Below are 127,196 nucleotides of genomic sequence, written 5' to 3' on the forward strand. Positions count from 1 at the left end.
CTTCTGCCTCCGCCAATGCCTGCTACTCCTCCTTCTCCCATCCTCTCCATGATGGTTGTAAGGCGACGTTTCTCGGGACATACTCTAATCAAGTGAGGACCATCACAGAAGTAGCACTTCAACTTTTCCTTGCTCGCCTTCTTCTTTTCCCCGGACTTGGCCTTGCCATTCTTACCCGATGGTTTTCCTTGGCCGCGAACAGTCGATGGCTCAACTTGGCCACTTGAAGAGCTTTCTATACCATCTCCCCGCTGCACCATTTCCCGGTCTCCCCCATTGTTGCCACTATTCCTGGGCATGGGCCTGGATGACACATTGCTACTTGGCTTGACATCAGCAAGCTCGGTTAGCGTTCCGGCTACAGCTATGGCTCCCGAAAGTCTCTGGGCATCACCTTGCTCTTCCCCGAGCATCGCCCCTGGTCTAAGTCCTTCCAAGAAGGTCTTGAGCGCACCCCATTCACTCATTGCTCCCTTGCATATGAGTAGCTCCCTCTTGAGCTCATCCACCTCGCTTCTCAAAGCCGCTACCTCGGCTTCTTGGGCATTTCTCCCTCGAACCGTTTCCAACTCGTCAAGAACTCGTTGCGTCTCGACCTTGAATCTGCCCTCCATGGACTCTAATCGATCAAGGCGGGACTCCACAACACCCTGGGTCTGCTTGGCCTCATCCTCGGCTTGTTCAAGTCTACCGACCCTTTGTTCCCACGAAGTTGAGATATGCTCTAGATTAATGAGCTTCTCGGTATGGTCAGCAATAACTTCCATCCAATAAACCCACTTCTCGTCGATCGTCAGTTCTTCTTGTTCCTCGTGAAGACTCTCCTCGTCTTCATGAGAGAACGTGTCTCGCTCGGACATGCCTTCGGCGTCACCCTTGAGCCTCTCTACCTCGAGAACCGGCTCCTCTTGGTGTGCTATCGTTGCCTCGAGCATTCCTTGCGAACTCATCACGGCATCCTCATGCTTGGACACCGACGATGCTCTCGAGCCCAACGGACTCTCTTCCCGTTTCCCACCATGGCACTCATTGCCTTTGCGTGCGGAAACTCCTCTTTTCTTGTGCCCCATTCAATTATAAAAGTAAATTGATTGAAAGTAAGTAAAACAAACTTACCCGACTCGCACCTTCCACCAACACACGGTTGAAACGATCGTTGCTTGCTCGCAACGAAACGCTCTGATACCACTTGTCACGCCCCCAGAACTTCGACGCCTCACACCGTCGGAATATCAGAGTCAAGGTCTGACGGGTCGTGCGGCCTTAGACGCTTTAGACGCTCCTCGGTCTTCTCGGCGACTAAGTAAGCCTTACCCAAGCTAAGTGAGTGTGCAAACTCACAAAGGTTGGAACCAAGCCCTCAAGGCTTCGGATTGCGGAAGCTTTAGAATGCCGACAAGGTCGGACTATCGTGTGGAAGTGCTAACACGAAGGTGGCTACTCCTGGCCACCGAGATAGGCAACAAGAACAAAGAACTAAGAACTCGGAAAGAATAGAGAAAATGCCTCAGAGCTTTATTACTCTCTCACAAAGAGAAGAATGGAATTGGGTGATTACAAATGAGGAGGAGAGCTCTCTATTTATAGGGGAGCTCCCTCTCAATCGATGGCTAAGATCGTTTTACATGAAGGGCTAGGATTGATTCCCACCTAACCCAATCCCTTAAATCAAGGAAATCCCACCTAACATTATCCTTCTAGAATCCTCCAAGGAATGGGCCAGATCTGATGGTTCTGGGCAAGCCCAATAGTCTGTATAATTCTCTTACAGATATCTGCTCACATGTCTCGGTTCGAATCCACGAGCCTCGACAACACTGCCCCCATCGCCCTCGTCGCTCCTCTCGGACGCCTCGGAATAGATCCTTCACGGACTTGTTAAGCATTCTCCAAGAATTGGCTAAGTCTGGTGGTCACGGTAAGCCCGATTCTCAGTATTGAACCTCTTGGTCGGACGCTTACACCGATGTCTCGGACCCAAGTTTCTAGCCCGTGACATTCTCCCCCACCGAACCTAGCGACGCCCTCGTCGCTGCACTCGATGATCCTGGGCAACACCATCTTGGAAACTCTTCAGGGCCTTGGCTTGTCGCGGTTCTCCCATACGAACTGCTTGCCTTGGCTTGTAACTTCCCGATCTTTCGCGCCATACTTCACATCAACTTGGTTGCCTTTCGACGCCTTCGCTTGCTCATGTCCCCCCATAAGGACTTAGCCTCCCATAATGGTTGTGCTCGCATCGGCTCTTGCCGCCAAGTGATGAAACGGGCTAACACGCCCACAAGTGCATCTCTTCCGTAGGAACTCATTCCTACAAGTCTTGATTTGCCTCGACTTGGACCTCCTTGTCCCTTGCGGCAAAGTCTTGGATCCCATCCAAACTTTGTTCCATCCGCGTTAAGAGTTAGGTCTTGCCCGACCTACACTCACTTGAAATTGCAAATCAAGCTCACAAAACAACAAGAATAGTGTTGAGATGTACCTTCCCCTCTGATTTAGTTGGCATTTGCTCAAATTTTTGCGTCAGCCCTTCTTGCTCAATGAAGTCTGACACTCCCCGCATTGAACCCTTGTCATTGGAGTTCTTTGCGCCATCCTGCATCGGAACTTTCTCGCGGCAAAGTCCGATGCCCTTCCTCGCATCCTCCCTTCTAACACGAAGGGTGGAGCTCGCTTCCCACCTTTGAAATGGGTGGTGTCTCCACGGTTGCCTTGTCCCTCAACATCTTGGCCTCCTTCGACTCTTGTCTACGAGTCTTTGAAGGATTGTTCCTCTCCTGAACATCCTCGGTAAGCCCTTGTCTCGACTCCTTGGACATGGTCAACTCAGTCTGCCCTTGGCCTCTACTTGCTTTGGCAGAAATGAACCGTATTGAGCCAAGTCGCAACGCCCCCTCGATCCTTGGTTCGTCCTCTTCTTTGGACAACTCGATCCTGGGCTCATCCATCACCTTGGATGACTCGGCTCCCCTCGGGTAATCTCGCAACATTGTTGGCACCTCAAGTTTGTGCCCCTTCGCTTGCTCGACTCTTACCCTCGGCTTAGCATCTGTGTCACTTGAACTAGTGCACACATCATTACCAGATCCACCGTCTGGTTCATCATTGAGTGGACTTTCCCTACCACTCGAGGAACAACCTTCCTCATCATCCGACTTGCCTTCATTTCGGAATCTCCTGCCGCTACCCTCGGCTTTGGGCTTTGCTTTGGAAGTCTTGTTCTTCTTGACTCCAAACTCTTTGATGGACTCCGCGGTTGTCAAGGCTTCAGATAGCTCATTGACTTCCCTTCGCTCCAACGCCCTCTTTGCCCACGGCTTCAATCCGAACATGAAGGTGAAGAATCCCTCTTCTTCAGTCAAACTTGGGACCTTGAGCACGAGTCTTCTGAATCGGCTCACATACTCCTTCAGTGTCCCCTTATGCCTGAGGCGCCTCAACTTGGACCACGCCTCCATCTTGACATACTGTGAGCGAACCTGCTCACTTTGCACCCTCGGCTTGACGACTTTATCACTTGCTATCGCACCGGGTCCTTTCCTGTGCTCGACTGCTTTGACACCCGCAGTCTCGTCACGTCTCGATCCTGGCTTGACTACTTGAGAACTTGTAGTCGCACCATGCTTTCCCCTTGATTCGGCTACTTTGGAACATGTAGCCTCGTCAAGTCTTGCCCCTGACTTGATTGCTCGATCATTCGCAATCGCATCGGGCTTTCGTCTAGGCTTGGTTGTCTCAACATCAATAGCCTTGCCTTGTCTGTCTGTCTTTTTGCTTGGCCGCGTTGATCCCATCAATTGGACCAAGTCTTTCCCTTGACTTGGCAGCTTGAACTCTTCTGCCTCCGCCAATGCCTGCTACTCCTCCTTCTCCCATCCTCTCCATGATGGTTGTAAGGCGACGTTTCTCGGGACATCCTCTAATCAAGTGAGGACCATCACAGAAGTAGCACTTCAACTTTTCCTTGCTCGCCTTCTTCTTTTCCCCGGACTTGGCCTTGCCATTCTTACCCGATGGCTTTCCTTGGCCGCAAACAGTCGATGGCTCAACTTGGCCACTTGAAGAGCTTTCTATACCATCTCCCCGCTGCACCATTTCCCGGTCTCCCCCATTGTTGCCACTATTCCTGGGCATGGGCCTGGATGACACATTGCTACTTGGCTTGACATCAGCAAGCTCGGTTAGCGTTCCGGCTACAGCTATGGCTCCCGAAAGTCTCTGGGCATCACCTTGCTCTTCCGAGCATCGCCCCTGGTCTAAGTCCTTCCAAGAAGGTCTTGAGCGCACCCCATTCACTCATTGCTCCCTTGCATATGAGTAGCTCCCTCTTGAGCTCATCCACCTCGCTTCTCAAAGCCGCTACCTCGGCTTCTTGGGCATTTCTCCCTCGAACCGTTTCCAACTCGTCAAGAACTCGTTGCGTCTCGACCTTGAATCTGCCCTCCATGGACTAATCGATCAAGGCGGGACTCCACAACACCCGGGTCTGCTTGGCCTCATCCTCGGCTTGTTCAAGTCTACCGACCCTTTGTTCCCACGAAGTTGAGATATGCTCTAGATTAATGAGCTTCTCGGTATGGTCAGCAATAACTTCCATCCAATAAACCCACTTCTCGTCGATCGTCAGTTCTTCTTGTTCCTCGTGAAGACTCTCCTCGTCTTCATGAGAGAACGTGTCTCACTCGGACATGCCTTCGGCGTCACCCTTGAGCCTCTCTACCTCGAGAACCGGCTCCTCTTGGTGTGCTATCGTTGCCTCGAGCATTCCTTGCGAACTCATCACGGCATCCTCATGCTTGGACACCGACGATGCTCTCGAGCCCAACGGACTCTCTTCCCGTTTCCCACCATGGCACTCCTTGCCTTTGCGTGCGGAAACTCCTCTTTTCTTGTGCCCCATTCAATTATAAAAGTAAATTGATTGAAAGTAAGTAAAACAAACTTACCCGACTCGCACCTTCCACCAACACACGGTTGAAACGATCGTTGCTTGCTCGCAACGAAACGCTCTGATACCACTTGTCACGCCCCCAGAACTTCGACGCCTCACACCGTCGGAATATCAGAGTCAAGGTCTGACGGGTCGTGCGGCCTTAGACGCTTTAGACGCTCCTCGGTCTTCTCGGTGACTAAGTAAGCCTTACCCAAGCTAAGTGAGTGTGCAAACTCACAAAGGTTGGAACCAAGCCCTCAAGGCTTCGGATTGCGGAAGCTTTAGAATGCCGACAAGGTCGGACTATCGTGTGGAAGTGCTAACACGAAGGTGGCTACTCCTGGCCACCGAGATAGGCAACAAGAACAAAGAACTAAGAACTCGGAAAGAATAGAGCAAATGCCTCAGAGCTTTATTACTCTCTCACAAATAGAAGAATGGAATTGGGTGATTACAAATGAGGAGGAGAGCTCTCTATTTATAGGGGAGCTCCCTCTCAATCGATGGCTAAGATCGTTTTACATGAAGGGCTAGGATTGATTCCCACCTAACCCAATCCCTTAAATCAAGGAAATCCCACCTAACATTATCCTTCTAGAATCCTCCAAGGAATGGGCCAGATCTGATGGTTCTGGGCAAGCCCAATAGTCTGTATAATTCTCTTACAGATATCTGCTCACATGTCTCGGTTCGAATCCACGAGCCTCGACAACACTGCCCCCATCGCCCTCGTCGCTCCTCTCGGACGCCTCGGAATAGATCCTTCACGGACTTGTTAAGCATTCTCCAAGAATTGGCTAAGTCTGGTGGTCACGGTAAGCCCGATTCTCAGTATTGAACCTCTTGGTCGGACGCTTACACCGATGTCTCGGACCCAAGTTTCTAGCCCGTGACAATATGCGCAAATACTATTGAATAGAAATTCAGGTCAGTCCATTCTGGGATAGCTCCACTGAAATACTCTTTAAAGACCACAATTATTTAGGCAAACAAGAAAGAAAAAGATACCAAATGGCCGGCAAAGGGGTAATACCCTAAAGTGGGTTTTGATGGTGTAATTAGCCAAACTACTCCGGGATGGATAAGGGTTGATGGGTGGCATCTTTGGTTTTTTTTTCATCAATAATGTATCTTTTAAATTTTATAAATTTATTTTTTTAATACAAAATATTGTATTCATCCATAAAAATATGTAACCACTAACCTCTTGCGAAAATAGAGGCGAACTCCATGGTTGGTCTACCTACTTACTACGGCCTATGTGAAATGCTTGTTTACGGTTCCTTTTCATCATGTAATGCATGTCGTTGTCCAAAAAAGTTGGGTTTCCTTTCATGAAAAAATGATTTATCGTAAGGGAAGGTTCATTAGGATTTTTTCTAGATAATTGAGGAAATTTCTGCCACTTTTCTTGTTATTGGACAAGTGTAAAGCTTTAGTGTTATTTTTAAACAATTTAGATGGGTCGTTATCATGAAATTAATCATGGTTCTTAAGATACAATTATGAACTAACCTTTTTCTATCAAGTTATAGAAATAATAATGTTAAATACGCTTAGATTGACGAGATTTTATTTATTAATTGTCTAAAAATCAAGAATAATGGATAGAGATAGATAATAACATAAAAGAGACTATTAGATAAAAAAAACACATATTTTGCATGACCTAGATAGTCCTTTCATATTTTAAGCTATTAGATAACCTTCTGCAATATATTGTTTATCTTTTTAGAATTATCAAACTCTTAAAACATAAAATATTAAGAAAACGCCGTCTTCTTCCTTAAACATTCTTTATTAAACTTAATTTCTTCAAGTTCCTCGAATTTTAAATCATTTTTTCATTCTTAAAATTCCATATCTTATCTCTCATAAACGCCATTTAATATATACTTAATTTTTCTATTAACTTTCGTATCAGAAACGGTTTCAGAGTTTGAACTTCGACACTCCGTGACTCAACCAAATTTTTATTTTAATAAAAAAAACATATCCTTATTTTTTTGGTTAAATACATCGTAGAATTGATTAATGTATTGCTATACATGTGGGCTTTGGAAGTCCACAGCTTTTCAAACCTTGAGTGAAAACCAAGTCCAAGTCCATACTAGCTTTGAATTAGTTTTCGGGTAAACATAACTTTTAGTACCTAAAATTTGTATTTAAGTACAATATGGTATCCAACCTATTTTGTACAATCAGGCATTTAACATTTTTTTAATGGTGTAATTAGGTATTAAAATTTTTCAAATAGTACAGTTAGGTACTTTAATTTTTTTAAAATTACACGTGGTCGTACATAGAATTTTAGAGTCCAACTTTTAAATACGTAACAATATTATCCTTTTAACTAAATGATGTTAAACTATATGAGAAATTGATCATACTCTCTAATATCTCTCCATCTGTCCGTGAACATAACTACGTGGTCTAACAATGGAGGCAAAGCAGCCATCAAAATGTATGGAAGTTGTTGTAATGATCGAATCCAAACATTACCCGTTGCTTGAATAACCGTTGGATTGGCCATGCTCATGGATTTCCAATTTATTTTTGTTTTAATGTATTATAAATATTTGGGTAAAACTAGTTTGGAGATCACTAGACTCGATTATATTTTAATCACTGAACAAAAAGATGTCAAATAAGTCACTCAAATTCCAATTTAATTTCAATAAACCCACTGACCAATATTTGTTAATAAAAATTTGCTCTAAGTGTGTTACTATACAAATTCGCTTAGCTATAACATCAACAATCCTATTAATAATTAATGGTTTGTGACTTGATTAAAACCAAAATAAAAATTTAATAACCTAATTGATAAAAAAATTTGTTCACTGATCAAAATAAATCCATCCCTATAGTTTAGTTATTTATATATTTTATACTAATAATCTAATTTCACATGTGTAGAATTTTATAACCGTACATTTCTTAAATTTTAAATATAATTTCTTAAAAAATTACACTTCTAACATAAAATTTGATGTTTGTCTCTGTCTAGCCTCTCAATGTTCATATCTACCATGAACCTTGAAAGACGTAGTTTTCCAAATGAATATGAATATTCAAATGCTGAGAAAAATTGGCTTGAATCAAACTGTTTCCAGATGGTCAAATTTTGTAGGTATTGACTTGTTTGCGATAAAAAGAAATCTTCAAATGGTTCAACACGTTTGTGGTGTTCATTAGCTTTATGAGTGAATTTCATAGACCATAAAATTTTGGTTAAATTATTTTTTAATCCTCATACTATATCATATTGTCAATTGTCTTTATACTAAATTTTTCTATTTTGTACTTTTGAGATTCTAAAATTTCAAATTTGATCCAAAAAATAGTTATAAAATCTAGTAAGTTTAATTTTGCTATTAGCCTTGTATTAGTTGTATGTAGTTATACATTTATTTTTTATTCTCTAATTTGATGGTTTTAAGTCTTTGTAATTTAATTATATTATGCTTGTATTATGTTTAAGTTGCAGGTTTAATTTTTATTTTTCAATTTGATCATTCTAAGTTCATATAATTTAACTCTAACTTTGTATTATTTGATTTGGGATTAAAATTTCAAAATGCATAAAATATTAGGATTAAAATTGACCAAATAGAGTCTAAGAGCTAAATCCTTATCTTCTAGATAATATCGAAACTAATGATAAAATTTATCCAAAACATTTCATCTTTATCCATTCCACTCTGCATGCATTTTTGGAATCTTAATTAATTACACCTTACTACTTTTATACGCCTTTGTCTTTGACAAGACTTTTTTATTAAATAAAATAAATTTCCAGAACATTTAATTTAACAAATAAATATATAAACAGCCTAGTGATTAATTAATTTTTAATGTTTTCCTGTCTTAAATTTTTATTTTTTGTTTCATAAATAATAATTAAATTTTAAATGTACAATAATCTGAATTTAAAAACAAAATTTAATAAATAAATAAAATCAAATGTTTATACAGTAAAGATAAAATGAAAATGGATAAATGGAACAGTTGGATTCAAAACGTGAAAGAGAGAAAGCTGAAAGTGGGGACCACTCCGTGTTTGAACGGTCAAAAAAGAAGACCCTACATACTGTTGAAAACCGCGAAAGAAAAAAAACGTAGAAAGAAGTATAAATCTTTTTGACTGTCATCAACGCCCGCTCACCACACCACCACCAAAAAAAAAAAAAACCACCGAAGCTCTCAAAGCCACACCTTCTCTCTTTTGATTTTCCCCTCTGGAAAACAAATCTTCGATCCGACAATCATTCGCCGTCAAAGATCCGTTTTAAGATCGGGAACCGTGCCCGTATTTTCCCTCCCATGATTCCGCCTCACGTACCTGTTGTTTCCCCCCCGATTTCTTGACCCGGCCGGTAATTATTTTCATTCACGCTCTCTGTTTCTGTTTCTCTTTGGTTGTGAATCTAATGCTTGCCTTGTTTGGCTGTTAGATCGTTTTCTCCCGTTATTTTTGTTTAATTTTTGCTTTATCTTAGATCCTTGTTTCCTTTTAGGGCTGCATATATTATATCCTTTTTCTTCACGAGGAATTGCGGGAAAGGAAACACCTCTTATTCAGTTCATTTCATGCGTAAAGTAACCTATAATGAGCTTAATACGCTAAAGTTAATGCACTAAGGAAGAACGACGCTCTATGCATTATCTAATTTTATGCAATATTTGCAGTCAAAATATGTACGCGCGTGTAAAATTCATATTAATTTTCTTCTTTTTTTTTTGATAAGAATATTAATTTTCTTCTTCAAAGGATTAGAGATTTAATTTTTAAAATGTTATTTGTATGTTGAATATATTGCCGATTTATGTTAGGATGACCATTGACATTTATTTAACGTGTTTTACAGGTAACTCATTGGGCTTTATTTTGGCTGATTTAAAGAGCGTAATATTCGACAGAGGATCTTGAGATTCTCGTTTTTCTTCTTCTTTTGGTTTAGTCCAATGGCTTCTATAGGTATGATGCCTGCTTCTGGATTAAGAGAATCTAGTGGAAATGCAGTTGGTGTTGATAGATTACCTGATGAAATGAATGATATGAAAATTAGGGATGACAAGGTATGTTGATTTGTTTTCCTTCTTTGCTTCGCTTTGATTTGAAAATTGGTTATTGGTCTTTCAGATCGGTTTTATAAAAGCTTTTACTATGTTGCAGGAAGTGGAGGCAACTATAGTTGATGGTAATGGAACTGAGACAGGGCATATAATCGTCACCACTATCGGGGGTAAAAATGGCCAGCCCAAGCAGGTTAATTTTCTCCTTGGGAACTAGAGTTTATTGGGCTTTTTTTTGGATGTTCGATGATTTTCTAACTTAATCTTTCTTTAATTTTCAGACAATAAGCTATATGGCCGAGCGTGTAGTTGGGCATGGATCGTTTGGGGTAGTGTTTCAGGTACACATTGATTTAATCTTTTTCATACTTTACTTGAAGATATGCTCAAATTTCATATTTTAAGTTGAGTTTTAGGGTTTTTTACTGAATTGTCTGTGTTGTATCTCAGGCTAAATGTTTAGAGACGGGCGAAACTGTTGCTATTAAGAAGGTTCTTCAAGATAAAAGATACAAGAACCGTGAATTGCAAACCATGCGTCTTCTAGACCACCCTAATGTTGTCTCTCTGAAGCATTGTTTCTTTTCAACTACTGAAAAGGATGAGCTCTATCTTAATCTGGTGCTTGAGTATGTTCCGGAGACTGTTCACCGTGTTATCAAACATTATAATAAGATTAGCCAAAGGATGCCACTGATATATGTTAAACTCTATTTTTACCAGGTATCAGCTTGGCTAAGATATTTACTTTTGCTATCTTATTTCTATCTTTTATATCTGTATGGAAACGAGAATCCATGATGCCATAATGTGCAACCCTTAATGAAATTGGTAATATTTTTGTTTTTCTGCAGATTTGCAGAGCACTTGCCTACATTCATAATAGTATTGGTGTGTGCCACAGGGACATAAAGCCTCAAAATTTATTGGTATGTTTTAAGAAACTCGATAGATACTCTCTTTTTGGTGGTTACTAACGTTGTATCAGTTTTAAAATATTTAATGATTATGGACAAACATTGTCTGGAACTGGTTTGGTGCTTCAATAATTTCGAAAGGATAATTGATTTTGCAAGGGAAGATACAATTCAGCATTCTGGCAAATATATGCATGCTAATTTATTGTAACGTGCAATCTCAAATTTTAAACAGAATGGGTTTGTAATAAATTCACTCAAAGATATTGCCACCATGCTTTCCCTTGTTGCAAAGATACAACTTGTCATTTATTTTGGGGAATAACTTAGTTTACGTCTTATTTGTTTATTTACTATAGATGGTTGGATTTAATTATTGTGTACGTTTACACTAAAAAGCATACTCTTATAATACAATGATTCCCCTTTCAGGTCAACCCACACACCCACCAGCTAAAACTCTGTGATTTTGGAAGTGCCAAAGTTTTGGTATGTACAATAGATTTTTTTATTTGCTTCTTCTCTAGCTACCTAATTTTCATGAGCCTAATTTTGATTTAACTTGGCCAGGTAAAAGGGGAACCAAACATATCTTACATTTGTTCTAGGTACTATCGAGCGCCTGAATTAATATTTGGTGCAACTGAGTACACTACAGCCATTGACATCTGGTCTGCTGGCTGTGTTTTGGCTGAGCTATTGCTTGGACAGGTTGATGTTTCCTTGCATATATTTTTACTTAATGTGCATGTGTTTTTCCTTTATATCACTTGACAAGTATTATTTTTGTGACTACAGCCTCTGTTCCTGGTGAGAGTGGAGTAGACCAGCTTGTTGAAATTATTAAGGTATATTTCAGTTCAAAAATCTAATCAATAATAGTTTTATCATGATGGTATTGGAAAAATTGTTCGGTAAACATGAAGGATGGAAGCCATGAATCTTTCTGAGCTTTTAAAATAACCGGTGGCATCATCGGCACTGGATTTCTGATTTATTCTACATCTGTGATTTTTTATGCAGGTTCTAGGTACCCCGACAAGAGAAGAAATAAAGTGCATGAATCCCAACTACACAGAATTCAAATTTCCCCAAATTAAAGCTCACCCATGGCACAAGGTAGTGGAAATCACATGTCATTTCTGTATTTTTTGTGAGAAAATTACATATATGGTATTAATCAATGTATCATTGGTATGCAGATATTTCATAAGCGTATGCCTCCCGAAGCTGTGGATCTTGTTTCACGACTATTGCAGTACTCTCCAAACCTTCGTAGTACAGCTGTAAGAATCGACCTTTACGCCTCTGTTAATTGTTTTTCTGTGCATCCTGGTGACTCTTCCCTGTTCTAATAAAACAAACTTCATTCAATTATGAGCATTTCTATTTGTTAATGTACTGTCTTAAGAGTGTTTTTACTTTCTGCACAGGTCGAGGCTTTGATCCATCCCTTCTTTGATGAGTTACGTGATCCTAACACTCGCCTGCCTAATGGCCGATTTCTTCCTCCATTGTTCAACTTTAAGCCTCATGGTAAAAACCATGATGATCCATCACATGTTTTCTCTACTATTTCTTATTGAACCGCGAAACTGATGATCTTTGCCGTATTTTCAGAAATGAAAGGAGTGCCTGTGGATATGGTAGCGAAACTGATCCCGGAGCATGCAAGAAAGCAATGTGCCTTCCTTGGATTTTGACGGAATTCCTTCCTTCTTAATCTTGATGTCTGCATCTTGCAGAAATCTTGGGCTATTGTAGAGATAAGTAGGCGTGTTAGATCTTAGTCACCCCCTCAATGTTCATTTGTTCACTTTATTATTTTGTTTTCTAATCAATATTTTATGTTATTTTCCATCTCCCCCCTTCCTTTTGTAGAAAGCAAACCTGGGGGTATTTTGCATAAGACCTTAATGACTATGGAGAGTCTCGTATGACATTGTAACAACATATTGTTGGTTTCAATGTAATTTAATTGATTGGTATTCGGTTACTAGTTTGATGGCGGATGGATTTAGTTGTGTTGTTGATCCTTGGAAGCAGGCCTGACGAACAGAAACTGTGTTATGTTGCAAATTACAGAGTACATCTTCCCAAACTAAGTTATTTCACCCATTGACAAGGATGTTATATGTTTAATTTTAATTCATATGTATCTTGGAAGGGGATATTATGGGAGAATTGGGCATATAATCTAAGCTGACCATTTATTTAGCCTAATAAGGCATACTGATTTTTATTTTAGGATCTACGGTAAATATTATAGTGGACATGAAACTTGTTATGTAGGCGTGACGAGTTTCATGAGATATATTTTTTTAATGGGTCGTGGGATTATATTTAATATATGTTAAGAGACTCGTCATGCTTGCGTGACGAGTCTTAATAAAAAATATATTTTTTGAAAATTTAAATTTTTTTAAAATATAATATTTTAATGGATAGAGAATTCGTCACGTCGGTGTGACGAGTTCTAATAGGTATAAATTTGAAATTTTGAACCATTGTTAAACGGATAATTTTTTTTTAAATTCAATGGAACAAGTAAAAAAATCCATCTCTTAAAATAGTGTACAACATCTTCAATCTCTTACATAACACATCCCTTCATCCTAACACAACAAACTCTTTTCATCTTCATTCTCTTACACATCTAAACAAATACATTTCAAATAATGAGCAAAAAATTATTCACAGTTGTTCATTATAATGGCAAAATTCCACAAATTGATATTGGTGTGTATTTAAGTCACACATGCCCATCAATATGATGTTCCCTGTAGATGTATCTCATCGCCAAATGAAGTAAAAAATTGAGAGAAATCTTGGACCTTCTGTTTCATGTTTAAGTTATCAGCACCTGATCTTGTCAAATCCAATCACATACGGAAAAGTCTAGTTTGATGATGATGACGATGTCACTATTATGGTTGGATTTCATCAATCATCAAATAATAATATGGTGGATATTTACGCAAAACTCTATCGGCGGCATGAATCTCAACAATTTGTTGGTAAAATCCAAATTATCGCAAAACTCTATCGGCAGTGTGGATCTCAACAATTACGAAGTGAAGCAATGGTGTTACGGCACACCATGTCTCCGCTCCTTGAAAGAAAAATGGCGATAGACACCGTTGGGACTGTTGGATCTCCGACTTACAGTAAAACATCCAATTAAATTGTCAAAAGTATTATGTTAGTATAATTAAACAATTAATATTACAATTTTCAAAGTTAATGCACAAATTATTAATATTTACCGCGTGTCTACCAGTGATATTAATTCTCAACTGGATATATACTTTGGTTGCACCCGACAACTTTGTATCGTTTATTCGGTGTCGTCGTCTAAAAAATTACATTATTTATTGTTATTTTCAAAATATTTAAATAAATATTATAAAATATCAAAACTTTAAATATAGGAATTTATCTTACGACGAGAGGAAACTCCATAGGAACGGATATAATAGGCGTAAAAAACATGAGACGATACTATGTTCATGATTGGAGCAAAACTAAATAACCCACTACATCCGCTTTTTGTCCTCTAACCACTGTGGTCGCCTTACAAATTTTACGATACAAAAAGCTAAAATTGTATAACCCCAACTATATTGGCGACATACAACGAAATCCTCCAAATACCAGAAGATGTTGGGTGTGCACCAAATTGTCCAATTTATCTAGTAGCAAGATCCCTCCAATCAACGTCATAAGATATGCTCGAGCTGCATATATTGCCTCTTGCTCCGTTGATTACCCATCTATTCTAAATTCTCTTTCCAACCAAGTTATCCGTATTCGCATCCCATCAATGACATCGACTGAAGCCTCGTTTCCCAATAAATCAGAAATAACTGCATCTCGCGCATAATTGTTGCGAAGCACTAATGTCACACCATTAATTGGGACACCAAGTTGATACACGACATCTTCCAATGTTATCATCACTTCACCACAAGGAAAATGAAATGTATGCGTTTCGGGCATCCAACGTTCAATCAATGTCGATATCAGTGCCGACATCACCTTAAAACCACGAAGAAGCATCGCTTCATATAATCTGGATTGTTGAAGATATATCACAATCCGCTGATATGGCTCTTCATTCGTTATTCCTCGATGACGAATGCCTCATTATTCTCACTACAATTTAAAAATAAATTATTTAATACAATTATATAAATTATTATTATTATTAATACTATAATTTTCCCAAAACTAAAATGAAATAAAACAAATTAAATTTATCGTAGTCAACTCTGTTGACGAAATATGAACATCATCAAGATGTAACATTTCTTCTCTTAAGGAAATTTCAACAAAAAATCTTCAACAAACAAATTTTTACTCTCAATAGGATGTTTGGTTTCAAGTGACACGACGAGTCTCTTAATATATATTAAATATATTCGGGCTGTTGGACTCACATCCCATTAAAAATATATATAATATAGAACTCGTCACACCAATATGAAAAATTTCATATCCACTGCAATTTTTATCGTAGATCCCAAAATAAAATTCAATACACCTTATTGTGATAAATAAAGGGCTCGCTTGCATTATTTCCCTAATTCTGCCGATATGATGTCTAAACCTGAAACTGACCCATTATGATTTTTCTTTTACAAAATTCGTCTTGAGACTTGGAACTTTTTTAGAAGTTTAGGCTTATCAAGTCAGATTAGATTGGAATTTATCAGTTCTAATTCTTTTAACCGTCTGCTGTGTATCCTCCCTCCGCAAACAACACTTTCAGATGTAATTTTCTTTATGATACGTTAACATAAATCTAATATCGATCATAACTATTTGTCCCGTTAAGTATATAATAATTTTAAATTTAACACTAACATTCGAAATCTCGATATAAATCTCAGGTAAAATAGAAAGAAGACTGTCTTCTTTCTTATATATGAATTTTGATTATTATTTGTTATTTTTTTTTTAAATTTATCTTCTTTTATATATAGAATCATTGACTACTATTTTTACTCAAATAAAAGGAGATGACCATCAACACCCTCCAAATTTCTGTACCGGTAAATAACTTATTTTTTAAAGTAAACAGTAATACCAGAAATTCCATTCATAATCAATCATGCTATGCTACATCCACATGTAACTGGTTAACTAGCTAATTGAACCGTAATGAAATTTCTGGATAAAGGTGCTTTTGCGGGAGTAAGTGGGTTGTTGCTCTCCTCTCAAACTAGTGGCCCACCGCCCCCGAAACACCGCCTCCACTCCCAACCTCCGTCTTTGCTTAAAACTGTAATATTTTATATAGGATGGGATTTATTAAAATAGTATAATATTTATTAATTTTATCTAAACTTAAATAACTGGTTAGGATCATAATTTTATTCATTATCTTTTTCTATTTAAATGTTAATGCACACAATTTTAATTATTTATTTTGATTCATTAAATAACTATATTTTATGTAAAATTAATTAATTTTATATTATATAAATAGATGCTACTCTATAACATATATTATAAAATAATAATTTGCTTTACTAACCACATCCATGGTCCTTTCAAGCATGCGTAGTGGTCATGCCATACACCGACCATGGTTCTAGCATCACCACTAGTTGCCACCCACAAAAAGTTGGTCTAATTATGGTTTTAGTCCCTATATTATTGAAATTTGAGATTTAATTTACCTGCTTTAATTCGACGTAATTTACATATTTTTTTAATAGATTTAATCACTTTAATAAAAGGAAACTAACAGTGTAATTGGTTTACAACTATTAATAATATTAGAAAAATAAACCAATCAAATTTTAAAATTTTAGCATAGGAAAGGAACTAAAAGCATAATTAAACCTAAAAAAATGTGGGGGACATAGAGGCTCTCTATGGTCTTATGGAGCCTAGTAGAGCAAAAGTGTACCCTCTTATTTGATCTGATTCGAAAAATTTATGATGTAATATGTTTAATGATAAAAATAATTTGAAAAAAATAAGGATAAATGATGAATTATAACACTAAGGTAATTATGTGTATACAACTGTATCTAAATTTTAGATTTTAATATATTAATGTATAATCTTTGTGTTTTAAATTTGTTTGTTGTTGTTTTATGCTCATTTATTCACCGTTACTTGTTTCACATAATTCAGGTTTTTAGTAATAACAATCCGAGTTTATTAGCAGACAATCAATGTGTTTCACATAATTGGTTATAAATCAGTGAAATGAAAGGAAAAAGAAAAGCTGGGAGGTGTGCAAGTGGAAATAGGGTTATCCCATCCCATATATGCTACGTTTAAAAGATTAGATTCCTCTTTAGATGTCTCACAATATGTTGCAATTTTCCATCAGTTTTTCCATCTCTGAACCAACCAGCTTCTCGAAAAGCATGCACACCTCCACTCGCCACTACACCAAGGCTTCATGCTTAGCCCTATTGTTTGCAATTAATCTCTGAGGGTTAAACATTGATTGGGGACCGATAAAAGTGAAAGTTATGGGAAGAACATGGGGGGAGCTTATCGTCGACAATCCACGCATCTCTCATTTTTCTTTGTTTTTCCCTTCACCTTTATCCAGAACGGTCATATGCAGACAGGCTCCACCTTCTGTAAAATTATATGAAAAATTAGAGCCGATGCCTATATGGTATTGGTCGGTTCCTCCTTCAGAAACTGCATTAAAATAATTAATTAAAGTTGCTGATGTTTTTGATACTCTTACCCACTATCTGTTTATGTGTGTGTATATATATATATATTCGTTCAGCCTTTCTGAATTCACCATGCATTCCATACCCAAACTCAGTTAAACTTTTTCTGCAAGTTGCTGTAGTGTTATACAAAGGAAGTCACTTGCTTCCTTCTGTAGTTCTTGACAGTGACTACACACTTGGAGCTGGTTTTTGTTTTTTGGAAAAGAATTTCCTGCAACAAAACCGTAACTGAGAGTTTAGAGTTTGTCTTTGTCTCTGGTTACCTACAGAATTTTCTGATTTGTTCTCATTGGTTGAACTAATTTTAGCTTCGGAAATGGAGCGTTCTCGTTTGTCTTTATTCATATTCTGCATGACTTTCCTTTGTTTTTTCCTTCCAACTCAAGGTAGGTGGCACCATCACCTTAAGCATCATAGTCACCATCATAAAATATCTGAAATTTCGGCACCCCCATTGGCTGCACCCGAGCCTTCAAGTCCACCCGATGATGGAAATGCCGATGATTCGACCGGTGTTTTCGACGTAAGAAAATTCGGAGCAGTTGGCGACAGTGTGACGCATGACACGGAAGCATTCAAGATGGCATGGGACACAGCTTGTCAAGCTAATTCATCAGTCATCCATGTTCCCGGTGGTTTTTCCTTTATGATTCAGTCCACAATTTTTACAGGTCCTTGTCAAGGTGGAATAGTCTTTCAGGTATTGTACTTGTTTTTGTCTGATTTTCAGAGCTTATTCTTTTTAAAGGATAAAAGGAAGGAATTTGATGATGTGTTCGTTTTTGTTAAGGTTGATGGTACACTTATGCCTCCTGATGGACCCGATGTGTGGCCAAAGAACAACAGCAAGCGTCAGTGGCTGGTCTTTTACAGAATCAACGAAATGTCATTTCAAGGAGGTGGTGTCATTGATGGTAGAGGACAAAAATGGTGGGATCTTCCTTGCAAGCCCCACAAGGGAATAAATAGAACAACATTGCATGGACCTTGTGATAGCCCCATTGTAAGTTTCGTCACACTATTTTAATTATTCGACTCGAATTCTTGTGCTTAACGATGGTGTTAATGAGTATTCGATCAACTCGACCAATTCATGGTGCAGGCAATAAGGTTTTTTATGAGCTCCAACTTGACTGTCAAAGGACTTAAAGTTAAAGACAGTCCCCAGTTCCATTTCAGATTCGATGGTTGCCAAAATGTTCATATTGAATCCCTTCACATAACAGCTCCAGTCCTTAGTCCCAATACCGATGGCATCCACATTGAGAACACAAATGGCGTTGAAATATATAATTCAGTCATCTCTAATGGTTAGTTCGATATCCGATATAAATTCGTCCCCTCGTTTCCCTTTCCTTGTACTTAGAAACTCGATCTTTACATTCGCAGGCGACGATTGCATATCCATTGGATCTGGATGTTATGATGTCGATATTCGGAACCTTACTTGCGGACCTGGTAGCCATGGAATCAGTATCGGAAGTCTAGGCAATCATAATTCTCGGGCTTGCGTCCACAACATCACGGTTCGAGACTCGGTGATCAGGGCGGCGGACAATGGTGTTAGGATCAAGACATGGCAAGGCGGATCCGGAGCAGTATCAGGAGTAACATTCAGCAACATTCACATGGAAGGTGTTAGGAATCCGATCATAATTGATCAATTCTATTGCCTGACCAAGAACTGCATGAACCAGACATCCGCAGTTTACGTGTGGGACATATTGTACGAAGGCATCAAAGGAACATACGATATCCGAAGTCCGCCGATGCATTTCGCCTGCAGTGATTCGGTTCCTTGTACCAACATCACACTGTCTGAGATCGAGCTTTTTCCTGCACAAGGAGATATAGTTTCGGACCCTTTTTGTTGGAATGTTTATGGGGAATTAGAAACCCTAACGATTCCTCCCGTGTCTTGCTTACTTGAGGGGTGTTCCTCGAACCATCTCGGATAATAAAGATGTGGACTATTGTTGATATGTGGTCACTCCTTGACCGGTAAGGTACTCTTGTTTCTCTAGGTCGTATTTCTCCGGCAATATCATACTCATAAAATCGGCTTTGATACACGCGTATATATTTTGATGTACAATTGAAATTGTGTTTCTAATTATGATTTTACTATGGACGGTCCAATAATCATCTCATTCTCCACTTATATAGATAAATCATCCCAAAAGTAAACTAACACGGATATCTTAACACTGATAACTAAATGGATTTTTAACACTGATTTTCATGTATGTTATGGAAGTTGTGTCATGCATGTTTGACAAATCATAACTTCAAGTTTGATGGTGGTCGTATCTTTTAAGTAAAAAAAAAAAGCAATATCATGCATGTATTTTTCTTTTTTTAATATAGCCGGTTAGTATTATTAAAAATTAAAAATATTTAAAATTATAATAAAATTTTATAATTATTATCGTAAACTAAACCAAAAGACTCAAACAAAAAATAGTCACTTTAGATCATACAAGGACCATACATGAAAAAGGTTTAAAACTCAACCAAAAGACTCGAACAAAAAAATAGAAATGAAGAAATCAAATTGCATCGGCAAACGAAACATAAAAGAGATTAAACTATTGAAAGACCACTGAGAACCACAATTCAGAGCCGATCTTCGTGATAAACAATTCACGAATGCAAAACCGCATCTTGATCAATCGTAGCATTGTCAAATCCAATCCTGAAAAAATATAAAATAAAAGAACACCAAACGACCGATAAAAAACATCAAGATAGAATTAATTATTGAACTTTAATAATACAAAATTTTATTACATATTTAAATTCAAATTGAAGATAAGATTCAATTTATCTAATATTTAAATTTATAAGAACATACATTATCATTAGAAAAATTTAGGAGACACGAGTCCCTCCCACTCCATTTCTTATTTGTAACAATGAATTTAATATTAAGAAAATATAAAGAAATTATAATAGCAAAAACATGTTAGCTAGATATGACTATCCAGCTCAGTTGGTAGAGCACAAGATTCTTAACCTTGAGGTCGTGGGATCGAGTCTCACGGAGGGCATTTCATAATTCGGAGGTTTTCTACGGAAGCTGCTTTCAACCTGGTGTTGGGGGCAGCCTACTATCTTACCTCTCCCTTACCCCATTAGATATGAGAACAAGGGACAGTCATTTTTTTATGTTAGCTAGATCAAGTAATGAAGTATTTATTTCTCTTACATAAAATTTTTTATTCGTTGTAAATATTTATTTTTCTTTCTGAAATCTAAAACTTATCCTCTAAACAAAATTCGACTTGACTAATTTTAAAGTATTTTAATTACGTTACATTAAAAAACTTAAATAAAAAATATATAATTCTACGAGGATAGTATATTATTCGAATTAGAAATTCAAGATTCCCAAGTTTCCACACATTAATGTGACTTAAAACCACGACAAAAGCACTTGCAAACAAACAAATGAAGTGCAAAAGGTAAGAACAGAGGAGAATCCAAATGGAATATAGAGCACGTAATTAAAGAATAATTAGTGCAAGTGGAGGCTGATTTCATTTCAACAACTTGCCATACATTCAAAGGGATGCTTCATTCTTTTTTTTTTTTTGGGTTAATAATATATATATATATATAGGAAGGTAGCTATGGTGGGCAGTAGAGTGGGAGAGACAAGGCATGGAATGGGTGGCAGCACGCGCAGCAGCTAATATAATGATATACATGACGATCACGACAATAAAGATCCCAATACACTGTTGACTCGCTTAAGTGCTCTGAAAAGTACCCGCTCGGTGCATGGCCTCTAATTCAATCGCCTCACTCACCTTTCTTCCCTCCCATCTTACAATCTACATATTTCAAAGTATAACTTAGTTTTCCTTAAAATAATTTAACGTGATTATAAGATAATATTTGTTTAAAAGTTTTCTAGATTATTAACAACATATATCATACAAACATAACGGTTCGAACCTATAATTTCTAAAAAAAATAATACTTTTTTTTATCATTAAAATTATTCAATGTGTTTGAAGTATAACTTAAATTAAAGGAATCGTCTCTCCACATGTTTCACTTATTTCTTAAATATATGATATGCAGACAAATATCAAGTTATATCAATTTCATCCAGATATCTTCTAATAAAATAATGAATTTTATCAAACAAATCGTATTATAAAATTTCCGAGCCACAAAAATGGAGGACTATGGCATGAGCATGGAAGGAAAGCTGCTTAAAGCACACCCAAGAAAGGATACTCATACAAAGGAATCTGTGGAGTCCACTATGAGGCACTCATCATCTCTCTCTCTCTCGTCTGCTCAGTGCTGACAATGTTCAAGTTGATGATATACCAGCAAGTAGGGATTAAGTTAATTAATCAAATATTATGCGTAAATATAAAATTATTGCGCTGCTTGTAGCTTCTCCGGCGCTCAAACATCGAAAGCAGAGCCTAACCTTGGTGTGTTGATTAATATATATTAGTAAATGGAAAAGACATGAAGCATCAAGGAAACATTGGGTTTATTCTGAATCGATTTTGTTGGGTTGGGTCTGTAATGCATTTTGGGCCATCCAAACGTACTTTACCAACCCAAAGAGCAAAGTTGACCCCATAAATTGTATGTATGTATGTATGTGCATGCGTATGTATTGTCTAGTTTTTTTGGGTACGTATTGTGTATTTTAATACTTCATTCTAAACATTCTTTGGTATTTTTTATTTATTGATATTTTATCTATTAATTAATGAATTTAAATATATATATTATAGAGATTTATTATATAAATAATTTTCTAAGTTATTTTAATCTATTTATAATTAAAATAATTTTAAATTTGGATGTATAATTTTCTTTGAATGGTCTAAGGTGATTACAAGATAATATTTATTCAAAATCTTTCTTAATAATTGCCAAAGCATACACACCCTTCAGAGATAGTCGTTTGAACTTGACAACTATAGGGAGAACCAATGACGGATGCAAATAGGAGTGAACGTGAGCACTAAGGTTTAAGTTCCTTCAGTTATTTTTTATATTATTAATTGTTTTTCACTTTAAAATTTTATTTATATTTATCTTCAGTCAATAAAAAATAAGGATTAATATCCAAATAAGTGCTCAAACTATACTTTTTTCTTGAATAGGTGCCTACAATATTTTTTGGACCATCCAGGTGCCTAATGTTACAAACATGACCACTTTAGGTGTCTGGGACGTAACGGTCGTTAATTTTCTCTGTTAAGTGACATATGTCACAATCTGATAATTTTAAAATTTATTTTTAAAAAATATTATAAATATTATTATATTTATAAAAAGCCTCAAACTTCCTAAAATTAATATGTCGTCGTCACCCTTTCTGGCCACGACCACCGTCGCCGTCGTAGTCCCTGTAATCATCCTAGTTACAAGTCATCGTAGTTGTCGTCAATTGGTCGTTAGAGTCGTGTGGGATCGTGATTTTCATCTAAGGGTTCATGAGGTAAAAAATGTTGATTCGCCGTCGATCGATCATGATTTCATATGGGTTTTGGCTGCCGAGGGGATGTGAGGTCGGGTGGAGATTTGTCGATGGCAAAGGGCGTCGGTCATCATAGGTTTAGGGGTTAAAATGAAGGTTTTCAAAGTATTGGTGTTATTTCGAAATTTATGTGTTTTCTTTTAAAAATATATATACTTTTTTTTAAAATTTTATATACAATTTTTAAAATTATTAGATTGTGACACTTGTCATTTAACAGAGAAAATTAACGTCGTTGATGGTCCGGTACCTAAAGTGGTAACGTTTGTAACGTTAGACACTTGGATGACCCAAAAAATACCATAAGCACCTATTTAGAAAAAATGTATAATTTGAATACTTATTTAAATATTAAGCCTACAAATAATAATATTTTTTTAATAATCGAATTCATTTAATAAATTTTAAATGAATGTATAAATAATTCCTAACTTTTCAACATTGATAAATCACGTGTTGATTTTAGGTAAGAAGTAGATGTAAGTTCATAGCTCTACCTCATCCAGTTTCAAAAAATAAAGAAAAGCCATGTGAAACCGACGACCAAGCATTGCTAAAATCCTATCCAATTTATCGGGGTTTTCAAATCATTCTCAGTAATATAGGCGCCAAGTATACAAACATCCCCGATTATCGAGTATGATTTTATTGAGTTAGTTGATTATTAAAATTTATAAAATAAATTTTTTATTTATATAGTAATTTTTAAAAAAATTTAACTATGAAAAGTTATAAAATGATCATTCGATTATTTATATATTTTAAATTTATCATTTTCTATTAAAACTAACAGTCGTCTAAATTAAATGTTAACATGTTAATTGAGTTATAATAAAAATAATTTTAATAGTATCTACTGGTACCACTGTTGCTTTCAAGTACTAGCTCTGCAACATAATATTTTAAACGCTGACTCGATGACATAATGTAAACATAGAATCGACCCAAAAAATACAATTCAGATGATTATGAGATAATGTTTTATCATATCCCTCCCTATCAACAAATTAATATCTAGCTTAGACGGTTGACCACTTTTAACGAAAAATGATTAGTTTAAAATATATGAATAGTCGAATTATCATTTTATAATTTTTAATAGCTGATGACTCAACAAAATAACACTATATAATCGAAAAACTATTTTTTAACTTTTAATATTCAACATACTTAACAAAACAACACTATATAATTTTAAAAGACCATTTATGTATTATATTCTTAATATAATATATACAACAGATTATTATGTATATATTATAATTTGCACCATAAATATCATATTAAGACATTAAAATTATATTAAATTAAATTCATTAAAGTAAACATTAAAAAATAGAAAAACATTTATACTTTAGAATTAATTAGAAAATTATATATATATATATATATATATATATATATATATATATATATATATATATATATATTACAATAATTGTTAAATTCACCGCAAATTTAGAAATCAGCTGGAAAACGATCCCTTTGGGTTAGCAAGAAAAGCAAGCACACACCAGAAGATTTCGACATTACGTCAACATTATCCCAACCCTTTACGTCGCCATGCTATCAACATCTCACCCCACGTCACGCACCTTCATCAGTCCACGCGTCATGGTTTGCGGCTGAAGCTTTTCTAGAGTCACTCGGTTAAAATAAAAAAATTCTCACGAGTTTGACGGGCGGGCAGGGCAATTGATTTTTTTTGAATCGAATTACCCACGATATGTTGCATAAATAGCCCCCCAAATTTGAGCGAATCTGCAGAAAACACGAACAACCCGTTTTCATTCCCCTGTTTTGTTTGTATCATATGGAGGCGAAAAGTGTAAAGTTTGCTGCGATGGCGAAAACGATTAGGAAGAAGACGACAAGATGGAGCAGTTCTTTGCGCTGATAAGGAATTTCCAGGAGGCGCGTGATAGAAGAAAAGATGAGCTGAGACAGAGGGAGGAGGCGGCGGAGAAGAAGCAGCAAAACAAGGCACAGAGGGTAAATAATAACAATGAGCAATCGAGTTGGGTTCCCTGTTTTGAATGGGCTGATTTTACGGAGGAGATCGAGTTTCGAAGGTCGCCGGTTACCTTACCGTCACCGTACAACAGCAAAGATTATAACAAAAAACAACAGCAACAGCGAGACGACGATGGTTTAGATCTTAAGCTAGCACTTTAGGTTAGCTTTTGGCTTTTTCCTTGTTTAAAACGATGTCGGTGTTACATTAGTAGAAGTACTTTAAAAGGAATTCAAAATTTGCTTTTGGTTTCATCTTCTATACTATTTTCTAGTTGTAAAACAGTGACGCATTAACCGGCAAGCCCAAGTATAGTGTGAAGGAGTCCAACAACATTCTTGTGTTGCTAGAATCATGTTCACCTCCAATGACCTATGGTCGGTTGGCCCATTTTTTCAATTGTCAATACTATTTGAAAATTATAAAAAAAATTGTAAAGTAGACATTTGGTTTCTGTTAAATTATTTTATTATTAAAAGTTATAAAATAATTCTGAAAATAAAGTATTATTTTGTTAAATCTATCAACTTTTAAAAATTACAAAATAATTCATTCACTATTCACTATGTTATAAACTTATTCTTTTCTTTTTAAAAAATTAACGATCACCAGAGTTAGATTTTAATATCCGACTGTCATATTTTAATATCCGACTAAAATATGATAGTCGTTAAAATATAATAATATAATATTTTATTATATTTTAGTAGATAGGTCAATGTCTAATTTATACGATTGTTAAGTTTTCAACGGAAAAAGATGAATTTATAATATAATGAATAATTAATTGATATTTTGTAATTTTTAATAGTAGAAAAACTTAATAATTTAAGATCTTAAAGTTGAAGAATTATTTTATAATTTTTTAAAATAAAATTTAATAAAGTTTAACAAAATAATTCTTTATAGTCGAAGAATTATTTTATATTTTTTAATAATAAAATTTAATAAAGTAATTATCTCATAATTATGGAATCATTTATATATTTTATCCAATAAAAAATATAATATTAAAAATTCCAATAAAAAATATAATAATACAAAATCTGGAAGACAAGAAGAATCTAGCTTACATCATCTCCACGATTTTTTGTATTTTTCCTTTATAGTTTCTATTTAAAATAAAAATTTATACAATTATACTATTTTGACTTAAATAATTGGCATATATCAATCAATTATTAGTATAATATTGACTATTTATTACTATTTCTTATAGCGGTGGTGGCACGATATTTGTTGGCTCTTGGCAGTTGGCACCGCCATTTGATTCTATAGGTTTCAAATAAATTTACCAAATTATTGGCACGCTAAAGGTTGTTGTGGTGGAAGTTACAAGGGCGGGTTGGTCATTTTACAGAATTATTCAATTGGTTGAATTAATGATTCTCCTATTCATTTTAATAGGTTGAATAGGTTTGTATTTAATGAATTAATTGATATATTATAAACTCATCAACTGATTTAGGTGATAAATTTTTTGAATTAAAGTAATTATATTTATAAAAGTATACATTGTTAATAGGTTAAAAAAATTCTAAATATATATTTCATTATAATTATTCAATATTATTTAAATGAAAATAATCAATACGTTGTAAGATAAAAACACTAATTAAATCATTAAATTACAAATTGGAATAATATTTTTTTATTATTATTAAAACAAAAATATTATAACTATTAATTAAGATTTATAAAATTGATTAAATTATTAAAAATATTTTTTAAATTTATTATTATTTTATAATATGCGAGGAATATTTATAGCAATTTAATAAATTTAATAATCATTTTTAAATTTTTAAATTTTAGTTATAATAAATATTATTTTAATATAATTTAATAATTATTTATATATTTCAACCTAAATTGTACTAAAATATATCATCAATATATATATATATTTTAAAAATACCCTAACAAGTGTCGCAATATATCGATATATGCACAATTAAAAATATATCATCAATATATCTTTTTCTAAATTTATTGAATTGTTATAAAATATTTGTTAAATTTAAAATTATTAAGAATTATCTTTAAATTTATTATTATTTTATAATATGCGAGGAATATTCTATAACAATTTAATAATTTTAATAATCATTTTATAATTTTAAATTTTAATAATAAAAATAATATTTTAATATAATTGAATGATTATTTATATATCTTAACCTAAACTGTACTAAAATATATCATCAATATATATATATATATATATATATATATATATATATATATATTAAAAAATACCCTAACAAGTGTCGCAACATATGGATTCATGCACAATTAACACCTCAAGCCTATTATTCAATATTCATTTATTGTAAGTATAAATCCAATGTTTTAAATTAAAAATTTGTAATGTTTTAGTGTTAACAAGAAGAGGGTGAGACTTTGATGAAGAGGAAATACATGGAAGCAAAAACAAAGGAGATTCCACCAGTTGGCAACAACAATGATGATGTCCGTGAAGAAGAAGAAGAGGAGAAGATCAATGCTTTCTTCACTTTGGTTAGAAATATTCGAGATGCTCATTACCAGATGTTGATTGGGTCTCAAGCTACAAAGGATCAGAAACAAAAAGCAGCAGCAGAAGCAAAGGGGAAATCAACTTGGACCCCATCTTTCCAATGGGAAGATTTCGCTGAGGATCATCAATATCTTAGAAATATTACTACCACTAATGCAACAGAAATTCTCCCGGGTTTCTCCAAGAATAATGATGAACAGATGAGCAAGACAAATGAACAAGAAGACTTGGATCTCAACCTTCTCCTTTGATGTCTAGTTTTTTTTTTGTTACCTTTTCTGTCAAGTTGATCACCCAGAAGTTAAAGATATGTCTTGTTTATCTTGTTCTTGCAAATGATCTAAATACTAAATGTTATACATTTTTTTTTTGTAAGAAAAGCAAATGAAATCTGTTGTTACAAATGAGGTAACTGGGGAAATGACCAGACCATTTTAAAAACTCTTTTAAGAAGAGATCTATCAAAATATTCAACAGTATCCCTCTTAACTCGATGCCGGGTTAAGTGGACTCTTCCCCAGATTATAAGGTATCGGTTCCCCGGTCATTGGACTGAGATCCTCTGGTGTCAGTTTATTAGTCCTGAAAGGAAACAGAGTATATATATTACTTCGATTGGCAATTATACTTGGTTAAACATGCCTTGATGACTTTCCAATTTTCGTAAGCACCAGGGGACCAGGGATTCGGGCTGAAGAGACGACGTGGGATTCCTTTCGGGACATCTCCGGCAGGTATATAGGACACTGCTGTCCAAATGAGTGACATGAGTGACACACCATAGTCTGCTATAAAGCTTCTTAGCCCACCTGTACAACAGAAGTGATTTTTTCTAAGTTCTTAAAGCAAATGGTGCCCCAAAACATGAAAAAGGAACATAAACTTACCAGTCCCATAGCGCCATGACCTCGCTTTTCGGCTTCTTAATGCGGTGAGAAGAAGGCCAAATGACAGTACCTGAGCAAACATGCCATTAGCAAACCTCCACGAAGGTAAAGTTTGCATCAATCTCGGGTTTTCGTTACGTGGAATGCAGAACTCTTCCACAAGGCCCTGCACATGAAATTTACCATAAGCAAAATCTCACATTCAAAATGAAAAATAATGTTGTACGACTAAATACCAATAATAGTTCTTACTTTCACAGCGTGCTGCATGAACAACATAGCTGTAAGCAGACCGAACAATTCTCCAGAGACACGGGTAAACGTATTGGCACAAGCTCCCAAGATTGGCAGTAAGAACCACAAGCCTGCAGTCCATACACAAACCCTACAAAATCAAAGAAAAAAACCCAGGCAACTATATCAAGTATAGAAGCCACAACATTTTTTTTAAACGGTAAGATTTCATTCAAATACCCAATGTGTCAAGAATTATATTGTTCATCATAATAAAACCAGATCAATACCCAATGAAAATAAGGAGTGAGCCACAACAAAATACAATATAAAGGAACATATTGGGTTAAGGAAACCCACCATCCAGTTGTCCCGACCGAATTCCGGTGTCTTTAACAAAGTCAAACATGAATAGCAACTCCTAATATCAGCAAAGGTTGACCTCCGATTGTCGAGTGTATGATCGCACAAAACGCCGTGGATGCTAAGGTTTGAACTGCTGTTAGAACTCCATCTGAAGATTATTTACAAGGTGGATGTTCATAAGATACGCTATCTATTACTTATGTATATCAGTGTTTCTCTCAAGTTGTTCACAAATTTTCACTATATGTGAATTTAAATTGTCGAATATACTATTTATGCTTTAGATTTGTATTTATATTAAAGCTGTGTTATTATGATATTATCGGACAAATGTGTTCCTAAAACCAATTAATTTAAAAATCTCCATCCCCGCGATGGAAACAGATCTCCCATTTTCCAAACAGACAGCGATTCTACAACGCGTCCAAATCAAGCGTCGTCATAACGGCGTCACAAAGGAACTAGGTCGAAGCTAACTAACGGCCGGAACTTTTTGAAAATTCAAAATGGGAAGACGGTGTTCCGTCAAACTAAGATCCTTTCTGTTGGATCTATAAATAGTAAAAGTCGATGATTCGGAGAGCAGATATTCGCTCGCACTTCTCTCCTTCGTTCGACTCCGCGTAACAACCGCTGACATTTTCTCTCAGGCAAAGTTTCTATCTCTTTTTTTTCTCAGATTCAACAAATATATTTTCATCCAATCTCACTTTGTTTGTCTCTCCATATCTGCATCTCTCTCTCTTTTAAGATTTGACTTCAATTTTGTTTCGAAATTGTGTCAAATCTTTTGTTTTTTTTAGCGTTGTGTTAATCTGCTTTAATTCTTTGAATCAGTCGTGAGTTCCGTTGGTTTGCTCAGATTTGTATTTCTTGAATTGATTTTTTGTCATTATGTAGTGGATTTAGCTTTTTATGTGTTGATCTGGTGAAATCTGGCTTTATTGGTTTCTGGTCGTTTTGTTCTGAATGTTGGCCGTTGGATCTTGATATAGAATTATACAATTGTTTTGATATTTCAAATTGAATAATGATTTTGCAGACGTGAAGAATGGGGCTGTCTTTCGCAAAGCTATTTAGCCGGCTTTTTGCCAAGAAGGAGATGCGTATATTGATGGTTGGGCTTGATGCTGCCGGTAAAACCACCATTCTTTACAAGCTCAAATTGGGAGAGATTGTCACCACTATTCCCACCATTGGTAAGTCCCTCTTTTATTTTGTCTCGTGAATAACATTATCTATCCAGTTGAATTTTGTTTCAAATTGGTAGTATTATAATCTTGTAGGTTTCAATGTTGAAACCGTGGAATACAAGAACATCAGCTTTACTGTCTGGGATGTCGGTGGCCAGGACAAGGTAACTAGTTTTAGTTTTTTATTCAAATATATACCATGAACTGTAAATATTGCATGATAGGATAAATCGGGATTTCTTTCAAAATGTTTTCTTTTTTACTTTCATACCGTAGCTTGTAAAAAGGGAATGATTATGGATGGGATTTTGCGGTCTCAAATATTCTATGAGCAATTAAGTATCGTATTAGTCCGAGAAAGGAGAAAGCTCATGCTAGATAGATATCTGTCAAGTATATGCACGGCTTGATGGTTAGCTGTTAAAATTGGAGCGTACGTTTCAAGTTCATCTTAGATCTGTCAGATTAATAAACAAAATGTTTATGTTTTTCCGTTTATCTCAATTATACACCTTGCTTTTTTGCTTTGATTTCTTCGAAGATTCGACCACTGTGGAGGCATTATTTCCAAAATACACAAGGGCTTATTTTTGTGGTTGATAGCAATGATCGCGATCGTGTGGTTGAAGCTAGGGATGAGTTGCACAGGATGTTGAACGAGGTAATCAAGCATAAATTTTCATAGTACTGGAATAATCATAGTCCCCGTAAACATGTGGTTGCGAAGATGCATCACTCTGGATGGCGTTTTCAGATTGTGCTAAAACCTAACATATTGTATGCGCATTGACAGGATGAGTTGAGGGATGCTGTGCTGCTAGTATTTGCTAACAAGCAAGACCTTCCAAATGCTATGAATGCTGCCGAGATCACCGACAAGCTTGGGCTTCATTCTCTCCGCCAGCGCCACTGGTAAGACCATCTACCTTGCTGTCTTTATCCGATCCTCTCTGTTTGTTGATTTTTATGTCACCTTCTATATGATGAATATTTTGCAGGTATATACAGAGCACATGCGCCACTTCCGGTGAAGGACTTTACGAGGGACTCGACTGGCTCTCGAACAATATCGCAAGCAAGGTAAGCTTTTGCAAATCATGCCTGATTATAGTTAAACCCAAACTTGCAGATAATACCTTCCGTTTATTTGTGCTGATAAAATGTACATATAATTGCAGGCATAAATGGCACAATTGAAATGACAGTCGCACCAATTCTGGCCTTTTGTTGTGGATATCTACCTCGTTCAAGTGTTGTGGCTTAAGAACAATTCGATTAAATTTCAATTTCCCTGCAAACATTGTCATTTGTCACATGTAGTTTAAGAACGATTTGATTAAATTTCAATTTCCCTTGTCGTATACCTCCATAGCTGCAAAAGTAAAACAATGTTTTCTCCAGGTTTTGGACCGTTATTTCTTTCTGAAATTATGTATTGAAAAATAAATTCGATCATAATTGAATATCTGAGTAATCTGATGAATGGTATCGCAGTCGTTATTGAAGGAGAAAAACAAGAGAGATTTTTGTCATTCCAATAACATTTTTACAAACAAAAAAGCGATATGAATTTGGTTTAATTCATTGGGGAAAAATTAGTCTAATGATTAAATTAAGGCGTTTTTCATTTTTGACATCTTAATTGGATTCACTACGACTCAACCTATATTTTGGTGTTTGCGTATGGTCAGTTTTTTGGATCCTTATTACATTTTTTTATAATTAATGTTCTCATTTTAAAAAAATTAAAGTCTATTTAATATTATCTTTAAAAAATACTTTTGGCTCCAAATATATTTTAAGAGTTTATTTGTTATAATTAATGTTCTTATTTAAGAAACATTTATAATCTGATTTTAGAATTGAAACTATAATTTTTAAACTTTATTTGTTATTCTCTTTAAGTTTAATTTATTTACGAAACATGTATAATCACTATAAAATTATTTTTTAATAAAAATGTTTTTGATATTTTTTATTATATATTGATATGCTTAATATATTATAATATTAAAAATTTAAATATCATTCAAATATATATTTTAACTTATAGTATCATGTTTAAAAAAATTACGCATGAACCACGCGACTTTAGTGATTAAGAGATTATTTTTATTCCTTGAAGTATCGGATTTCAACACCACATATATAGACATAATTTTTCTCTCCTATTTTTCTCTCATTGATAAGCCGTCCATCTCTTTTTCTTTTTGTCTTTGTTGATCGGCAGTGACACCAACTTTAATGTTGGTTGCCAACCGCATGTATTCTTTATTTTCTTTTTATTTTCTCTTGTTTTTTATTTTCAATAAGTCTGTCTGTATGACACGTTTTACTTTGCCTTTATGACACGTTTTCTTCTGCCTTTTGACACGTTTTTTGATTGTTTGATTGTTGTTTTTACTTTATATTTTTTCTAAGAGTTGATTAAACATCGTCACGACTTATCAAGATGACACTTACCTGTTATATTATTGATCTTCCATGCTCTAGACCCTCAGATTGAATTTAGATACCCGTTATGCGTGTGTGGATATCTTTTCATGTTGTTCGAGTCTGATTTGCGGTTTGTTGGTGGTCTTTCAGTAGCTTGATCCCTTTTGTGGTTTATTTACTGATGCGATTAGATTTATTTGTATATATATTTGTTCGAGTTTTCTTGGCTAGGTTTAATTTTTCCTTGTATGATTTTTATGTGATCTTAAGTGGCTAATTTTGTTTCAATGATTATAGGAAATTGTCCTAATTATGTGCTTAATTTACAATTATGATTGTAAATTTTTATTATAATTTAAGATATTTCCTATTTAAATAAAATTAATGATTTCTTTATAAAAAACATACAGGAGTAGTGGGGTAAAGACTAATAAAAAAATCTTTTAAAAAATACATTTTAACAATAATACTAGTAATTTAATATTAAATAAAATTTTCGAAAAATACATTCTCACAAAATTCTTTCATCTCATGACATTTATAGAAACAAGACTAAACTAACCCTAAATTTAATTCTCGATCTGCATATTATCTCGTACACGTTACAACATTTTGGATAACATGATTTTTAACTTGAAACACACACAAAAAACGAAGAAGTATTTCATGAATCTTTCTTATTATGTTGTTTATAGTTTGAGCTAGTAAAATTCATCATTTCACTTTTTTTTCATATCATTAATTTACTTATAATTAACTTTAAGTAATTATTCATTTTTATATTTACGTTAAAAAAATGAAGATTCATAAAATATAAAATAAATAATTAACTGAGAACATATTTACATAAAAAATGAAAAATCGTAAAATGTAAAAGAATAATTACCTAAGAAATTAAAGCTTTGTTCCTAAACAACACTTAATTTTCGAACAAAAGCAACGATCTGAAGAATCACAAACCAAGAATCATTCTTAAATTCAAAAGCACATGTTACACTTGTTTTTTATTTACGCAATTAGACAATATTCATGAAGATGTTTTGAATAAGCACACACTTTGTTCTAGAAACATAAAAAAGGAGGAAAACCCAATTCTATCCTATATACGTACAATGTTCCCTTAATTGTACCAGTGTCTCAGTTAAAATTTAAATTGCAAAAAATATTTTTATTAAATTATATTAATATTTTATTAGAAAAAGTTAGAACAATCTTCATATTTTCCTTAGTTATTATAAACTTTTCTCATGTTTTATTTACTTTTAATTAAAAAATTCACCAAGAAAATGTAAATAGTATATAAATTAATATTTTGAATCAAATGACAGAGATAAATTTTAAAAGCTTATTTAAAATCCTAAATAATATTAAGACAATATAATCATTCTCAATCAATTTATAAATCCTTCAATCAATTTTTTTTAAAAATATTTTATAAATCATTCTCAATCAATCGTCCATATACCCGGAAAAAAATCATACATGACCCTTAGATCAAAATCATTTATTTCATCATTTTTTCTATATCATTTGTACAATAAGATGGTTAATATAAAGAAGATTAATGAGATAAATTTTCAGTTTTTGATAAATGGTATCTATTCTAATGGATATAGAACATGAGATGATGTTTATTTTGATATTCTATTCAGCCCCACTTCAATTTGTGAGTGCATTAGCGAATGATAGATGTCGGCCAAAATAATAATTACGGCGGTTTCCTTAATTATTTTCATAGGAGTCGCAATTGGTATCGCTGCTGTAGTTCAATATAGGGAAAGCAAGGGTGTTGATGAATTGTCGCCGTCGATGAAGGTCGTTTCTAATTTCTGTTCTCATGCTAATTACCAAGATTCTTGCCAAAAGACCCTCGGTCAGCGCCGATCCCAAAGATTTTGTTTGTCAGTCTATCTTAGCCGCCGAGGAAGCGGTCGTGAAGTTCTTCAGTTATTCCGATTCATTGATCGATGCGGTCACGACGATAGCCGGACGAGGATGGCGTTGGACGATTGTAAGGACATGATCCCTTCAGGCATCGTACATCGAGGTCGATGATGCTGAATTGCAGGGCATGGGTGATCGAATATCAGATCTCCGGACCTGGTTGAGCGCTGTCATATCGTACCAACAATCATGCTTGGATGGTTTCGAGGAAGAAGATAACATGAAAGAAGGTATTACCGATGCTAGTGAACTCACACCCAACGCCTTGGCAATCGTAACAAAATTATCCGAAATTTTTTCCAAGTTCGGCATCCAATTGAACCTTCATGCCTTTCAGTCACGTAGGCTTCTTTCGATCGAGAAAGATGTGTATCCCTCATGGTTCTCGGACGTAGACCGGAAGCTATTTGCCAAGATCGATAACAGTAACATCGAACTGAATGCGGTTGTGGCTAAAGATGGCAGTACCGAGTTCAGGACCATCGCCGAAGCGCTCGCAGCTGCTCCAAAACAATCCCAAGTCCGTCATGTGATCTATGTCAAGGCCGGAATCTATGACGAGTACATTACCGTGGACAAAAAAACCACCAAAATCCTTATGTACGGAGATGGCCCAAGACAAACCATAGTCACCGGCGGTAAGAATTTTGTCGATGGCATACAAACCTGGAAAACTGCTACTTTTTGTAAGTTTTTCAAACAACCCGACCAACATTTTCATCATACTTTCCAATGAATTTGTTATAATATATAATAGTTTCATAAATTTTAATGGCGTAGCCGCTATTGGAGACGGATTCGTTGCCAGATCCATGGGGTTCCGGAATAGTGCTGGTCCTGAAAAGCATCAAGCAGTGGCTCTTCACATTCAATCCGATAAACCAGCCTTCTTTAATTGCCTAATCTAGGGATGGACCCGAATCAAGTTCGGGTCGTGTCGGGTTTGAATAATATCGGGTAAAATTCAGAGATTTTTTGGGTTCGGGGCAAGGTTTCCCCGCCCCGATTATATATATAATAATTTTTTATTTTTTATATTAATTTTATATATAATATTTTATATATTTGTTTTATAAAATATTATATATATAATTAATAAAAAAAATAAAAAAATATTATATATATAATCTGGACGAGGCGGGGATACCTTGCCCCGAACCCGAACCTGAAAAAATCTCCGAATTTTACCCTGATACCCGACTCGATATTATTTAAACCCGACCAGATTCGAACTTGATCAGGTTTCGAGTTCAGACACACAATCTTCATACACTTTGTACAATCACACAAATCGTCAGTTCTTTCGCAATTGTATCATCCCCGGGACCATTGACTTCATCTTCGGCGACTCTCCTACCGTTATACAGAACTCGTTGAAAAAATTTATTAGTCTTTTAAAATTAAATTTATTACAACCTTAAATTTAAAACTTGAAGAAATTTGAGGTTGCAACGATTTAATTATACGAAAGTTTGGATATATAAAAATTAAATAAAAAATAACTCAAGATCAAATAAGTCCATATATTAAGTTTAGTTTGTAAAGTGTAGTTACAAACAATTAGAAAAAGATATTTTATTGTCGTACAATATGAGACAATGGTATAATGAGAAAAGAAATGATTAAACCGATGACTAATGAGTTAACTTTTATAGTTTGGACGATGAGTTATATTATATAATTATGGGATGGAATGAGTTCTCTTCTCTTCTTTTCTCTCATTCCCGATAACCTCATGTATACCAAGTACTTAATAATCACCTGATTGCCTTGTAGTTGCATTTGATATAAATTGTAAATATTGTACTTAAATCATTACAATTTTAATATATATATATATATTCTATGATCCAATATGTAAACCTATTAAACTAATGGTTATTAGACTTCACATGTGTCTTTGAGGTAGAATCCCACCATAATAACATAATATAACAAAGGGTATAACATATTTCATGTGTATTGTGAATAATTATATATTTAAATGCTTTAGTTATATGTAATTATGTATTATACGGCAACCGAAAAAATTACTTTTTTCCTTTTTATTTATGAATTTGTTTTTGACTTAAGTTTTATTTTTAGGGTTATAAGGGATTGAAAGAGGCTGCATATTGAGTTGACTATGGAAGAATAGTTGTTGATTCTCGAATGGGGTGACATATTTTTTAGGCTTAAATATACAAAATGTGTTCAATTTATGCTCGTTTTTTCAGTTTATTTCGTTCTAGTTTGATACCTAACGTTTCATTTCGTTACTAAAAATGGATCAAACTATGACGGACCGTTAGTTTTCTCTATTAAGTAAAACGTTTCAAAATCTAGTAATTTTGATTTTTATTAAATATAGAAATATTATCATATTTATAAAAAAAATCCTTATTTCTTTTAAATTACAAAAAGCCTTAAAATCCCTAAAATCCCCAAATCCTAACACTAATCTATCGCCACCACCCTTTTCGACCACGACCACTGCTGCCGGCATAGTCCTTGTCATCATCCTAGTTATAAGTCATCATCCTAGTTATAACTCATCGTAATAGTCGTCAATTGGCCGTTGAAATCGCTTGAGATTGCGATTTTTATCCTATGTTTCGCAGGGTATAAAACGTCAATTCGTCGTTGATCAACTGTTGATCATTCACGAGGTCACCAGGAGGAGGTGAGATTGGTTGGACCTTCGTCGACAGCAAAGGGCGACTATCGTGTGGGTATTGGGGTTGAAATGAAAGTTTTCAATGTTTTTGGGTTATTTCAAAAATTTATGTGTTTTCTTTTTTAAAAAATATATAATTTTTTTTAAAATTTTATATAAAATTTTTAAATTATCAGATTGTGACATGTGTCACTTATCAGAGAAAACTAACGGTCTGTAACGGTTTAACCCATTTTGAGTAACGAAATAAAACGTTAGACACCAAACTAAAACAAAATTAACGTTAAATAGTAAACGTTAAATAGATGTAATTCAATAAACTTATGAGTGAGTTTTGGTGTAGGATTAAATTAAGAAATTAAATCCATGTAATAAATTTAGTTAATAATTAATTTGTGTGTTTAATTAAATAAAAAATGTAAACATCAAGTTAAATTATATTTAAATACTGAATTTTATATATAAATAAACCTAAACCATCAAATGAGAAAACAATGGCCTGTCTCCCACCGAAAGCCAGATCAAAGAACCATGTGATGTGTTTACCGGTATAGACCATTTGTGCCCAACACAATGTCTAAAGTCTAAACTACCGAGTAACGGAGCTCATGAGTCATTCATATTTGGTCAGGAACAGTGGTATGTTGTAGGTGGGAGGGTTGTCACTCCCAATTTTACTACTTTAATTATATTTTAAATTATTGATAATTTTGAAATCATGTGGTTTGTCAGTTTTAAAATTAATAAAACTAAATATTGGGTTTGATTTTTTTATTTAATTTAAAATTCATAAAATTAAATCTCAGCTTTAATTATTTTTTAAGATCTGACTTATTTATATCAATCATGACTTGTGACTGGAAGAGACAAGTGCATGTTGTTCGTCTATGTGACATTTGCCTTACGGTAGCAAAAGCATGGCATCTTCCTGGACACCACTAAACTCCAGTATCTGTACTCTTATTCTTATTTCATAGGTCAGATATTATACTTTAGAGCAGAAGCAGAAATGTATAAATTGGATTACAGCTATGCCCTTCTCTTCCCCACCATTATGGAATAGATAGGATAGGGTTAACCATTTTATACATTCTTTTTAGTGATACAGGAACAGGAGGGTGACTTACCACATGGACATTGCACTTTGCGTATTGTGATATGGCTTTGTCGTCCTACATCAGGCTTCTCCATTTGGTTCTTGTTTTCTGTGCTTATTCTTTAAGAACTGGTACGTCCGGTAATCCAGGCATTGAAACAGAATTCAACAAATGGTTGAGCTGGAATGTCCGAAACCGCAGAAGCCAGCGGCTGCCGGATCAATCCGTTGTCTTGTCGGGTGGCGGTGGAGGGAGGCCGGGTCTTGACGATAAGCTGGTGATTGCGGAGACGAACAAGGTGACGATAAATGTTAGTTCAGATGGAAGTGGCGGTTTCACGACGATTAAAGAAGCACTCAACAGCATCCCTTTACGCAACACCAAGAGAGTCATTCTCGCCATAAAACCAGGCTTTTATAGGTACGCACATACATACATGTATACCATGATATTAGTATTTGTGACGATGTTGAATTTGGCAGGGAAAAGATTTTCATTCCTAGAACATTGCCCTTCATCACATTTCTTGGGGATGCAAATAACCCACCAACTATAACCGGGAACGACACCGCATCAGGTAATGGCACAGATGGGAGGCCTTTGAAGACATTTCAAAGTGCAACAGTGTCTGTGGAAGCAAATTATTTTGTGGCCATCAACATCAAGTTTGAGGTAAACTCATGTTTTCAATTAATCTTATTCATTCGCAGAAGAAAGAAAGAAATAAAAAAAAGGAAAGTTTAGGGCGATTGTGGTTGATGCAGAACACAGTCCCGCATACGATTGGATCGAAAGGGGATCAAGCAGTGGTAGTTCGCATATCAGGGACCAAGGCTGCATTTTACAACTGCAGTTTCTATGGAGATCAAGACACTCTTTACGACCACAAGGGTTTCCACTACTTCAATAATTGCTTTATCCAAGGCTCCGCGGATTTCATTTTTGGTTACGGCATGTCTATTTATGAGGTAAGATAATATTTGTTCATAATTTTCTTAGTCTGTAGCAATATGCACACCTTATATAGATGCAGCGTGTAATAACCCTTTGTTTATGTAAACTTTGGTGTGCAGAACTGCTATTTGAATTCCATAGCGAAGAAAGTGGCTTCTTTCACGGCACAAAAGCGATCCAGTGCGTCATTAGACAGTGGGTTTTCCTTCAAAGATAGTGTGGTAACCGGCAACGCCACTGGCCTGGCTTACCTAGGAAGAGCGTGGGGTGATTATTCAAGGGTCGTCTTCTCCTACACGTACATGGACAAGGTGGTTCGTCCCCAAGGATGGAATGACTGGGGCAAACCAAAACGTGATGGGTGAGTAGAACACTATCAAAACATGCTCAATTAGAACATTCTAAAGTCTGATTTGATTCGAACATATACTACCTTATACTTACTCCGGATTAATTTAATAAATAAAGTCTGGTTTGGTTCGGCTTTTCAAAAAAATGAAGTCTGATTTGGGATCATGTGTTGTGGTGGCAGGAGGGTGTACTATGGAGAAGACAAGTGCAGTGGACCGGGGGCCAACTTCACAGGAAGAGTGCCATGGGCACGACTTCTGACTGATGAAGAAGCCGAACCTTTTATAGGAACATTATACGTTGAAGGAGACGCTTGGCTCATCATTCAAAAAAAAAATGGTTGACCCTTATTCCCATATGTAATGAGATAAGGAGGAGGTAAGATAGTATAGGCTGTTCCCAATATCAGATTGAGAAAAGTTTCTATAGTAAACCTCCGAATTATGAAATGCCTTTTATGGGACTTGATCCCACGATCCTAAGATTAAGAACCTTATGCTATACCAACTGAGCTGAATGATCATTTCACTTGTCTCATCATTCCTTATACCAAATACTGTGTTTTTTTTCCTGCAGGATCGAATGAGGCCCTAAATCACGATGGCCTCTATGTGTTTATACAAAATATTCATTAATATGTGTTGTCTATGCCATTGTTGTAATAATTGTGAATATCATTCAAGTTAAGCTTAATAAAACCAGAAGATTGTACCAATTTTGGCGTATCTCAATATTATGTGTACAAATATGTCTCGACAAACATAATAATCAGACAATTATTTGTTTATACATGGTAAAAGGCAACTACATTAATGTGAGGTTAAAGCCCAATGTCTAATCAAGCCCGATATGGGTTTCAGAATAAGAAGCTTACATTTGATCGTTCAAACAAATAACACGTATCCTAAATTATTTTTTACAAGGTAAATTCGTTAATTTTATTAAAATTGTAATTTAAATATAGAATAAAACATTTTTATGATCGTTTATACAAAAAAACTACCCACCTAAGATCACACTAATTATATAAGAAAAAAGTTAACAAAATCTAATCAAGTAAACACGAATAAAAGGTAGATATAAATAGATTTGACTGTATAAGCAAACAAACCACGAAAAGAGATCAAACTATTGAAAGACTACATATAAACCACATAATAGAATCGAGTAACATGAAAACTATCCACGAACGCAAATCACGTATCCAAATCCAATTTAAGAGTCCAAAGCAGGAAATATTAGCATGATAACAAATAAACACATTCTTGATCAGTTGTGGCGAAATCAAATTCAACCTTGAGAAAAATATAAATAAAAATAACGACAAAATGACTGAAAACATACCAAAAGACAAACATAAGGTAGATTTATTAAAAAAACAATATAATAGAAAAAAATAGAGTACATCAACGATCGGTAATCAACATTAAAATTTAAGTTGTCATCAATTATAAAAATATAAAAATGAAGAGAAAAGATATTAATGACCGTACAAGAAAAAATAGAGTTAAAAACCCTAACTTATAATATTTATCATAATTAAGTAGGCTGTTGAATCGAATAACATAAGTAAAATATTAAATTTAAGTTTTTCTGGATATAATTTTTTGGGTAAACTATCGATCTAATAGTCCACCTATTTTTGTGTTTCTATTTTGCTCATTTAATTATTTTTTTGATAAAATCATATATAATATTACGTTGTTGTTTCTATTTTTATTACGAACATTAAAAATATAACGAACTTCTTGACATAATATTCTTTCATTGTTCACACCATTTTCTCTCTCTGAATCAGAGACAGTGATGAAAGTGAAAGTGAAAGTGAAAGTGAAAGTGAAAGTGAAAGTGAATTATAAGTTTGATGACTAAAATATAAGTACCCAAAAAGTTCAGGGATTATTAATATAGTTTATCCTAAATTTTAAATAAATATCATAACCTTCCTCTCATCTTCGCTAGTATAAGTAGTAGTCAAGCTTATGAGCAATGATTACTCCTCTTCTAAGACTCTCCTACGCTCAAGCCCTTAGACTACTTCATTAAACATTTTAGGTAAAAAGAAAGATAAATGGTTATGCTGTCGTCGGCAGCTTCGATGGGAACCAAAAAAACCAAGGCAGTGGGGGATTCCCGTCGTTGATCTTTCTCTCGATAGGTCGATAGTGTCGGACCTGATGGTCAAAGCCTGTGAAGACTACGGATTCTTTAAGGTCATTAACCATGGCGTCCATAGGGGCACAATAGCCAGACTCGAAGAAGAAGGGATTCATTTTTTCAGAAAACCAGCTGCTGATAAGCAACGTGCGGGGCCTGCGGCACCGTTCGGTTATGGTTTGAAGAACATCGGACTCAATGGCGATAAGGGTGAACTCGAGTATCTTCTTCTCCACACCAACCCTTTATCCATTGCTGAAAGATCCAAAACCATCTCCAATCACCCTCAAATTTTCAGGTACTTGATTCAGAAATCTTCTTGTTTTTCTATATTGTTTACCCTTTTTTGTTCATCCCTTTATATGTCATACATTCGTATAAATGAGATTATTAAATTAAGGATAATTAATTTATTATACGTGATTTTGAATTCATTAAAAGGGGAATTTACTTTGTGCAGGAGATTATTTACAATTAATGCTTTTGTATCCTAGAAAGGGACATCTTCCCTTTTATGATTAAAAAGAGATTATTTTATCAATTCAACATGACATTGCAATGCTTCTTTATAACACCCTTTGGTTCTAACTTTTAAAGGGCCCCTACCCCACCATCCAATCAGTTAGGTTCCCAACATTCTTTTCCACTTTTAATTTTCTTTCGGATTCATGCATGCAAACGAGAATTCGGACTGGTTATCATATGGACTTTTTTTGCATGGAAGGGTTAATGCAGCTTGATTAATTTCTTTCTGTTTTTTTACAGTTGTGCTGCAAATGATTATATAGAATCAGTGAGGGATTTAGCAAGCGGGATTCTGGAGCTGATGGCCGAAGGACTTTGGGTTGAAGACAAGTACGTGTTCAGTAGGCTAATCAGAGACGCCGAGAGCGACTCGGTCTTAAGGTTCAATCATTATCTGTCTTCCGATAAACCATGCCAATACGATCAGATCGGATTCAGAGAGCATTTCGACCCTCAGATCATCACCGTACTACGATCTAACGATGTTGCCGGCCTTGAAATATCTTTGCGTGACGGGTTATGGGTCCCGGTACATTCTTAACCCACGCAATTCTACGTGATAATCGGTGACGCCATGCAGGTTCTAACAAATGGCAGATTTAGAAGCCTGAGACATCGGGCATTGGCGAACTCGTCGTCGAACAATTCAAGAATGTCCATCATGTACTTCGGTGCATCGCCTCTTAATGCAGCGATCGGTCCCCTCCCACAGCTGGTCTCGCTCCAAAACCCTAGCCTCTACAAGCTATTCACTTGGGATGAATACAGAAAAGCTACCTACTCTTTATGCTTGGGGGAATGCCGCCTCGACCTCTTCAAGCTACATCCCGACGATTAAAAATAACGACTTTTAAGAGGTATTATAGTAAAAATAAATGTTATTTAATTATTCTCTTTAGAAAATTTAAATTCAAGTAATTATGTCTATAGAATGTGTTTTATTAATAATTAAGAAAAATTCTGAACATATATTATCATATAATTACTCTAAATTAATTAAAAAAAACAAGAATATATATATGTTTTTATGGTATCTAAAGCCATAATTTATTTCATTAATTAAGTAAACCTAGGAAACTCGCACAATACCAAGATGTTCCATCCATTAATCAATTGATAATCTTACAAATTAAAATTGGTTTTATGTCACGATCATTTGACCAAACTATGTTTTCCTAAAACTTGAGTTGCATTCGGTGCGGTTCGGACATGTGTTGGCATTACCATGTCGTGTAATGTAACACTTATCTTAAAGGCAACCGATGGGGAGGAAAATAGTAATCTTTATTTTCAATCTCACCAACCATGACAAAAACAAACGAGTTTAATTGGTAGTTCCACCGAACAGGGTGTAATACACTTTTTTTTGGTAATTGTGTGTTGGATAACCATTAAATTTAACTGATCCTCGTCATAATTAGGATATGAAGGCGAAGTTTGCCCAACGCTCGTTGACTAAAATTGTACGGCGAGAATTGCATTAACATATTGATACCCAAGTTGCGGTTTGGTTAGGTAGAAAAAGGAATCTATATTTAGCCGTTTTAGATATATATTGTATATGATCAATATGTTGGTTTATTTAAATTTAAATTTATTGTAATAATTGATTTTAATTTTATTTTTTACTATGTTGATTATTTAGGGTAAACTAATTATTTGGTCACCCACCTATTACTTAATTTATAATTTGGTCATTCAACTAGTTTTTTTAATACGTAACCTTACGTTCTGATTATGTTTTGATTACCTACCATTAAAAAATTAACAATGAAGATAACACAATATTTTTTAATTATTTTTCAATCCTGACATGGCTTTATCTTATGATATCACATCAAAATCACCGCTAATTTTTTAAAGACAAGTGATCAAAACAAAACCAAAACGTGACATTAAGTGTAATCTAAAATAAATAATAGTTAGATGACCTAAATAGTAACTAAATAATAAATGGATGACTAAATAAATAGTTTACGCTTTTTGGGTATAAGGTGTGTCACTACGCCCTTGAATGTCATGGTAAAATTATATTTTAATTATCTAAAATAAATATAATTCACCTATGACCCTCTAATAAAAATTTTGGCTTCACCTCATGACGAGTAATATATAATTAATATAATTGTGATTATTTTTGAAAACCCTATACATGCAATTAAATTTATTTATTTTATTTTTAAATATTGGTCGGTTCTTTGCATAAACGGTTGATTATTGGAATAAAATATTTGAAATCTTAATTGAGTCTTGACAAAGATGAAGAATAACCCCCAAAAGAGGGATACACTATCATATGCAGCATGTGCATTAAACTAATTTGTTGTTTAACGTTAATTATTTTGGACTACAATGCAATCAACTTTTGAAATTGATCTAGTATATCAAAATGCAAAATAATAAATATATCGATTTTTTAAATACATACATACATATATATATATTATGAGATTATTGGGTTTTATTCTGGCATAAAAATAATATTTGTCCGTAATGTTTATAAATTTATTTCATTTTATAATCGTTTGTTTTAAAATTGAATTTATTATCTAACTTCAAAAAAATTGAATTAGCTATTTAAATTTAAATATCGATAATTATCAATGTAAACAAAGGAGAAAAAAATATACAAATGTACATTAAATTAAGGATACAAACATTAAGAATGATCTCAATAATAAAAGAGAATGTCGATCTCCCTAGAGGTTTTAAATTTTAATAGCAGCGTATACAAAATATGTGTACATTTTATAGATTAAAAAAATCTGAATAAATATTACTCCTTATAATCACTCCATACTATTCAAATAAGAAAGATATTAAAATATCAAACCATCTAAATCCTTATAATCAAACACAAATACAGAGATTTATAATGTCTCCGACACTTCATTCTTTGTACCCCTGCTGTTGTGTCTTGTTATTGTCTAATGACTCCAGTCAGCAAACAAAGAGTGATTAGTTAAAGGTGCTTTGTAAGGACATTTTCCCTGGCTCTTTCTATAAGAACTGCAAGTCAAAAATCACGTACTGGCTTTTTTTTGTCGTGGGGATGATTACATAGTGGTTGCCAGTTGGACGATTTGTATGAGACTTCATGGCCGGAGCTTAATTTTGCAGCTGAAACTTATATACAATATACTCTAGATTATATATAATTAAAAGTGGAAGCATTTACAGACGACAACAACAACAAAACCCAATTCTCATATGCAATGGGGTAAGGGGTGGTAAGGTAGTAGGCTGCTCCCAACGCCAAGTTGAGAGTAGCTTTCGTGGAAGACCTCCGGCAGTCAGAAAATTAAAAATATAGATAAAATGCAATGCATGTATAAATAAATACATAAATACATAGTTGAACAGTATTCATATGCAGTCATTAATATCATTAATATCATATGCGCGTTTGTAATGGGCAGTAATCCCTACGAAAAAATCTCTGCATATAGACAGAAACGTAAGACCCGACTAAATTTAAAAGTGAAGAGAATGTTACACATTAATCAACGATAGCAAGCCCAGTTCTAAGCCTTCATAAATACCAATAACAGAAACGTATAAAAAGTAGAAGTCATGGAAATTACTACAAATGCATTAAATAAAGACAGAGATGATACACCCTAGAGATGTGACTCACACTACTCGACTACCCTAGTCTTAAGTCTCCATACTTTCCTATCAGAGAAATTGGAAAGTGAGAGAAGAAATGACATTGCAGACATCATGAAGCGATAGGGGATTATCAAATCTTTACTGGGTGTTTGCGTATGGAATAAATCAGATTTTGTTGGCCTGCAGGTGTAGTGGAATGGTGGAAGAAGACGGAAGGCATTTCGGCCACCACCACGGAATACAAGTTTGACGTGGAGCATTATGCTTGTATGATGGTGATCTATGGGAAAGCAGGTCACATGGTTAAAGCCGGGACCTTGATCAAGGGGATGCTTTGTTGTGGTCCTTTGGGGTGCATTTCTTAGAGCCTTTTATTTGTAATTGAAAATTGAAAACGGATTATCCTGCAGCTTATTCGGCGTTTAGAAAGATACTTGGAAAAACAAGGAATGGTGCCAACTTGAGGGAGATGAAAAAGAAGAAGAATAGTGCAAAACAAGATGCTTTTAGTCGAATTGAATCTCGGGTGGGAGTGAAAAAGAACCAAAATACATGTATGCCCTTTGAAATAATAGGGCTTTGCAGCTGCAAATACTTAGCTTCACCCCTTTATCTTTCATTATTCTTGTGATCCTGTCCAATGTACCCAATGAAACAATTATCATGCATTAGCCAAAAGTACATATCTAATAATACAAGAGAGAATTAATTTTTCTGGACCTGATAACGAGACCAACGACTAGTTGAAGGTAATATAAAAGGTCCAAAATCATGCTCGTTTCTTCTTCATTTAGGATCACTTGAATTGTTCGACAAATGATAAACTAGCGAAGCGAAAATAACAAATTTGGACTAGAAAGTACAATACAGAAAGATAGGGAAGAAGTTCCTACTCTTAGGATGTGGTACAAGTAATCTCGGTTTCTTTCCATTTATCAATTCACACATGGAATAACTAGTAAATAGCACCATAGAAAATTGAGCCCAAACAACCTATACGGTTGTAGCTTCATATCCTGTTCCGACTCTCCTCTCGATCCTTCTCCTTTTTTCTGTAAAGCTTTTCAAGGACTCGCTTTGCCTCGCACTGTGGGAAGTTATCAAGATCATAGTAATGTGGTGATACATCAACTAACCTGTATTTGTCAAAAGTGTATATGTAAATTAAAGGGCTATCCGAGAAAAAACTTTGCCACTATCTCAGAGTCTCAATTCCATAAAGAAAGTCCATTCATCATGAAGTATGAAGAAACAATTGCATTACTACAAGTCCCGACTATAAGAAAGGACAGACTAACCATTCACCACGAATATCTGTCACAGTACGAATAAAATTCCGGCTTGTCAGCACGTACTCATTGTAGATGACCCACTCTGGCTTGTGATCCAAGCAATTTGACGGATGCAAGTGCACCACCTGCAAAATAAATTGTACATTACAGATTGCTACTTTCCATCGGCGCACCTAAATAGACAAAACTTCACCAAGAAAGAAAGCACGATGAGGAAACAGATAAGACAATATTTATACTCACTGGTTGTCTTTAACTGTCAAGTAGTGCCCTGTACGCTCCAGATGAGCTACCTGCATGAAATACCCAGCAAGCATGGCCTTTCTGATGTTGGCATAGTAGTCACGGCTGTTGAAATCAGTACTGCACAACTTGAGATTAAACCTGGCCATGATGCGCACCAGCTGTTGTCTAACATTATCAGCAGCCTTCAGCGCTCTATGGTTGACGAAATTCTCATAGCACCAAGATTGATCCTCGTCTGCAGTTTCCACAGTTTGCAAGGCTCTTAAATCAAATGTTATCAGAAAATAAAATTGGCTTGTCATTTGGGAAAAAAAAAATGAAGTACTTACTGTTTTGTTTGTAAGCATGGTACACATTCAAAAGTGTGAGATGATCACCATCAATATGTCCAAACCGAGCTTTTGCTTCATCTGCAGCTTTTTGTGCCTCCCTGGGCCGTACAAAGCAATTGGGTACTAAAGAAAGAATTGAGTTATCACAGAAGAGGCCCATGGTAGGTCAGCAGAGGCATACAGGCAAGGCGACACCATTTGCTTCATGAGAGAATACTGAGAAACTGAAACTATCTGCATCAGCACTTGCTTAGAAATCCTATGGTGCATGCCAGCAGGGGCATGGAACCCAGACAAGACAGTTGCTGATGACAACCTAAGACACATTACAGCTTAACTGTATCGATGCATACAAGGATATGCATGTAAACAGTTAAACATCTAGTGTCGTGCACTAGCCAAAGTGCAAACACTATCCACATAGTGACAACTACTTCCTAAGACCTGACTCAACACAAACATAAAGCATGCTAGGAAACAAAGAAATGTACCTGAAAGCATGGCAGCAATTGAAAGAATCTCATTCGAACAGTTGAACTCCGAACTAACTACAAGCATCTTCGACATTTGAGGATCCAAGGGGAATTCACTCATTATCTCTCCCAACTTTGTTAAGTTCCCCTCATCATCCAAAGCTCCCAAGTAATTCAGCACTTCCAATGCCCGCATCAATGTCTCTGGAGCAGGTGGGTCCATAAAATCAAAATGCACCAGATCATCAATTCCCAGTTTCTTCAAGGTGAGAACTGTATTTGCAAGGTTTGACCGTAATATTTCAGGATAGGTTTGTGGCTGCAGATCATTATTAAAACTCTTCTCAGTGTAGAGCCGGAAACATTTGCCAGGTTGAGTTCTTCCAGCACGTCCAGATCTTTGGTGTGCACTCGCCTTTGATATGGGGGATACCAGTAAGGACTCGACACGCACTCGTGGGTTATAAACTTTTTGTTTAGAAAACCCCGGGTCAATAACATAAACAATGCCATCGATAGTCAATGAAGTTTCAGCAATATTTGTAGACACCACAATCTTCCTTCCAGGAGGGCCATCCTCCTTCACAGGAGGCGGAGCAGGCTCAAAAATCTTCTGCTGCATTGCTGGTGGAAGAGTTGAATAAAGAGGAACTACTTTAACAGGACCTACTTGATCCCCCATGTTTCCGATTTCTTTTGTTATTTTACGACAGGCATCTTCTATCTCCTCCTCTCCGGTAAGGAAAACAAGTATATCACCAGGAGGTTCGCACATGTGTATCTGCACAACAGTCCGTATTCCAGCCTCTAAGTAATCCCTTTCAGGTTCCTGAGTATAAAATATCTCCACAGGGTGAAGTCTACCGGGAACTTTCATAAGTGGTGCACCATAAAAATAACCCTGAAACTTTTCGGCCTCTAGTGTTGCACTCATAACAACAAGCTTAAGGTCAGGTCGATTCTTCAAAACTTCTTTTAAAAGCCCAAATAACACATCCGTCGCCAAAGTTCTTTCATGAGCTTCATCGAGAATAATTACTTTATATCGTTCTAAAAGAGGATCAGTCATAGCTTCCCTTAAAAGCATACCATCCGTCAAATACCTGCCAAACCAAAGCAAAAAGATGAACCTCAAAACTCTCTAATTCATATTCATGTCTATTCCAATAATACCAAATATAACATGAGAAGGATAAACTTACTTCAAAACGGTTCTTGCACTACTGCAATCCTCAAATCGAATACTATAACCCACCTCCTCTCCAATAGTTACATCCATTTCTTCAGCAACACGACGCGAAACAGACATCGCAGCCACTCTTCGCGGCTGGGTACAGGCAACCATCATTTTCCTACGTTTATCCGGAGTTTCTATATCAACGGCATCCAATACAAACTGCGGTATCTGCATAAAAAAAACTTTACTGCCTATTTCTTCCCTCAAACAAACATCCCTCAACAATTGTTCATAGATAGTAAATCAAATTATAATTTCAAAAATTTCAGCTGAAGAAAGTCCTAACCTGAGTGGTTTTACCACTACCGGTTTCACCAACTAAGATAAGGGTTTGATTCGCCTTCAACACTTGCAAAAACTCCTCCTTTTGTTGCCAAACGGGGAGGGTTTTCCTCTTCTCCAAGATATCGTAATACCTTTGAGAATAAGGCCTTCCGTTCCACTTGTTGATCGAGTTGTTGGTGTTCATCGCCGCTAAGCCACTTAAACCATTCGATTTCACTATCTTCGCCGATGTCTCGTCCACCACATCGAACAAGCTCACCTTTCTCTTCCTCTCCGTACCCATCCAAAACCCTAGGAATTTGGATTGAGTCGGTTATTGGAAACTCCTCTTTTAAGGAAGGGGAAACGAAAACCCTAGAAACGGGAAAAACAGGTGGGTAAAAGAGGTAGGCTAGGGTACTTTAATATCTGGGTACTTATATTTAATTGTTTTTGAATTTTACGAATATTACCTGTCTGCTGTAAAGATTGACTGAAAGAAGGGGTTGGGACTTTCTAGATTTACTAATTGGCCCCTATTATTGTATTTATTTACTTACAGACCGACAACAAATTCCGCTTCACGTTTCAGTGGTCCAAATTTAATTATGTTTTATTATTTATTTATTTATTTGTAATTGTAGAACTCCTTTTTGGGCCTTTGAGCCCATGTAATTGGAAATTAAGCCAATTGCCCACACTCTTTGTTAATTTGGGCTTCCTATGATACGAGTTCATTAGAAATAAGAAACGGATAAGACTAGTTGATTTTTTTAATAGTATCGGGTGGTTATAAGATAGTATCTCTTCAGAATGTTTTATAGTTTATGACAAACGTATATATTCATGTAAACGTAGTTGCTCGAACACGAGATCTCTAGAAATAACATATTACAATATAGTATATGTTCATAATGTTTCGTACCCTATGATAATATATCTCCTCTGACACATGCTCGAATTCAGTGCCTCTAAAAAGACCAATATTTTTTACAACTAGGATCACTTAATAGGTTCAAAAATTGATATTTAATGGCAATAAATATCTAGTTTAATTATCGATATTGATATATTTATTGATTAATTCAAATCAAATACGGTAGAAAATTTTTATGGGGTAACTCTCTTAATCTAGTTTATTGTGTTTACAATGATAAATTTAAACCCTTAAACTTACTTAAAAAATATAATGTTTCGTCTTATTGAACTAATAATTATTGATTGATAACATGCTTCGTTAGTTTCCTCGACATCACTTGCCCATAATTTCAAATTGTGGTAATAAAATTAAGGGGTTTTTTTTTATGGAAAGCCATTATATATTTGTATAGCCAATGAGCATTAGCACAAATAATTATGTTTTAAATTTTTATCATTAACTGAGATGTTTAATTATAATTTCTTTTCTTAGAATCTATTATATACACAATAAAATTTGATGTCTATAATGATATAATTTTAAAATCTCAATTTGAATATTCAGTTTAACAATAATCAGATATATTTATATTTGATCTTTATGTTATTTTTATGTTATAAACTGTTTGTTATACGCACAATCATGAAACAACATTTCAACAGCAGACAACCATAGTGAATACCAAGTGTTATTAAATGTTACATGTTAGAGGTACATAGGCTGACAAGGATGATAAGTATTATGAAACATAAGTATAAGCTTTTGCTGGCATTGCTTGCTAAATTCTTGCGTCATGGCAGCCATTTCTGAAGCTTTCATGATTCGAGTAATTTTGGACAAATGAGAAACGGTTGTTGGATTGGATTCCATTCCATTGCTAAAACCCGAAACAGGTGCAATACCACCAAATTGGAGAAGTGCAACTGCAAACATAGATGTCTTATGCAGCGATAAAATTGCAATAAATTTGGACAAGATGAAGAACGATGAAGGAATCAAACATCAAAATATTCACCCATTTTCTTGCATTGCATGAGCAACCGAGATGGTTTTTAATTGACTCAAAAAGAGTCTCTGTCCATGTGTTTGGCTTCAGAGGATGATGCTTCATGCTGTACTCTATTTTTCTATGACATGTCTATATGAAGGTATGAACTGCATAAATTCAAGAAGACACAAGTGCATAAACCAATGCAGGTGACTAACAATCTCGAGTTTATTGTTTTCGTATTATAATTATCAATATTTTATTAATTGATTAATCTCGAATTTATTCGGTAAATTACCTAAGAATATCTGATTTATCCCTTTTTGCAAACAGTATATTCTTAACAATGACAAATTCAAATGGCCAGCAAATATAGAACCACAAAGAAACTGTGGGTGTGGGGTAACGATGTTTGAAATAGAAATCCATAAATCTTCAAGATATCGGTATATAAAGAATCATGCGCCCGTACTGTAATGTTTCTAAAAATGACTTTCATTTCCCTGTTACACAATACACTGAATTCACCCAAGCCATTCAATTCAATGAACCAAATCTATGAGATAAATGCAAGAAAAGTAGTAGAGTAATTCAGGAAAATAGTTATAACTGGGTCCAGTAATAACAAGTTAGATAAGAAATCTATTAATTGATTGAGTGATTAAGAATGTCTACATTGTCTCACCTTTCGTAGATTCAAACTCCGATATTTGCTTTGAGATTGTAATATATTTCCACTCAATAAAAAAATTAATTCGATATTCTTCAAGTAAAAACAAACCCTGATATATTTAAGGCCCTAAGCATGTCACAAACGCATTAATTTTCTTTATCGCTAAATTTTTACATTTGAAGGCTCATCGGTTCCTCATTAATGATTATTCACAGAGGAACCCTACCCCTCAAAATCTCTTTTGCAGTACTATCACAGGGAATCAATGCACATTCTTTCACCAACAAAAACAAAGGTATAGGACAAACAATGGGTCAGCAGAATTAAAGAAGAAAGACCCAAATTTCCTTGGAGTATGATCTCCACATATACAAAATTTTACAAAACGAGAAGGAAAAATCTTGCAGGATCAAAAAGTAAAACCATCAAGTTACACTGTTACAGTAATATTCATCAAGATTTTGTAATAAAGGGCGGCGTGTTCCTTTGTAACAAGTAAAATCACCCCCTGTCAGCAAGAAAAGGTTACACACCAGTGAACTAAATGATTTCATCAACACCTCCTTTCATGTACACGTAACCAGTGCTCTGATCTACTCTTCCTTCTGCATATGGGATGGAATAATGTCTTGAAGAAGGCCATGGTCTAAGCAAAGACTGGCCCTCGTGAAGAAAACCGGCGTTAATGGAGGAACCATTACGGCCGAAGTTCAAAGGAGACAAGGCACTACTAAATGGAAGTTGCTGGTGGTGGTGGTAGAAGTGAGATTGATCCCTTTGCATTGACATGCCAAAAACTGCTCCGGCGGAGATGCCTGAGTTGAGATGAGAAACACCGAGACTGGGACGAGGCATGAGTGGGCTGGGGTGAGTGTGTTGGCCTTCGTAGGTGGTTACCACAATGCTTGGATCAGTGAAAGATCTTTCTACCCTCTTTTTCACGTTACAAGAGGTGCTGGTGCAACGATAGTAACTCCTGGGGAAAATAAACAAAGAAAAAGTTAACCCAAAACCCAAATTGGTGACTGATGAGAACATCAGCACAGTGCACAGAGAATGAGGGGGACAAAAGAATGGATTTAAAGTGTGAACATTGAAGTTAGTACCTAGGAAACGGGCTGTTTTTTACAGCTTTTTGGCCGTACTTTCTCCATCTGTACCCATCTTCTAGATGATCAACCTCGCTCTTTGTCATAAACGCAAATCTCGGTTCCCTCTGTCTCTTCTGGTTTGTCTTCTTGGCTTTCAACCTACATCCCAAAAGAAGAAGAAGAAGAGGAAGAAGAAGCAAATATTTCAGCTTAAAATTCACATTGATGTAATAACAGAAATGGGGTTTCCGTTTAACAGTAAGCCGAAGCACAAACTCAAACAAAACTTAAGAGAAGGGTAAAGTTACTGTTTCTTGGTTTTTTGCTGGTCTTCTTCTTGGTCTTCGACTTTAACAGGTTCGTCGTTAGCGGCCTCATTTGATGCTGATGAAATTGAGGAAGAGTTGGGCGTTGCAGGCAGATTAAAAGCGTCCGGTGATTCGATCTTCATTGGAGGTTCGGTTACGAGAGGCGGCACATGCTGTGCGATATCGAATAAAGGATGACTGGTGAAGTCTTGGGCGCCCAGCAACTCCATGAACCCTAATGGAAACTTGTCTCCTTCCCTACTCGAATCGAATATGCTTTCTAATGGGGAATTATTCGCTAAAAACGATGAGTTACCCAACACATCTTCCATTTTAAACCCTCCTTTCTCTCCAGGAATGTGTGTGTGTATGTTGAATCAGAAACAACAATTTCTTTTCATCAAACAACTACGAGCGGCTTTGTTTAGTGAGAGAGAAAGCAGGGTAGTGTAGATTTGATCTGATTTATAAGGTAGGTGAAAGAGAGGGGGGAGTTTTAGGCTTAGAAGGAAATCAGATATTTGGACGAAGTGTGAAGAAAAATCCAATATGATGAAATATTAAATTATTTAAATAATGTCGAGTGTTTAAATATTAATAATTGTGAATGGAATAATTTAGATGGAAAGAATGTCTCATAGTAAATCTTAATAAAATTTTATATGAATTATTCAATCATAATACAAATAATTAATTGAAAGAGAGAGATGGAAGCGTTGGGAAAATGACATCAATACAAGTCATGGATATTATTATTATTACTGATGTTATTGTCGTTATTATTATTATGTTTTTAGTAATGAAAATTTTGCTATATTTTATTTAATTAAATTTATATATAATTTGGTTTTTATAAACGAAAACAAATAGCATGAGGAGAAAATCTTTTTTAAATTAAATTTGATTTTAAACGATTATAAATTTAGTTAAAATTTTTATAATTCTCGACTATTAATAATTTAGAAAATATTTTACCGACAAATGTGATTCAAAATTTTTATACGGACATTCAACAGCGTCGGTTTTCATTCAATGTCGACACTTCCATTTTCATACGTAGAAGTTTGATGTGAAAGCGGTTCTGTCTCACGCCAAGATTGTCGTGGCGTAAACCACCAAGACCCGTTGGCTTCTGCCTTTTGGTGGCGTTTTTGGGTGCATAAAAAAAATTAAATCCAAATCTTTTAAATATATAATAAAAAGTTCTGAGATCTAATGATGTAAAGGAAAGCATATCAATTTTTTAATATAATTATTAATATTTAATCATTTGATTGATTAATTTAGATTAAATATTATAAAAATTTAACATAAGAAAATTTTTTAATTCAATTTTTTTATTTATAAAATCAAAATTCAAATTTTTAACTAAATAAAAGTTCAATAATTGATTCGTAAAATCAACTAACAGTCTATAAACTAACATTCTTATATACGTGTATGTATACATGTGTGCGTGTAAGAAAATAATTCCAAAGCCATATAAAAACAAAGAAACAAATATTAAAAATGGGCAAGTGGCAACGTGGATAAAAGAAAGTAAAATTCGTTTAAGAAAGGATAAGGTGACGTATATATTAATGAAATTTAATAATGTATTAGGGTAATGATTAATTAATAAAGTGAAAGGGACTTAATTTGTCTTATAATCAAAACGATATATAATGTAGGGACGACGTTGTATTATTGAAGTAAATTACATTATAATAATTAATTCATTTGCATTATTACCTTTAACATCAAAACCCATTCCTTCCCCTTATATATATATATATATAACATTATACGGTCTATGTATACTATACTTTTATATTTTTATTTTTTAATAGTTTACTGACACACTCATACACTATCAAAAGCATGCAAATTTATCGAATATCTTGGTTGATAATATAAGATTCATACAAAAATTAAATACTTATTAAATCCTAAACTTTAAATTGAGAGAAAATAAGAACATGTAGGGGCATCGCTCCCTTGGTTAAATAGGTAAATTTTATTTTCAGTTCATAAATATTAAAAAGTTAATTTAAGTCTTTTAGATTTAAGGAAAATACTGTATTTTTAGATTTTTAATTTAAACACATTTAAATTAAATATTTAACTTTCAACTTTTAGATTTAGTTTTAATTTGTGTTAAAGTTGAGATTGATAAAATTTGTAATCTGAATTTTATATGGTTCGACTAAAAAAAATTTCACGATACATCTCATTGGTGAATAACTAAATTAGGAGGAAAATAGAAATACGTAATTAAAACGTATGATCGTTAGATGGATGACTGGAAATAGATGTATGAGATTAACTCATTGTTTTTTTATAGTGATATATTCTTATTTCCTAATATTAATCTCACACATCTATTTTCACTTATTCAACGATCATAAACCTACTTGTGTAAAACAAAAAAAAGTTTTACCCAATGTAATTAGATCATATTCTATCATCAAATGTACTTTTATGAAATCCTCTTTGTATTTATTGTCAACATAGTGTAAGAATTTTTATTCATATTTTTTTATTTAAAACTTTTTAGATATTTTTTTTAATAATTTACATGTACTTTTATTTTTTAACCATTATTTATTATAACATTATAAAAGTTAACCATAAACATAATTTATTTTAAAAACCTGATCAATTTATCTAATCTTAAACCTTAAACTCACATCGACACGACCTGTAAACATATATTTCCCAGGAACAATTGCAAGGAACCTTAACTTAGATGCATTGAATATTTTTGCATAAATGTTCACAATATTCACTTGTTCAAGTCGGTGATAATGGCTACCTTTAGTTTTGCAACGAAAATCCCAATGAAAAGAGAAAAAGAAACTGCCAATAAAGAGGAAGAAGATGACGGAAATTACCACTTTTTTTCTTCTTCTTTCTTTTCTGGCTTTAGTTTATGGGGATCGGTGTGGGAATATTAACTACAATCTAATGCACGTGTGGTTGTGTAGCATGAATGATCTCCATCCATCCCACCGCACGATGACATATTTAACGTGTAAGCTCGACTTACCTTTGCATGCTTTCGATAATTATGTTTCTATCCTTTTAAGGTAACCCTTATTTTTAGCCTTTTATTTTCACCCCCGCATCTTTAATTTTTAATAATTTATTTATTAATTAGTTAATTTAAATTAAATATTATAAAAAATAATTTATAAGAGTAATTGTTTTAATTAAATTTATTTTATTTGTAATTATATATTTAAATTATATTTGAAAAAATGTAGATAATAATAAAATTATATTTTGACTCCTTAAATGATATACTCGATTAACATACCTCGTAAAATTAATTACTAATAAATATTTACGAATATGTATATCCAGAAATCCAAAACTCAAAATTTTGTCCTTGTCGTAGCTTCACTTGATTCCATGTCAATTATTTTGTGAAAGTTTAGAAGAGGATTAAGCTTAATTATTTAGCTTTGCTCATCGATTATATATGTACAATATATATAGTAAGAGACGGAGGATGATGGGTCCAAGTGGATTGGTTTTCCAAAATTTTTGAAAAGTAGTATTTGATTTTTTATTTTAAAAATTTAATTTTTTTTCTTATGAAATTTTCATAAAATTTAAATTTTTTGAACATTTTAATTTTTATTTCAATAAATTTAAAAGCTTTCATTAAGTATTATTTTTTAAAATTAGTTTAAACTTTTTAATTTTTTTATAAATTACTCAGTTATGATTTTTATTTAAATTTATTTATTAAAAAATAACAAAAAGGAAAAGACAACAAATTAGCAGAAACTAGATTTGTCTTGTGAAATTCAAACCAAAGACAATAAGGCAATAAAATCAACGTTGAGTTGCTCACTTATTAAGTGAAAAAGTAAAGTTTAAACCTAAGAAGGCCCACTTTATTCGGCTCGGCTGTCCCCATTTGAGGCGCACGATCGTTGGGGCCTTTAGCTTCACACGTGTTATTCGGCTACGGGCTTTACCTTTTGTGGTTGATCCAACGGGTGAGATTTTTGTGTAGATGATGACATCAGGAAGCGCACGTGCCATTGATTGTGCCGTGAGTCTGGCGCTTTTTTCTCTCTCCAGCACAATCTTCAATAACGTTAATAAGATTTGGGACAATTTCAATCGGACCGGGTTTTTTTTAATTTTTTTATAAACTCATAAAATATTTATTTCTATTTTTTTCATCGAAATGATTCTTTATAAAAACATATTTTTTTTATATTTTTATTAACTATTAATAAATCAAGTGTATTATAAAAATGGTGATCATTAATTTCACCAATCAAGTTCAGAAATAATGCTTAGCTTGACATCTTTGTGATTAAAAATAAACTGCTTTGGAGAAATAAAAAGTGGAGCAATAATACGCGGCTTTGGAATATATTGGAGTTTGCTTCCGATACACGCTCTATACATCTTTGTTTTTATCATATCCAATGGCTAGTGGGAAGCATTTTTCACTCTGAATTAATTGGATAATAGTTAAAATTGATCTTTTTCACGTAAAGATAGTTTGACTGGTGTTTCCTCCTTCGATACGTTTGGGAGCTCAAGAAAGATACAAAATATTTATACACAAAATATTCCCAAAAGTTTTTAATTAATTAAAGTTGTTTTGTATTGTTGTGCCAAGGCGCCATCTTCCTTCCGTTGCCAGCCTAGTTTCTGGACTGAAAGTTAGGATGACAAACGAGTATAATTTCGTAGATTTCGTACCATATTTGTTCTAATTGAGACAGAGATGAATATAATGTTAGTAGATAACGGGTGTGTGTGGATTTATAAAGCGATACCTGTCGGGTAGTGGGCGGCTGATGGATTAGAGACCTTATCCACCCCGCATCCTCCTGTCCACTAAATACCTATTAAATTTTGGAACATTATAAATTTAGGTATAATCTTAGGGTTTGTCATTTATGTGTGTCAAAGAACAAAAATATTGTGTTTGTCATTTATGTTTCTAGGCTTTAATTATGTCTTTTATTATGGTGTTTTATGTACTTTAAGATCTATGTTAATATTTAACTCAGATAATCATTGGTTTATTTTATTATGTTTCTTAATGAACGTGTTTGTTTTATGTTTGTTGCTTATTTATAACTTAAGATTGATGTCAGGCGGGTCTAGCCGGGTACGTCTCCAGTTGGATAGTAGGTGTAGAGATGGATTTGAGAAAGTACTCGCGTGGACGGGTGTGGATTTGAAAAATTTTACCCGTCATGGATGGTGAACGGGTGGTGGATTTAAAAATATTAGATGTGTATAGGGATGAGAAAGGGGTTATCCGCACCCAACCCGTCCGTTTGCTATCCCTACTGAAAGCCCAATCCACTTCTCTAAACTCTTCCTAATTCTTTCCCTAATTTTATACATTACCAAGGAAAGTGTATACAATTTTTAATGGATAGGGTCAGATTGATTTTATTCAAATCAAAAGCTTAATTGAGTGGCGCACATGGCATGGCCAAATTCAAAGTATGCTAAAAATGTTCATTAGAGGGATGAGACAAATATCCAAAATTTATTGTGTTTTGTTGAATGAAATATTGTAGATGGAATCGGAATATCAATCTTTCTTTCTTCTGCTGTCTCCTCCTTGCCGTCTGTCTGCATGTGTAATGTGTCGGTCCACGCCAGAGATAAGACAAATGGGGTCCAATGATGTATCAAGTTTTCGACTGTCGGCAAATAAAACAACATGGGCAAATTTTCTGATGTTTGCAGCAGTAACACTAATTTCTTGCCTTCAGTTACTCATTCATGCTTGCACAAAATTTGGACACAAATCAGTAATCAGAGAGTCATTGCTGTTGCAAACGACAACTATTTTCATTTTAATTCTTCATATGTAAGCAATTTATAGTGTAAATGTGTATACTTTTGGTCAGGAAGAAATTTTCTGATGATGCTTGCAGCATCACCACTAATTTCTTGCCTTTAGTTACTCACACATTCATAAGAATCTGTAGTTGATGAGTTGTTGAAAGAGATTTCACTAGCTTTGCCCTTATAACCATAGGTGTTGCATCATGTATGATATAAAAAGAAAATCCCCCAAAATAGATGAAACAGAGTTGTTAGTAAATAAATTGGTTCATTCTTATGAGAAAAAAATATAAATACAAAACAATAAATAAAGTATTTTCTTTTGTAATGTATGATTCAAAATAACTACAAACTATAAAACAAAATCAAAGTATGTACCTCTTTAAGAAATTTTCTATCAAAGGAAGCACAATTACTCTTCAAGACAGGAAGAGGACCATTTCAATAGAGTTGTAAGTCCATTACTCTAAATTTCGATCTATATAACAATCAACTCAAAATAAAAACTCAATCAGTGAATGCAGATAACGACTTCTAAGTTATAACGCAGGAGATAGCAAGTTTAAGAGGCTCGAGAATACAAAACAATAAATAAAGTATTTTCTTTTGTAATGTATGATTCAAAATAACTACAAACTATAAAACAAAATCAAAGTATGTACCTCTTTAAGAAATTTTCTATCAAAGGAAGCACAATTACTCTTCAAGACAAGGAAGAGAGGACCAATTTCAATAGAGTTGTAAGTCCATATTACTCTAAATTTCGATCTATATAACAATCAACTCGAAATAAAAACTCAATCAGTGAATGCAGATAAACGACTTCTAAGTTATAACGCAGGAGTTAGCAAGTTTAAGAGGCTCGAGATGGACTTCAAAAACTCAATCCACTAAAGGATCCTGTTTCAACAACATACAAGTCTGCGAATTTCTATTTTTTTGTTAATGTTTTTGAGACAAGAATTGGCCTCATGAAACATTAATTGTGGGTTCTGATGATACCCCTTGTCAATAAGGCATTCTACTGCATCAATGCACACTTTCCCAGCGTTCATCTAGATCTTCCTCCTAGAGTTGTTCAAGGTTTATTACCCTCGAAATAACCGGGAGATAACCCTAACATAACAGAAGCAGAAAGACTTGTGTCATTATCTTAAACACTAGGAAAGGAGAAGCAAAGGTGAGATTGGATCCGTACCGATAAATCGTTCTGCAAGTACTAGTTCTCATTCAAGGTACTAAATCCAATGGATTTTCCATCCTAACAAGGCCAGCAGAAAATCCTGAAGATTTCATGACATTGTCTTTCCCAATGCAGGCCAACAAGATTTTGAGGCATTACATGGCTAGGATGAATGAATGAATGCAATTATAACGAACAACTACTCCTTTTGTCTTATCTCAGCTTTTCAAAGAATGGGGTGTTTCATGATAAGATCTAATTGATGAAGATAAATATCAAAGCTTTTCAACAAGTAAATGTAATTAATCAAGTATGGTGTTCTGTTGTCTATTACTACTACTAATAGAAAAAAAAAGTCTAATCAGTAATTCATTCTCCAATTACCATTTATTTTATACCTTTACCCTTCCATTAATAGTTAGATTAAAGTTCCTTTTCCACACATTAACAAACCAAATCCTGGAATAATTACTCAAAACAAAGTCATGATCTCATCAAATAAAATTACTCAAATTTAATCTACAATTTTGACATCACCATTACCTTCAAATCTAGAGGATTTTTTTCTTCCTTAACTCACCGGGCGTCAAGCAACCTTGATAATAACAGTTTGCATTTTCCCCCTTTTCCCAAAATTATAGATCAAATTTGGCAATTCCTTTGTGACCAAAAAGGAAATACAGCAACTTGAAGAAACGATGTGGAATGAATGAAAATACAGATTACGAGTTTGTGCGTGAATCTAACATGAAACCAAAAACACTTCTCCAGATTTTTCCCCTTTTGTGGCTTACAGTTTTATTAGATTCATGCACAAACCTGAAATATGCCTCTTCTTTTTAATTTACCCGACAGAGAGGGAGGAGGGGAGATAGAGGTTTATGTTTATTTCTACTGGTGGAAACTGAATTGATTTGGGGTGGGATCTTAAAGCTGGGAAAGATGGATTTTGATAAACCCTAATTTTAATGGCTCAGATATGACGGCAACGCGACATGTGATGGATCATCGGATCGTTAAGTTTTGGCTTTACTGAAGACAGCAAAAGGTGCCGTGAGGTTAGAAGAACTAGGGGAAAAGTTAATACTATATATTGATAATTCTATTTTATCAAAGATATATATCTCGAGAGTTAGCGATTAAAAAGTATTTTGAATATATATATATATATAGTATTTTATATTATTAAAAGAAAATATTTATATTTTAATAATTATTTATGAGAACTAAGACATGTTATATGATTGTAATATATTTGTCATCTAAAAGTAATTTTGAAGTAATCCTAAAAACTCTAAATTATTAACTCGTTACACTTCCAAATTTTACACACAACAAGAACCTCCATAAATATCTAAAGTTCTGCTTTAAATTGAATGAGAATTTATATCCTTCGAGAAATTTATTTTTAAATATTTTATATTAAATCTTACCACCGTCACTCTTGGTGGACAATTTATAAATTCCTATATAAATCTCAGTTGAATTTTAAGTATACCATAATCCTGAACTAAGGGAGTCACCCTGACCTCAACTTTTTTATATCAAAAAAATATTTTATATTAAATTTATATTTTTTAAAAAAATCATAAATTTTTAGGGTGTCATATGACAATGGCTCCGCGAGTGATCCTGTAACGTCCTTATCAACACCATCATATGTTGTCATCTCTTTATAAATATCAACATCCTATTCGTATTGATTTCACACTAGACTATCAAAGATAATTGTTATTTTTATAATTATTAATATTTAATTTATTAATCAATAAATTTAATCTAAATTATTTTATTCATAAAGGCTCAACTAAACATTTAAATGATTCTCTCAATTTTCTAAACGTTTCCCTTTTGAATTTATCATATCTTTCGAGCCTGACTCATTTTACTCTTTGTCGGTAACCTTAAACCCAATCAAAGGAGAAAATAAACGGTTCGAGCCCAAGAATCCCCGACGCTTGGGCTGCTTATAGACCATGCATCTTAAAATTTTATATCCTGTTCATAATTTAATTTCCAAAACTATGTATGGTCACGACGAATGCATCCATGCATGCACTTGAGAAGAAGAACATGATGATGGCGTTATAGGATAAGTTTCTGAACAGTCAAAGTGTCGGTAGATTTATTAATTTATTCGAAGCCTTGAATAACGGTTATTTATGGTTGCTAGTTAAATTGCAGTTGGTCATCTAACACGACGTTCCCTTCCATATAGTACACTCTTCTAACATTGGACCGACCAAAAAGAAGTGGAAGGATAAACCATTAAAATCTGCCCAAACGCGTTTTCGTAAGCAATTGACTCGTGATCTTGCTTTTGCACGATCCGTTGGAATCTGCTGTTCCTTCTTCAAAGAAGATTGATGAAGCCGACAGCTTTGGATTTTGTGATCGCTGGCCACATTGAGTTTCTTCCACTGGCGAAGCAGTTGTTTAACAGTTTGTTCCAATGAAAACGACGGCTAAAGGACATCTGTAATTCAATCCAACGGCTCTTTTCTGGCAATTTTGGAAGGTTTCTCCAAGGGATTTTTTTCTTGAACAGCTTTCGGTTTCCTGACTTTATCGGACATGTTAAGAGCTACTTGGCGAATTCTGGATATATCTAACATTATATAAAATCTAATAAACACAATAATAAATATTAAGATTTATCAATATTATGTTAATGAATATATTGTTTATTTTACGGTATCAAAATTTAAAATTTTTATATGTAAATTTTGATGATTAATTTATTAAATTTAAATTAAATTGATTGAATGTGTAAAATTAGAGACTGAATCTATTATCATATAAATTTTAAAATATTACGTCAGCTAGCCATCATTGATTTAACAATAGGTAGCATGATTGAAAAAAAAGTAAAGTTTAGTGATTTAATTTATTAAAAAAAATCCCATAGTTTAATGACCAATAGAATAATTTACCCCTACTTTTAATTTAGGGATTTGGGAGGGGATTATGTATAATTTAGGGATTTGAGATGGGTTAGAAGACTTGAACCAATTGTGATAACTACCTAATAAAATGTTAAACGATAACAACCGTTAATGTCATCTTTAAAAAAAGTTGGCCATACTTCTTTTCATTCAACCAATTATTTATCCGGTTGTCTCGTCCACCAGATTGCTTCAGCTACAAGGCAATGCCATCGATTTGCCCTATGTTACAAGATATGAACAACTACACATTTCTACTATAATGTTAAATTATTAGTAGTGGCTGACACATAAATTTATATTAAGAAAATAAATTTAAAATATTTTATGAACAACTCCTTGTCTGTTTACGACATTAATGTAACTGTAATAGCGGCTTTTATGGTACAATTACAGTTAGAAACATCTTTGTGAAAGATTGTTGCATGTTCCACGTACATAGACTTGGATATTATTATTTTGAATAATAAGAAAGGAATGAACAAATACATCCTTTAGATGAGTTCAAATCTAAACAACAATCCAAAAACGTAATTTAAAAGAAAAAATTCACATAAGAAATTCCATCGGCTTCTTCAATCCAAGGAAGATCGAGCTTCAGCTTGCCGTCGGCTGACCAAACGGGAGCCGCCTCAGCACCGTTCACGAAACAGGTCTTTGGAGCAACATTAGAATAGGCTAGGAAGTTCCCGCCACCTTTGATTTTGATCCTGGCAGCTGGGGCTGCTCCGGCCTCATTGTAGTCCACTTCTTGAATTGTGCCTCCCGAATTAAACATGTTGGTTAGACCAATAGGGGAGAATTTAGCAGTAGGACCGAGGTTTTTCAATGGCACGAAGCTGAAAATCTCAAATGAAGATGGTTGGACGGTGACTTGAATTGGATCAGATTTCGGTGTCACCAAGAGAATAGTTTCAGTTTGGTCTAGGTAGACCACATACTCTTCAGCCTCACCCATAGCAGCAGCTTCTTTGCATTGGTCCCATTCGATATCGGTGACATGCACAGAACCGGAGATGGGCTTGTAGCACTGTGGATAGCCGATGATCCTCCGCAGGTTACCATCCCATCCGGCTCCTTGGCAGTTGAAAGCTGCAACAACACCTCCATACTGCACGGACAGAGGATTTTGAGATCATATACACACACACATATATACAACCAAGTAGCTTGATGTACAAGAAAAAAATTGACAACAGTGGAGGTACCTTATTGAAATTCCATAGCTTGAGGAGGGATTTGTTGTCAAATAAAGGGTTCACAAAAAGACTGTCTCTAGTAGGGAGGGCAAAGCGCTTGCACCTGGGGATGGTGCCATCAGGGTACACAAGCTTCTTAATAAGGTCAAAATCATGGCCGCCAAGGGAGTCGCTAATGTAGACCGGTCCACCACAAATTGCCCTGGATCCAGCATGGTATTTGGCGCAAACATGGTCTGACTGGAACATGTCCCAATCAGGTTGTATGATCTCACCCATCCACAAACTGTTATAAGCACAGTGAACCATATGAACACCTTGCAACCAGAAAACTCCGTTCGGATCGCCGTTCGGATCTTGGAACCAGAAATCATCACCTGTTGTTTAAAACAATTAAAATCAAAACATGTTTTAGTATAGGTTATTGTAATTGGTTGGAATCAAAGATATGTATTGTGTTTCTTACCTACTCTGCCCATGGATATTTGCTTTGTCCCCAAGAAGAAAAAGTCATTGCATTGTTGCATGCTGGAGATGATCCCGGTCCCTTTGAAGTTCTTTGACAACGATTTTGACAACCCGTTGTAGTAAGCCTTGGCTAGGTTAACCCTGCCTCCATATTCTTCGGATACATATTCGAGAGTCTAAATCGAAAAACATGAACATATAGAATAATTACAATGTTCAAGCAAACATATAATTTAGTACTACTTTGAGTTTTTAAGATTACTTACGTGAATGACATCAACTTTGACTCCTGTAATACCCGATTTAGCAAGGTGAGAATGCATGGAGTCATAGAAGTCATCAGCTTGACTTGGATGAACTAGTCCAATACCTCCTTCAACGATTTTATCGACCGCCAAATCTGGCATCGTCCCAGCAAGACCGAGAGAGACATGGCAGGGAACTATTTTGCAATCGAGATGAGTTGCACCAGGTCTTACACCACCCCAAGCACCACAAAGAGCATGCCACACCCAGATGTCGTCTAAACCTTTGAATTGGGTTCGCAAATCCTTTGTAAAAGCTTTCATACCATAGTCATCAGCGTTGCAGCCACTGCTTTCATGGTTTCCATTCAAAAGACTACTTCCTTCTCCTTTGAACATATCATCCAATTCTTGTTTCAGCTTGTTGATCGCGGCTTCGATTTCGGAAACATCAGTGGCGCTGGATTGGAGGGCCTTGTCATGAGCCTTGACAGCATGTTCGACTTCAATGGCCTTTGTGATCAGCATCTTGGACTTGTGTGGGTTGTACGAAAAGGCATTGGGACCCAAGAAGGAGCCTCCCTTATATTTTCTAAACTTCTCACCCTCTTCAAACCTGTAAAGCCTGGCAGTCATCTGTTCCCCTCCAAGAACAAGGTTTTTCGCATCCTGGTTCGGGTCATCGGTATCATTATTGATACTTTGCCAGCCATCATCGATGATGATAAACCTCGGTTGGACACCAGCATCGACGAACTCTTTCACACCCTGCCATACACCAGCGGGTTCTACGGTCAAGTAAAACGCATCCCAAGTGCACCAACCAAATTTGTCAACAATAGAAGGAAGGCTCTTCTCTTCCAAGAGCTTAAAGGTATTAAGATGAACCCTAATAGCGCTAAAAGCTTCCTTCATCAAGTTGAAAGGGTTATCAGACACATGAACATAGGCTATTGAGTTGAAAAAACATAACTTGACTTGACTAGAGCCACTCTCCGCGAAGATCATGACATGACCATCTTTGCCAGGCCTAAGAGCAGACCGGAAACCGCCTTCGATGATCGGTATGATCATGGCATAAGACTTTATTTCAGGGATATCTAAGACTACCCATTGTGTTTCCATCTGCAAATCAGACCCTGAAGTCCCCACCCATTGTGTGGACCACCATGTTTTGAACCTAAACACACTCAGAAAGTCCCTATCAGTGAATTTACCCAGAGAGTTCAACATACTATCAGATGGCTCGTCATTGGTGAACCCTAGGAACCCACCTCTTTGAGCCATAACCTGGACTCGTTGAACCAGAGGAATAGGTGCATCGGACTCCAAGGCGTTACAGACCGAGGAAAATGGTGTGAAAGTGACATTGGTAGGAACATCATGCAGTAAAGGAAAGCCGTTGACACTCAACTTTCCATCACACAAATCAAAGCACTTCTCTAAACTACTAGACCGGGGAAGATTGGTGGTGGAACTAACAGGGTTGTTTGGTGGTGCCATGAAAAAAACAAAGTGCTGGAAACTCTCAAAAGATTGATGAAACTTGAGTTTTGGATGTCAATGTAGGGAACACGAGACCGACTTTAAAAACACGAAGTGACAACTTTTTTTTGGAATCTGAATCCCCAAGAGATTTTAGTTACTTCAAATCAAGGCTAATTACACTGTGAAACGAATAAGGAAGGCGAGAGATTCACGAAGGAAATATGCAAATATAAGGAACAGATTACAAAGAACTGTTTATGGCAGTTGATGAACTGAAATGAAAGATCTTTCTTTAGAAGAGATTTGTGGCGAGATGGTTTAAGCTATGCACGTATATATAGACAATATATCAAGTTATCTAGGTATAAAAAAGAATGTCGGGACATTTGAGGGATGAGAATGATACATAGATGTATGTATGTATGTATGCTAATGTATGACTGGAAACTTCTATAAGCACTAGACTTTCAACTTTGTGAAATATTTATTTATGTAGTTGGAGGCAAGGCTGTCCCTTGCTGATGCAGAAATGAAGAAATAGTAGGTGGGAAACTTCGTGCATTTTTTGGCTGATTCAGCTTCGAATAAGAGTTTTTAATCTGATGGGTTCATAATATTTAATAAATCATTAACATATGTAAAGTAGTTTAATTTTTATATTTTTTTTATAAGAAATGTATTATCATTTGACTTATTTAAGATATAAAAAAATACAAATATATAAAATTTGAAAGCATTTTAATATTATAATATTTTGTGGTTGGGGCTCATTGGCCATACGGCCATTCAACTTATTTTCTTGAAGAAATTGATTTATCTGTTTAGTGTTTTATTATTGGTAGGCAATTTCCAGAGAAGGAGCTTTCTGGACATATTTGTGGGCAACCTTAGTCATGGCTAAAGGCTAAAGCCAATTATGATAGTCGTAATTACTGCTTAACAAAGTAAACAAACAGTAAAAAGTGCACATCATGTGTAAGATATTAAAAGATGTGAATTTAAAAAGATTATATTAAAAATTATAAGAATTTAAAAAATTTATCCTTCAACTTTTTTGACCAAAAAAATTATCCTTCAATTTATTTATCTTTGATTTTGTGAATTATTATGTTACCAAAATTGATACATATAAAATAACGTTTTCGCTTCTATCAATTTTGGTCTAATTAAATAAACAATTAGATACGGTGGCCAAATGATCCCTCCCGAAAATTGTAGATTTTTGGGCAATTAGGTAAATTAGTTTTCTTGCTTCTTTTCTTAAAGTATATAATTAATTATGTTTATTGTTTTTTTTTAAATTAGTATATATCTTTGGCTTGCCCATAAAGCATAGACCATATATAAAAGGTCTTTTCCATTGTGAGCAGTGATGGATGATTATGACCTATAGGGGTATTTTGAAAGAGTGGTTAAACTTAATTTAATGTGTTAAGAAAAAAAATACAATTTTTATATACCCATTATTTTTAAGAAAATAAAATTAAAATTTTAGACCCTCATTCTTAAATTGCTGGATCCGCTACTGATTGTGAGTGAGTCCAACACAAATGTATCGAACATAAAAGTCTCAAATATTTACGAGGTCTTAACAAAAACTTAAAATTTAATTTTATAGAAAAAAATATATTCTAATATTTTAAATCATTAATTTAATATTACGTTAATAAATCATAGAAGGAGATGCTAATGCCACTTCTAGAACAATTTGTACAACCTTCAATGGTACCATTAAATTATACACACTGCTACGAAGGAAGTGCCTGTAAATTTGAGATTTATCCGAACCTAGTTCTTTCAGGATGAGTTCTATCATCATGAAGAACAAGCAACTTTAGGGTGCCAGATTCTCTTAACCACGCTGCAACGACGGGACCAGTTGATATGAATCTACCTAGATTACACTTAGCAAGCTGAAAGGGTGCACCCTTGCCGGCTAGGAGTGCATCAACAGCTCGCTTTAGGGCACCATCACCGACTACTTTACTATGTTTGCCCCAACCTGTCAAAATGCTGGACGAAGCAAGCGGATGTTAATTTTTGGAACGAGATTGTACAAGGAACGTGTTAACCAGCCATTCATGCGTCCGAGTTCCCTCTCTGTCCTGCCCTTGATCCTTGTAGTGATCGCTCATGCACGGTTTTGGAGCTTAGATAGGCAATCTTCCATATATCAAATTGGCTGAGAGCGTTGTATTCTGCAGCAATACAACAGATGAACTTAGCTTTATTTCAGTGTAGAGAATGATTTTTAATGTCAATAGTAACTCTTTGGTTTTCTCAACACATTGTCTGTTGGTCTCAAGTTCAAATGAGCACACTTTTAATATGTTTTGTGGCGGATGACAGTCCTTACTCAACCAGAGGTCAGAAGAGAACATATAATTTCGAATTTGCTCGGCCAACTAATACAAATATTTGAAGGTCGGAACCTGGAACAGCTTCCAGCATTACTCAGGGCAAACATTTAATAGCAAACCCTGAAGATCTTGGCTTAGTTGAATACCATCTTCCTCCAACATAGCACACATGTCGGGAGCCACTTTACCAGCTGCTATATAAAGTTTTTAACAACAAAAGGTAGGCATTGGAATCGAGAGAGTTGTTACGTCTTAGAATCTCGCAGAAGTCCCCAGCAGCATCTACATCACCCTCATTTATAAAATACTCAAAAAATGCAGCCGTGGTTTCGGGGAACGGACTCCAGCCACCATTCTCGGAAACTGCTGCTTCCATATGCATCAGAGCCAAGTCAAAACGAAGTTTCTTTAAGCAGTAAACCATGAAACACTCCCGAGCTGGAGCAAAAAGACCTTCACTTCTCTTCATAGCCCTATCCAATACAAGTTCAGCTTCCTCGAGCATGTCTTCAGATAGATAACAACGGATCGTGCTATTTACCAACCTCATATCATAAGAAGAGCAGCCCGACTCCCATTCCTCAAAGCATTTCTTCAACCCCTCAGAATCCTTTAGTTTAGCAAGCGACCGAATCATATAACAAGATAGCTCGTGTTGGGAACAGTGGAAAAAGCTCGTTTCATAGCTTCCCAAATGCGATAAACATCGGCACGATTCGAAATACCAGCATACAAGCTAATCAGAAAAAGGTAAGCCGCTCGCTTATGAAGCATCTTATCTCTAACTTCTTAAGAAATGCCTCAGCTTTCTGAAACTGGCCAGCCTTAACATAAATTGAAGAAAGAATAGTATACGTTTGCCAAGTAGTATTTTCTTCAACGTCATTTGACAACTCCTCCACAACTCTCTCTACTCCTTCCATGTAGTTTAAATCAGCATAGCTCTGCATCAATAAATTATAAGTGAAGCTACTACGTGGAATGTTTCGCTGTTTGAATTCATTGGCAAGTTCAGGCACCTTCTCAGGTTGTCCCAATTTCAAATACAAGAAAATGAGACTGTTCAAAGGCAAATCACGGTGGATGATCTTCAATTCATCCATTTTCTTAAATAGAGCTAATGCTTCATCTTTCATACGATTCTTGCAATAGGAATTCAGAAGTGCATTGTAAGTAAATCTATCCTTGGCCATGGTAACGACCGTAATTGCGAAGTCCTTTAACGCAGCAGCTCAGTTAATCTTTTCTGATCATTTTGCCTTCCATTTCGTAATCGTTTAACACCATTGATACTGTCCCTCCAGTGGCTCCTAAAACCGATAGCCTCGAAAACAGCGTACGTCTCACTGGAGCCGCAGCATCCACCGCCGTCTGCGTGAACTTCGCGGAGGTCGACGGGAGAAAGTTCTGCGCCAGACATGATCCAGTCGAAATTAGACGCCTAAAGTTCATCTCCCTCCCTCTCTTTGTTTGAGTGTCAGGCTATCAGGCGCCTGATGTTTGTTCGGATAAGTATTTCTGTAGAACTGGGCTGTTAGGCATCTTAGGCTTCGTCTCAAAATAAATAAAGGGTAAATTTTCTATTTGGTCATTAAATTACAGTATAATTTCTATTTTGGTCACTAACATATATATGCGAATAAGGAATGTAACCACTCAAATCTCTCATATATCACCTATGTGTCCTATGATTGAAGAACATAATTATTTTTGTTGATTTCAAAGTCCGATATTTATTTATGATTAATAAAAACAGAAACACCGGAGAGATGAAAGTTTTACATAAATAAAAATAAAAATCGATATATGAAACTAATTTATACATAGTATTATAAATAATTATAATTAAATTTATATAAAATTCAAATAATTTGATTTGACTTCACTCAATTTTATTTAAATAAATTTTAAATGAAATTTGAATCTTTATAATTAACTCAAAACTTTTTAACTCCATTAAACTGAACTTTGTCGAATGCTGACCCCTACAAAGTACAAACAGCCAAACAGGCGTCAAACTTGTAAATTTTAACTCTTAAGAAAAGAAGCACTCCTGGTGATGTCCTGCAATGGCTTGTTAGTGTACCTCAGCACGTTATAAGCCCAAGCACCCGACACTGCCCCAATAATTGGTGCTGTAAGATATATCCATATTCCCTTGTAATGCTGCCACACTATTGCCGGCCCCAAGCTCCTTGATGGGTTCATTGATGCTCCTGTAATCGGCCCAGAAAACAGCACATTAAGCAACACAGTAGCCCCAACGGTAACTCCAACAAGTTTTCCAATAGCTCTGTTATCGGTGGCAACGCCGGATATAATGAACATGAGGTAGAAAGTGATGATGAACTCGATCACAAATGCCTGCAAATCCGACCCTTGCGGTAACGTTCGTCTTTACCGCTGAAGAGAAGGCGAAGTGTTAGGCTGCCATGGTTGATCCGAGAACTTGGGTTGTTATATATTCCAGCACCTGTTTGAGATAAAATCTTTTGCGGGTAGCAAAAGCAATGGTGACTTCCGGGTTGAAATGGGCACCCGAGATGTGACCCACGGAATAAACCAAGACCATGACGGCCAATCCCCAAACTATGGAAATCCCAAGTAGTGAAACCACTTTCTCGTTGTTTACGTTCACCACCACCGATGCACAGCCGGCGAATATCAAGAAATATGTGCCCAAAACCTCTGCCATCAGCTTCTGCATGAAAGGAACAGTGAAACAGTCGTCGGTGGCTGGCGAAGGAGGATTTCGATTGGCTTCCGCTTCGACATTCAAAACGAATCCATGACTTCCATTACTCCCGGAGTTCTCGCCCATGATTGCAGACTTTTTATGCAACAACAAAATGAACCCAACAATGAAGAAATGTGTCCCGAGTTACTCAAATAGTAACTTATAAAACTCGAAATTTTTAGTATTTAGTAGATTGATTTTAAAGTTTGAGTCAAATCCTTTAATTTTGTATAATATATGCATATGATAGTATATCATAAATAAAAAAATATGAAAAAAATGTATATGTATTGTATATGGTTACAAAAAACCATTTAAATTATAATCAAATAGTATCATGTTATTATAAATATTTACAATTACATTTATATAGAAACTCGAAAACTCAACTCGACTCAAATTTTATAAACTCGACTAGTTAATAAAAATGATTAGTTTTATTAAATAAATAATATATATAATAAAATTATAATTAAAAATAAAACTTTAAATAAGTTAATTGTCAAAAAGCACAAAACAATTATTAAATAATAAAAATAAGACCATATAAATAATAATTAAAAAACACAACTATACAATTTAAAAATATATGAATACAAATATATGACAATTTGACAATTAACATTATCACAACTAATATATGACATATTCAGAGTGTTTAAGAGTACATATCAATTTGAAAGAGTTGATTAAAAGTTGTAATAAGATATAGACCAATAAAATATCAAATAAACGTACACTGGAGAAACAAAATCAAATTCAACATTAAAAAAAAACGAGTAATAGAAATAGATAAAACATACCACAAAAATATATAAGAGTCATTATCATTTTTACTAAAATAAAAAATAACAAAACTCAAATATATGAATCATAAAAATAAAAAGATAAAATAAAATAATCAAAAAATAAATAAATAATATTTTTTATTAAGCTAAGGTGATTATAAAGTAGTACTTGTTCTAAATATTCTCAACCATTTAACAATGAACACTCAATAACCCTTGTAATCGCTGGTGCTCAAACTCGTAACATCTATAAACAACAACAATTCTCTTAACCAGTAAGATAAATTGTTTCATGTAAAATAAATATACAATGTCTTCGTTTAGTTTAAATTTATAACTTATATCGTATTTATAACATAACAAAATAAAATATAAGAAAACGACATAACGGTATACCAAAATTTTAATTTATATGGTACAATCTTCTAAAGTTTTATTCATGTGTCATTATCAACATGATCCGGAGAGCGTATTGTATTTGTAATATTGGTGAGACAATTAAATTCGGGACAGCTCCACCCTTTTAAAGACTCATGGTCTTGATTCAAGCCACGCTTATCCCTTAATAATATACAACACTCATTAAATGCACAATAATAGTAAGGGTAAATCATCTATTTTTATCCCATTTTTTCATATTTTTGTTTCCATTTTTTTAATTATATTTAATATCATATTATATTTTTATTTTAATCCTTCATTGTTGATTTTAAAATTTTAATTATTGATTAGATAGATGTGATAAATTAATCTACTATAATAATAATTTTAATCCCAAAATCTATATATTTTATCAATTTAATCATAATTTAAAATAACTCAATAAATTTAATTTAATCTTCAAATAATCCCAAAATCTATATATTTTATCAATTTTATCCCATGTTCATGTTCTTCATCATCCTCATTTATCCTTAGTTTCCCTAAAAATAAACGATCATCTCATTTTTCATCATGATTATATTATATCTAAACACAGTACCCCATGGTGACATAAGTAAAAGCCTAACTTATATTTAAGGGGAAAACAAAAACAAATGCCCACATGATTATATTAAATCCAAACATAAAACACACTTACAATCATGATTCATGAACAAGTACTTAAATTATACATAATTTTTTGTTCTTGGTGTTTAAAGTTTTTATTCTTCTTTCTAAACAAATAACGTTTTATTTCATTATTAGTTTAAAGTTAAATTGCTAATATCAATTAAAAAAGTCGTAATTTGATCATTACTTGACATGTGACTTATTTTTTTAAAGCTATGAGGAAGGGAGTGATCGATTAATGGGAGTCCAATCATGCAAAGAGAGATGATTGTATGTTAGGATGTAGACTTAGAAATTTATTTTAGAAATTTAGAGATGCAAAATTACAAAATTTCAAAGGATATAAAAGTAGATTATTAAAAAAATATACATGAATTATATAAAAGGATATAAATGTAATGTCCCTGACATCGTCTCATTCATCCGTGATTACGACGAAAGGGATAGAGTGATTGATTCAACCATTTAAGATATTTTTGCAGATTTTATAATATTTTTCTTAAAAAATCAAAGCACATATCATATATATTGGATGTTAACTTTTATATGTATGTTAATAATTCTTTCTTAAAACAATAATAAAATATTAAACACATATTAAAAAAAATACTTAAATAAACAAGTATAATCTCGACAATTTTTTTTAAGTAGAAAATGAATAATCCAAAATGTAAAAGCACATTGTTGTGACTGGTCAATCGCCCGTCTTGTTCCTGTATTTTCCTTTTATTATGATGATGATGAATGGCGTGAGTAGCTGTCAGTATCAATCCAACGGCTAGGATTTTGACAGTTTTATGCACGTTAGGATATAAAGTTATAAAAATAAAATCATATTTCTTATAATTAGGAATAAAAATAATTTTATTTACTTTTAATAAAAATAGTAAATATTTTTCATATGTTATTACATGATTTTTTTCAGCTTCATTTTTAAGGTCGATAGATATTTTGTTTTGGTTATTTTAACACTTATTTTGTATAATTTGAATTGTGATGGTTGATGGTCAATATATCGTTATCGCTCCATTCATTTTTAGATTAATATCGATGATATATATATATATATATATATTATAGTCATATTCATTAATATATCATCAACTTTTATTTTTATGTTAATATTGATGATATACAAATTTAAGTGTCGCTCTTTTTTTAAGCTTTTCTCTATTTTTTTAATAGTTGATTGTCCGTCGTCAGTTTTACTCACTTTTCCTTTAATTTTTATATTAAGTTTATGTTTTCATTTGTTATTTTTAATTTTTAATAACTCTGTTTATATGATATAATTTTTTTTAACTTTATGACACGTTTACTTATTTCTTTTGGTACGTTTTCAATTTTTTATCGGTTGTTTGATGACTTTTTTCTGTTTATTTTTTTAAGGTTAGATTTGACATTGCCTCGACTAAATTAAGATGACACTTATTTTTTATCATGATGATTTTCTTTGCTTTAAACTCTCAGAATGAATTTAGACACGCTATTTACGTTTGTAGGTAGTTTTCTTACAATTTTAGACTCTTATTTGTAGTATTCGATTTTCTTCACTAGTTTGATCCTATGTTATGGTTCAATTTATCAATGCAGTCAGATATGTTCATATCTATATGTTTTTTTGATTTTTTATGAGTTTTTAACACTTTCCTTGTTTGGTCATTATATGATCTAAAGTGACTATTTTTTTTATATTAATTGACATTATATGAAAAATATCCAATTATGTGTTTAGTTTATATTTATAGTTGTAAATTTTTATTATAATTTTAGATATATATATTTAATAAAACTAGTGACTTTTATAAAAAAAATAATGATCCTTGTTTTTTTTTAAATTATTTAACTGTATTTCTTTAACTCTTCTCTCTTGTATGATCAATTTTGTATTATTATTTAATGACAAATTTATATATATGATGGTTTTATAAAAAATAATTAAATATAATAATTATAACATGATACAATAATTGATCTATCTTAAATTTTATAAATTTAAATAATTATAACGATATATTGACTGATTGTTAGATTATAACGTAATTATTTTATTGAATGAATATTTTTCTTATACAACCACCGATATTTTCATTATTGACCATCATTTTTTTTAATTTTTTTTATAATTGAATTTTATTACCACATCAAGCAATTTTTTTTTTACTTACCAACCCCTTAAGCTATATACCCCATTCAACACTTTAATCTTAAAATAAAGTGTAGATTTAGATTTCAGTCTAGAAAAAGGTAAATATGAAAAGAATAAAAGTAATAAAAAAATTAGTGAAGGAAAACCAAAATGAATGGTCAAAATATTTAAAAAAAGACCAAAAGCTTCTCTGATGCTGATTATCTAATAGAAAAGAAAGCCAAGCCAACGGTATTTATTTTTCAGTTCCACCAACAAAATTCACAATCAACTTCCCTTCTCTGTTTCTTTCTCCTTTTTTTCAACGTTTGGGAACTCGAGTTTTAGTTTTTCTTAACTGAAATTTTTTGACTCGGGATCTCAGTAATGGCAATTTTGATTCCCAGTCATTGCGTGCGAGTTTTGATTCTCGTGATGTTATCTCCACCGTTGGCTCCTCTGTTGGCCTTTGCAAATCGCAAATAAGTTTGTTATCGTAGTCTCTCTCTCTCCTTTTTTTTGTGTGTGTTTGGAGGTTTTATGCTCACATGAAACTGTGATCTTGTCGTTGGTTTGTTGGGAAATCTGTCCAGATCTGACTTATTTCCGCTTACAATCAACGGCGTCGGCGATGTCAGTTTTTGTTCTTTCAAATCCCTGTGGTAATTACTTTGCTTTAGCTTTTCCAGTTTGTTTGATTTCTCTTGCCGTCCTTGTGTATAAATTTAACTATACTCGATTTCCAAGTTTGGTTGCTTGGAAAAGTTTTGAGATATAAAATCCTCATTTTTCATTTATTTAACTGAAGATTTGAACTAACCTCTGTTCAGATATAAAATTCGATTATTTTTTTACTTTTTTTTTGCACAATTTGGGACCAGAGATATAAAAGGAAAGGTTTCAACTGATTCGTATAAAACACTTATTTAGGTTTAAAACATAGTTTTACTTAGATTAGATGATAATTTTGAGAAATTCTTCCTTTTTTCCTTTTAAAAAAACTGTAATTGAAACTAAGCTTATGAAAGAATGTCTCAAAAAGAGGAAGAGTAAAAATTATCTGTTCGTTTATGAAATAATTTCACTAAAACTAGTAGTAGATAATAGCTGCATAAATCTATGAAAGAAGTGAATTGTTTTTGCAGTGAAAGAGGTACGTTTGCATTTGAGTTAATTCGATTTACAATCTTGTACGGTCGGTCCTATTTGCGTTTCTCAATTTTTTATTTCTTATGCGTTCTAGACATTGATTTTTTTTTTTTGTCATTGATATAGTTTTTGCTCCTTTCCTTATTGTGTTTAATTCTTAATATAACTTAACAGGAGCATTGGGAAATATCTGTTCGTTTTTGGTGAAAGTTGTAGTTGTTGTGAGTTGTGCCATTTTGGTCACCGGTGCCGATTTGGCAAATAATCTACTCCAAGCGCATGCACAATCGCCCACTATAGCACATGAGGGTGCACCAACTGTTTCTGGTCTTCCCTTACCTTGCAATCCGCCATCGATTCATAGATCACGTCGAAGATATTTTTCACCGCATAGTGCACTAACACTTATAGCACCAGTCCAACCTCCTCTTAATGGCCCCTTTATAACTGCCCGTCACCCTCCTACCAGCTCCCGCCTGTCGAAACCATTGATGAAGAAGAGTGCCTCAGGGTCTTCAGGTGCAGACTTGCTAAATATTGCCCCTACACAGATCAGTCCTGGTGAAATTCCCACTGGCTTGGCTCAACCACCATTGTCTCCTGAAGTGTCTGGTAAGATGTTTTCTAAAAACATTTTTTTTATGAAATGTATTATATTTTCTTCTTAATGTTATCATATATATGGCAAGTCAACTTCATTTTACTTCGTCTTCTATGCTAGATGATAAAGAAATAACTTCTTATAATTTGTTAACTCATCTTTTTATACTGTGTATGAGATGCTTACATGTATATTTTTCAATTGGCCAGATTGTTGCAAACCAAATTCAATTTTGAAACGAGGGAGTCATGGTTGCCATTGCGTGTATCCCATAATGCTTGACCTTCTCCTTTTAAATGTCTCACAAAACCCAAATTGGCGTGTTTTTCTGGCCGAGCTAGCTTCTCAGCTTCAATTGCTGCCTACTCAAATCGACATTACAAATTTTTATTCAATCACTTTATCAAGATTAAATATCTCTATGGATATTACTCCACATACAGGGATCAGTTTTTCTGCCAGTGATGCATCTAAAATAAACTCTTCACTTGTGATGCATAGGGTTCATTTTGACCCAGATGTAGTTGGAGATTTCAAGGTTCTTAATTTTACATGGTTTGAGGCTCCCGCACCCTCCCCAGGTAAATTATGATTTGACTGAAATTCTTCTCGTATCTAGTGGGATTGAAAGCTATGTTTTTCTTGATTGGAAGTAGTTTTTACACACAATGGCTTCTTGAAAACCCATAGTTTTTGATTTATTTTACTTTAATTATTCTTATATATTCATTTGTATAATGTATATGAGGGATGATGTTATCTTCTTTTATTTGTCCTGACAAAGCTTAGCATCTTGTTTACAGCTCCCGTTGTGGTTTCAGAACCTGTAGCTGCACCAGCACATAAATCCTCCAGTTCTACATCACCAAGCCCTTCAAACAAGGGCAAGCATTCGGATTTGACTATTGTCTTTGGTATTTCTGCTGGCTTACTGGTTTTTGCTATAATATCTGTGCTTATAATTTGTTCCTGTGCATTCCGTGGGGGAAAGGCAGAAGCATCTCCTCAAGAACCTGGTATGTTAAACGCCACGACTATAACTTTTTTTTTTGCTAGCTTTGAGGTATTTTGATAAGATCTCATGAAAATGGCAATTTAGCACCTTCTCAGATTGTCGTGAAATAAGAGAACTTGTTTTTCTCTTTCTTTCTCATGTAGGGTGATTCTTACTATTTAGGCAAAAAGGGATTCAGAACCCTTTACATAAGCTGAACAAAAAAAAAAAAAAGAAGCTAAAGCTTATTGTGTGATTTTGCATTTCTAGTTAAACCTCATAGGCTTATAAACAAGGATACAGATTGATTTTGCATTACTGTTTTTAATTAAGTCTTGCTGAGTGCTTAGGTTATTATTTTTCTTGCAGTAAAGCCAAGGTCTGCGGATGTGGTTGCACAAGCAGGATCTCTTGCCCACCCAAGCAGCACACGGTTTTTACAATATGAAGAGCTTAAAGAAGCAACAAACAACTTCGCACCAGCGAGCATACTAGGGGAGGGTGGGTTTGGCAGAGTTTTCAAGGGTGTTTTAAGTGATGGTACAGCTGTCGCGATTAAAAGGCTTACCAGTGGAGGGCCTCAAGGAGATAAAGAGTTTTTAGTTGAAGTTGAGATGCTCAGCAGGTTGCATCATCGTAATCTTGTGAAACTTGTAGGTTACTATAGCAGTCGCGACTCTTCACAAAACTTGCTTTGTTATGAGCTTGTTCCAAATGGAAGCTTAGAAGCCTGGCTCCACGGTAATTTACCTCTAAAATTGAACCACTTGGTATCTCATTCAACGATGTTATCCTTTTATCTGAAGACTCTTTTAATACTTGGTACCAACTTTGATCCCGTTTTACCTCAGGCCCCTTGGGAGTAAAATGTCCTCTGGACTGGGACACGAGAATGAAGATTGCACTTGACGCTGCACGAGGACTAGCATACCTTCATGAGGACTCACAGCCATGTGTTATCCACAGAGATTTCAAAGCATCCAATATATTACTTGAGAACAACTTTCACGCTAAAGTTGCTGATTTTGGCCTTGCCAAACAAGCACCTGACGGCAGAACAAACTACTTGTCTACTCGTGTAATGGGAACATTTGGGTTAGTTTCATGCACCACTCTTGTAAATCTTGCTCCGTTGTTTCGATTGATACAGGTAGAATGGCATTTTATTCATAGGTACGTCGCTCCTGAGTATGCGATGACTGGACATCTACTGGTAAAAAGTGATGTTTACAGCTATGGAGTCGTATTGCTCGAGTTACTCACCGGAAGGACGCCTGTAGATATGTCGCAACCATCAGGACAGGAGAACCTTGTCACGTGGGTGAGTAATAGCAATACTGTAATTAATCACTTGAGAATTGAGATGCTAGACAACTTATACAAGTTGGCTGCTCTGCTTTCAGGCGAGACCAATCCTGAGAGACAAGGATCGGTTGGAGGAGCTAGCTGATCCAAGGCTTGGAGGGAAGTACCCAAAGGAAGATTACGTACGAGTTTGCACTATTGCAGCTGCTTGTGTTGCTCCTGAGGCAAACCAAAGGCCCACAATGGGGGAAGTAGTACAGTCTTTAAAAATGGTGCAGCGTGTTACTGAATATCAGGATTCCTTAACCATTTCGAACAACCGGCCTAACCAGAGGCAGTCTTCTACAACTTTTGAGTCCGATGAGTCATCATCGGTGTTCTCTTCCGGTCCTTTATCCGGCCTAAGCGCTTTCGACAATGACAACATCTCAAGAACGGCAGCTCCATCTGAAGATCTCCATGAAGGACGATGAACACTTCCAATGGAGAAAAAGTGAACCGGCAGCCTTAAACCAGAAACTCGTGAAATACAACGTCGATAAATTTATTCGGTAGGAAACGACGGGATTCGAATGGAAGTGTAGATTTTGTAATATCTGTAGATGGGGAATGGGTTCTTGTCCCAATTTGTTGTACCGCTGTTAAATTTCCCCCTCTGCAGTGGTGGATGAAATTTTGTGCATATGCACCACTGTAGCTTTTGTTATTCAATGGATTTGCATACAAGGGTTTATAACTTTATATTAAACTTTTTTCATAATGGTTTTGAAATTTATGTTTATTTTCTTCTTTTTATCTTTTGGTTCACTTGATTTTTTTTTTAATATTATAATATAATTAGGAGATAATATCTGTGTTCAGTTTCAAAAATAGATAAATTCATATATAATTGTAGATAAAATTATTCGAACTTGAATCATTTTAAGAGAATAACATTCTCTTTAATATTAAGATAGCTAATTTCTGTTATACTTAAAAATACATTTTGAAGAACGATTAATTTTAATAAATATTATTATTTTATAAAATATCATATTTTACCCCTAAGCTATACTTGATTATTTTACCGAATGTAAAACTATAACTAGTTAATTCCTATTCCTAAATCTTTAAACAAGCTAATACAAAATAAAGGGAGTTTTTTTTAATTAATAACGGACAGTTACTTGGATAAATTTTAACTAGATTTCAACATCTTCTTTATTCCTAGGATCCCACTCTTTTTACAACCGCGATTATAACAGTAAATTAAATTATTCACCGTTGAATACAATGTTTAACCTCAATATCCGCAATCTTGCTACTAAAAATGGAAAAAGAGGTGGTTAGGCGAAAATTTAGGGTTAGGGTTAAGTTTGTATGGCATTTGCATGCGCATCCCAGGCTTTATAAGGCACGTAAAACACCAATCCCTTTATCTCCCTCAAAATCTTGAACGTGGTTAACTTCCAAGAGAAGATGGAGATCAAGCATATTATCGTCCTCATCTCCATCTTCTACCTATTGCGTAGTTCTTCTTCTAGTAGAACTCCTTTGCCCTCTTCTAGTAATAACAGCCCACTGGATGCCAATTCATCGACGCTCGATGGGCCCTACGAAAGTTCCGTAGATTTGACACCCGACACATCGGAAGGCGGCTCATCAACACCCGTGGCTCCGGACGAGAGTTCCGCAGATTTGACACCCGACTCACTGGACGGCGTCACGTCAAATCCCGAAGCCCCGGACGAGACAGTAAATTCATCGTTCTCACCGGAGGAGTCACCCCATTCACCGTACTACGGTGCCGTAGATTTGACTCCCGAAGGACCGCGTCCGTCGGCTTCGTTCTCGTTTACCTTAATGCCCGGCACCAGTAACCCTGAGCTGGAGAAAATCTGCAAAGAAACCGAGCTGCCCATCGAATGCATGAAATCCATCTCCCCATTATTAAACGACACCGTCCAGGTCGAGCCTATCACCGTGGCGAAACTGGGGATTGAATTGTCGACCAACATGTCGAGACAAGCCGCCGACACGGCCACCAAGTTATACGATGATCCGGAAGCCTCGGGAGGCCTCAAAGAAGCCCTCTCCGTATGCATCGAAAACTATGAAAGCATTCCCGACGACAACGACCTTGCGCTCCTAGCCCTCAACGAGCACAACCTGGAGGAGGCGATGATTAAGCTAAGTGGCCCACTCACCAGCATGGAGACCTGTCTCGATGCGAACCATCAAATGCACAATTTTTCGCCGATGAGGGACATGGAAGCAGAGCTTGAGGCACTTGTTCGCGTCAATCTTCACATTGTTACCGATTTGGTCAAATTTTAAAATATTCAATCTGTTTAAGATGGATAGATCTCCATGTTTTTATTTTCAGCCTCTCTGCTTTTGAAGATCAATCTCTTACTATAAACAGTGTGATAATGTATACGTAAATATGAATTTCATTATTAATCCACAATTGGTTGTTAATTGGAAATGCTTTTATCAAAATCACCTCTATTTTCTGGTATTTATATTTCAATGCATTAAATTTTGGCTAGTTTTATATTAAATGGATTTCATGAACTCCCATTTGTTTGAAATCACGATCTGAAAACGCCTCCCAAAGGATTAAAGACTGAATTGATACAAGTAGCACAGTGATGCCATGGTAGACATGGTGAAGCTGGTAAAAAGTGTAAACATGGGTCCTGGTCGGGTGACTCAACAGATTGTCACACGGACAGGATCTACAATTGGAAGTTGATGGTTTAAAAGATCAAATAGCCACCTTTTTTTTAACTGACCCACTACCACTTTGGTCTTTGTTTTTCATCGTTATAAGTAAAACAGATAACAGGTAGGCCAACAATAATTGGAATAATGCCAATGGATGAGGTAAAACTGGTATGACTTGCCTGTCTGCAAATATGCGCGCCACTTATTCATTATTTCGTCTTATATTTAATAATTATTAATCTGTTTATATAATATTTTTATGGTTAAAGTGCATAAGTGATCTCCCAATATTTTGTTGTTTAGTATCTCGATTATTAAAAATTATAAAATAGTTCTTTAACAATAAAATAATGATTTGTTGAGTCGTTTGACTATTAAAAGTTATAAAATGATCATCGACTAATCAAATGTTTCAAATTTGTCTTTTTCTATTAAAAATTTGACAATTGTCTGAGCCGAACATTAACTTGTTGATTGAGATATGATAAAATATGACCTCAAAATCATTTGAATTCTATGGTCATTTGAGATTTTAGGACCATATGTTATGATATCTCGATTAACAGGTTATCGTCCAGCTCAGATGACCATGGATTTTTTAACAAAAAAATGACAAATTTGAAACATATGAATAATAAAGCGACCATTTTATAATTTTTAATAGTCGAGGGATTCAATAAAGTAAAATCATATAGTCAGAATACTATTTTATAAATTTTAATAGTCTAAAAAATTAACAAAATAATATCATATAGTCGGAGGACTATTTGTATATCATATCTTATTTAGATTTAATAATTAAATTATGTTTTTTTAAAATAAATCATTTATAATCTAACTAATTATTAATTGAATTAGAATGTATTTTATCCATATCTTTAACAAATAATCTCGTAAGTAAAATTCTCTCCACCAAAGAAGAAAGTTGAAAGGAGCCAAGAAGATTAGAAAAACAGGATAGAAAAAAGCAGTCTGGCGTGAACCTCGTGGCTTCAATTATGAATTAATACTAAATTGTGGAAAGGAGCTGCTCACCTACCTAAAGAGCAGCTCCCCCGTGGCATTAATCAAAGAGCCCCTCGGTTCACTATCCATCGGCATTTGCTGCTTTTCCCAGTCTCCCAGATCAATAAAAACGACGCCATTTCACAAACTTTCCATGCCACACTGATCCAACTTTCTCAATTTGTGAACCCTCACTCGAAAAAAGGAAAGAGAAAAAAGGCACTACAAAATGATATGAACATCTAAATTTACAAGTTTTTCCAAGGCTGAAGCACTTGGATCAAGAAGGGACAACAGGAATCCCTTCATCGAAAACCTTGCTTCTCATGAAACGAGTGAAAGCTGAACATATGGGCAGTTCTTCTAGCTCATCGAAGAAATCATTTTCGTCTGATTTTGATGTCGAAGATGGGTTTATATGAGGACAAGAAGAGAGTGGCTCTTCATCTAACAGAAACCTTCTCTCTAGATTCCATGTGAATGGATCTTCTTGGTTGATTATAATGTTTTGGGGAAGTCTTGATGGGGATTGCAGATACTGAAAAAGCTCCTCTTCACTTGCATCTTCATCACTGCTTGTTTTGATGGCCACTTCGTTTTTCACTTCTTCCTGTGAAACTGCAGGCTGATGATGTTTTTGCTTGGTGTGGAGATCAGGGCCTGGATGGTTATGGGTGGAAGTGTAAGTGATGATGAGCATTGAAGCATCCGTTTTGCATCTTTCTACTTGCTTTTTGGCCGAGCAACCTTTCGATGTGCTGCACTTGTAATACCCCCTTCATGATCAAACATGGAACATGAAGGAAACTGAACAAAAATGAACATGAAAGAAAGAAAGGAAAACATCATCAGAAAGAAAAAAGAACCTCGGATAAGGCGACCCTTTGATGGGTTTTTGCCCATATTTCCTCCAAGACCATGAATCAGAAGGTGGACCTTCATTCTTTAGCTTTCCACCATTTTCTCCAATCTTCACTGTCACAACAGTCCTCTCTGCCACCTTCCTGCTAATCAAACACCACCAAAATTTAGACATGTCGACAACAGAAGTTAAATGCTAAAGATTTAACTCAAAAAACCTTCTTTTAGATGCCTGAGTTTCTGTTGGTTGGAGCTCTGATTCTCCTGAAGCGTCCATTACCACTAATACCGGTGATGGGGGGAAAATCAAAGGATTGTGAGAAAGAAGAAATGAAAGGGACTTTGAGGTTTGGCAATATGACAAAAAAACAACCCCAACTTGGCTCTTCTTCTCTCTTGTCACTCCTTTTAATTTTAAAGTGATGAGCAACTATGAATAAAATCACCACTCACCATCACCACCCAATAAAATAAAAACCATTATCAACACACACTGCTGATGCTGCAGCATATAAATAAACATATGCAGATATTTCAACGACAAACACATTGCCGGCCCCATCCTCCACTTCATTGGTTTGAGCATGATTGGGTTGGGCCAAGTTCTGTGCCCATAAACACAATTTATTTCCACTCGCCACGTGGATTTTTGCCAATTATGAAGTATTGGTACTGTATCAAATAACTGAGTGGCCTAAAAGCTTCGAAAGATAACTGATAAAATCAGAAAATTTTAGAATTGAATGAACAAAACAGAAACATGATAGAAATTTAGGGACTGAATGCATAGTTTACCCTATAATATTTGCCCTCGTCTGTGCTGTTTACTATGATCTTATCGTTCTTTGCGCCAATTGTATTAACCGGAATATTTTATATGCATTCTGTTTTCAACTAGCTAATTGGCATTTTGCCTGAAACGGCCGGACATGTTGCCGCCATCCAAATATCAACATCACCGGTCGCTATCCCAAAAATCTTTGGTTAAACTGCATACAAGGTTCCTGTCTGATGCAATTTTAGCTGATCTAATCCTTTTAGTAACATAGGAACCTTTTATACAATTTGACCAAATTATGATTAGTACAGCTAGATGCTTTTCCTGAATGTAAGCTTTGATGAAAAGTTCAATAATTCTTCAATGGATGGTGGCTTATTATCTTTCAATGCTCCGTTTGACTTCAATGGAATCCAAGGAAATTACAATCTTTACGATGTCGAGAAAGATGCTGCTGTAATAAAAGGCAAGCATGATCATTTGTTTGGAAACCAGGCAAATCATGTCCGATGGTCAAGGAAAACAAGACCAACAACAGGGACTAGAAACAAAGTTTGGTTTTTTCGATGAATTAGATTTCAACTCTGTTTTACCAACAAACTCGGGATTCCAAGAATTTTCGAGGCCGGAAAATTCGAAACGCCACAAGGAGATGCCGTTTTCTTTTCAGATGTCGTCTTTGGAACTCCTTCGCAACTATGGAAAAAGTTTCATGAAACTGAGATCGAGCAACCACGGCAGCAGCAATGGTGATGAAGGCAATGAACGTGACAGAAAGAAGCTTTCGACCGAGGAGATCCTGAGGGTAACTGGAGCAAGATACGTACAGTTTTCCGACATGAGCTACGATGATTTCTCCATGGTCATGCATCCGTTCGGTCATGCTCTTTCGGGTTTGTCCGACGAAGAGACGAAAGACGTCGAGCTTGTGCATCTACTTCTAACGGCGGCAGAGAAAGTAGGGTACGAACAATTCGAACGTGCTAGCAGATTGCTTTCTAGTTGCGAATGGATGGCTTCGGAGCAAGCTAATCCGGTCCAGCGAATTGTCTACTATTTCGCCGAAGCACTTCGAGAGAGGATTGATAAAGCAACAGGAAGGTTCGTACCGAAGGAATTGGAGACGGAATTTATGAGCGAAATAGAACAAGGATTGAGTACCAGCATTACAACTGTCAGAATTCACCAATACGTACCATTTTTCCTAGTAACGCAATTTGCTGGAATACAAGCCATTATAGAGAACGCCAAGTCTGCTAGCAAGATTCATATAATCGATCTTCAACTCAGGAGTGGCATTCAATGGACCGGCCTGATGCAAGCTCTGGCGGAACGCCAACTGCCCTGTGTCGAGCTTCTCAATATAACGGCTGTGGGATTAACCGGCGATGAGAAGATAGTGCAGTCTGGAAAGAGGTTGGAAAGTGTCGCCGCATCGTTTAAGCTACCCTTTTCATTCAATGCAGTTTATGTTCGAGACATGGAAGACATCAAGGAAGAGTTGCTCAAAATCAGAAGCGACGAATCTTTAGCTGTTTTCTGTCCACTGGTGCTTAGAACAATGATTTCAAGGCCAGGCTGCTTGGAAAATCTGATGCGAGTGATAAAAAATTTGAACCCTGCCATACTGGTTGTCATCGAAATCGAAGCCAACCTCAACGCTCCGTCGTTCGTGAATCGATTCATCGAAACGTTGTTTTTCTACAGCGCCTTTTTCGACTGCCTCGACATCTGCCTGGAACATGAAGCCGAGTTGAGAACGGCTATTGAGTCGTTGCTTTTTAGAGGGATCCGGAACATCGTGGCTATGGAAGGCAAAGAGAGGACCGCTAGATGTGTGACGATGGAAGTGTGGTCGGCATTCTTCGCGAGGTTTAGAATGGAGGAGTTGGGGTTCAGCGACTCGTCCTTGTACCAAGCTAACTCAGTGATTGAACAGTTCCCTTGTGGCAGTGGTTGCACACTTGAAAAGATCGGGAAGAGCGTGATCGTCGGATGGAAGGGAACTCCGATGCAATCGGTTTCGGCCTGGAAGTTCTCGAGAGGTAGAGGGAGGGTATATGGAAACTATAGGTTCTGAAATACGGAATTGTTACTTGCTTGTGTGGATGTTTGTTAAAACATAATTGCATTGGCAGCCAGTCAATCTACTTGCAAGTTTTCTCATTTTTTGTTTATTAATATGTTGGAAGCAATGTATTAATAGTATTTAAATATTTTTACAATTAGATTTGAATAAAATATTTATTTTTATATGATTCAAATTAGAATCTACCCAAATCGAATGCATAATTTAATGTTTAAATAAGTTTACAATATATTATAAGTACATAAATTCTAGTAAACGAATACCAACATTTAAAATCAAAGGAAGTTTAAAAATTGAGATTAGAAATTTGTATTACTATAGAAAGATGCGAATAAATTGAAAATAATTAATTATTTTAATTTAAATAATTTTTAAATAATAGAAATACTTTTAAAACTAAAAAATATTGATAATTTAAAAATAATATCGATACATTATAATTGATTTTTTTTAAAATTTATTAAAACATATTTAAATTCAACTCTATAAACTTGAATTAAATTAAAAACCTTAAATTCATATATTTTGTTCTCTCTATTAAATAGACTAACACGCTAACATGGTCATAAGTGGGGGTGATCATGGGCCTGGTAAAAAATTTAACTCTCATGTCATTCGATCTAAATACAACATCTCCACATATTATCTGATTCGGATATAAGAAAGACTCACCTGAACTGAAATCCAATTCTATTTTGAAAGAAAAACTCAAATCTAATCCGACACAATTATATAATTGATTATTATTTTTATTCTGTAAAATAAAAATCTAATTAAAAAATATAAAAAGAACCATTATATTATTAGTCTCTAAATATATATAATTTAATTATATTATTCTTCTTCAGTCGTATTAAATCATATATTTTTATCTTAAATTAAAATTTGATTAAATCTTATTTTAAAAATATAATTCAACATAAATCTAAATCTAAATTGAAAAATTTGACTCTATAAAATTAAATAAAAATCTATTGGATTCAGCTCAAATATTTCTGTTAGAAGGCGGACTAATGAAGCCCGTTGAAATTCCTCGGGGCTAACTTTTAGGGTTAAAACAAACGGTTGGGCCCGTGAACGCAAAGGTAAACAAACCTGAAAGGCTGAAACGGAGTCCCACACAACAGTCCACACGTGTCGGCCCCTTGTTTTGCTTCTTTAGTTTTATATCTTCAGATTCTTCACTAGGAAGAGGACTCCGAGGAGCAGAGAAAAGTACCAATTCAACCAGCAATGGTCCCCAGAGGGAGCGACTCTTCCTCTAAATCTAGAGTTAGAATCTTCCTTCCTATCCTTTTGATCTTCTATTTTTCCCTTTTGATTTCTCCGTTTGCATTCAGTACTATCACTGTTATAAAATAACGTTGTTATTAGTTGAGTAATTCACTGTATCATTCAAACATAAAATTCAAATGATTTTTAAATCTAATTTTGGTCCATAAACGATAACACGGACTTGAAATTCCTCTGAATATGATTTGCGAACGAAGTTACTTGGTTTATGCGAGGAAGAGCTTTCTCTCGATTCCATCGCCATTTACTGCCGCTTATGCTCTGTTTGGCTGCTGTTGAATCATATAGAAACAGAAAATAGAAAAGAAAATGGATTTTTTTTTCTTTCAAATTTCCGTTTTAGCTTACTCGTCAACGTTTTATTTTGTTGTTATTATTTTATTGATATGGCAGAAATCACATGGAGAACACTCTGGTGGCGGCGTAGGAAACTTGACACATAAGTTAATTCAGCTTAAAAGGCAAATTCAAGCGGAGAGAACAGCTTCGACAAAGGTATATTAATCAGAAGTCACATAAAATTTCACTTATTATATTCTTATTTGTCCTTGAATTTTACTAGCTTGATCATTTTTAGAAATATAACATGAAATCTGACTTCCCCCCCCCCCTCAATGCGTGCAAATTCGATGAGTAACTTTGAGTCTGTTATATTCGGTTTGTCTAGGTTGAATTTATTTGTGCTCCAACCTGCCAGACAAGATGCAAATAAATTATATTTATATTGTGTGGTGTGCACAGGAAAAAGTTGAGAAGAACAGAAAGAAGCTTAAGAGTCATCTTTCGGAGATTTTGTCGGCTACATCAAGTAGGAATACTTTATGTGTGGAGGAGAGTGGATTTGGTAAAACGTTTTCTTCAAGAATCCAAATTCCTCTATGTAAGTTTGCTGGATTTGCTCAAGGGTCAGGAGTTAGAGACTCTGCTAATGGTCATGAAGTTGTATCTTCAATGAGTGTCAAGCTTCCGTACGTTGAGAAGTTGCCACCATATACATCATGGATATTTCTGGACAAGTATGTTGGATTAGTATATTAGTCTGCCTAGTTTTGAGTAATTTGTGTCTGTTTATGTACACATATCTTATGCTTTGACTCAGTAGGCCACTAGAGAAGTTAGAAAGACTAGACCACGTGATCTGAATAGCTTTAGCCATTAGGTCCTGGGCTAGCCATGCTACTTAAGTCTTCTCCAGTTGAGGATTATAATTTGGGGAGATTTTCTGAAAGGGCTTGATAATGTGTTGACACCAAGCTTAAGCCATTAGCAAAAGCTAGCCATGTTATTTAAGCCCTCAAGGTTTTGCTTATGTTTTAAGCTTTTGCATGAGATAAGCTTATCTTGTTTTCCAGGAGATTTTATTTTGGCTTGTCTTAAATTTGCATCATTCGGCACAGAAATCAGAGCATGGTCGATGACCAATCTGTTGTGGGGAGGAGACTTATATACTATGACCAACATGGCAGTGAAGCTTTGATCTGTAGTGAGAGTGAGGAAGAGATTGCAGAGCCTGAGGAAGACATTGCAGAGCACGAGGAAGAAAAACATGAATTTTCTGATGGTGAAGATCGTATTTTGTGGTAAGTAAAATAAGATGCATGCAACCTCCATTAATAAATAGAGAGGAGTGTGGTTCTTTTTTAAAGAAAAATTATATATACACACACACAATTTTCTTAAGAAAAGGAAATTGTGCACAGTTGCACTCGGATAGCTGAGCTTCCTGTGCCTGCCCCTCATCATACTGGTCAGAAGTTAACATCATCTACGGAAATGCAAGTTATAAACATTTTTGATAATCTTTCAATGTATATGGCCTAGGGCCTATAACTGTTTTAGTGGGTGGTGAGGGAGTGAGACTGACGTAAGATTAGATGGAAAAAGTGTGTCCGGCTCTTCTGCTGTTTTCTTTTTATAATGTGTTAGATTTTCGTGCTGGCATTTATATCAGTATATGTAACTTGCCCTGGGTTTAGTGCAGAAGTGACACACTGTCAACATAAGAAATGTTCATTTAAATTTTTAGGAACTTTGGATAAGTTATTTTCCTTTGCACATTATGGAAAAAAGAAAAAAAATAAGGCTCAATCATTTTAGATTAATAAGGTTGAATTTGGCAGGACTGTCTGCCAGGAGTATGGCCTAGGTGAGGAAATATTGACTTCTGTCAGCCAGTTTTTTGGAGTCACCATCTCTGAAATCCAGGTATTCTGCCATAACTATGCGCACATTGTTGTCTTGCTTTGGATGATATTTGGTTTCTTTATCCTTCCAAGGTTTTTATTTACATACCATTTTGAAAAATATTTCTTAGTAACCGTTTCTATGAGATTGCAGGATCGGCATGGCTTGCTAAGAGACAATTACAGTGACCAGAACATTAAAGTTTTCTGAGAGTTCTGTATCTGAGAATGCTATATCTTCGGAAAAAAGAGTCTCAGTACTGCCTTAGATTCTTTTGATAACATATTCTGCCGCCGCTGCTTGGTACTATCTGTCACCATTGTTCTTAATGTTATTCATTAAAGATAAGCATGGGATGCTGATATCACAGGCGGCTCTTTTGAAATTTTTAACTTCCTTTGCTGATCAATTTTTAATCTGCTTGACAGTTATTTGATTGCATCTTCATGGCTGTTCCCAATCTTTAATTCATCCTGTTTTCAATTTTATGAGTTTTTTTTCATTAGTCTAACTGATTTGGAACCTATTGCTTGACAGAGTGAAAAGCAACCATATGGTCTGATTATGAAGAGGACAGGAAGCCTTGCAGTGATCAATGCTACCTCCGGGTTTGGTTTTTATTATTCTTTGTGATAAAAACCTTGTATGTTATTGCCTTATTGAGTGATACTGCCATAATCTTTCTTGTTGGTAACTTTTTGGGCTAAAGTTCTCCCTTGATATCCAAATATTTGCATTCTTTATTGTTCTCTGGTGCCGTTCTCATCCTAGAAACCTGGGTCCTGATGCAAATGTTATTCATCTTTCCATTTCCACTAATAAGCCTTCTATAGTTGTGTTTATCTTCCGCTCATTCCATTTGTTTGTAGTCTAATTTGTTGTTACTTAACGAAGAGAAGTAGATTGTTTAGCACTTATATGCACGTTTGAATTTCTGTGAATTTGCACTTGTTCAAATCCTTGGAGTACCTTCTTGTTTCTTATAACGATTAAAGATTTTTATTAAGAATTTTATCACTGCCGCATTCGGAAAAGGAGTTCCTTTGTAAAGGGCATATTCAATGTCGTCATTATATGTGCGTAGTTAGTTGCACAAGTCACTCCTAAAGATACAAGGGGATCGAGAATAAAGGTAGAAATAATTGCTTGGGCAACGAGCTAGGTATCTAACAATAAAAAATATAGGAATTGGTGCTAGAAAACATTTATGTCTATGTATCCAATTGTTTTATTCAATTAGGTTCTTTTATCCGTGTGTGTATACACACGGATAAATTTGAATTGATATTCGACATCCTATGACTATGGTCACGAAAGCACGATTATTAACCTTTTAAAAAGACCAAATCAAGAGGTTGAGAACTAGGTCATCAGCATTAAAAGATAAGTATCTGAGAATGCTATATCTTTGGAAAAGAGTCTCATTACTGCCTTAGATTCTTTTGATAACATATTCTGCCGCCGCTGCTTGGTACTATCTGTCACCATTGTTCTTAATGCTATTCATTAAAGATAAGCATGGGATGCTGATATCACAGGTGGCTCTTTTGAAATTTTTAACTCCCTTTGCTGATCAATTTTTAATCTGCTTGACAGTTATTTGATTGCCGTCTTCATGGCTGTTCCCAATCTTTAATTCATCCTGTTTTCAATTTTATGAGTTTGTTTCATTAGTCTAACTGATTTGGAACCTATTGCTTGACAGAGTGAAAAGCAACCATATTGGTCTGATTATGAAGAGGACAGGAAGCCTTGCAGTGATCAATGCTACCTCCGGGTTTGGTTTTTATTATTCTTTTGTGATAAAAACCTTGTATCGTATTGTCTTATGAGTTGATACTGCCGTAATCTTTCTTGTTGGTAACTTTTTGGGCTAAAATTCTCCCTTGATATCCAAATATTTGCATTCTTTATTGTTCTCTGGTGCCGTTCTTCATCCTAGAAACCTGGGTCCTGATGCAAATGTTATTCATCTTTCCATTTCCACTAATAAGCCTTCTATGGTTGTTTATCTTCCGCTCATTCCGTTTGTTTGTAGTCTAATTTGTTGTTACTTAACGAAGAGAAGTAGATTGTTTTAGCACTTATATGCACGTTTGAATTTCTGTGAATTTGCACTTGTTCAAATCCTTGGAGTACCTTCTTGTTTCTTTATAACGATTAAAGATTTTTATTAAGAATTTTATCACTGCCGCATTCGGAAAAGGAGTTCCTTTGTAAACAGGGCATATTCAATGTCGTCATTATATGTGCGTAGTTAGTTGCACAAGTCACTCCTAAAGATACAAGGGGATCGAGAAATAAAGGTAGAAATAATTGCTTGGGCAACGAGCTAGGTATCTAACAATAAAAAATATAGGAATTGGTGCTAGAAAGCATTTTTTATGTCTATGATATCCAATTGTTTTATTCAATTAGGTTCTTTTATCTGTGTGTGTATATACACACTGATAAATTTGAATTGATATTCGACATCCGATGACTATGGTCACGAAAGCAAGATTATTAACCTTTTAAAAAGACCAAATCAATAGGTTGAGAACTAGGTCATCAGCATAAAAGATAAACGCAGTGTAAAACCTCATTCAAATAATCTCAATTGCATGAAGGAGATTGCACCCAAAATCACATGGTAAATGCTAATTTACAACTGAAAGAATTAAAAAAAAATATACAAGTTGTAAGGATCACAATATATTTGTTTCTAGTGATATTTGGATTTTTGATTCGATTGCAGATGGAAGAACAAAATTTTATTCCATGTATCCGGAACACCAGGAAGGCCCCAATGGCTGCAATCTTGAATGTTGGAAGAACGCATCCCTGGTTTTTCGCCATATATCAACGGTTGGCCATCAATCCTATAAGCGGATAAACCGGTTACATTCAGTAATGTTACCTGAGTTTTCATCTGCAAAATTACTTCCTCCACAATTCCGTTCTTCTCAGCGAATCCCATGCCTGATGTGTAATTAAGGGGCCAAGTAGCTTCCATACAATGGCCTCCTGAATTCCACAGTCCTCCCCTGTGTAATGATCATAGCTAATTCAGTAAAACCGATAAAGGTTGATGTTTTTCTTTTTGTTCTTGGGCAAGGCGATACGAGATGTTAAGGGAAAGCATAACACATACGCAAACCTGAAATGGGACGGTGCCGAATTTCGAAAGAAAACCCGGGTCCTGCCCAGTTAATGTGTCTATCAACCCATGCTGCCCAAGTCATCAAAGCTGTTCTAAAAGCTGTGGAAACATCAAGCTTGGGATGTACTTGATTCCCTTCCTGATAGTAGTTTACCCTAAAACATATAGAACCTACCATGTTTGAATTCTCTAACTCACACAGTTAAACAAAGATCATATTGACAACTATGGAGTATAAGCCGAGATTTTATTTACCTCAAAGAATCGAGGTTCGGTAATGGCACAATTTAAATTGTTATCCACAGATCTAAATTAATTGTATCATTATTTGTCAGGAAATTTTTTATTTGATCATATAAAAAAAATTCCCTTCATCATCAAATAAAAAAAATCCTGAAAAATAATGATACAATTAATTTAGATCTGTGGATAACATTTTAAATTATATCAAATTAAAGCGTTGTAGAAGACTGAAAACTTATAAATAGACCAATGATAATAAATCGATGATCAATAAAGTTGGAGCATGATAGACCCCATTTGATTCGGAATTTCTGTTATTGTAACCCGGATGACATGTGGACAGTTTCGAAGCCATTTCCAGAAGTGGAAAATAGAGAATTTTAAAAGGTGGTGGTGGTGTTGTAGAAGGCGACGTTAATTCTCTCCATCTGCTTCGCTAGACTTGCTCAGGTAAATCATTTGTATACTCAATAATCTTAGAATAAACTACATGTTAATCGGGTTCCGATCTTATTGGATTGGATCATTAGCATTCCTCGAGTGCGAACCAATTCTAAAATCGTCGTCACTACTAGGTTTATGAACATTTACTGTCTCTGCTGCTTGTGTTTTAGGGCTTACTAGATTTCGAGTGGAGGTGAAAATGGGTGGTCCGAGGATTGCCTTGAAAGGACCAAATGACGGAGATCGTGATCGGAATAACACTCGGCCTTTCTGCTGGTGGATTTTGGAAGAATCAGTGGAATGAGCAGAGGAGAGTGAGAGCATTCTGACATGCTTGGCAAAGGTGAAATCAGTGTCGTTGCACATAAATAAATGTTGTTTCAAGATGAGCGACCAAATTCATCTGGGAATTTTGGAAAAGAACTAACATCATTTTATCAAATAAAACCATGAACTTGGATTGAGTTTGTGAGTATATTGTTTAGGAAATACATTCAACAGTGTCATCTTATTAAATAGAAAACGAATACCGTTGTTTGGATTCATATTCATCATGGGCGTTAGAGCATTGACGACTGAGATAGCCGCTGCTCCGGTGTACTATTATCGTGTTTAAGCTAAACATTGGATAATTAAGTGCAGGTAGAATAACTAAGGTTTTGTAAATTAAAATTTTAATCGAATTCATATTTTAAAATATTTCTTATATGATCAATATATTATCTCTTAATTTACATTTGTAAAAAAATTAACTATATTTAACGCTATAATGTTTGGTTGCTTTAGTTTAAAATTGTGATTATTTAAATTGAATAAAGTTTTATTTTTATTTAATTTTTTAATTAAATTTTATCTTTTATAATATACAAATAAGTAATTATATTTCAATATAAAAATAATTTAAGAACAGTATAAGGATTATTTTTATTTATTCAAAAAAATATTTATAAAAAAACCTTTAAAATTTCACGAGAAAATCATAAAACAGATCTATTTCGTTCAAATAAAATCCAAAACCTAAAACTAATAAAAAAAATCAAACTATATCAAACCAATCTCATCCAAGCGAAACTGAAATAAATCGAATCAATATCACCCCTACAAATAACGGTGGCATATAATTGACAGTGCATTAAATCTAAAACCTAAAACATGTTAGATCTCTAGTTTTCCCCTTCCGAGTGTTTGGTCATAAAACAATATAAGATCAAGCCAAGGATTTTTCTGTTGCATTTCGCAGGACTGGGGTTAACATTCCATCCTGGTATTTAAGTTGTGAAAGCTTTATTTCAGCTGACAATGGGTATAAACACTATAACAAGCATGTATTGCCCGAGCATCCGAACCATTTTCCAACAATCGAAAGTTAAAAGAGTAATAAAAATGTTGTTGTAACTTGTTACAGTTTGCTTGAGATCCCCCACAACACTCAGATTTCTGAATTTCGAGTTTCGTAAACTAAACTATGGCTAATGTGTTTGATAAACTAAACAATGCAAGAGTGGGGAAGATAGGAAAATAACGCCATGCTAAAACTTCAAACCGATGGCATTCAGGGGCTGCGGTAGTATATGATGTCGACACAATCATCTAGGATTATTAAAGTATGAGTTGAAATTGTGGCATTTGCAATTTCATACCAATCATATCAGTCCAGTTGAAGTCCCCATGCCGAAGCTCAGAAATGTAATCTACAATGTACAAACACATAATTGACAAGTCGTTAAGTCGGTTATCTGGTTGATCAATTGATTGTAGTAAAAAATAAAGACTAGAAAAGAATGGAAAAAATATTTACCACATTAATGACCTTGGCTTGGAATGGAACTGCCACTTTCAAATCATCAGCCAGCTCTGCACCACCACCTCCCAGTGGCAGCAGCTGCTTTGTTTTCAGAATCTTTAACTTCCTTGCCCCTCCATCATTGCTTGCATCAATATCTGGACTCACTTCAGAGGTGTTCGACACACAATGCTTTTGCAGCCATCTATCAGTTTCCCAGAGGACATGCATGATGCTTTCTCGTGCAGCATAGCCATGGCTCTCGCAGGGCAGAATGACAAGGCGACAAAGTGCTCCATGACCCTTCAGAGCTTGAAGAAACGATCCGACTGGCATTGTATGGATTTTCCCAACAAGTAAGCAAGCAAACAAGTAACAAAGTGATCTATAATAAGCCAAATAGCTTAAATTTTCAAGGATCTAAAAAGAACTGTGAACAGGTTTGCATTTCTAGAAGATGGAGCGAGCAAATAAGAGGTAGGAGAGAGCTATCTAACTTCACATAATTCAACAAATAGATAATCGGGGACAAAATAAATTTTGTTAGTGAATTTCTGTGGGCGATTGGATAAATCTGGTAGAACATCAAAAGAAGGACCACATATGACGGTACGGAAAGCCATACCTGCATGGTAATGTTCCAGGGTTGTTGTCTTCTTCTCCATGGATAAGCAAGATAGGCTTCTTGATTTTATTTGCAGACTGAATGGCTCATCTCTATATAGGTATTAGTTGCCGCCCAAAGTGTTCTATCCTCATGCTAGACCAATGAAATGTAGAAAGCCATAAATCCGTCGGAATAGAAATGAAGAGAGGAAAGAGAGGATAGAAATAGGCATTGCAGTAAATATACTTAAATGCTCTATTTCAATACCTGAAAACCAAAGGTGTAAGGGTTCTGTTGTAAGCTCCAGACCGAGCAATCCCACAAGAGAAAAAGGTGAGGAGCATGTGCTAGAAGATTTGCAGTCATGAATGCTCCATAGGAATGTCCCCCTACAGCAATTTTGTTAGGATGAACTACCTAAATACCATGCAGCACCAGAAATGCTCAATCAGAAATTACAATCAGTATCTGCGACTCATAGATGATAATATGGTAGAAGATACGCACTCCACGTCGGATAACTTCCTCAACAGCTGCCTCTGCACTTGAAACCAGTTGCTCTACATACCTACACAGATAGTGATATGATTGGATATATATACACAAACATACACAAATGTGTATATTTTTCATACAAGTAGTTGCTTTACCTATCATTCGCTTCTTCATCCCCTTCACCAATTATTGGTATTGTTGGCCCAGATAAGATAGCAAATCTGCAAAGCGGAAAATATTACCATAATTTAGTCTAGTGGCACCCAGCTGAAAAGTAAAAATGCATGGTGTATATAACAAATATGAAGAGAATAATTTCATGCCTTCTAACAAGCCAAAGGAGAGCTGATGTTGGACCTATGCCTGCAAACTCATTAGGAACCACGAACTTGTCCGCTGCATCTTTGCTTTTAAATTCCCCGGGTAAGACCAAACCAGGCATGGAAGGGGGCCATCTTTTGATGGATCATATCCTGGTGGCAGTACAATGTTGCAGTAAGTTGAACCCCATCCTTTCTCTGGTACCTAATCATCTCTTTCTGCAATGATGCAACTGTGGATATGGATGAGGGAAGTCTGTGATCTGACATGATTTCCTATCTGGCCAATTTTGAATGTATATTGAGTATTCTCAGTTTTTGACTCTTAGAAGTAAGAATCTTCAGGTCATTAAGGTGTATAACCCCTTCTTTCTGATCCGACATCAAAGCAACAACACTCTCATATACTTCTCTTTGTCACTCTCCCATATTCGATCTTTGCTGCCAGTATTTCTGGAAGAATTTGATTTAGATCACAATGGTCGGTAGACCCACAACATGAACACACAAAAGAAAGGTTAATTCTTAAACACTTACATGTCAAACAAATCAAGGAAAGGGATGTTCCCCTCTGGTGTAGCACCATTTCCATTCAGCAAAACATAAGTTCTGTCATCATTTTCTTTCCTTAGCTTAGCTATCACATAAGTCCCAGCAGGGGTTCTCCTCAGCATTGGAGACCAGGATCAGAGTACACATCCTCAGATGACCTATCAAAGAGTATGCGTGGACTCACATCTTTTGATCCAGGAGATATTACCCAGGTTCTTGTTCGACGTGTCTTATACCATGACTCATAGACCAGAGCCAGTGAATCATCGCACCACGAAATCCCTCTGTCAAATGAAGAATCATGAGTATCAGATAACATTGTTAAAAGTTTACTGGTATTTTCATACAAAACAGTAGTTTGCCATTAACTTCTGTAGTCTGCATTGTGTTTGAAGTTTATTTCCAGCAAGCAGAACTTGATGAACTACTCAACACTTAAAACGCTTATCAATCCCTTTGCCATAAACTATAGAGTAGAGAAGATGCATACATGGAAGTTGAGTTATAAATGCATGCTAAGAAAAAACTTTATCCCAACATTTACTAGAGGAACTCAAATATAAACATAAGATTGGTTAGTAGCAATTAAGTTTAGTACGTCCCTCACTCCATCTATTACAAATCTTGACTCAATTTTAGAATTCCAGTAATTTGATGATATAGTTTTGACATCAGCAAGCAGTCACACAAAGTTCATTCACCAAGGTTTTGACACATCATTGCAAATACACCAGCAAGAAAGGCCAGCTATATTCATAGAGTTAAATCAATATAAATAAACCAATGAAGATAAATTTAAGAAATATAACATGTAAACCTACCCATAGCGAAGATCAAGTTTGTGTAAGATTTGGCTGTTCACCTTCTTGCGGCTTTGCAGGTTGTGTATAAATTATATCACGTGGCGAAACTTCCACTTTTGCATCGCCTTCATCTTGTGTCTCTGCCCTAAAAACCTCATCAGAGTCAGGGAACAAGAACTACATACAGAAACTTCATGATGAAAAGCTTATATTTTATCATTGAGGTATGGGAGGGGTTAAATCAAATCCATTCATGTTGATAGCACAATTACACCTAGCATCTTTCATGTTTCCATTATTTCACAAAAGTGTAGCACTCTGGCTTTACAAAAATACTTAAAAGTTGGACCATCTATAGTCACATATAATTACATCCAATTTCAACTTTATAAATGCATAAGTGAGAAAATAATACAGATACATACCAGTATAAAGTTGAAGGCTTATCTGCTCTCCAATTGATTGACCTCATCCCTTTTCTTACACTATGAATGCAATAGGAATGTCCTCTGCAATGGGCAAGTCGCAGAGTTCTCTAACAAATTTCCCATCAGCTGTCCACACATCCACTTTCTTGGGAACCTTGCACATGGTACAATAAAGGAATACGGCCTATGAATTGAACTAATCAAAATGTACTTCGACTCAGGGGAAGGATCCATAGATGTGTAAACAGCCGGGGAACCAACCTCCTTCACTGTGCCATCTAAGGAAGCCAAGACAAGTTGGGAAGTGGCATAGTAATCAAATAATCCTCATCATACTCATCCTTCAGCAAATCCTGGAATGTTCTAACTTGAACGACAGTTTTCTGCTCATTGGATTGAATCTTGGGGCCAGAAGGAACTAAAGGTTTCTTTGGTGGGTCTCCTCGAGACATAGGAATAGTACAAACTAAGAGGGTAGAGTTATCTACCCAAACATAATTATCAAACACTGCATTCAGATAAATATCCGGTGACTGAAACAGTGGCCTAGCTGTTCCGGTCTCTACATCAGCAACCCACACTCTAAGCTTACTAGAACTACTCTCATCTTCCTCAAAACGAACACTGAAGGCCAAATGTTTACCATCATTTGACCAAGAAACAAAATTAATCATAGCACCATCAGGGAATCCTCCAACCTCTTTCTCAGATCCCAACGAGCCATCAGGCATCAGTTGATGGATTCCTATGCCAGTGTAGAAAGACATCCGGCTCCTCGTGTTGCATTTCCCGTCAATTCGAATACCAGCAAGCTTTTCCTCGGGTCTCGCTAGTTCCGCCAACGGAGGCAAAGATCTCCGCTTGAGAAACATAATTTTATCCCTTAATGGCGAAAATGAAAGCGCGGGAGTCGGCGGAGCGTCAACGATATCTCGAATTTCCGGCGGCGGGACACGATACTTAACTCCGATTGCAACATTCTCTAAAATCAAATACAGAATTGAAACTTTTTTAAGTAACTAGCTTGAAACTGAAATTAAAAAAAAATCCAGCACAAAAAGAAGCTAAATTCCCGGAAGTGCAACAAAAAAAAAGTACCATCGTCTTCTTCAGTGAAATTCACGGAAGCAGAGCCATCGCCAGCGGTGCTGCTGTCTTCAGTGAGAGCCGAGTTGACAGGGACGAGGCGGTTTAACCGGGTAGCGGTCATGGGCGGATTGAAGACGTTTCTAGACTGAGTTCTCAGGTGGACGGGTGAGCGGAGGTAAGAAGAAGGGAATCGAGCGTTACCGAGAGAAAAGGATAAAGGAGACAGCACGAAGAAGTGAAAGGAGAGAGGCTATGTAAACTTCGTAAAGCCGAATCATTTTTTTATTGGGTAAACTACTCCAATGGTCACTAAATTTATGGGTCAGTTCTCGTTTTCCCTAATGATGTTTCAAAAATTACAAATAGGTAACTAACGTTATCGTTTATTACAAATTGGTCACTCGCCGTTAATAGGTAATCCATGTTATTTATATATTTGTTCAATTTGATCATAGTTTTAATAAATTAAAATATATTTATTTTTAATTCTTATAAATACTGATATATTTTTATACAAAATAATTAAATGTTTTTTAGTTATAAAAATAAAAAAAATTAACATGATGATATTATTATTATTGATATGATGAAAAATTAATAAGCACATAGGTCATGAAATTGTTTAGGTAATAATCCAAAGTGACTCGTGATGATATCATCGGCACCAAGAAATTTTTTGAAGCCCCTCCCTCTTCCATGATTCAAGAAAAAAAACTTAATTTCCAAATAATTTTTTGTATAGAATTTTAATTTAATATTACTTGAAGTGATCTGAAAATATAAAATTCTAATATTCAAGCTAATAATAATATACCATACAAAAGTTCCATAACATGAAATGATAAATTTGTGAATGCACATTTATGTATTTCCCAAAAATATGTTATACCAAACCACGAGGAAATACATGAATACCAATAATGTTAAGGGACTCTCAATAAGACTGCATAAATCTATTTATGAAATATTTACAAGCATTAGAAATCGAAATCTCTATGATTTTTTTTTTTTGCAGATAAAGGCAATCGAAGCTGAAAAAAGAATTAGCTATAGGCACCAATTTACACCACCTAAAGAATTCATCGTGTTTAAAGTAAATGCGGTTGTATCATCGGATATAACACAAGCTGAAAATTTGCTTTTCCTCGGGCAGAAGCAAGACCTTCGGCTAATTTATTTTTATTATCTCGAATATATCCTTCGGATGGATTCAATTTGTTTCTTCTTGTGGTTGAAATGAATTCTATCACAAATCTATAACGAACTAATTCGACTTGATGATTATCGGAAGAAGAAAATCTTCATTAGTTACTCAATCTACAAATCTCTCGGAATATTCACCAATGATATCATCACGAGTCACTTCGGATGCAGTTCGGTCCATTCCCTAAACAATTTCACGACCTATGTGCTTATTAATTTTTCATCATATCAATAATAATAATTAAATTTACAATTCATGTTATGATAAAATTTAATTTAAAAGATTTAATGACAAATTAAATTATAAGATTATTCAGAAAATGAACGACTTTTTAAAATTAATTTTTTAAAAAATGTATGCACCCGAGTGAAAAAAATTTTCTTCACAAACAATATTTTAATATTAGTATTTATTTAAAAAAAATAAAAAAATGGGGAAGAAAAAATGTTAATTTTATTTAAAAAAAAGTTAACTTCTTTTATAACTAATTTTAAAATTTTGATTTCCTTTTTTTTTAAATATATCATTATTTATAAGAATTAAAAATAAATATATTTTAATTTATTAAAACTATGATCAAATTGAAAGAATATATAAATAATATGGACTATTTGTGTAATTATACCATCCATGTAAGCATGTTAACTGTTATTAATAGACCACATGTGTTTTCCGTCACGTCTGTTAACGGCAAGTGACCAATTTGTAACAAACAATAATGTTAGTGATCAATTTGTAACTTTTGAAATATCAATGGTGAAAACGAAAACTTACCCAAACATTAATGATATTGGAGTAGTTTATCCTTTTTTATTTTGATATGACTAAAAGTTGAACTTCCCAATTTTATTTAAAAAAAAAGGAAAATAAAATAAAACTAAAGTTGCACTCTAAATATTTTTCTTTAATTATGTCTAAATAAAATTTTAGGTTTAAATAATTGAGTTTGTAGAATGTATATTATCAATGATTAAAAAAATTTGTATATATTGATGTATTAGTATAACATGTAAAATCAATGGTTTACAGTGAAAAATTAGATAATTAAGTTGTCAATATGTAATTCAACTGTTTTAAATTGAATAAAAGATTATTAGCCTATTGGATTTATGTTAAATGATAGATAAAATTTTTATAATGATAATTGGAAGAGAGGGTTATTAAGAGAGAGAAGCCTTATTTTCTATAGAAGTTAAGTTATATATTTTGAATACTTGACGATCATTGTGAGATGAGACATAATATTCAAAAAAATATATGTTTCATATATGAATTCATCAAAATTATATGAGTTGTTAACTACTGGACCATGAAAATAATATGATACATGTCGTATATGATTAAGAAGATATTATACAATGATATGATTAAAAGTATAATATTATTTTACTAATATATTTTATTTTAATAATGATAATTTTGTTTTAATAGTTTATGCATGAAATTATTTTTACTCTCAATAAACGAGTTAAAATATTTTAGACATCAAACTATTTTATTCCTAATAATTTAATTGTTTTATAAAAACAAGGAGATGTCGTTATTTCATTTCATATATAAACCTTATTAGTTTCATCATGTCATTTTCATTTACCTCCTCTTCCCCTAATAATTGATAAAAAAATATTTAAATGACGTGATGTATGATTTGTTATCTAAAATTATGATGCGTGTTATCAATAATTTTGTCGTAAATTTCTTATAATTTGGCTCAACTTAATAGACCTTTTTGCCATTTGTACCAAATAATTGTACCTAACCAAAAAATTCTATATTTGCGCCAAACAAAAATAAAATTGTAAAAACCGATAGGTCTTTTTGTAATTTGGAACTTTTGGGGGGTCCTTTTGGACAAATAACTGTCTTCGAATTGTGTCGTATATAAGGAACGACAGTGCACCAAAATAGCGTGCCGCCACGGTGGTGAGTTCAACGCCAAGTCATTCATTTGCCTTGCCTGCGAAAAATTTCACTCAGTTTATTACCATTTACCGATCCTAAACCAAAATCTAAGTCTTTCTGATTCGCAGATAGAAAATCAATTGCAGAAAGAGCAGAAAATGGGGACGGATGATGTTCCTTTGGACGACAAGGCGAAGAGAATGAGAGATCTGCTGTTGAGCTTCTACGCTCCAGATCCTTCTTCGACAAACAACGCTCCTTCAAACCCCCGGCACCTTAGACGCTATCAACACCACCTCTTTCGATGCCGATCAGTACATGAACCTTCTTGTAAGTTCCAAATGATTTTGATCTGAATCACGGATTAAACTTTTAACTGAGTTCTACTACTAGATTTATAGATATCAACTGTTCTGAAAGAAGTTCGTGGTTTGGATTAGATTAGTTACGGTTTAGGTTGGATCTTTAGTTAATTTGATCCCTTATAGCATGGATCGGATTGAAATGTGTAGATTCAAAAGTCGAACATGGAATCGCTTCTTCAGAGGCATGTTGAAATGGCAGCGGAAATTAAGAATATCGATACGGACTTGCAAATGCTAGTTTACGAGAACTACAACAAGTTTATCAGTGCCACGGATGCAATTAAACGGTAACTTCTTTCAATTCTTATAATGGACTCCTAGTTTGTGAAAAATGGTAGGGTTTGTCAACATTATGTCTTTCTGTAGAGATTCTGCTATTCCGTTTGATTCAGAAGATTTTCAATGTGGTAGCAACTGTTGTTTGTTCGACCAATTTAAGTGAACTATTAAGTTCTTAGTCAATCACTGTTTAAGAACCCCAATGCGTGTGTACTAAAACTTTGCTTTTAACAGGATGAAAAGTAATATTGTAGGCATGGAAGCAAATATGGAACACCTTCTTGACAAGGTGTGTTGGAATATTTATCATGTCAGCTCTAGTTGAATTTTTTGTATATGTATTAAGAAGAAACAAGGAAAGGGAATGCTCAAAGCAGATAATTTTTTCCTTCTTACATTTTTATAATTGTAGATAATGTCAGTGCAATCTAAAAGTGATGGGATCAACACTTCTCTTTTTGAAAAGAGAGAAAATATAGAGAAGTTGCATCGGACACGTAATCTTCTGCGTAAAATTCAGGTATTAAAATTGTCAAATTTACCTGGTGATTTGTGAGTAATGTGACAGCTGCCCTAGGATTGACTTGAAAACATGTTAACTGGGTGTAACATTTGTGAGTGATGCAATAGTTTATAGAAGTTTAACTTATTGCCCATGACAAACTTTTTGGTTTTAGATTTTTCAGCTTAGCATTAGAAAGTAGAAACTATAGGAAAAAATTTCAAGTAGGATGGCTTTAAAATTACTTCCTGTTTATATAATCGATTGTTAGTTACTCAAAACTTGTCTTGTTCGGAGAAGAACAGTTCATTTATGATCTGCCTGCTAGACTTGGAAAGTGCATCGAGTCAGAAGCATATGCTGATGCTGTCAAGTTCTACACTGGAGCAATGCCAATTTTTAAGGTCATTGTTGTTTACCTTGTCCATTTTCTATTTTAATTCTTCATTGTTACATAAGTTTGCTTTCATGTCAAAATTTTCTATTCAAAATATTTAACGCACACCATTGTTTCTCTTACCAGGCATATGGAGACTCATCATTCCAGGATTGTAAACAAGCATCTGAAGAAGCAATTGCTATAATAGTAAAAAACTTGCAAGTGTGTCTCTTCTTTTCTTATGCATGTATGGTGATTTATTGTGGATAAAAGGAAGTTATTAATGTTTTTCTGAAAATTATATTCTCAGGGAAAGTTGTTCTCAGATTCTGAATCCATTCAAGCTAGAGCTGAAGCAGCAGTGCTTTTTGAAGCAGTTGGATTTTCCGGTTTGTACTCCAACTTTCAGATTGAATATCTTGTTGGTTTTGTGGAAGTTAAAATGCAGCTTAAAAACTAAACGAACATGCTTGGCTTTACTCAATTTGAAATGAATCAGCAAAGGGATGTAAATAATTCCACTCTTTCCCTCCCTGTCTTGTTAAAATATTTGAACTTTTGATTACTGAAAGCCTTTAAAACATGTGGCAAATATATTTGACTTACAGTAATATTACTTTGTAAACAAGCTTTTGAAATCACTTCATGTATCTGTTTGACAAATATTCTTATGCATGACCTGGATTATCTGTATTTGGGCAGGTGGATAGTTTACAGGTAAAACTGCTTGAAAAGTTAGAGCAATCTCTTGGAGACCTTCAGCTTAAAACAGAAGATATTGAGAATGCATCCATGGAGTCTAATGATCCTAAACAGGGAAAAGTTTCTAACTTGGTTCATATTACTGCTCATGAGGTAATGAACTAGCTTTTTTTTTTTAAAAGAAAAATCTTTATATATGGCTTGTTGGATAGGTCTTCCCTGACATCCCTTAAAATGTAAAAGAAGCTCGGGGAGTGGGGAGGGGGGGAAACTGTCATCTAGATAGATTAATGAGGACTCTTGTTTCCAATTATTTAAAATTAGGGTTCTGTACGTGGGTTCGCAGAGGCTATCAGTGCTTATCGAGTAATATTTCCCGAATCAGAAGGGCAACTTATTAAACTTGCTCAAGACTTGGTTGTCAAGTAAGCACATCTTAATCAGATATCCCATTACAAGTTGTATCTCTATTGTTTCTCTGAATGCAAAGCATGGAACCATTTTACTCACTTGTCGCCTTTCTTTAGGCACTTTGAAACTACTGAGCAATATGTAAAGGGACGGATTTCTTGTGCCAATCTCCTGGGTATTCTTCGTAAGTAGTGTGCATTTGGTTTTTCTCACCTGTTTTTCATGATTACAGTAATGGTTCTCCTAATACCAAACATTATTAATAAAAAATTCTATCATTATCTACAAATGCACATTTTACAAGTGTCTGAGAGCCATATAATTTTTATCTTCCTTGACATTGGAGATGTCTTTAGCATTTTGTATTTGATAGAGGAAAGAGAGTGCCCTAGATGTTAGTACTTGTTGAGCTTATGTCTCAACTAGAACTGAGGCTTCTTTGTGTCCATGAGAAAATCGATCCTTGATACCAGTATATGCTTGAAATTTGTTTATTTTATTTTTTTTGGAATAATTCAAACAATGCATTCATTTATAGTATTTATTTTCTTTGTATTTTGAATCTTTGATTTGTTTAACCTTTTTCTTATTGATTGCTAAATCCTTTGCAGGGACTATTGGGACAGATGTGCTTCTAATGGATGAAGTGTTAAGTGAGGCTGTTCTACCTGGTTTTTCTCTGGAGGTTTCTTGAATTTCATTTGAAACCATTGTATTTTTAATCTATATTTCATATCTTTATCCTCTAATCCACGAGTAAATATATACTTTGTTTTCATACCAAGGATGATGCTCCATCTAATGATACTCTATGTGGTCTCAGGCTGCCCAAATTGCTCTTAAACAGCATGTTGCCAGCACATTTAATTACTTCTACAGGACATATCAGGTTTTTTTTTTGTTGCAATTTCTGCTTTTGAAAATATTTTACACTTTTGGAGTTTCAAATCACTTAGAATAATAAAATAGTTGCAGTCTACTCATGATGGGCATGCTATTGCTTTTACCCATTTCCTGATAGAGGTCCAAAGAAATCTCATTAATCTATTCTCAATTTTTAAAAGTTCCAGTTCACTAGAAATCTAATTATGTAATTAACCTAAAGCTAGCTTAAGGAGAATCATATTTACGATCGGCCACTCAACTATTGCTATTCTAGAATTAATATCTGTAGGTTCATCATTAATTCTTTCAAAGGCATGTTAAGTTGACAGTGTATGAAAACAAGGGGTGCACTAAGTGTTAAACCATACATATTTCTAGATTCTACATGAACTTCTAATTTTGAAAACTGATTGTTTTTTATTGATGTAGATTTATCTAATGAAAATTACCTTAGAAGTCTGAGTTCATTCTGTTCAATTTGCAGATGCCCTTCTGAGAGTAAATGTTAATTCAAAAGAGGCAGTAGAGGAGCACCCCTTGCAAGTTGCTTTGGAAGCCAGCAAAAAAGCTGTGCTTCAGGGAAGCATGAATGTCTTACTGGTAACTCATTAGATGATGGAGCAACTCTTGTTTTATGCATGGAAAAACAACTCAAACTTGCATCCCTATGCTTTTCATGTAAATAATGGTAGTCCATTTTTATGTTGCTTCTCTGCATATCTCTTACTAGGATGCATATAAAGACTTTGTAAAGGCCTGGAATAATTTCTAGATTGAAAATGGCCTCAATCTCTGCTTGTCATTTTTGGGTTATATATTGCTGTTTTTCTTTTTGCCCCCAGGCTATTTTCTTCTGCATCTTTTATATTTTCATTATTCTTTTGCATAATAATTTTTAATGTAAATGCAGTGTATTCTTTGCATTTCACTTTAATCTATTTACTACTGCAGGATTTCCGCCAACTTCTGATGATGACCTAGGGTTGTTAGTTCAATTGAGAGATTTCATAATTGATTGGGTTCAAGAAGGATTTCAGGACTTCTTTAGGGCTCTTTATGATCATTTTCTCTTGCTTTCGGGAAGAAAGAGTTCATCCAGTCAAGATCAAGGTTTGAGAGAAGGAACATGGTGAAAAAGTTCTTGCTGGTCTTGTCCTGGTTTCTGGCTCAACTTTCCGTTTTCATTGAGCAAACTGCCATCCCTAGAATTACCGAGGTTTGACCTAATAATTTGATCTTACCAGCTGACAGTCATTTCAAAATGTGAAGTGGAATAATTCTAGTACTTTCTCCTCTTTCTGGGCTTCAGTCATATTTTTCATGTTTTATTGTTAGGAAATAGCTGCTTCCTTCTCTGGTGGCGGTGCTCGAGGCTATGAAAATGGTCCTGCTTTTGTTCCAGGAGTGATATGTCGAATATTTCGATCAGCTGGTGAAAGGCTTTTGCTTCATGTAGGAATTCTTTCTTTACTTTTGAAAATTTAGAACTTATTGCAACTGTGGGATGTGTTCTATCCCATTTCAATTCATCAGTTTGGAAAATTGATGATTTGATGCCATGCCAGTTTTCTCAAGGGAGCGCATAAGTTTAAATTGATGGTTTTATTATTTGGCATTTGATGGAGCATTCGAGATATCTTTTTCCTTTTTCAAGCAAGGCAGGTATCTCATTGTTAACAGTTCATTTCATTTTGCAGTATATAATATGAACTCAAAAGGTATCAACTCTTCTAAGAAGAGGTTTACAACACCAAACTGGGTCAAGGTTAGTAAGCTGTACTATAATTCGCCATTTTGAAAGAAATTCCTGCTACAAAAATGATTCAACATTAAACTTCTCAACAATTTTTTGTTTTTAATATTTGCAGCACAAGGAACCTAGAGAAGTTCATATGTTCGTTGATTTGTTTCTTCAAGAGGTTAGCATTCATATAAATTTTTCAGTGGACGATGATATAGATTTCAATTCCTTTTCCTGTACATTCTTCTAGATGCATAGTGCTTAACCTCAAGTTTCTCTATACTAGTTGAAGGAAACAGCAAGTGAGGTGAAGCAGATTTTGCCTCAAGGGCTCGCGCGTAAGCACCGGCGCTCTGACAGCAATGGAAGCACTGCCTCATCCCGGAGTAACCAATTACGAGATGATAAAATGACTAGGTCAAATACACAGAGAGCCAGGAGCCAGCTCTTAGAAACACATCTAGCAAAATTGTTCAAGCAAAAAGTTGAAATTTTTACTAAAGTTGAACATACACAGGTATGACCTATGAATGATTGTGCTAGTAGAAATATATCCAGTGCTTCTGTTGAAGCAAAATGAAGTGGGTTTTCACTCTTGCAGGAGTCTGTTGTAACAACCACAGTAAAACTTTGCCTTAAAAGCTTGCAAGAATTTGTCAGACTCCAGACCTTTAATCGAAGTGGTTTCCAGCAAATTCAACTGGATATTCAATTCTTAAGGACTCCTTTGAAGGAGACTGTTGAAGATGAAGCGGCGGTTGACTTCTTACTTGACGAGGTAGTAGAAATATTACAAACTTTGATATTTCCATATCCCATAACTAGTGATAACAAAAATGAAGGCGTGGGTGTTATTTCTGTTTGTTAGGTGATTGTTGCTGCATCCGAGCGTTGTCTTGACCCGATTCCTCTAGAGCCTCCAATTTTGGACAGACTTATACAAGCTAAGTTAGCAAAATGGAAGGAACAGAATCCAATTACCACCTAGAAATTGAAAAGTGAAAATGGTAAATGGCACTGATTGATTGTTGCCTGGACTGAATTTTCTAGATGTGATTCAGTGGTGGAAGGGGAAGGTTCATACTCATCCCTAAAGAGATTCATGTTCAGTTGGCTACTGCACACATCTTAGAATACATCGAAACCGCGTTTGTAACCAGATGATCTGATTCAACTCGGTTTCTGATTGTATGACTCAATTGAATCATTTTTTAAATAAGTCAGCTTATGTACAACAACAAATGCTTCATAGCGCTTCTCGTCTATCATGGATATCTCATATACATTAAAATCATTACGTCTTCATGAAAGTTGCTTCGATCCACTTTCTTTTACTTGTGTTTTCGAATTTCCCTTTATACTTGACTGCAGAAGACTACAGATTTGCACGCAATCCAAGCTTTATTTTGCAGGAAAAATAAACATGATTATTATTGGTAATCTTATATTATTTAAACAGATTAGGTATTAGTTAACTGGGATGGAAGTGCAGAAGGGTTATATAAGTCGATGTTCAAATGAATTCTCCGATGAGGAATGTTTCCTCAATTTTGAACCAAATTAATTTAGACCTGAATTCGATCCAACCTCATCCTTCAAGTTCGGATGGAGTCTCCCCAGAACCGGGTCGAGACAAAGGAAGTCACTTCAATTCAGATCCAAAGTCCAATTGTTAGCCTGCGTCCCCCTGACAAATAGTTGAGTTAAAATTAATGTTGATGTGGGCTTCATACGGTTAGTGCAGGCATACTAATTAGAGTCCTTAAATTTGTTTGGTTTCATGTTAATCAAAATTATTTCTTTCAATTATAGTACCCTTCTTGCAGATCAAATTGCAGCGGTACATGTTTTACAAATCCTAACATAAAGATACACCATGAGATCAATCAACCATTGCTTTTTCTTTGGATATTTTCAATGACTTCCATCAGTTCTTCCGACTTCAAAGGTTTAACCAGGTGAGCATCCATCCCAGTTTCCACTGCCTCCTCGCCATCTGTATGAGCCGTTAACACGATGATTGGGATATGAACACCATATTTTTCCTCCTCTGTTCTAATTAGTCGCGTCGCTTCGTAACCATCCAATGGGAACATCTATCGAAAAGCGTACCAAAGTAATATCAAAGCTCAATCTCAAATTACCAGGTGTTAAAAGTTATGCAGTTATGAGAAATCATATACATTACCCGACAATCCATTAATATTTTAGTCATAAGGAAGACCTTTTGTCTGAGTTCTGAGACCACTACAAACTAGTTCTACAGCTTCATTTCCATTTACACAGTTCTCAACATCAGCGCCGAGCTGTCTAACAGTAGTTGTAGCAATGAAGCTTAGCATTTTGTTATCCTCGGCAATCAAGATTCGTTTCCCGAACAACGGCTTCCCAGTACTCGAATCGGCATCATGTCGACGAATCGGAGATATTTTTGACGTCACCATACCATGAGTACGAACTAGTGAAGGCGAGGAAGAGGAACGTTTCTTGCTATACCGCTCATCACTTGAGCTACCGTATTCTAGTATCTCCACACTATGCTGAGAATTTCTCAACCTTGCTTTGTTATAAGCATGCTTTGAACTTTCTGGATTACCTGAAACTCCCTGTGACGAGGCAGCTCCGAATTCGGGAAGCAGTTTAATGACTCGATGCAAACGAGAGCCATGGAAAGGCTGTAACAGAAATTCATCACCGGGGTCGAGCCTTATCGGATTGATCATACGTGCGGTCGGTTTGTCTAACCAGACCACCTTACAACATGTACTCTGAAGACCTCTTCGGAATTCAGCCACAATCCTCCAGAGCTCGAAAAACTGCCCTGCATTGACATCAATCACAAGTAGTATGAAGCTCAGTGCATCCCGTCTTCTGTTCAACGGTAACTTAAGGTCATTTCCATCCATGGCACTTAGAGGCATATCCTTGGAACTCAAACTAAAGTTGTCACTCCTGCCACTCATATCTGATTTCCTTGAAGAATGGTGAATTTAGCTTTAATTGTATCTTCTTTAGTGCAGCAGGAAGATAGTTGCATTGATCTACAACTGATACACTTATTCCAAGACCCTCCATAAAATTTTGTGAAACTCTTCGCCTTTTGTTGTTTTGCATAAAGAGAACGACTTGAGATTTGTCCGAAGTTCGAGCGGCAAAGCTTGGACTAGGAGGTTGGATGGCATCACCTCGAGCCTCCTTGTCACCTTTTAAATTGCTGATTGAATCTGAAGCAAGTCCCCTTTTCACCAATCCCATTATCATCGATTCTGATCTCTCCGCCCATTAGCCGTACCTAACAAAGTAGGATCTGAGTTAGTCATCCGTGCATAAGATGAAACGTACTACGTACGTACGTTTGTGTGCATGTATGTAAACTGATTTAATAGCAAGAAACTAAACTTGTGCTAATATTTGTGACTTACCAAAGATTGAACAATTCCAAGGCCTAAGCCAGTGTCAACTTGTCCTGCTGCTGTTTCTTTAACCTGAACATGGTTTTCAAACACAGACTTTTGATTCTCTTGGGGAATCCCTTTACATGTATCGTCAACCTCGAACACAATCTCCACGGAATCAGGAATCTGTCTAACTGCACTTATCCCTTTCGCATTGCCGCTGGCTTCATTCTTGTTGTTAAACAAGTAGGACAAATACTTGTGAAAACCTTTCCGGTTAGATGCAAGCATTTCAAAATCAGGCTTTCGGACCCAAGCTCTAAGGCATACATGTCCTTCAGCAGTAAATTTAACAGAATTGCTTAGCACATTACTTAATATTTGCATGAGTTTCCCCCCGTCACCTTTCACTTGTGTGAGCTTGATAATAGATCCATCACAAGGGTCCAAAACAACATCAACACCCTTGATCATACCCACATGATGATACAAATCAACTACATGTTCAACCAGTTCGGCCAAATTAAATTCTTGTTCTTCCAAATTCATCATGCCAGCTTCGATTTTGCTTGTATGAGTATAGAATTAAGCAACCTTGTAAATTATATGCAACTAATTTGTGCCAAATACTAATAAGTTTTCCGAGTAAAAGGCAAGGGAACTAATTTACCTAATAGATCTTGTGCACAATGACTCATTTGCTTTAAATGCTACTCGAAATTGGACCCAGGAGCTGCATTCGTGAGGCATAGATCGATGAAACCATTAATGCCAGCCAACGAGGCTCGGATATCATGGCTGGCACCAACCAAGGCAAGGCTTTTGTTCATGCTTTTTCTCTCGGCTTGTTGAGTCGCTTCCATTTGTTTTATGAGCTTGTCATGCAGGCACATCTCCCTTTGAGCAGCGCTGCCCATTGAGGATATAAAAAACACAAGTGCAATCAACAGAAACAAAATCGCTGCTAGAAGAGCAATGTGAGAATGGTTGATTTGCTGTGCACAAGGCTTGCTAGTCCTTTTCGAGGTGATGCCAATGCATATACCTGAAACCAAACCGAACCGAAACATGTTAAATACGAACCGGATACCAATACTTCAGAGAAATGAAGAATGCAGATAGAATAAAAACCGAACATACCGATTGCACTCCGGCGATATCAACTGCTGAACAAGTAACACTATACTCTTTTTCACCAATGTACAATATATGGATTTCTGGGGTAGTGCATGAAACATTTTGAGCACCACTTGGATTCATTATCCGTAAGACAATGGACCTATTAACCGAGATGAATTTGCTGTTTGGGATTCCATCAACCATCAATTTACCATCCATTGTAATCAAGCTTAAGCTTCCTCCCTAAAGATCTAAACCCGAAGAGATATCGGTTCATCGTTTAACCGGAACTCCAATGGAAATAACACCTCTTCCAAGCATGCCAACACTGGTAAGAAACGAAAGTTCACCAACACTTTTCCACCTGTTTTCGACAGAAGAATATCCCCATGAATCATGCAATGCTGCTCGAAACCAGCTTGTATTCACAACATTGAAGCCATGGAATCTAATAGCTTCTCCAGAGCTTTCCTGTGTGAATATCTACTGGTTGCTTGTACCAAACAAACCGCTTTCGGTTCGAAGAAGACGAAGAGTTAGCATATGCTGATAGAGTTTGATGTCCATCAAAATAATAGGAAAAAACAGACCCTCTGATCCAACATATGAAATCTGAGACAGATTAGGAATGGTTGAAAATGCTAGAAACAAAGAAGGAGCCACCTGCAAACAATAATTAACATTCCTAGTTATATATCTTCCAATTTCGGTATCGAAAAAGATTGCAGACAGAAGGATATACATAATACACAATACACCTTATTCTCAATATCAGTGAATGAGATTCCATCAGTTTTGTTGAAGGAAGAACTCAGAAACATGACTAAATTTGCAGCAGATGAACTCAATGGGGGTTTTGCTTTTGCAATGGTGTCAATTTGTGATAGAAATCCAGAATGCAAGTTCTGGGTGTTCAAGTCCACATTTTCTCCGATTTGTCTTGTTGTTTTGTACCACCTTGTGATCACTAAACTTGGAGGTAACAATACCAGCAATGCCTGCATTAAAAATCCAGAATCATGAACAAAATTAATCATTAATATTTACCAAACAAAGCCTCAAACAGATTCTTCACTTGTACAATGCAATAACTAAGCATCTAATAATGAAAAACAAAGACTAAAAAGAAAAGCTACGCGCCATCACTTAAAGGAATAGTATAGAAAAATACCAGAGGGATGACGACGGTGACAGGCCGTGACGCGATCAAAACGCTGAGCTTCATTATGAACAGTTTCTGCATTATGAAGGAATCAACAAGAAAATCTGGGTAAAAACCAGCTTTTTTTTTACATTGTAAAGATCAATTCTTCTCTTTGTTTTTCCTTTCAAGACAGTAAATCTCCGATGGTTAATCACTTTGAACTTTACCATGGGAAATCTCCATTGATGTGCAGAAAAATCCATTATCAATCTCAGTCTCCTTAAATTACTGTTTCCTTTTCTTTGCATGCATATTAAATACGTATAATTGTATTTTAAAGAAACGCAATCTCATCTTATTATCTTTTCCTTAAATAAAAAGATTCTCTTATTTTAACTTTTAATTCTCATCAAACATATATATTCTTTGAAGGACAACACAATAGACAGAAGAATGAACTGAGCTTGCAATCAGAAAACGAAAGAAAATGAAAGGTGAAGTGAAGACCCGACAGATAACTGAGTACTGCACAATCAAAGGGTGTTTCTGTTGAAGAATTCTTTTGGAACGTTTGAAAAATATGAATAAAGACAATGGCTTAAATAGAGAGGGCATGCACGTTTGGCTTCATGCAGAACTCTGCTATTAAATTTTTAGCCTTTTTCTCCCAAAACAACAATACCAGCACACGGTAGTTATATAATTAAACTGAATTTTGGGTTTATTAATTATGGTTTTATCCTCAACAGAGACTTAACACTTCTCAATTTATGTGTTGGTTAGGTAGTTTTTATGTTTATTTAATTTTATTGTTCACTCTATTTAAATAAATGAATATTCGAATATCAATGATTATTAATATTATAGTATCACACGTGTTTTTATTATAAAATTCTAATACGATACGAACAACACGTGTTCGTTATGATACGACACAATTAATACGTTTTTATTTTTATGAAAATATTATTATGCTAAATTAAATAGATTTATTTTTATAAAATACTTTTTTATGAATTAAAGTTACATAGAAGGATATAAGGTGATAGTTCGTGATTGATCAAAAGATGTGAATTTAGGTTCGAATAAATTATGTATTTTTTTATATATTTTTTTGTGTATATTTTTTTTATAAATAATAGGAAATATGGTAATTGATGACAAATATCTAATACGATATTTTCATAAATAAAGAAGGATTTGTTAAATACTTTTACTATATATGTATGTGTACATGGAGATAGAACCTATTATTACACGCACAAACAAATTATTGTACATAAAAAGAGTAAAAAAGTGTTCAATCTTTTTTTATTATTAATAATTTGCATTTAATATATTGATTGATATTATGAACTGGAGTTTTGAAATATGAATCAGAGCATGAAGTTCCATAAATATCCCTCCCTTTATCTTAATTTAAATTTATTTTACTATTTAAATTGGCTTTTGTTTATTTTATCTTATTTTTGTTATTTTCTTTTGAGAAGGAAGACTGAGTAAAAAATATTTAATTTGAAATTTAATAAGTACAAAATCTTTTAATTATATTCTTAAATAAAAATTAAAAAATTAAAAACTTCATAATAAAACCATAAATGAAATCTTTTCAACTTTAAATCTTGAGAATGTCAGCTTTTTTAGGGGAAAATTATAAAAATTACATTTTAAGTTTTTTAAAAAGATTATCTAGAAAAACAAATTAAAATATATTAATTTCGTTAACACCTATCAATGACTTTAAAATTTAAAATAAATTCATCAATTTACATCAACACAGGAAGATTTTATTAAAATCATATTCTTTCGAGACGATTTTGATATTCTATGTAAACTTTAATCTAATTTTTAAAATAATTCAACATGTTAAATATATTCTTTTTCTATATGGCGAAAATGGTTAAGAAGAGCGTAAGTAATTTTTAATCAAAATAAGTAAAAGGGTAAACTACGTAAAATTATCACTAATGTTTGACTAAGTTTTGATTTTACCACTGATGTTTAAAAAGTCACAAATCAGTCACTAACATTATCGTTTGTTATAAATTGGTCAATCAACGTTAAAAGCGTTTAACAGGCGTGACGAACAACACAGTTGGCACGTTAACTGCGTACATGGGCTGAGTTAACTGGGTTGACCGCCATGTTGGAGACCCAAAAACCTTCAACGGTCACTTCTTCTCCTTTAAAAAAACTCAATCCCTATACTTAATTTAGGATTTTTCATTTCAATCTCTATTCTTTAAAAAAAAATCTAAAAATTGTAAGAGAAGAGAAATCTTGTGAAGTTGAAAAACTCAATTGATGTTTCGCTTTACAATTGTGGATGCCCAGATAAGGTTTTATTTTTTTTTTTATTTTCTATCAAACCCGAAAGAAACTATAAAGCATAGTGTTATCCCCCATTTGCAGTAACCTCCATGTAAGTACGATGATTTTTCTTTTCTCGTTTTTCTCACTACTTTTTTACTCAGATGAACAAAAGAATAATAAATGGGTTTTTGGAAGAAGAAGAAATGAGTTTATGGAAGAAGAAGAAACGAGTTTATGAAAGAAGAAAAATGGGTTTATGGAAGAAGAAACGATGAGTTAATGGAAGAAGAAGAAAATGTTTATGGAAGAATAAGAAATGTGTTTATGGAAGAAGAAGAATGATTCAAACTGATAAATGAAACCCTTGATACCCCCTTATTAATTAATTAATTAATTATTAATTACATATTAGTTCAAGCACCGGTCAAAGGGATTCCAATAGTCCTCCAATGTGGAGGTCAAAAGTCCATGTAAACAGTTAATACGCTAGCTGTGTTTTTCGTCATGCCTGTTAACGGATGTTAAAGTCGAGTGACCAATTTATAACAAACGATAATGTTAGTGACCAATTATTCAAATACCAATGATTAATTCAAAGATAATTATTCCTAGTACAAACTAAACATCTTAATGATTAAAGAGATTGTTGTTGTGCTTAAAAGTTATGGGTTCAAGCAGAATATCAATAGGGATGTTCGAGCCTTTATTATCAAATAATTTTATACAATTTAATGGTCATTTTAATCTTTATAATATAATATATAAATATTAATGGAATCGATCAAATTGAGCGAATGCTTGCTCTGAATCAAACCTAACCAAGACTGGCATTAGTTGAAGTTTGAGAGTGTTTAGTTGGTGATGCAAATGATGAAGTACTTGTCCTGGTTTGCCTGAAACGAAATCATCTGAAAGAGACGGGCAGATGGCAAGGTGCATGTGGGGACTAATCAGAGACCTGGTAAAACAAACTACGTAAACAATACCGTGTCCCCTATACCAAAGCCGCATACTTTTTCTTACCCTTTAATCTTTGGTTGGACATCGTTTTCTAAAGCAATATGGTGCTTATGGCATAATGTTTACCAACTTATGCTCTTGTTTTTATCCAATTAACCACTCCCGACCCATTCCTCATCATTCTCGCATATCTTTGTATTAATCACTCTCCACTCTATATTATTGTTTATCATCTCTCTCAAAAGAAATCACCGAGACCAAATCAATTGTCCATTATATAAGTGATAATTACGGCAAAAATAATTGTATAATAAAACAAATTATCAGAATTTTACGTTAAAAAAATTAAAAATAGAAAATCATAAATAATATATAAAAATTATTAATATAAACAATAACAAGAATATAAGAAAATTATGATTATGTACGACTTTTAAGATTTAATTGATTAACTTCTAACACTAATCTATATTATATATATTTATTGAGATAATTGATTGATTTCAAAGGAAATTTTATACCAATAAATCATGCAATTAGATTTATTTTTGTTTTACAAGGGAGAGATGTACTCTATTCTATGCGATTAGAATTTTTATTTTTAGTCAACGTCTAAATGAAATATATATATATATATATAATATTATACAGATTCAACGTGTGGCAAGATTTATATTACGAGGTTTCACCTCACACTCCGACAACATCAATCTTGAGCTATTATCAAAGGCCTTCGACCTGCAAACATATTCACATATTCATCCATTATATATCTATATTTTTTAATTTTATTTTTTTCACCAATTGAATTGCATTATAAATTTTTCGAGTGATGAAATTCATATCACATAAATTTAATAAATATATTTATTTTAAATTTTCAAAATCAATAATCAAATAAATTCATTTAATTTAATAAAATATTTGTACTCACCCTTGATCAGAGTTCAACCTCCTGTTGAAGGTTAAGTTAAACTCCTCCATCACGTTACGCGCAAATTGAAAGCATTGAATTTGTAAATATAGGTTTAAACCATTTTTTTGTAACTTTGGATTCACGCCAACAACGTACATAAGACCTACACCGGGAACCCCACACGCATCCATCCATCACCGTTGGACCAAATCTTGTACACCAAGTATTATATAAGTGAGATGAAACAAGAGGCACGCCCTATATATGGCAGCCCAACCGACCCCAAATTCTTACGTTGCGGTTCAACAAATACCAGCTCCTCCTACACCCTTCAGATCCTCAACAATTCCCCAGCATAAATTGCTTTCCATACCCTTTCTTTACCTTTAGTTTTCTTTCTTTTTTATGCATTGAAAATCTATCATTTATGGGTAATTACTTTAGTGCTGTCATATGCGGTCCATCTGATACTTCCGGGAAAGTGATTCTCTGGGACGGATCGATCCAGCAGTTTAGCTGCCCTTTGACGGCGGCGGAGTTGATGCTCGAGTATCCGCAACAGGTGGTGGCGGAGTTCCACGCGGCGGTTAATGGTAAGAGGCCGGTTCCATTACCGGCCGATGAGAAACTCGATGTGAAAAAGGTTTACGTAATGTTGCCCGTGAATCGAGGGAAACCGATCACGTTGTCATCGGAGGATGCTCGTCGTGTACTAGCGAGTGCGAACGCTGTGTTGAGATCGAAGTCGATATTATCGTTTTCTAGTTTACTTCCTTTGTTTGCCAGGATTTGCCATGTGAATCATATGCAAGAGACGGGACAAAAATACCCGTTTCAGGAAAAGGGTACCGTCCGCGAAAGGGTCGAAGAAATAGGTTGTTTGACGGAATTATTACCGGAACGTATGGAAGGCTTGCCGGAGTATTTCAACCGGCAATATTCAGGCAAGGGATGGAAACCAAGTTTGGATACTATAAAGGAGAAAAAATTTGAGAGAAAGGTATCCCACTGGTTGTATTAGAAGTCGGGACGGCGTAGTGAGAGACAAATTAGAACTATGGGCAAACTACACATGTGAACACTTAATTATGAAGATGTTTTAATTTTATCACTTATCTTTCAACCACTGGTGGTCACACATCAATATGTGGCGTTTGGTTCGTTGGAATGTTTACGAGGGAATTGAAATCTGTCACGAATTGAAATCCAATTCCATATTCTGTTTGGTTGGCAGGAAATTGAATTGGAATCCAATTCCATATTCTGTTTGGTTCGTAGACATGTCAAATGAATTTGATTTCAGTAATGTAAAATGACATGATTGTCTTTCTTGTTTTTTTTTTGCTTAATTTTAGTTTGTTTTATAAATTACATGTAACAATATATTATAAAAATTTAAAATTTAAAAAATATTAAATATTAATTTTATTGATTGATTATTCATTTCAATAAATTATAAAAATCATACTAATAAACATCAAAAGTTAAAATTATTCCAATTAGGGTCGGGTTTTTTGTCCACCCGACCCGACCCGAGAACTAGGGAACCTCCATCCGAGACCCGACCCGACCAAAATAAAGTTTCACCCGACCCGACCCGAATATATGAATTAGAAACCCGACCCGGCCCGAAATAATAAAAAATTATTTTTATTCAATAAAAACAGTGACTTAATTGAAAAAAAATTATATATAGAGGAGTATTATTGTAATTATTCCTAAATATATAAGGTAAAATTATATTTTTTTTGGCCGGGTCGGGTATTTTTCACCCTAAACCCGAACTCGACCCGACCCGAATATCACACTTAAAAAAAACCGACCTGACCCGACCAAAATAAAGTTTCACCCAACCCGAATATATGAATTAGAAACCCGACCCGAAATAATAAAAAATTATTTTTATTTAATAAAAAATTATTTTTATTTAATAAAAACAGTTAATTGAAAAAATTATGTATAGAGGGGTATTATTGTAATTATTCTTAAATATATAAGGTAAAATTATATATATTTTCGGGTCTGGTATTTTTCACCCTAAACTCGAACTCGACCCGACCCAAATATCACACTTAAAAAACCGACCCGACCCAATCAAAATAAAGTTGCACCCGACCCGACCCGAATATATAAATTAGAAACCCGACCCGACCCGAAATAATAAAAAAATATTTTTATTCAATATATGAATAAGTTACCAAAAGATTGATGAGGGTAATATAGTCCAATTTCAATTCCCTCCAACAAGGGAATTTAATTCCATCATAGAATGGATGAAATTCACTTTACCTCATTTGATGGAAAGTTGAAGTCATGAGGGATTCCAATTTCCTTTGAAAACTTGAACCAAACATGAAAAAATGGTGGAATTGGATTTCAATTCCCCTAATTCTAAGGGATTCCTGCGAATCAAACGCCACCTTAGGCTCAAAGAGAGTATGATTCAAAAGTTTTGAAATAATTGAAGCTGGCAAGTATTAATACTGGAAGGTGAGCAATTCAAGATTAGGATGATTCACATAAGGCTATGTCCTATAGAAAAATTAGACTTTGTTTCTTTTCTTTATATCCAATATGCAACCACTTACACTTAAAAAAAAGGAGGTTTTAGTTGAGAAATCAAACTAGAGAATTCATATGAATCATCTTTCTTTACTTATCAATTAGATCATATAACTATTTACTTGATGTCAATCAAGTTATTCATCGCTAACATTTGATGAATAAATTGACATGACAGATAACAAAATTGGTATAATAATGATCAAATACGTAAGTAATAATTTTATTAATTGTTATATCAATTTCTCCGTCAAATGTTAGCGATAAGTGACTTCGTTTATATAATTCAAACACTTAAATGATCTAAATGATAAAATTAAAATATCAATAATTAAATTAAAATATTTTCATAATCGAACAACCACTAGTATAGTTTATTCTAAAATTATCCTTTGTATTTGAGAATACAAGTTTAGATATACTATAAAACTTTAGTGAAGGATAGTATAATCTCGATAAAAATAAATATTAATAGATTCATTGGAACACCAATCAATTATCATTAATATCCATTTTATGACTGTTTGGTCTATAATTTTAAGGGGCAAGAATATAACTTTCTTCAATTTATTTGAACGCTTTTAACTATTATTTCATTTATTTTATATCAATAAATTATAATATGCAAGGAGTTATACTTTAATCTATCGGTTTAAGTAATAAGTCCATGCAACTGTTTTCAAATTATGACGGTTTCATCCGTTTTCATTTGTTTCCTTTCCTCTTTTAATGGCATTGAAATGGGCTGACAAATATAGAAACAAAGTGTGGGTGGGTATCAACTTTGCAGCAACCATGTAATGGAAACATGATTAGTCTTGATGTCCAAATATGAATGTATTGATTTTAGCGGCTATATAAGTTGGATGAATTTATTAAAATATTAAATATTCAAGAAATTTCTAACCGAAAATTGTTATAATACAAATTAATTAATACCACCGGATTACTTAATACACATATTTTCTTGTTTTTGGATTACGGATATACGATATGTGCAACGCGAACAAAATGCTGCTGCTGATTTCTTAGCTGGTTAGAGTCGTGATCGGCCGCTTGGAACGTTGAACTACTAGAACCGCCTCAAGAACTGCAAAATCATATTGCAGAATGATATTATGAGAGTTAGTTAGTAATTAGAGTTTTTATTATCAAAAAAAAAAAAAAAATCTTCTTCTCATTTTCACTAGATGTGCTCATGTTAGTTCTTGATAAATACACACGACAGAATCATAGGATTAAAATATTAGTATTTTTTATATAAATTATATAGATGTATATTTAATTTTAAAGATTCTAATTTATCACTAATATATTAGCTTTTTTAATCATGTCATTTATCTATTTGAATGATATTAATTAAATTATTTGTCGTTAAATTTTTACGAAAAAATTAACGTGACAGTTCAATAAATTGTGAATTACATATTTAATATTTATTAATTAAACATTTTATTGATTTGATCTTATTTTAATTTATTCACCGTCATATTAGATAGGAAATAAATTAGAAAATAATATTGAATGAATCAAACATGGGATTTTTGGTGGATTAAGTGTGCCTCGATCATTGGGTCAAATCTCATATTAAAAATATAAATTATAACATTTTTTATATATCTTATACTATAATTAATACTATAAAGAAGAGAAATAAAATTGACCAAATTTTAACTTAAACTTAGGCTGATTAGAAAGTATAGGATTACCTAAATGACTGAATTAAATCTAATTATTTTTGTTTCGGCAAGTCTACACTTCTTACATATGAAAGACCCTCTAAAGAAGCACGCCCATGAAGGCAGTCAACAGAGGGCCTAACAAGCATTCGGCCTGAAAATTTATCTACGTATGGGCTTCTTTGTCTTGAATATGGAGTCCATGGTGACCCAATAATGTTACCACCAAAAGACAACTGCTGAAGCCACCAAGAAAAAACGATATGTTACACGTTTGGTCGTTTTCAGGACAATTTCCTGTCAAGGTAAAACCAAAAATCCAAATGCTTACAAGACGCCGGTTCCTCGTATTCCCCAGTTCAATATGAGCTCAGCTGCCATGAAATACAAAATATCTTTGTTTAGTAACTTTCAAACTCCATTGCCTGCTTCATGACAAATACACTTTCGGACACTCTTTGAATTCAATTCAACGCCACTTTCATTGTTTAACTCGCTGGACATTGTTGGCTCATGTCATTTCACATGAGCTGGACCTTAATGATTTGATCGGATACATGAACACGGATGGGAAATTTCAAAGTCTATACACTAAAATGATGTACTAATTGTTTTCTGCAATTAGAAAGATTTGACCAAAAAGGTTAAGCTCGAGCCAACCTAATGATCTTTAGTCCCTAAACGAGGCCCTGCAACCTATCATGTTCCATGTGCATCGTATTCACAATGACCAGTCCTCCTGCCACATTACGTTGGTGATAATTGGATATACTGATTTTGAGCATGTGCCCAGTGCCAAGACAAATGACATTATATTGAAAATACCCGGAATGGGTCTGATTTTGACTCTTTTAAAAACTACATATTTTGAGTGTGGTGGTGCAATTAAACCAATGAGTTGAAGCGCCATTCATCATGTTCTAGCCTTACCGTCCATACAAACTGCTTCATTTCACCCTCATCCCTTTGGCCACACATAAAATGAACGATGTTGATGCCTTGATGGTTGGTGTCAGGCGTGGAGACCCCTTTCGTTGAAAAATAAACACAATAATTTTGATGTATATATCTCCATTATTATTATTTTGATTAAATCACCATCATTTGTTTTGATTAAATAGAGAAGATTTACATTTTCATGGTGAATATTAGGATTTAAACCCACACAAAATAAGATAACATGAACATCATTGACCACTCGACCAATTAATGGATCTCCTCTCCATTAAAAATTTTAAAATGCATTTTATTTAATAATATTTGTTTATTATTTGAATTAGAATTTAGTCCATTCGAATTGGAGTAAAGAATTATTATCTTAGTTCATATCAAACAATACAAGTCAAAAGAATCACCCAACCTACAAATAAGTTTATTCGTGTAACACTCAAAATATATAAAGTCAAAAGAAATATTTGACCCGTAAATAGATTTATTCCGATAACACTTAAAGAATAATACAAAATTATGCAATAATCCTGATTAAAAAATATTTTTTATTTTTAATAAATCTAAGCTAATTCAATATCAACTAACAACTTTTGGCATGTATTCTCTCATCTAACAAAGGGGTCCCCGTGATGATGCTAGAAGAACTCCCAGGCGTTATTCATTCCTATCCCCCCAGCTCGATGTTGTTAGATAAAAGGGAAAACAATATAGTATCATTGCATTATTATTTTTTGGTAGAAAGTATCATTACATTTTTGGTTGAAGATAATCATACAACAACTACACTCAAGATTACGTTATAATAAATACAATCAATTGTAATAATCATTAATAAAATTATAATAAATTAAAATATACAAATTCACATATAATTAACTATAGATATAATATCTCAAAGTTCTTAAGACTTATTACTAACTTTGTTGGTGTATAATGGATAAAATAGTGATTCAAAGTGAAATAATGAATTAAATATAGAAGAAATCGAACGATAGTTTTGTAATTGACTCTTAATTTAGACAAATAACCTCTCATGGTTAATCTTGAATCCTTAAATGTCCTTTTTTCCCCCTGAAAATCATTAAATGTTCTCTTAATCATCTAATACGGAGGTCCTAAAAACAAAGGGAGAGAGACAAGATTGAGAGAGAATCTTCCTTTTAAAAAAAAAGGACATCACCAATATATTATTTATTTCATATGTTACATGGTGAGACGGGATAAGAGACTACCATTATTTATATTATAATGGACTTAATTTATTGATCAATATATGCTTAATGATCGGATGATAAAATTTTTAAATGAATACTAAAATTAGTTTTAAATTAGATTGACGCACATCAAAACTACTAAGTATAAAACATTCCTCCAAACAGAGGAATAAGAGAGCTTCTTTTACAGATTCTGAAACCAAAACGTGACAGAACATAAGAGCAAAACATGTTTCCAATTATTGCAACTACTAGAGCTTTAGCTCCCACTTCTCACTTTCGAATCTGTTCCCTTTTTTAGCTTTTTTTACCCTATCCTAATTCGTGATTTGCGAATAAATCTGCTACAATCACGGCCCCGTGTGCCCACAAATCACCCCCAAATTTTGCAATTAATGAACAGCCTTAACCAGCCATAATTGATTGAATCAATGAACAAATCTTCACTTAATCCCATTTTTCTGAATTTAATCATTTACTAATGAACAAAGTGTAATACCCTAATTTTGTCCGGGCCATTTAAATTCATTTGAAGACGATCGAGAATTAAGTTGAATATGTTTGTGCTCGATGATGAATTATTTCAAAAGATAAATCACGAAAGTTTACGTTTGAAAGCTTGAGGTGTTTAATTGGACTAAGTCGTAGGTTCATTTTGGAAATTAAGGCACAATTTGAAATTTAATCCCAAATACAAATTTAAGTGTCTAAAGACCATTTACGTCTTTGAAGTCCAATTACAAGCCAAAACAAGCCAAATTAAATGAAAGTTCGAGATTCAAGTCCAACAGCAGTCTCAAAATGAAAACCCATTACACCAGACTCGACCCATTTGGCACCATTTCCAGCTCTAACACGGTGCTATTGCTGCCCACGTGAAGACATTGGGAACCACAAAACCAAGCTGCCCACATGAAATACCCAATAGCTTGGTTCCCATGGAAGACCATACATATCAGCCAATATGCCCGAGCACCCCAACGAGAAGTCCTCGAGGCTATCAACAGCCCATACTGCTGAAGCTCCACTGCCCATGCCAACACCAAACCTGAGCAGAACAGCTCGGTTCCCCACTTCTGTCACCCACGCTCAGCCGACAGCACGATCACCAAGCCAACCGAGAAGCACCCATGCTGCTCCACTCACCCCGAGCAACGCCAAGGCTCGGCTCCCCATCACTACTGCCCATGAAACAGTTGGGGCACAAGGGACAACATCGAACAGACCCATGCTCTGGCACCTGGGAAACCAAAATTCACAGAATCAATCACAGAGGGGGAGTAAAAAACCAGAAACCACGATACAAAAAGGAGGGAAGCACTAGCGCCGTAGAAGAA

At 34.7% G+C, this 127,196-nt stretch overlaps 13 protein-coding genes and 10 pseudogenes across 20 annotated transcripts; 13 read left to right on the forward strand and 10 right to left on the reverse strand.

The window, feature by feature from the left end:
• Positions 1–9,091: 9,091 nt before the first annotated feature.
• On the forward strand, positions 9,092–12,918 carry LOC120127455 (annotated as a pseudogene).
• A 4,857-nt stretch (positions 12,919–17,775) lies between these two features.
• On the forward strand, positions 17,776–19,698 carry LOC120127289 (annotated as a pseudogene).
• Positions 19,699–24,947: 5,249 nt separating this feature from the next.
• On the forward strand, positions 24,948–25,350 carry LOC120127252 (protein NIM1-INTERACTING 1-like). Its single transcript, XM_039145207.1, has one exon. The coding sequence runs from the start codon at positions 25,036–25,038 to the stop codon at positions 25,333–25,335; it is 300 nt and encodes a 99-aa protein (XP_039001138.1). The 5' UTR covers positions 24,948–25,035; the 3' UTR covers positions 25,336–25,350.
• A 2,780-nt stretch (positions 25,351–28,130) lies between these two features.
• On the reverse strand, positions 28,131–28,936 carry LOC120127238 (boron transporter 1-like). The gene is made up of 3 exons (XM_039145194.1): positions 28,853–28,936; positions 28,601–28,766; positions 28,131–28,522 (listed from the first exon to the last, which is right to left on the reverse strand). Exons 1-3 carry the CDS (start codon positions 28,877–28,879, stop codon positions 28,320–28,322), a joined length of 396 nt encoding a protein of 131 aa, XP_039001125.1. The 5' UTR covers positions 28,880–28,936; the 3' UTR covers positions 28,131–28,319.
• Positions 28,937–29,700: 764 nt separating this feature from the next.
• On the forward strand, positions 29,701–31,757 carry LOC120127237 (ADP-ribosylation factor 2-B). 2 transcript variants are annotated; one of them, XM_039145193.1, is made up of 7 exons: positions 29,701–29,850; positions 30,243–30,399; positions 30,487–30,557; positions 30,935–31,054; positions 31,187–31,305; positions 31,392–31,473; positions 31,572–31,757. In XM_039145193.1, the coding sequence occupies exons 2-7, from the start codon at positions 30,252–30,254 to the stop codon at positions 31,575–31,577; spliced, it is 546 nt and encodes a 181-aa protein (XP_039001124.1). In that variant the 5' UTR covers positions 29,701–29,850; positions 30,243–30,251; the 3' UTR covers positions 31,578–31,757. The 2 variants fall into 2 exon arrangements, with proteins under 2 accessions (XP_039001124.1, XP_039001122.1); XM_039145191.1 differs by having other exon boundaries at positions 29,723–29,844; positions 30,236–30,399.
• Positions 31,758–34,518: 2,761 nt separating this feature from the next.
• On the forward strand, positions 34,519–36,194 carry LOC120127302 (annotated as a pseudogene).
• A 2,371-nt stretch (positions 36,195–38,565) lies between these two features.
• On the forward strand, positions 38,566–40,199 carry LOC120127268 (probable pectinesterase 53). Its single transcript, XM_039145215.1, has 5 exons — positions 38,566–38,946; positions 39,009–39,198; positions 39,291–39,494; positions 39,600–39,841; positions 40,013–40,199. Exons 1-5 carry the CDS (start codon positions 38,588–38,590, stop codon positions 40,173–40,175), a joined length of 1,158 nt encoding a protein of 385 aa, XP_039001146.1. The 5' UTR covers positions 38,566–38,587; the 3' UTR covers positions 40,176–40,199.
• A 1,618-nt stretch (positions 40,200–41,817) lies between these two features.
• LOC120127250 lies at positions 41,818–45,204 on the forward strand (annotated as a pseudogene).
• Positions 45,205–46,877: 1,673 nt separating this feature from the next.
• Positions 46,878–50,357, reverse strand: LOC120127378 (probable pre-mRNA-splicing factor ATP-dependent RNA helicase DEAH2). 6 transcript variants are annotated; one of them, XM_039145293.1, is made up of 7 exons: positions 49,992–50,355; positions 49,671–49,873; positions 48,487–49,571; positions 47,993–48,118; positions 47,663–47,898; positions 47,424–47,545; positions 46,878–47,261 (listed from the first exon to the last, which is right to left on the reverse strand). In XM_039145293.1, exons 1-7 carry the CDS (start codon positions 50,271–50,273, stop codon positions 47,135–47,137), a joined length of 2,181 nt encoding a protein of 726 aa, XP_039001224.1. In that variant the 5' UTR covers positions 50,274–50,355; the 3' UTR covers positions 46,878–47,134. The 6 variants fall into 6 exon arrangements, with proteins under 6 accessions (XP_039001224.1, XP_039001225.1, XP_039001226.1 ...); XM_039145294.1 differs by having other exon boundaries at positions 47,424–47,542; positions 47,660–47,898; XM_039145295.1 differs by lacking the exon at positions 46,878–47,261 and having other exon boundaries at positions 47,441–47,542; positions 47,657–47,898; positions 49,992–50,357.
• Positions 50,358–52,788: 2,431 nt separating this feature from the next.
• On the reverse strand, positions 52,789–54,372 carry LOC120127263 (annotated as a pseudogene).
• A 9,985-nt stretch (positions 54,373–64,357) lies between these two features.
• Positions 64,358–67,564, reverse strand: LOC120127231 (stachyose synthase-like). The gene is made up of 4 exons (XM_039145187.1): positions 65,830–67,564; positions 65,562–65,739; positions 65,105–65,472; positions 64,358–65,007 (listed from the first exon to the last, which is right to left on the reverse strand). The coding sequence occupies exons 1-4, from the start codon at positions 67,309–67,311 to the stop codon at positions 64,432–64,434; spliced, it is 2,604 nt and encodes an 867-aa protein (XP_039001118.1). The 5' UTR covers positions 67,312–67,564; the 3' UTR covers positions 64,358–64,431.
• A 2,182-nt stretch (positions 67,565–69,746) lies between these two features.
• On the reverse strand, positions 69,747–71,108 carry LOC120127232 (annotated as a pseudogene).
• Positions 71,109–71,684: 576 nt separating this feature from the next.
• LOC120127246 lies at positions 71,685–72,520 on the reverse strand (annotated as a pseudogene).
• A 4,041-nt stretch (positions 72,521–76,561) lies between these two features.
• LOC120127445 (proline-rich receptor-like protein kinase PERK15) lies at positions 76,562–81,127 on the forward strand. 2 transcript variants are annotated; one of them, XM_039145359.1, is made up of 9 exons: positions 76,562–77,024; positions 77,686–78,123; positions 78,322–78,693; positions 78,916–79,128; positions 79,476–79,847; positions 79,958–80,201; positions 80,280–80,427; positions 80,510–80,911; positions 80,986–81,127. In XM_039145359.1, the coding sequence occupies exons 1-8, from the start codon at positions 76,994–76,996 to the stop codon at positions 80,882–80,884; spliced, it is 2,193 nt and encodes a 730-aa protein (XP_039001290.1). In that variant the 5' UTR covers positions 76,562–76,993; the 3' UTR covers positions 80,885–80,911; positions 80,986–81,127. The 2 variants fall into 2 exon arrangements, with proteins under 2 accessions (XP_039001290.1, XP_039001289.1); XM_039145358.1 differs by having other exon boundaries at positions 80,510–80,891; positions 80,943–81,127.
• A 685-nt stretch (positions 81,128–81,812) lies between these two features.
• Positions 81,813–82,742, forward strand: LOC120127245. Its single transcript, XM_039145199.1, has one exon. It carries the CDS (start codon positions 81,870–81,872, stop codon positions 82,725–82,727), a length of 858 nt encoding a protein of 285 aa, XP_039001130.1. The 5' UTR covers positions 81,813–81,869; the 3' UTR covers positions 82,728–82,742.
• Positions 82,743–84,101: 1,359 nt separating this feature from the next.
• On the reverse strand, positions 84,102–85,442 carry LOC120127239 (probable WRKY transcription factor 69). The gene is made up of 3 exons (XM_039145195.1): positions 85,205–85,442; positions 84,992–85,129; positions 84,102–84,901 (listed from the first exon to the last, which is right to left on the reverse strand). Exons 1-3 carry the CDS (start codon positions 85,261–85,263, stop codon positions 84,406–84,408), a joined length of 693 nt encoding a protein of 230 aa, XP_039001126.1. The 5' UTR covers positions 85,264–85,442; the 3' UTR covers positions 84,102–84,405.
• A 637-nt stretch (positions 85,443–86,079) lies between these two features.
• LOC120127304 lies at positions 86,080–87,844 on the forward strand (annotated as a pseudogene).
• A 1,208-nt stretch (positions 87,845–89,052) lies between these two features.
• Positions 89,053–93,248, forward strand: LOC120127380 (histone-lysine N-methyltransferase EZA1-like). Its single transcript, XM_039145299.1, has 8 exons — positions 89,053–89,125; positions 89,540–89,641; positions 89,888–90,162; positions 90,544–90,726; positions 91,267–91,351; positions 91,484–91,633; positions 92,927–92,974; positions 93,036–93,248. Exons 1-6 carry the CDS (start codon positions 89,087–89,089, stop codon positions 91,538–91,540), a joined length of 741 nt encoding a protein of 246 aa, XP_039001230.1. The 5' UTR covers positions 89,053–89,086; the 3' UTR covers positions 91,541–91,633; positions 92,927–92,974; positions 93,036–93,248.
• Positions 93,249–96,487: 3,239 nt separating this feature from the next.
• Positions 96,488–97,622, reverse strand: LOC120127382 (probable glutamyl endopeptidase, chloroplastic). The gene is made up of 3 exons (XM_039145300.1): positions 97,568–97,622; positions 96,958–97,271; positions 96,488–96,850 (listed from the first exon to the last, which is right to left on the reverse strand). Exons 1-3 carry the CDS (start codon positions 97,605–97,607, stop codon positions 96,803–96,805), a joined length of 402 nt encoding a protein of 133 aa, XP_039001231.1. The 5' UTR covers positions 97,608–97,622; the 3' UTR covers positions 96,488–96,802.
• A 187-nt stretch (positions 97,623–97,809) lies between these two features.
• Positions 97,810–101,517, reverse strand: LOC120127305 (annotated as a pseudogene).
• A 2,852-nt stretch (positions 101,518–104,369) lies between these two features.
• Positions 104,370–110,611, forward strand: LOC120127379 (annotated as a pseudogene).
• Positions 110,612–111,492: 881 nt separating this feature from the next.
• On the reverse strand, positions 111,493–112,512 carry LOC120127306 (histidine kinase CKI1-like). The gene is made up of 2 exons (XM_039145235.1): positions 111,862–112,512; positions 111,493–111,702 (listed from the first exon to the last, which is right to left on the reverse strand). Exons 1-2 carry the CDS (start codon positions 112,510–112,512, stop codon positions 111,493–111,495), a joined length of 861 nt encoding a protein of 286 aa, XP_039001166.1.
• Positions 112,513–119,880: 7,368 nt separating this feature from the next.
• Positions 119,881–120,474, forward strand: LOC120127308. Its single transcript, XM_039145236.1, has one exon. The coding sequence runs from the start codon at positions 119,881–119,883 to the stop codon at positions 120,472–120,474; it is 594 nt and encodes a 197-aa protein (XP_039001167.1).
• The last annotated feature ends 6,722 nt before the right edge of the window (positions 120,475–127,196 follow it).

Source organism: Hibiscus syriacus, unplaced genomic scaffold (assembly GCF_006381635.1).
Source record: "Hibiscus syriacus cultivar Baekdansim isolate YM2019G1 unplaced genomic scaffold, ASM638163v2 tig00110467_pilon, whole genome shotgun sequence".
Classification (NCBI taxonomy): Eukaryota; Viridiplantae; Streptophyta; class Magnoliopsida; order Malvales; family Malvaceae; genus Hibiscus; species Hibiscus syriacus.

Bases quoted from the DNA above. Each gene is read 5' to 3' on its own strand.
- LOC120127252 (XM_039145207.1), top strand. From the start codon at position 25,036: ATGGAGCAGTTCTTTGCGCTGATAAGGAATTTCCAGGAGGCGCGTGAT.
- LOC120127238 (XM_039145194.1), bottom strand. From the start codon at position 28,879: ATGTTGTTCATGCAGCACGCTGTGAAA. The intron at 28,767-28,852 runs GTAAGAACTATT...TTTCATGTGCAG, and splicing joins TCATGCAGCACGCTGTGAAA to GGCCTTGTGGAAGAGTTCTG. The intron at 28,523-28,600 runs GTAAGTTTATGT...TCTGTTGTACAG, and splicing joins GTCATGGCGCTATGGGACTG to GTGGGCTAAGAAGCTTTATA.
- LOC120127237 (XM_039145193.1), top strand. From the start codon at position 30,252: ATGGGGCTGTCTTTCGCAAAGCTATTTAGCCGGCTTTTTGCCAAGAAG. The intron at 31,055-31,186 runs GTAATCAAGCAT...GCGCATTGACAG, and splicing joins TGCACAGGATGTTGAACGAG to GATGAGTTGAGGGATGCTGT. The intron at 31,306-31,391 runs GTAAGACCATCT...AATATTTTGCAG, and splicing joins TCTCTCCGCCAGCGCCACTG to GTATATACAGAGCACATGCG.
- LOC120127268 (XM_039145215.1), top strand. From the start codon at position 38,588: ATGGCTTTGTCGTCCTACATCAGGCTTCTCCATTTGGTTCTTGTTTTC. The intron at 39,495-39,599 runs GTAAGATAATAT...TTTGGTGTGCAG, and splicing joins ACGGCATGTCTATTTATGAG to AACTGCTATTTGAATTCCAT. The intron at 39,842-40,012 runs GTGAGTAGAACA...TTGTGGTGGCAG, and splicing joins GGCAAACCAAAACGTGATGG to GAGGGTGTACTATGGAGAAG.
- LOC120127378 (XM_039145293.1), bottom strand. From the start codon at position 50,273: ATGGGTACGGAGAGGAAGAGAAAGGTGAGCTTGTTCGATGTGGTGGAC. The intron at 49,572-49,670 runs GTAAGTTTATCC...TTGGTTTGGCAG, and splicing joins AGTGCAAGAACCGTTTTGAA to GTATTTGACGGATGGTATGC. The intron at 47,899-47,992 runs GTAAGTACTTCA...TGGAAACTGCAG, and splicing joins CCATGCTTACAAACAAAACA to ACGAGGATCAATCTTGGTGC.
- LOC120127231 (XM_039145187.1), bottom strand. From the start codon at position 67,311: ATGGCACCACCAAACAACCCTGTTAGTTCCACCACCAATCTTCCCCGG. The intron at 65,473-65,561 runs GTAAGAAACACA...TTTAAACAACAG, and splicing joins AATATCCATGGGCAGAGTAG to GTGATGATTTCTGGTTCCAA. The intron at 65,008-65,104 runs GTACCTCCACTG...CTGTCCGTGCAG, and splicing joins AGCTATGGAATTTCAATAAG to TATGGAGGTGTTGTTGCAGC.
- LOC120127445 (XM_039145359.1), top strand. From the start codon at position 76,994: ATGTCAGTTTTTGTTCTTTCAAATCCCTGTG. The intron at 77,025-77,685 runs GTAATTACTTTG...ATAACTTAACAG, and splicing joins TGTTCTTTCAAATCCCTGTG to GAGCATTGGGAAATATCTGT. The intron at 80,202-80,279 runs GTTAGTTTCATG...TTTTATTCATAG, and splicing joins CGTGTAATGGGAACATTTGG to GTACGTCGCTCCTGAGTATG.
- LOC120127245 (XM_039145199.1), top strand. From the start codon at position 81,870: ATGGAGATCAAGCATATTATCGTCCTCATCTCCATCTTCTACCTATTG.
- LOC120127239 (XM_039145195.1), bottom strand. From the start codon at position 85,263: ATGGACGCTTCAGGAGAATCAGAGCTCCAACCAACAGAAACTCAGGCA. The intron at 85,130-85,204 runs GTTTTTTGAGTT...TTTGATTAGCAG, and splicing joins ACTCAGGCATCTAAAAGAAG to GAAGGTGGCAGAGAGGACTG. The intron at 84,902-84,991 runs GTTCTTTTTTCT...TTGATCATGAAG, and splicing joins AAAGGGTCGCCTTATCCGAG to GGGGTATTACAAGTGCAGCA.
- LOC120127380 (XM_039145299.1), top strand. From the start codon at position 89,087: ATGGTCCCCAGAGGGAGCGACTCTTCCTCTAAATCTAGA. The intron at 89,126-89,539 runs GTTAGAATCTTC...TTGATATGGCAG, and splicing joins ACTCTTCCTCTAAATCTAGA to AAATCACATGGAGAACACTC. The intron at 89,642-89,887 runs GTATATTAATCA...TGGTGTGCACAG, and splicing joins AGAGAACAGCTTCGACAAAG to GAAAAAGTTGAGAAGAACAG.
- LOC120127382 (XM_039145300.1), bottom strand. From the start codon at position 97,607: ATGGAGAAGAAGACAACAACCCTGGAACATTACCATGCAG. The intron at 97,272-97,567 runs GTATGGCTTTCC...ATACAATGCCAG, and splicing joins CCTGGAACATTACCATGCAG to TCGGATCGTTTCTTCAAGCT. The intron at 96,851-96,957 runs GTAAATATTTTT...TGTACATTGTAG, and splicing joins AAGCCAAGGTCATTAATGTG to ATTACATTTCTGAGCTTCGG.
- LOC120127306 (XM_039145235.1), bottom strand. From the start codon at position 112,512: ATGGATGGAAATGACCTTAAGTTACCGTTGAACAGAAGACGGGATGCA. The intron at 111,703-111,861 runs GTTTGTAGTGGT...GCTTTTCGATAG, and splicing joins GAAATGAAGCTGTAGAACTA to ATGTTCCCATTGGATGGTTA.
- LOC120127308 (XM_039145236.1), top strand. From the start codon at position 119,881: ATGGGTAATTACTTTAGTGCTGTCATATGCGGTCCATCTGATACTTCC.